At 36.4% G+C, this 137574-nt stretch overlaps 3 protein-coding genes and 1 pseudogene across 3 annotated transcripts; 2 read left to right on the top strand and 2 right to left on the bottom strand.

Annotated features, from left to right (window-relative positions):
• The first annotated feature begins 18577 nt into the window (after window positions 1–18577).
• LOC105034190 (uncharacterized) lies at window positions 18578–21296 on the top strand. Its single transcript, XM_010909243.4, has 3 exons — window positions 18578–18987; window positions 19197–19465; window positions 20500–21296. Exons 1-3 carry the CDS (start codon window positions 18786–18788, stop codon window positions 21103–21105), a joined length of 1077 nt encoding a protein of 358 aa, XP_010907545.3. The 5' UTR covers window positions 18578–18785; the 3' UTR covers window positions 21106–21296.
• Window positions 21297–27453: 6157 nt separating this feature from the next.
• Window positions 27454–52216, bottom strand: LOC105034188 (probable phosphoribosylformylglycinamidine synthase, chloroplastic/mitochondrial; annotated as a pseudogene).
• A 14024-nt stretch (window positions 52217–66240) lies between these two features.
• Window positions 66241–74650, top strand: LOC105034187 (MLO-like protein 1). The gene is made up of 14 exons (XM_010909242.4): window positions 66241–66607; window positions 66680–66737; window positions 66838–67067; window positions 68219–68335; window positions 68437–68491; window positions 68618–68709; window positions 70417–70491; window positions 70590–70678; window positions 70853–70902; window positions 71837–71877; window positions 73379–73588; window positions 73829–73896; window positions 74001–74061; window positions 74140–74650. Exons 1-14 carry the CDS (start codon window positions 66482–66484, stop codon window positions 74359–74361), a joined length of 1494 nt encoding a protein of 497 aa, XP_010907544.2. The 5' UTR covers window positions 66241–66481; the 3' UTR covers window positions 74362–74650.
• Window positions 74651–75152: 502 nt separating this feature from the next.
• On the bottom strand, window positions 75153–96430 carry LOC105034186 (serine/threonine-protein kinase rio2). Its single transcript, XM_073242620.1, has 15 exons — window positions 96247–96430; window positions 95786–95934; window positions 95640–95686; window positions 95451–95521; window positions 95244–95357; window positions 94972–95147; window positions 94798–94886; window positions 94574–94691; window positions 91796–91869; window positions 91562–91609; window positions 88029–88197; window positions 78974–79105; window positions 77611–77715; window positions 77402–77506; window positions 75153–75663 (listed from the first exon to the last, which is right to left on the bottom strand). Exons 2-15 carry the CDS (start codon window positions 95867–95869, stop codon window positions 75478–75480), a joined length of 1518 nt encoding a protein of 505 aa, XP_073098721.1. The 5' UTR covers window positions 95870–95934; window positions 96247–96430; the 3' UTR covers window positions 75153–75477.
• Between the last annotated feature and the right edge of the window lie 41144 nt (window positions 96431–137574).

Raw genomic sequence — 137574 nt, 5'->3', positions numbered from 1 at the left:
TTTAGATCAAGCGGTTATATCGGCAAGATTCTTCAGATCAAATGGTTGCACCCAGATAGAATGACAGCTGTATCCAGTTGATGCCTATCTTTTAAACCTGAGCCTGGTCGATCTGTATTCAAGAAAAGATCAGATAGTGTGGCATGCCGACAAGGAGTTGAAACTGATAGTTTTCCAACCAAAGCTCGGTTAGATGGATTGATCCGAAAGTCTAGCCGACCTGTAGATGTTATGTTATCCAGAGATTGTTCCGATATGCAAGCCGAATAAGGATCAGATGCGATGGAAGATCGACCAACTCTTTTAGATCAGAAGACGAATCGAGAACATACCGATGAGGAGTCGAAGAGAATAGCCTCTAACCAAGGATCGGGCAAACCTCAACAATTAGGCCGCTTGAGAGATGCTGATATGGACTGATGGGTCACAATGGCTTAAGTCTTCATACATTATCGGCTCATTCCAAACCACTCCTAACAGCTGTTGTAATGAACTATAATGAAAAATATTGAATAATAATAGAAAAATAATAACATTATTTTCTAATGCATATTCAATGGATAATAAACTATTTTTTCGATCTTCCAAATTCTTTTGGACAAAACATCGATGTGTGATAAACTAATTTATTTAAAAATAATATTTTCTTTCAAAAAGGTATAAAATGATTTGATAGGAGAAAAGAATTCAAATAGAAAAAGAATTAAGTGTGATAATCCAATCTGCCATACAAATTTTAAAACGGTCAAAAAAATTTAAAAAAAAAAAAGAAAATGTTGAAAGCTGTTTTAGTCCAGCCGGATTTATAGAGCAAAGAGGATCCTAAGATTTGATATTTGATTTTGGATCTATATATTCTAGATCAATCTTGATTTAATTATTTGATGAATAATAAAATTATTTTTTATTATATTTTATTTATAATAAATATCAGTTGATTATGATTGATTGGTTTTATGTTATCGAGGACGTACCTCTCGATAGTATGATCATATTACGTCCCAGATTTAGAATGGGATATTAAGAAAGTAGATTTTCGAGTTATATTTTCTTTCATTAAGATTATAATATGTGTATTTATGCTAATGACCTCATTTTTAAAAAATCCAGTTTGGATTCCTTCTTTAATTAAAAGAGGTTATAACTTTTCTAAAATAGTTAGAGAGGTGAAAATAATAATGAAAAAAAAGCTAAATCTCAGAGAGCTAGATACAGACTTTTATATTAAATTTGCCTTCTATAATTCAGCTAATTCTTTTCCAATTGAGAGTTATGTCCTATCAATTTTTTACTTTAAAAAAAAAATAAAATTACTTTGAAGGACCTATTTCGAGGCCCAAACATGGATATAAGCCCTGGAATGTTGCATGCCTATCGAACTTTTTCAAGGTTAATGAGTTTTTATTACTTGTTGGGACATCTATTTTGGCACTTAGAATGTTAAATAAAAAACTTATAGTCCCCAAAAGTTGGAGTTTGCGATTGATTCTCCCTGTTACAACTTACAAACTTACCTAGGTTGGCTAGAGTGGTCCACAACAGTCCACTCTAGCCAACCCAAAAATGACATTAACCATCCTCGTGCTTGGAATGTCGAAAGTGATATTAAAATTAGAATTTCTCTGAATTCATATATTAATCTCTGCAAGAACATTCTAGAAAGTGTTTGGGGGGCCAAACATGTGGGCTTCTTCCATCTAACAAAGACTCAGGTCTTTGTGCCTAGGACCACAGGGCCTATCCTTTTCTTTCCTTGAAGAGCTAGTAGCAAATTGAAACCCGCCTTGATCATTGCCATGGCCCTCTATTTGGATGTTATAACACACACAAATTTATATCTCTTTGTGTATGTATGTATGTACATATGTATGTATATATTACCGCATGCAGTCCATTGGGTATCATGGTATGAAACCAACTTCCCTAGTCTTCCATTTTCCATTTGTTTGCATAATAACTAACATCGAATTCTCATCACAAATCCAAAGACATCTTCAAACCTAAATGCATGCTTCGTATTCTGCCACATTATTTGTGCATTCCAAGTTCAATCTGACCGTTGCTGGCATTTGAGCACTATTAGGAGATTCCAAGGCTGCTTAACCTCTATCTTGATCGTTAACTGCACCATCGGAGCAAATCTTCCATTTTTGCACATAGAGGCATGTACTCAGGTAGTGGATGGTCTGTCAAACGATCTACAATCTCTCGACCTTTTATGGATTTAAATAGCGACAAATTTAGATATTAGCAAGAGCCCTCCTCTCCATCAGATCTTCCCATTTTTTTTTTTTTTTTTTTTTTTTTTTTTCTCTTCTCGATTCCTTTCCTACAATTTTCATCATGCTATCCTAAAACTGCTTCCAATAAGACGTACGTGGTGGACAAGTACAACAATAGTGGTCTGCAGGGACAAGAACAGCACATACGTTAATCCTGTCCTGTCGAAGACTCTCTGACACTCATCATTTCAGAGTATGGGCACATTTTTCCTCAGAAGTAGTTCACGGATGGGAGTCCGTTGGGAAGTAAAACTACTACTTAATCCCGTGGGGGATTCATGGATTAGACTGTCCATTTGAGCGTAGTCTTGTGTCAACTCAATACCATCCGATCCAAATTTTATCAGAAGAAGAAAGAGATCTTCAGAGGTTTCTTTTTTTTTTTTTTTTCCATTCAGTCCAAAGATTGGGATCTGGGCTGGCTTTGGATAAGCTCTTAGAAAATGCAAAAAAATGGCCCAATAGGTCCGATCCAAACAGGCTTGTACACACTAAATTCTTGAATTCGCATGAAGCCTTTGATTTCCTTCTTAGTCTTGGGCTTGTCGTGAGATCTACTTGAAATGCACTCAATTTAATTCAGGTTTGGTAGGAATACAAATGAGCTGAGGTCGGACCTGGTTCACAGCCTCAAAAATAAGAAATAAGCTGTCAAAAAATTTTGGGCCTAACTAGTATATCAATTCTTTCACCTTTATTTTAGCAATCAATGTCAGACTATCTTTCATTTATATATATATATATATATATATATATATATATATATATATATATATATATTATATATATATATATATATATATATATATATATATATTTCCCTTGCATTGATCAATGCTTTCACCTTTCGTTACCAGCCACTGTGAGGCTATTGGTCGCAATGTGAGCTAATTGCATCATATCCATATGATTCCATTCAAGTGAATCATGTAGTGCTCCAAATGGCAAACTGCTTCTCTTCACTTGCTACATCGTGAGGCCATCGAGTCCAGTGGAGGAAGCTTGGAGTTGAAAGCAAAAGGACTTGACATGGATGTTGGAACCCAAGTTGATGAAAAAGAACTGAAGTAAATTAATTTCAAGCTCACTAATACATTAACAACCCTTTCATCTTTCTTTTATTAACCAATGTGAAACTATCTTTTGACATGTGAATTCCGAACAATTTAGAAATTAAGAATTAGTGGATTATCTAGATTTCTTACATTAATTAATGATAAAATAAGTTTGGACCGAGCTTGAAGCAATCTTGAATTCGGTTTGCATTAAACTTGAATTGTACTTGATTCAAGTATATGATATGTGAGTGAATTGGTTTAAGCTCAATTTAAATTATGATGTTAATTGAAATAGGGCCATATTGAACTCAATTTAAAGTTACGCATGTAGACTTGATCAAATACTAAACGAGCCAAACTTAATCTTTTAAAATTTACATTCAAGAATAATCAGCTTGATTGCACCCCTACCAAGTAGGAAATAGAATGCACAATGAGCATATTGATGCAGTTTTTTGTCGCATCAAAGTTGGCATAATAGCTATCCAGATATATGTTAGACAAAATATCTGAAAACGTACCACCTGCATAAGGAACTGAACCAAGTTAAGCGCTCAGCCACCATGAAAGCATGCTACTTTATTGTATAATCATGATTGCTATACTTATTGAAATCTTATTCACATTATAAAATATATTTATTTATTGTATTCTATATGATGTTAACATAATCTTTTTGTTTAAAGTATTTAAAAATATCAATAATTTCAATATATTCTTTTGTTTGTGTATACTTTTTTCCTACAACTTATTTAAAATATACATAATTCATGATTTTGTTTATTTATGCTGTAATTAAAGAATAGCAATGGTATTTGATATATCTTTTTAATACTTTATATTATATATTTTGTTTAAAATAATTATAATTTCAATATATTTTTAATACAAAATTTGGTCAAATAAATAATTACAATCTTTGGCAAAATGTGTTTCTCTATAAGTTTAATAACTGCATCTTAGATTATGTATGTACAATTTTGATAGTAGATCTTATTTCCATCCTTTATGATTATGTTATTTATTTTTTTTAGTTTGTATTATTGAATTTTATTCAAAATTTGGTTTTTGCTCGAACAATTGCAACTTACATCTATAATTGGATAGAAAAAATATGGATATAACTAATATCCAATCGTATGTCTATCGGTTTAAAGGATATTTTAACTTGGAGAAACTTGTTTCATGCATTTCAAGTTTCCCACATTAGGTAAGCAGGGAATTGGTTGCAGAATAGCTTGCTACTCAAGCCTTTTATGGTGAGTTCATGATGCAAAATGCAGATGCTAATCATCTATAGTTATGGTATATATTACATGCGGATGCTTATGGAGTCATATATCTTACATGACACTATAGATTTGATGATTTCTCTTAGATATCAGTTTTAATATCCATTTAATATCTAAAAAATATGAATATGAATATGGATAGAGTATTCAATCCTTATCCAATCCATTTTCAGCTCTTATCATAAGCAGCTTGCACCCATCACTAACTTGCACCATTAACTATAGAACACCATCAACTGTTTCAAATGGAGCAAAAATAAAGTACTTATGGGCAAGCTTTGATTAGTTAACATATAAAAAAATCTTCTATTTTTTTGGCATCGCAACCTTATATGATTAAAAAAACTTAAACCTTCAAAAAATCTTTTGCGATTTCACAAAAGAAAATATCAAACAGATCAAGCACTTCAAGTCAGCCAGCTGCGGACTCATCTCAATCTTCGTAGTGATGAACTTTGAAGGTCTCCTCAATTTTAAATATTTTTATTCTTAAATAAACATACAACTATGAAGGACTTTCCTCTCCTTCTTAAAAGGGACATTGTATCAAATTTCCTGCACATATTTGCGAGAGAGTCGGTGAATGATTAAACGACTTTTACCATAAAAAGGAAAAGTGAAGCCTAAGATGCGAGAGAGCCCAACAAACCAACGCCACAAGCATCCAATCCATCCACCTGGTTTTCACGGGATTCCCGCCTGGGTCCAAGGGACCGACACCGTCCCAAGCCCCTGCCCCACACGTGCCTTCTCATGCCTCTCACGTGACATCCAGAGACGGTCAACGGTCAATCAGAGACAACCGTCGACGGTCAAATTCAACAATGCAACCGCCATGGTCCACCTTTGAATGGATCCAACGGCCCTTGCGGCCCCATCTAATTGAATCTTCCCCTCTACGATCTCTCACCATTAACACGGGCGGCGGGTGCACCAACCGGACCGCCTGCCGCAACTGCCACGGTCGGACTTGTCTCCACTTGCACTCTCGGAGGGCAATAATGGCATGCATGCATGAAGATATATTTCCCACCGCAGGACTTGAATGCCTTCGGTCGCCACCTCTTGTTTTGATCGTCCTTCTTGACTCGTAGGGAATTGTTATGAATGCTGTCCTTCTGGTATCATTCCTTCAGACATCATCTAACCGCAGCTATAAAGAACCATGCATCAAATTTCGAGCCCCATGGTCATGCAGTTACACAAATACGTGCTACGTAAAATGAATGGACAAAAGCTACTGAATTCATCATTTTTCGTGATATTTGCGTTCTGATAAGGTGAACATGAAAGAAGACTTGGTGCGAAGGTTAACGAGGTCTTTGGGGCAATATCACTTTTATCCCAGTGATACATTGCTAATGGTTATGCGGATGTTACTGTAATGGATGTCTTGCATTGCAGTAGTAGAGCATATAAACATTGAAGTAACTTTTTCCTCTGTGAAAATATAATTGCACCCTTTCTTTTCCTGTACACATAGATATTGTGGTTATTGACTTCTAATTTTAGTTGTTAAGTGGCAAGAGACATGATCAAATTTGAGAATTATTTTTCAGGTATGTTGACATATTTTCATTAGGGTTAACTTTATTTGAATAGACTGAAAATTTATCTACTAATATACTTTTCTTTGTATGTATGGATAAATACATTAAATAGGTGAAAATACGAATTAAGTTCTTCATCTTTGTAGATTTACCTGTTTCTCATGTATTCTTTAGCAAATGTATACTTGTAGTTACTATAAATCATTGCATTGATAACCAATTATATTGGGGGCAAAAGGCAAATTAAAATTGGAGCAGCTAAATAGGCAAATAATCATATCAATGTTATGGGTAAAATGAGATAATGACAGAAATTTACCTCCCAAATCATTCTTCTAGTGACTAGATTCTTAATTGCATGTACGAACATACACATAGATGTGCAATCATAGGGTTACAGGAACATAAATATTTTTTAACAGCACCAATTCTACACTACTCTTTTTCTTTGGTAAGAAGCAATTCTATGATACGTGACGTCATATTAGAATAATGCATGTTGACGGGTCTAATAGCGTGTGGACCAAGCATACATAACGTGATACCGTGTCGAGAACCTACTAATGATGCGATAGAATCAAATTTATTGATGATAGCTATATCAGTCATACAATAAACATTCTCTTTTAATTTTTTCCCTAATTACAGCATTTCGGTATATAAAAGGACCACATATATTAAATATATTATTCTTGGAAAGAAGAGGATCAGAAGCTTCTCAAATAAAAGTATAAAAAGCCTGATTTTTGACTAGAAAATATGCTCCTTGGTGATGAACTTATTGTGCTAAATTTGTGGTTTGTGCCCACATGCCTTTTGATGGTTAAAAAAAAATTATGTTTTACCTTGCACGCAATATTATATGTTATACTCTCTATCAAAAAAATTATAGGTTAAACTCATGGAAATAGTAAAACCAATCCTACTAATAGCAATTGATCAACAAACGCTACTCTTTACCTAAGCATTTGCTAGTGTTTTCATCCACTTACTAACTATTTGGGAGAGAGAGAGAATCTAATTCCATATAAAATGACAAACGGCCACCATGAGCGTTTTCTGGAGACTGAAAGTTCTACTGGGGGTCATTGACCTGTCAGCCAATTCGATCACCAACTTTTGTTTTTGTACGCATGTATCGTGTGAAAGTGTGGACCATCCGTGCCTACGGCCCCAAGTGCTATTTCGGCCAGTTCGCTACACGCCATTTTTTTTTTCATGTGACTGAGCAATCATACGGCTATTATATCATATTCTAAGACACGCGTGTGTGGGTGTGGGGTGGGTGGGTGTGGGGGGGGGGGGAGAGAGAGAGAGAGAGGAGGGGTGGGGGGGAGGGGAGGGAGGGGGAGAGCACCCAATGGAAGCACGTTAGTGGTGGTCCTTGGCCTTGTCAGATTGGTTTGGATATGATTTTTATTTATCCCCCACACAAGCATGCAACGATCGCACGCTAAATTCTCTCACTACTTAATAGTTGAATTGTGCACTTCACAACATGAAATGTATAAAAAAGGAGCCGCTGCTGCCATAATATTATTGGAATGATAAACAGATTTGTGATGATTGAAATTGAAACTCTCAATCTTGCTACGGCACCATACACACTGTCGAGGTTTTCTTGGATGTACTCGGTTTTCAGAGAAGGTCCCACATTCAGCAGTCCATTCCCTTAAAAATATTCAGAACTCTATTAATTAATCTAAATAAACTACTTCAGTCTTGTCATTGAAGCGCTGGTAAGCTCCCTTTTTTTATTTTTCTTTTCTCATTTTAAAAATATTTAGGAGGGATGGACAGGGAGCCCACCTACTCTTGTTAAAGTGAAGGTATAGTAAAATAGATGAAAATAATATTTGTACGTACGTCGATCGAACAAGTGATACTTTCTTTTTTTTTAAGCTGATGGTTATTAATTAGCAATTTATAGAAGCTATGATTCACACCAAGTGTAAGAAAGATTTTTTTTTGTTGTGTGTGTGTGTGTTAGGAGAAGGAAGCTGGCAAAGCTGGTACCAAACTCTTATCACCCTTTAATTGTCAACAAGGCGGCAACCATCATGGTGTCTCCCATCTCAATTGACTGCATGAATCTTAGTGAGAAAGAATGAAGCAGAGAAGATATCAACATCAAAGCCTGGGGCGTGAAAAAAGAAGTCTGCACCCCACGGAAACCAAACACCTGAATTATACATTATTGATATTTTATGTCACTGCTGATGGTGGTCTTTTACATGAATAAATAATCAACTATTCAATATTATTTATCAACCATCTTACGCTCTTTATATTTGATATGTTCCACAAGATTTAGTTTTCTGAATTGGTGCCGATTTTTGGAGAGTTTCTTATCTTTTCCAAGTTGTAGATCTTTCATGTTAGACAAACTCTCCGCTGGTCAAGTACTGAGGAAATGTAACCAGAAAAAAAAAAATTACTGTGGAAAGAAATATGCCGATATGTTGTGACGGTTATAAGGAATCTGCAAAAGGCCAAAAGTAATAAATACTTATCTTATGTAAATTTTTTACTTGAGTGAAAAAGGCCAATATTTTTGTAGCCTGCACATAACGCCTTACAATGGTGACATAATGACATTATGAGTACCTTATTTATGAACAATAGAACAATAAGGATATTATTATTTATTGATGTTATTGTATTAGTACAATTAATTATTTTTTGAGAAAAATTCTAATTTAATAGCTGTTCTGCTGAATAAAAATGATTGTCGATCCAGCTATTTTTAACTTGTATATTGTTTTTATGCATTTTTTTAATTTAACAAAGGGTTAAATATATTATTATAGCTGTTCAAATTGAATCCAGCCAACCATTTTTGGTACTTTGACTCGCTTAGCATTTGTAGTAGTGAAAATTAACATATCAAAATGGCAATACAAACTGGTGTATACGTATCCTCTCTCCCCCTCAACAGATCTCACATCTTTGACACACTTATACATGCAAATATATATATATATATATATATATAAGAAATTAATATATTTAGATTCTATAGAACAATATATCAAATAACGGAGTCCATTTTCCTTTACAAAATGTCATAAAAATTCTTTGAAAAAAATTGGATGGATTTGATCTTATACATACATGAGGAAATAATCATAAAATTCAAAAAGAATTCTTCTTCCTTTTATCACTTACAAGTTGTGCAAGTAGTGGACGGCTTTGAATGAGAATAGTGAGAATCTTATGTATTTTTAATTCTACCTTTTCATTGTCGTTATTCCATCTTTTTTTCCTATTACTTTGAAAGCAATACTTTAGCTTCAATCACATGAATTTTTGATAATTCGACTTTAGGATCCTTTCAGAAAGCATTCAACTAACTAAAACTTTATATGTAATATATATTTATAACTTAAAAAAATATTGATACTACACCATGGAGGTGGATAGGGCATTAGGCCTTTTTTCTTTGTTTAGGTATGGAGGCCAGCGGGTAATTAAATTGATTTAGAAACTTTCAAACAATCTAGAAACTTATGATAGAGGTTCATAGTTATATCTTTGAATTTATAACACAAATGATCCATTCACTTGTGCCTTGTTATAAAAATTCATTCCATGCATTAGAAAAAAAAAATCCTTCTATAAAACCCACGTGCAAGGAAAAGTAAAGCAACTCAAAAATAAAGATGAAAGCTGGTGCAGAGTATATGCAACAAAATCTTACACCCTTCTTGTTAATTATATAGACATTGAATGAATATGCAACCACTAGTCATCTTGTACTAGCTACAACTAGCATTTCCATAGATAAATTGTCCTTTTCAATCTATAAACTCGAAAATGACTGCACCATACTTTGAAGACTTGCTAGAATATAACATGTGCAATAACATATAAGCTCCCAAGCAGATTTTTTCAAACTTCTTGGGAGGCTTTTTTTTTTTTTTTAAATGATATAAAAAGCTAAACAAGATGGGATGGTGATGATGTTGCAGGGATTGACGAAGCACTATGATTAACATATGCAAACAAATTTTTATTCTTTTCTCGATTTGCTATTAATATTTACCATCGTGGAGCTGGCTATTTTATCCCAGTAGCAAATTGCAATGATGACGCATAATAGAATGAAAATAGTGCGAGGAGGCATGCTTAGAAATTTTTGTACAAATAATGCGAGATCCAAACAAAAAGTATAAAAGCAAAACAACAACGTGGAGTTGAATTTTAAGAAATGAGAACTAGTGTAACTTGGCATCTTCTGCTAACCCTTACCAAACACTTGCCATAATGCAGCCAAGGTGATAATGAGACCTACAACTTGCATTGACTTAAATACCCATGCTGTATTTTGCATCCCACTAACACCTTATTTCAATTATCTACCTCTCTCTCTAAAACTTATGAAAGAGAGATGGGGAGGGGTCACATGAAGCAAGGCCTTTGGCCGCCAAAATGGTAGAGTCCACAGGAACCACCCCGGCGGCTACGTCTCTCTCTCGCTTTCCTCAAATTAAAGAGCCAATATCTTGGACCAATTAATCTCTTTCCTCTTAAGGGTGAAAGAAAATGTGATGGTAATGTCCTTTCAGATCAATTTTACATTTGAATCTATTCAAATATGATAGAAATTTGAGCATTCCATTAATACCATATCCATCAAAGACAAATGGATATAGATATGGATAAGTATCTAAATATTCGATTCTATTTATTATCTTCTTTAATTTTATATAACACTTGCAAACTTTTAAATGAAATAAATGACCATACTAATATGCTATTACTATCCACTTAGTAACAACTTGATTTACCATCCATTTAGTAACAACTTTGATTCTATGTCTATTGAAATTTAATTATCTGACTTATATATATGTATTTATACTCATAATCCATAACCCTATTTATATCTGTATCCATTTAAAATGAATATAGATATAAATTTTTATAATTGACTAGGTAAATGTATTTGTATTCATCAAATTAAATAAATATGATTATGTCGATGTGATGGTATCTAATCCATATCCAATCTATTTTCACCGTACTTCCTCTGCTTACTTGAAAGTACTTTTTTTTTAGCAGACAACAAGGCGCACTGTAGCTTCTCATGAGAATAATAATCTTATAATCAACAAATTATCTCTATTTGATAAAACAAATCTTACTACTTGAAAATAGAGTAGCTGTGATAACCATCACAGTTAATTTCATCCTACATCAAAAAAGGCCTTGAGCCAATATATAAAAACTTAAATAATATAAACATAAATAATACATAAATGTGAAAAACCAAAATACAATATTATATAAAGGAATTCAAAAATATAAGTATAAAAAACTATTAGCAACTATAAAATTTATACATCATATACAAATGTATAGAATACTTCCATATATATATAAATTTAAAGATCATTCTTTTCAAGCTTGGTTGAGTTCATTGATCCACCTAAAAACTCCAGCTAGTGGCTAAGTTGGATTGCTGAGTTTTGGTTGGAGCCTCTTCATGTGGGATTCAACAATTCAGTAATTGAACCAACCAGGAATCCTACTGGTCCAATCCAGTTTGGTCAATCCTTAAATAAGATCACCATATTAAAAGCTGTAGTCTGGCATCTTTTTTTTGCCTCTATCTAGGGTCATTAGAAGAAATGAGTGATTCATATATATATATATATAGGAATTGTCATGAAGAAGTTCTTTACTTCATTTATTTAATATTTTTTATTGTTTATTATTTTTTTCCTGCTCCACAGTCCCTGCTAGGGTTAGGGTTTGCGCTCTTGGAGCCTTCTATTCAAAGAACTTCCCTCTCCAAAGTCATAAATAAGGTCGGTTTGTTGGTTGTTTGAATGATTGGCGTTGTGGTTCCTCGTGTGTTAGTAGTCCTTCCATTAATACCGCTTCCCTCCGACTGCACCAAGTGCCTCTCTCAACATATTATTCTTTAATCTGATACAAATGATGACAGAGAACACACAACTGACGAATGCTGAAGTGGGTTGTTGAACTCTGGATTTGAGCTGTCTTTTTCTCCTTCGAATGGGAAGGGTGACGGGTTTTTTGGGGCAGTCACCTCTTAACCCAAGGGACAGCTGCCTCAGGGACCAAAGCATCTAGAGAACATCCAATGGAGGTGACTGATGATGACCTCGATCCCAAATGAGTTCACATCCTCTGTGGTGTAATTTTTTTCAATACCAATAGCTCCTATGTCATTCATTTTGAAGATGGATGGTTCTCATTTATTCTGAGAATATATTTATTTTTTAGTATGGTATATATATATATATGGTACATATGAAGAGAAGGAGAGCCACTCATCTCTGAGATGGATGATATGACAGGTGTGTGTGCGTGCCATGGTGGATCCACGCACACACATATACAGACACACATACCCATAAACTGATGGATATAGTGGATCCCAATGAAACGCATTTTGCAATATAAAAATTGAACCGTAGAGAATCCCGTTCCATCACAAATCTGTTATCTATCATTGCCATCATTCTTACAACCAACTTGGCTGACATTGATAGGATGCATGCGCCAAAGTCACTTTAGCTTCCTGCATGCCATGGATGTATCCCTAGTTCCATTTTTCTTTAATTTATTGATTTATAAATTCAATTCATGGCATTAAAGTTGATTACCGAGGAGCAGCAATTGTCAGAGAAACGTAAAACAAATTCTCTACACTCTCTCGAAAAATAAAAAATTCACAAATTTCAAATACAATATCATGTTAGAAACTTTGTGACCATTTGGTTCACAGTAAAAATTTCTGGACCGTTTTTTATGGTAAAAGATCATAAATTATCAATGTGTATATAGTCTTTATCTTATCTCAAATTTTCGATCGGGGCTATGAAACAAACTTGAACCTAAATATGGTCCCACTTGCAAGTCGAACGAAGCCAGGGACCTGATCCTATTGTACCAGTCCCAGGAGCAGACAGTTCTAGTCAATTGCTAACATGTAAGATTGCCAGTTTTTGGAGTCAATGGGGTGTTATGTAACTTGATTCCTATTCTTGCAGTCAAATTAATTATATGATGATACAATATACACCAAAAACATTGTGATTATTTCTTGAAGTAGTCCAAATCTTGCCGACAGCTTTAGGACCACTTATGTGTACATCATCCGACATGCCATGATCAATATGTGCTTCCAACGATGTGAAGCCACCACTCCGCCAAATATTTTTTTTTGATGAATTGGGGAGTAGTCACTCCCCCAAAATTTAACATCCATTGATGGCTCAATTATGCTTTAAGTAGTTCGATATGCAACATCAAATTACTTGCTTAATGCATGCATGCATGTATATTTTTTACTTCTAATGGCTTAATTATGTTGTGGTCTTAATCATATGAACTGTAGCCAAAGATGTTGATTGTCCTTTTCTTTCTTTTTAATCATACAAATTATCACCAACTTTATATACGTTTCTTGTAACATGTAGTTAATTAAACCTTTTTACTGGTAATTAAGTTTCATATAGCGCAGCATTGAAAGTACTTTTCCTGAAAAACTTTTATTATTTTATCTAATATCTTCTGAAGGGTACATTCCTTACTGTACTATCGAATATCAATTACCTTGCAAAATAGTTTCATTCTTTATTTGTATCTAGTGCAAAGTATAGCAATGATTCCTTGCTTTTTACCCTCCGTTCCGATCTTTTGTATTATAGCGTAAAAGCCCCTGAGCTGCCCGTTAACTATCTGCATGCAAATTAACAGGCCTAGAACAACGAAATGATTCCTCTGCAACCCAAGTTACAAGACGTTCCTGCAATATATGTCAGGTTTTGCCAGAAGAACTGATCAGTACGGTCAAGTGTTCAGTAATTTTGAAGCCCAAGTAAGATTACCGGATGCATAAATTTAGCCTACAACCTAGTGAAGTTACTTTCCATGTTATGGGATTTCCCATATAAAGGGTGATATGGTGAACATAAAAAACACACGCATGAAATGTCACAAATGACATCACCACATCATGGGCCCATGCATGCTAAAAGCTCTGTATCTGTGCATGCTTGTACACTTGCATGTCTTTTATTTATCTTTGATCCAAGCAGAGGAAAAGGCAAAAGATGTTTGCCTAGGAATCGCTGCTATATTTTCTTATGTGGTCCAGGTGGGATCAATTATGAGAAGCTAATCAACTTGGCAAAGCAACACCCTAAGCTCTTTATTATTATTATTATTATTATTATTATTTTGATGGAAGCTCAAAGTCAAAATTGGCCATCTAATACCTAGAAATAGGATGGAACCCACAAGATACGTTCTGCATCGAAAATGGAACGCGTGACAAAGGTCTGGCCTGATCTAATTTTGTTTTGTGCTGTGAGATGACTTTGATACTGGAAAGTTCGATGCATGGTATGGAGGCTAGCATTTAGATCATGACGTAAGAGTGACATCGTTGATAGGACTAAAATACATATTTTTATGCACAATCTCAGACGCCAGAAGCCAAGGAGAAGAAAAAATGCTGTGTATGTGCTGCACATTGCGTAGAACACTAGGGTAAGCACAGAAAATGTTGAATATAAGTTTTGGAATATGACCCCTTCTTGTTCACCCTAAAAAATGAAGCCAATACAGAAAAGAAGCCTCCCCAGAGGAAACAGGTAGGAAGGTCAATGTTAGATTCATTAGAGCTAGTTTGGAGTTCAACGCAGGTGTAGAAGATCAACGAACCCTAGAAAAAAGAGGAAATAAACTCCGTATGAAGAGGATAATATATGGATATGAAGACCCAGACTCTCAGGTCTTGAGCGAAGACTAGAAAATTTCTATTTCTGCTGCGTGAGGTTGCTCAAGAGAAATGGATGGCAAAAAAGTATCCCTCATGCCGACCACCATAAGACTAGTTTTAATTTTGTCTGAAGTCAAGAATTTTCAAGAGTTTGACATGCAGGGACCTAGTGAATACGCGTGCCATGACTTTGAGCATGATCAATGAGAGGAAAGATATTTTATAGAAGTTTGGATCAAACTAACGAGTTCCTATCAAAAATATTTCCCTTTTGTAACGCAAACGAAACAAAAGGTGCATGCCATTATAATACGAGAACCAGACAAAAATAGAGTTGTACTGACCAAATTATTCTCTACCTTAAATATGAAAAAAAAAAAATTCTTCTCATTCATTCCAGAGACCTTGTAGGTGAAACTGCATCGAAATAGCTTCACTGAAGATAGAAATAGCTAAATTAACTACTACTAATTGCCTATTTTTATACCTATTTTTTTAGGTATTTTACTCTAGCCGTACCCTAGACCAAGGGTCGCTTTTCCTGCTTTGATTTCACCTCCAGGCAAAATGGTTGATAAAACTGAGAAGTTATATGTGATTTTTTTTTTTTTTTTATAAGATGGAGCACTCATATAAATCTGATATGAATATAATTAAAAAAATCAAAAAATAAAATATCACAAAATAGGCTCAGAGTAGATCCCATATTAGTCCAAAGCACTTTTTTTTTGGAGTGCTCCACCGCAAAAGAGATAACCAATTCACAGCACCATTCACCTCTCGATTATACGTGCCTGATACATAGGGAGGTGGGTTTTCTCAGCAGTTTGAAGATGCCCGATAGAAGCGGATGGGTAGCACCCCACCCTCATACCTTTGAATCCATCCAACTATCATGAAGAGTCTCTCTTGACATAGAGATAGTCGGCCCTCAAGATAGACCTCATGTGGACAATGCCACCCAAACAGCTCGTAGCTCTACTCCATGATAAACTTTTTTTTGTACTCCATTTTTTTTTCATAGATCTGTGATGGCACTCGATTATAGCTGCATGTCATTCTCAATATAAAATAGCACAGCATTGTCAGCTTTCGGCATGGCATTGAGAGTAAATTAAACTGTAATTTTTGTTCCTATCAAATATTCTTTGTATAGATGGGAATTGGATCGGTCAAAGAAATATTATAACACTGGAACTCTTGGATACATGTGAATTATTGCATTTATTATTTATATTTGGATACATGGAAGTATTAGAGGCCTTCGCAAGAAATCTTGAACCTTGTAATTTTAAAGTACTTGAAATACCTTTTTTTGAAAACTATGTATGCTTGTTAAATGATTAAAATTCTTTGAATAATTATGTAAGATTTGATGAACTCATAAACTATTTGAACCATCAGTATAATTTGCAAAACAAAATGAAATAGTATGGGTAAAACAAATTAGATTTTGTGTAATTGCTTTGGACTCTCATTCTGGAGATATTTTGGAACCCACCAATGACGGCCATATATTTTGGAACCCTTACTTCTTGCTCTCTTTTCCGAAGCCTGAGACATAGGAGGGGACAGGCGGTGGTCGCATAAAGCAAGTTTCTAGATTTAGTTGAGCCAACCCTATCTCTTTCATAGTTTTGTTTTGAAACACTCTTTGGTACTGTAGTTTTTGTAGAGCTAGTTGTGTCTCTTAGAACTTTCGAGAAGTGGTTGACTAATTTACTGTCGATGTTTGAACTTGTGGTTATTTAAAATTGGCCAAATCAAGTTTTTTTTTTTTTTTTGGGAGATCCTGTTAGTTCTAAAAATTTTATTTGGTTTGTGTTGTTGGTTAGAGGTAAGATGGTGGGCATCCATTGTTTATCAAGCTGTCACCCTGAATGCTAGTGGGGCCAAGCCCTAAGCATGTGCGGTGGGTTCCCATGTCCCTCGGCATGCACATGCTTTCGGATCGAGACGCGGCAGAAGCTAGCTATGGTGCAATCCATTGTATAAATATTGAAACGAAATCTATACGAGATTTGGGTTCTTTAAGATGTTGAAGGTGACATAGTTTTATAATGAACATGGACTAAATAACGTATTCCAGATGTCCTCTGCAGATAGAGTAACATCTGTTACCCTTGTCAGGTAAAGAACTAATTAGCCCATCATCAAGGATTTTGAATTGCTTATTTGACTGCTATGTTCATTTATTCACTTTGACATTTCCGATCTCTTTGTTAATAAATTAAGAAACAAGGACAAATGATTTTATACTACGAAATCTTGATAATCACAAGGAATCTTTAATTACAAATGCATGGTTTCCTAAGAGTCCTCTTGAAAGGATCATTCTCCGGGGTCTGTACGAAAGTTTCACACGGATTGTGTCCGCTCTAATATCATCTTTTCGTATGCAGAGTATATCTTCTATTGTGGCAAGACCCGGTCTCTTTCATTGAAAAATTTGATGGTGAGTTGGTGCACTTATCGAATATATAGTGAAGATGCTGAAGATGTATATGTGGAATTCTTCTTGCATCTTCCAATTCCTACAACCAAAATAAAAGAAAGGTACGGTCGACGGAGCTAAGATAAAGTTACACCCAGCCTTCTTGCTTTTCTGTAGGAATATTATGGATTGTTCACATGAGAGAAAAGGAGGAGGATTTATGTGAAAGTTATGAGTGTTCCATGGGGATGTTTCGGATCTTTCAATGATTCCCCATAGGAATCCCTTACATTAGTATCAGCATCTTAAAAGGGTTAGCCATGAAGAGATAGAGTGATGGATGATGAATGAGTGGTGGAGAAATGGGCGGCAGGACCATGAAGCAAATGGACGGGCAGAACTTGGTGCAATGCTCCCTGCGGCCACCTTGTGATGGGCCCGTGTCGTGCAAAAAGGGCTCTTGAAACGTATTGTGAGGTGAGCGCACCATCGCGGCAGAAAACGGAGAAAGATCCAAAGGAGGGGGAAGGAAAGAGATTGAAAAAATGGTTTACTTGGAAGGTCATCATTGACAGCTGACAAGACCACAACAGTGTCACGGGTTTCCGTTGATCCCACAGTCCTCATACCCAAGTCTACAATAGAAAAGTAGGACTTATCTCACATTCCCAGCCGAATAATATTCCAGCTAAACTCTTACAGGTGTCAATCTCTTAAGCATCTTGCAAGGCATTCCAATGCAAGGCATCTTACAAGGTCTCTCAGAATCCATGTGGAAAGAGCAAGCATGAGTGCGTGCATGTATGGGGCTGGAATTTCGGAAAGTGATAAGATCATAAGAGAAGGGAAAGACTACACGCAAATGAAGAAAGAGAATTTATTAGGGCTCAACAGAGAAACAAACAGTACCAAGAGGTAAATAAAAAAAAAAGAGAGAGAGGAAATAAAATAAGTACTCTTAGAAAAACTGCCATGCAGAGGAGTTGGGGGGTAGAAAACCAGAGGAGATGAGAGGACCAATCACCTCTCAGAGGCTACCGCCGACCTGTCCTCTTATCGTTGGGTCTCTTTCTCGCCTTTAGCTCCTCCACGCATCCCTCCCTCCATGTAGGCCCTCCCCAAGCTGTGAGAGCCTTATTTAGCCCTCTCTCCTTTCCTCTCCTCACCCTGGTATTGTATGGAGAGAGAGATCGATAGAGTGGAAGAGAGGGCAATCAAAGCGGTAGTGGGGGCAGTCTAGTAGTAATCATAATTAAGACCAGTATCAATCTTTGTCTTAGTATTGTGCAAATTTAACCACTTTCTCTTATCTTCTTCACCACTTGCACCATTCCAAAAGGAAGAAACCACTTGTATTTATAGTGTGGGGAGGGGAGGGTGAAAGATTCCAGAGTGCAACACACAGTTTATGGCAATTATAGCAGCCATGAGCGCAGACGATGGCAAGGATGCACACGAGCACGACCTCGTAATGCCCGGCTTTCGCTTCCACCCTACCGAAGAGGAGCTCATCGAGTTCTACCTCCGGCGCAAGGTCGAGGGCAAACGCTTCAACGTCGAGCTGATAACCTTCCTCGATCTCTACCGCTACGACCCATGGGAGCTTCCTGGTTTGCCACTCCCCTCCCCTCCTCCCTCTAAAATTAATCTCTTCTATCTTAATTTCTCTCGACTTTTTTCTCACTTTTTCTTTTCGTTGATTTTTGAAGTTGGTAGACATATTTTGGAGAATTGGTTATATCCTGTACGTGAAGTATTAATTGAGTTTGTTAATCATCATACCTTTGCTTTCTTTCGGACAATATGGATTTGATTGCAGCATTGGCAGCAATTGGGGAGAAGGAGTGGTTCTTTTATGTCCCCAGAGACCGGAAGTACAGAAATGGTGATCGGCCCAACCGGGTGACGACGTCAGGCTACTGGAAGGCTACCGGAGCTGACCGGATGATCAAAGCTGAGAACCATCGATCGATTGGATTGAAGAAGACCCTTGTCTTCTACACCGGGAAGGCTCCCAAAGGCATCCGAACTAGCTGGATCATGAACGAATACCGTTTGCCCCAGAGTGAAACAGATCGATATCAGAAGGTAACCTCGAGCAATTTATTAGGTCTTACAAATATTAATTAAGTCCTCTAAGGCAGGAGGTGGGGCGGTGAGGAAGAATAAAGGGGACTTTTCTGGTGATCTAAAAGACTGGTATGGCGTGTTTCAGCATGAGACTGAAATTGTGTAGCACCGCACCTTTTAAATTTCTCTTCTTTCATTTATCAAAAAAAGAAAAATTCTCTTTTAATTACCAATTATTTCTTTCTTTGATATATGATGTCTCCTTAAACCTGGTTATACGCAGCTTTTTTTCACTTGCAGTCCCAAAAATTATGCTGAACTTGAACATGAACCACTGACGGGAAGTTAGGGTTAATTTCCAAATTCTTTTCTCCAGATATCATTAGGTTTTGTGAATTAGGGTTTCATCCTGGCATTGCTTTACCCAATTAAAATAAACAAAACGAAATTTCTCTCTCTTCGGCCTTCTTTCCCTTTTCGTCTACATGATTCGCTTTTCAGTTGGTGCCTTATTCTTTAGCTTTTCATATCTGATGTTTGCTTTTAGGGCAACAAGGAGAATTAGCTTAAGAAGAAGAAAGAAGTAGAATAAGGAGGAGAACAAGAACAAGAAGAACAAAGCTTTGACAAAATTTCTTCCTTCTCCTCTTTCTTATTTTTCAAAAGGTTCTCTCCTTGTCCTCCTCCTGCTGATCCTCTGAAGGTCTATTTCATAAAGTTTGCTATTTCTGCAAAGCAGGCATTTCGTTTTGGATATTTATGTCGCCTTTTGTTTTAAATAATTTCCTGTGGGTCTTCTTCTTCCCTCCTCCTCCTCTATCAGTCTTCTTCTTCTCTCCTCCTCCTCCTCCTCCTCTTCTTCTGCTGGAACTTCCTTGATCGAGCTCTTCTTCTCCCTCCTTCCACTTCTTCTACTCTAACATCCCAATTTGCTTTTATGTGTTAAGCTTGGATTTAGCAAAGGCTCCTGCTCCCCCTCGTCCTCCTCCTACTCTTCTTTCCGATAGTTCTCCTCTTCTGCTGTGGATTTCTGATTCCAATTTCCTTTGCAGGCTGAGATCTCACTCTGCCGAGTCTATAAAAGATCTGGGGTCGATGACCACTGTCAACTCCCTGGCACCCTCTCCACCAAGGCGTCCTCCTCTAAAGCGACTGGATCAGATAAGAAACACGGCTCATCTCATCAACCACCTCCGAGCTTCCAAACGTTTGCAGGAGACTGTTCATCGTCAGTGATGGAGAAGGCACCCAAAATTGGAGGTGGAACCAACACCAACATGTCTGCACCGGTGCTACAAAAACCTGCAGCTCTCTATGGATCGACAGCCTCGGTGGCTTCTCTGAGCTCAACTACATCAACTGAAGAAGACGGTACTTCACTTCACCATCCCAAGAATACAACTGCTTTAATCCCAACATGCTCCGTCCTCACTTCCGCTACTTCCTCCATGGTCAGTCCTACGATCGACGAGCTCCATAGTTTGATAGGTTACAACCAAAGCTACATGAACCAACCCAACCAATTCCTCCCTTCGCAACTGCAACCTCAATTGCTTCCCCTCAACACGCTGCCCGTTTCATTTCCAACCATTTCAGACAAGCTCTGGGAGTGGAATGCCCTCCATGAGGTTGGCAGGGATTTCACAAGTTTCAAGTGACAGATGGCATGCTCATATACTTGCATACACTGATCAATTGTCCCCGCTCATATTTTTCTTTCTTTTCCAACATATGTAGACTTCTAAACTATATTACTGTGGGTGAAAACTTATCACTGTAGATTCGGTATGGAGGTCCACTAATAAGTTTCTGTCAGTTTATATAGATTGTTTTCACGTGTTGAGTTTTATCCTTCTTGGATACTCCCAAATCTATGTTATGACTTTGGTTGGACAGCGAGGAGGAAGGGACTTTCTTTTGAGATTAAGGTTCCATTATTTGACCTCTGGACATAAAATAATGATGCCATGATTGGTGGAGGACTTGCAGAGGGAGATGTCCGGGAGGGAGGATATGGGATGTACCACTGCAGGCATGTGATTGCGGCATTGTCTTTTTCTTTGGGTGGTGGGACTAATCAAACTCAAAGTAAGCATTCTGCATGCCTGCTTCCGCGATGGTGGCTGAAGTTATGGAGGATGATAGATGTTTCAGATGGGTTTGAGGGGTGGTCAGTTATCGCTGAAGCTGAACCTTTTTTTTTTTTTTTTTTTCTCATCAATGAATTCACAATGACCGAGATATTGGCAATTTATCTCCTAGTTCTTTTAAGTTGGTTCCCAATTTGGTGGTATTTTTCAGATTGGTGGTCATGAGAGGAGACTACAGCCTATGTAGGTTTGGTCTTGCACCTTATCTCACTTTCTCACCAATGAATTGAAGTGTCTGAGATGTGGGCATTGTATCATCTTCCAGAGCTTAAATTTTCTTCTTTTTGCATGTAGGTCTAGTCTAGAACTCATTTCACTTGTTCTCGGTAATGAAATTAAGATGACCGGAGGCGACAGCGCTTGACCATCTTCCATACGTAGTCCATCTTTTTCTTTTAATATGGGTACAGTTTTCTTACTTGGGCAATATTTTAGATTTATATATATCGTTAGAGGAGTTTGGAGCCAATATAGATTTATGCTCATATAATGGACAAGTATTGTCGAAAGCTAGCCTTTGCACTTTATTTCAGATGCATTCTGATCATCAATAACCCCATTAGTTTAAAGGAACGGAATCCTCTGCGATACTTACTCAAAAAGTACCACAAGATACTGTACATATATTGGAATATCTATCCAAAAAAGAATGATTATCTGATGTTTATCTAAACTATTCAAATATCTCTGGAATTTATCTATTTCTCTTTTCTTAGTATTTTAATGCGCGTGCGTAAGTGCGTATGGCCACTCATTTTTTGATGGATGTTCCCGAAGTATGCACAACACCTTGCGATACTTTTTAAGTACCACAGAGGATCCATTCCTGAGTTTAAAATATTGCCTCAGACATAGGCATTATTAATCTTCTAGAGCTTTTACTTCTTTGGATTAATTTTGGATGTCTTTTCTAGACTTGGTTAAATAGCCATGAAGGGGGTGTGAAACTTAGATCTGAGCTCCTATCATGTTCTTGCGCATGCCTAAGAAGTGTACAAATATTCTGGTCCAAGTTCAGTCAGAGAATGCATGAGCTGCCTGTGTGCCCATATAGGAAAGATTTGGATGTGGAGATTCTGTAAGCACCTCAACCACCTCCACTTCTAGCTTCAGGCCCTGTCTATGATATACATGCAACTTGTCTTAACCCGAAATAAGCCATGCTATGAACGTGGGCTGCATTTGTATGCATTAGCACTAGTGGTGATGACTTTGGAAGATAGACAGGGAAAGCCTTTCTAGAGCATGTCCAATCTTTGTTATTCTGTGAAACCTTTCCCTTCTAGATGCCTTTCCAAGATACTTCCACTTTTCCATATCATAAAGTATAGGAGAATTAGCAAATACTGGGGACTCAACAGGAGTGCAACATCAAAAGAAATTAGATGTTCCTTTATGCTTTTCAGGGACAACCAGGTTTTCCATTGGCTTCCCCAAAATCCACTAGTGAGCATAAATTAGCTAAAAATATTGGTTAAATCCTCATTAAAATCTCTTGGCCTAGAATATGGCATTTTGGGGTAGTCTTCTCAACATGGCTTGGCAGTTCAAGGGTGGTGAACTGTCAATCAAAGAATTTCATTCATAAATCATCCGATCGATGTCTAATACTTTGTTTTTTTTTTTTTTGAAGTAAGATGGAGATCTAATACTAAAAATATAAAAGTAACTTCTGAAAAAATAAGCCAGGAAGGCGAAGGCTGTAAATGGCTATGAAACCCTCAATTAGTGAGGTTCTTTCATAGAAAGGATTGTTATAGTGTGTTAGCTCAAGGGCTACCCTGAATTACTTGTTCCGGTCCTTTGCCAGATAATGATCTATGGAACTGATTAATCTCAAAATATTCTAGAGAACGGTTGCTTTGATTTGCCATCCTTGTATGTTATGTTACTAATCCATCTTTGTGAGCTCCAGGAATTGTACAACTATTATCGCATCCATATTTGTTATTGTAGATGATGACTCGTTTGACAATGAGGCTTAATTCAAAAATAAGATGCAAGATGTAGACAAGTAACTCCTCCCCTAGCTAGGACACCTTTGGATTCAAGTAGCACTTAAGCAAGCCAACAACTTTTAGCACAGTTGGTTGGCATTTCACTTCTGAGGTCTTGTCCTTCCCAAGGTTCGAGAATCAAATTCTGAATATTGCTTAACAATAAAAAAAGAGCACTTGAACAATTCAAATATTCAGATTTTCCGAACACTGCATTAGCTTGGATTTCCAAAAAGAGAGATTATTTGTTTGATGAGAAATGCAAAGGAATACAGATCGCATGGTTGAAGCTAAAACAGCTGCCAAATTCAAAAGTTTAGAATTTTCTGAACATTACAGGTCTCTTGCCTTAGCATCCAGAGGTACAAGAGGAACTGCAGTAGTGTGGATTACTGGATATTATCACACGTTTCCAAGGCCTCAACAATGAGCAGGTTTCTAGTCTACGACAGCAGTGAATAGCCTCAACGAAAACCATGGTATTTTGTGACTGGGCTGTGAATTATTCTTGAATTGCTGCAAAACCAATCAATTAGTGGATACAAGAATGATACCCGCACGATGCATGGGAAGATATGGAAATATAAATGTAAATTTATGTAGTAAAATAATAAATAATCTTTTAGAAGATAGAATGAAAATTAAATTATAAGCTGTATATATTTAATAACTAACAACCATTTTGGTTCCAACATCTTATTAAGAAAAACATCAGCATTCATGGAAAGGATAAATTATTTGATAAAATAATTGAATATTTGTAGTAGGATAAACAAATATTTGCTTATGTTGAGATATCTTATCTTTTTTTATTTGATATAGAAGATTCCATGTTTATAACCTAAGAACTCATACTTGTAATTGCAAGTAATCTAAAATAATAAATAACTCATAAATATCAATTTGTTAGATATTTTCTACATGAATAGCTAGTACTTATATGCTTGTTATAGAGCTAAGCAACACTTAGATATAGATCTTAAACATGATGTTACTTTATATATTTGACTTATGTAGGTTGTTAGATATAGATTGTTAGGAACACCTGGATACGCCTCTAAACGGCTTTCTAAAATAATTCTAAACAACTTCTTAAAATACATTTTTCCAAATTTTTCCCTCTACATGTCGAGGAATTCTAAAAGAAAATTTTTCATATTTAACTTTAACACATCTTCCTAAAATAATTAATGATTTTCTAAAATAACTTTAGATTTGATTTTCTTCCATGTGTGTGGACTCTAAATGGCCAATAACTTTTTAAAATAATTAAGATTAATGGCTTTCTAAAAGAACTCTAAATTTATTTTTTTTAAAATAATTAAAAAAGTCTCACTCAAGTTGAAAATTTATTTTACAAATTTTTCAAGCTTCCTAAAATATTTGTTTCATATGCAAATTTGAAATTTATTTTAATTTTTCCCTGTACGTGCATGGAGAGAAATATTCTTGAAGGGAAAAGAACCTTTTTCTCCCTGCGTGCATGCCGGAAAATTTTCATGAAAAAAAATTTTCATAACTAACAAATTCCTAAAATAATAATTGCTTTTTAAAGTAACTCTAAATTTTTGGTTTTTTCCCTCAGTGGACCGTAATCGGCCAATAATTTTAAGAAGAGTCCCACTTTTTCCTAAAATAATTAAGAAGCATCCCACTTAATTTTTCTAAAATATTTTTTTCTTTTATGTCCATGGAATTGTTTAGCAGCTTTCTAAAAATATCGCAAATGCGTATTTTCTTATTTGTGGACTATAAATGACCAATAGTTTTTTTATAAAAAAAATATTAAGAAGAGCTCCACTCAAATTTGAACTTATTCAATTTTTTTTCGAATTTTTTCCCCTATACTTCATGAAGGAAAATCTTCCAACTTCTTAAAATATTTTTTTCATACTCAAATTCAAAATTTATTTCTAAGTTTTTCCCTTGCAAGCATGGAGAAAATTTTGAAATTAACTTAGCATGGCTTCAGAAAATATTTTCTCCTATGAATGATGATATTTAATATATTTAAATATACATGGCTTCCTAAAATATTTTTTTCTTATGTATGGTATTTGTAATATATTTAGCTATTTATATTTTATAGATATTTCAGATGATTTTACTATGATTTTCTTTCTAATTTTTCTGAATTTTGGAGAGGAATTAAGCTTTCTCTCTCCTTTCCATGTAATAAGTATAATAATTTGGTTGATAATCCCAAAAATGAAAAAAACATGGTAATTAGAAATTCTATCATTTGAGATAGCTTTGATAGTTCTAATTCTTCTCCCCAAACTACAGCTTCCTAGCTAATAAGTAGGCAGGGGTAATGCTATTCTTCATTAAGATGTCTAAGAATAATAAACCTGAGTAGAGTGCAGAACACATTGGTCTAACTGTCTAAGTCTGCCCCAAAGTCAATCTGATTCTTTTATTAATAAAAGGATATATTAGTTTTAATTGATAAAACCTACCTTAATTTAAGCAATGTGGTTGATCAATAGGTTATGCCCTCAACAGCAGTTCTCATGCCATGCATGCGACCGGTTGACAGTGGATAGACTCACACGTTATGTCTATTTAAGCCGAGGCCCTTCAGGCATTAGCCAATAGATAAAGTGTCAGAACCTGCAGCAAACGTTATTGCTGACAAGAGCTTTCCAGCTTATCGTCCTCCAACAAAGAAGGGCGATCGGTCACTGGCGGTCTTCTTACAAAACAGCAATTCACGCATCACATGAAACTGCCGATATTTTGGGTCCCAGTGCTTGTTGCTTGTTAGGCCCCTTGTAAAGGTGAGTATGACCAATTTTATGATAAGTTGTCAGCAATAAAGCTTGTGAGAACTATAAACAAAATTTGTCATATTGATCCATGCGCAACATTTTGAGCAGATCATATCGGCGTATCAATACCAAATCAATATGCAATATTATACTGTATTGATATTTGGTATGTCTCACCTTCCCATGTCATTGAAAATAATACTAATATGAAATTTGGTATTGAGATAGGAAATCTTACAATAAATATCTTTGATTAGGGATTTAATCTAGTTGAGTCAAATTAAATAGGTGAAGTCAGCTCCGATCCGATTCAAAATATTCAAATTCGAAATTCAGCTCGAAATCGATTAAGTCTTGACATCTTAAGATCGAGCTCAACTAATGAAAAATAGATAAATCTCGAATCGATTCGACTCGAATATGAACCGACCCACCCTCGAATTTGCTTTCAAACTCAAATAAAATCTTAACCTACTAATAATATATATATTATAAATAAAATTAATATTATTAAAAATATATATAAACTAAATAAGTTCGTGAGCTTTCGATCGAATATCCTGCTATTCAACCTCGACTCGAAAAATTATTCGAATCAACCGAGCTTATAATAATCGAATCAAATCAAGCTTAGATTCGAATCAGTTCTAGTAGCTCGTTAACGGCTCGACTCATTTGCACCCCCACCTTCAACCACCATTCTATGTAAAATCATCACAAACTCAATTCTAGAATGCTAATCTAGTAGCACTTCATCCAATCCACATATCTCCAGAACCACATCCTCTCAATCTGATTCAATCGGAAGTAGCAGCTGCCACTAATTAATGCTCATTGTCCGATAGAGAACAGAAGAAATAATTGAATGGTTACTGCCATCTTTCCTTGAAGCAAACAAGAAAGAATTGCAACCAAGACATCAACCAACTAATTGGACAAACACATTGAGCGGTGAGTGTCCTGAACCCTACACAGGTTTAGAAACAGATTACTACGTTCTCCTGTAACAGTGGCAGAAAAAACCTAACCCGGCACTAGTGGTAGAACAGAAATAATTACACAAATATTTTCACATCTTGATCGAAAAAGATCTAGTTTTGTCATATCCTTAAGAAAAGAGTGCAAATTTATATAGAAACTGATCAGTGCTTAAAATTCCTTTTTTGGGTGGATATAAATACACATCTTTTGATGCATTGAGCTCCAGAGCGATCCAAAATTATGTTCTTTCTGTATCGGTTTCCAGTATACAGAAGCAAAATGAAATCTCTAAGACAAAAAAAGAGTATGAAGTGAACCAAGTACAGGAAGATCCATAGGTGGGACCAGAGGTGATCATTTGATGCCTTGACTAGCGTATTGCTTTCAATTGCTGAATGTTTTTAGCAATCTCATGAGCCAACTGAGTAATGATACTCCAATTTAGTGCCTGCAAATAGCCAGGTAGACTTGTCAGTATCTTAACAAGCTTTAGCATTTATGCCCAGCAATGCAAATGTTAGTTCACATAGCACATCTACCAAAAAAAGGTTCTGTCAAGATGCAAAAGGACACACTGAGAAGCTGGTGCGCAAGGAAACACTGTAAAGATATCCGCATTTGCAACTACTTCAGAAGTTGTAAATGCATTGTCATGGTTGAACTTTGTTTACATTTTTGAATAAGTGTATAGGTTGTTGGGCACAATTTTTGTTCAAGACCTACAGGGAAAATCAGAAAAGAAATCTGGCATGATTTACTTTCTTTTACTAAGAATATCACCCATGCACACCAAAGATAATCCAGTTACAATGTTCAAGTAACTTGACCATGACAAGCCTTAGCATATTCCATCTGCAAAAATTATAAAAGGACATCATTTTCACTAATAAGAACATTTCTCCAAGCACGTGTCTTGCTTCACTACTTCCGTAGCAATAGTAACCGATTGTTTTCACGGCCACTTTGTAGGTCAATTGTACTCAGGTTCAAGGAGAAAGCTCGGATTTCTAAAACTCAGCAGCCTGTTGAACAGCCACTAACCAGGCGCAACACCATACTAGCTAGATTTTCATTAAATATAAAACATCTATCACTTTCCAATCAAATGAGGGGATATGATCAAAGGATGAATGCTATCAAAAATATGCATGCCAAGCTGCGCATTGAAATATATGAACTGATATAATATGAAATTATATGTTTGTTACGATAGAAACTTTCTATTGGAACCTAGCAGAAGCAGTAGCCATAATACTAAAAGCAAATTTCTGTGTACAGTGAACACGCCCTTAACAAAACCTTGAATGAAAACAGCAAGCAGTGAGAAACAGAAAGTGTCACATTTGCAAATTTTACATGAAGCACCATTTATTGATGTTTTAAAGCAAATTCAAAGCATCCGATTGATAAGCTGTTATAGGAGAATAGCCTACCAAAAACTAGACTAATTATTTGACTGCATTTGGGTTGTTAAAGGATAAGACAAATGATGCTTCTGACAGAGTTGACTGATCATCCACCCATATAATTGTTTAGCTGGATCCAGCCAGAGAGGTGATGCATCATATCAAAAGACAAGAATGGTTGACATCCTTTTCACGTAGTGGAATTCAAAAGCAAAGCAATCAAAAAAATATTTGAAATCTATGATCAGTACACTGTACACATGTTAGAACTCCAATTCCTAAGTTGTAACAACTTCATTTGGGAGACAAAAGAACTATGGTATCAATGATGTTCATTGAGGGGGTTGAGGTCATGCATACCATTAACTTTCAGCAACAAGGAAATGACCACAAAGATCCAAAGATACCAACTGAAAGAAAGAAAAATTGCAGTTAATGAGGATCTCACACACACAGAAATACAAAAGCAGGGGTAATCACACAAAATGTTACACGATCCTCGATGAGCTACTCTCACTCTGCTAGGGTGAATGCCAAATTAAATCTAATAAAAACCAACATCCAAACTCAATGTCTGATCTAAACACTAAATTTAATTACTTTATACCAGCAACTTTCCTCAAATCAGCTTCTAGGGACGGCGCGCGCACACACACACAAATATATATAAGCAGGGGTAATCACACAAAATGTTACACGATCCTCAATGAGCTATTCTCACTCTGCCAGGGTGAATGTCAAATTAAATCTAATAAAAACTAACCTCCAAACTCAATGAATGATCTAAACAATAAATTTAAAATTACCTTATACCAGCAACTTTCCTCAAATCAGCTTCAAGGCTTGCACCATATGCTTGCGAAATCAAATTTTGGCTTCCCTGCAATGGATCCCAAGGAAAGGATTTAAAAAGGAAGACATTAACTAATAAGATTATTCAAGATAAGATAAAAGAAAATAAAAACAAAAAAACTTCTGATTGCTTACCATTATAAAATCCTATCTTATTTTGGTGGTCTTATTTGGTCGCAGAGACACAGGACTGTTAAATAAAAGAATGCTGGAAAAACAAATAATGAGACTTAGAACAAACACTGAATTTGAATCTTTCATCGTGTAGAAAGGAAAGTGATCCTCACAACCAATCAACAAAAAACAAAAAAAAAATGTCTGATAACAAATCATCTGAAATCAGAAGGGAAACAAGAATGCACAATAAAATATAATATCTTACCACAAACATAAAATATTGATATTAGCAAGATGGAGCACACATACCATATGTGTTTTAAAATTAGATAACTGCATCCTGCATGGAGAATCAAAGCACAGACAGCCCAAAAATTCTTCCTTCTATAACTTACATTACCATAAAACTGTAAGAACCTAATTGCTAGAAATCATTTGGGAAGGTATCTTCTCTAAATATTGTAATTGAAAATGGTCATAATTGAAAATGCATTCGGAATGTAGACTGAGTCTGTAGCTGAAAGGGATTTGTTGGTAACTTTAGTTCACAATGACTCTTATTTACTCCAAGCAAAACTAACATGTTCATAAGGTAAGCCATGTTTCAGCAATGCTAGTTGGACACATGACAAAGGTGTCAAGTGTCCAAGTGTTAAGAATCCAACATAGGGATCTTCTATAATTCAACACTGGCACATGTTGATTTTATATATGTACGTGTAAATACGCATTTATATACATACATACATAGAGAGAGAGAGAGAGAGAGAGAGAGAGAGAGACTTATGCTCATTATGTTCATTAATAAAAAAAAAGAAGAAGAAGCGTCAAAAGTAGATATATCATGATGATGGCATTGTGATTTGATGGTATGAAGTATCAAGGAGTGTCATCAAGTGTCTGATATGCCAAAAACCCAAAAGTTTGAGTCATAACATTGCATTTCAGATAGCCCCATTTGGGTCCATACCAGCCATTTAACAAGGCATAGGAGGGTAGACTTTGTTCTATACTAAAGAAAATTGGAAAGACAGCTAAAAAGGTGGCATGCCACAAACTATGTTCGGGTTCAAGCAGACTGAAAGCAACAGCGACCCTTCTACAGAACTAAAACCAAGGAAACAACCTGCCCTTATAAAGAAGAGTTTGGGTGTTTACCAGAGGAAAGAATAAGAAATGAAATGCGTCTAGACGTAGAAAGATGCCATTAAGAAAGGAAAATACCAAAAGAAGGGCACTAGCACAATAGAGCGTAAGAGGAGTAAGATTCATAAGATTGGTGGATGCGAGGATGGTCTAGCCTAAACTGACAATGTATGGAAGCTAATGATAAATTAAACCCAAGCTTTTTATTATCATGATGATGCTTTTTCTAGATAATACCATTGCTCCAAGCAAGGATGCCAGATGAGAAGATCATGCCAAATTAAGATTGATAAATTAAAATTCGTGGATGCTTTTTATTATCCTTGCTTTTTCAAGCAAGGATGCCGGAGAGAAGATAATGACAAATTCTCAAAATAAAGATATCCACATGCTCCATTTAATGAGTAGGGTAGATGGGTAGGGAAGTTCAACTAACAATTCTCAATGGATGAGACAAATATGTGATTAATAACACAGTCTAGGCCCAAGTGACAGAAGTCATTGATATGCATGTTAAAAATAGGTGTCTCTACCAACAGGAGGCACAGGATCAAATGCCAAGGTTCATAACAAACTCAAAACAGAAGCTTCCACTTCTGCATTAGAATTACAAAGAAGGTAGACTCAAGTGTTCCAGCTAAAGGCAATTCATAACTTGTATATTTTCTCAGTATATCTCATACAACAAATATTTGTCCCCCTAAATTTGTTTGAGTCAAAAAAAAGAAGAAGAAGATTGTGATTCTATGATTTAATACCCCTATTGTTGCCCATAAAAACAGAAATATCAACAATATAATGTAGTAAACTGCACCTTATGCAGGCATATTCAGCCAGCCGTGCATGATTATCTAATGAGACATACAACCACGTTCTCTATACTGGCCTTTTTAGCCAAGCTACCAGACCTGAAATTAAGCATTAAGAACCCATGTTCTCATAGTAGTGATCCATTAAACAATCTACATTCTGATAATTTAGCTCAACTGTCGTCCATTTTAAAGTTACATGGTCATAATTGAACATAATAGCACCTGATGACCATCATGGATTTTCCATATAATTAGGTTTAAACAATTGCAGCCAGATCAACTTTTTTTTGAGGATTAAAAAAAAAAAAAAGTAGTTGATCTGGGCTGCTATAGGTTAAGCCTAATAGTGTAATTCACTCTCCTATCAATATGTCATGACCAATGATTTATTTTAAAAACATTTCATATATGACTGCAGAAAAAGCTTTAACAGAAATTACAAATGCAACAAAGCAAAAAAGAGGTAGAGATACAAAATGGTGAGAGAAAAACTAACACAACAGGTCATGCAGCTGGTACTTGAAGATACATGTAGTAGAAAGATCTTTACTTATGATCAGGTCAAATAGATGGTTCTCAAAACTTATAAACATTTCATACATTGGCTGGACAACAATAGCTGTTCAGGATAAGTATTCACACATTGACAAGAGCTCCATACGGGTTTAGCATTCATTAGATCGTGTCATGTAAAAAAAAATCTATTGCATGAGAAAGAACCTAAAATTCAAGGAAATGTAGAATATTGGTCAAAGCCTCAGAAACTTTGGGAAAGGTTGAAAAATAGATTAAAGTGAATGAAAAGATCCAAGTGATTGTATATATTAATGTGCAAGTGCACATAAAATCAGCAAGCATGAGAGGGACACAAACATAGCATCAATCATATAATATATACATATATTACATAAATAATCAATATTACTTAACAATCTTTGACAATTATTAAATAAGAACAATTAATTGATTTGTTAGGACAGACTGATCATGATCAACTGGAAGATTTTTTTTTTTTTTTTTGTTGTATAAAAGGAGGGAGGGGGAGACCCAGCATAGCAACCCCCTCTGGGCGAACCATGAGGCTCCCTTCCACCATGGAATGTCCGATGCGCCAAATTAAGGCGACTCACTTGACAAGCCAAGTGGCCACAGCTCCCCACCACAAGGCCAGGAAGGGGCTCCCCCTAACTCCAGGGTGAGTACGTCACCTCGGCACCCTATCAGGCATCCAAGCAGACCAGTACCGCTCCATGCGCACCTGACCAAGGCCGAGGATATTCGGTCCCTCATTTAATCGGCGCCCATGCATTTCAAACCTTGGTCATTTGCGTGGAAGCACAAGGCCCGTTCCGCCTATGCTATTGCCCGAGGGGCAACCGGAAGATTTTCAATATTAGAAAATACTGTGAGTCTATGATAGTTTTGTGGTTGAATCCATCTATTTATCTGATACTGCGACAATTCTCAAGTCAAGAGTAAAATTACCAACCCAACCTGCTGTTTCTTCATCATAGAAAAAAGATGACTTTTCAAAGCTTCAATTTCAACTTTCACAATTCCACAGATAAGTAGACGATATTTAGAAGCATAAAATAAGCTCTTGAACAATCACTAAGCATCATGACTAATACATTCTGTCTGTCCATCATTATCTGTTGCATATTTCAATCAATCTTCTCTTAGGCACTGAGTATAATAAGGCATCCCTCAAAGTATTGGAATTTTCTGAGAACTAATATCATTTCTATCATACAAAAATCATAAGCAACCTTCTTGTCAGCTCCGTTTGCTTTCAAGAAAACAGGTTCTGTTCCATCTGAGGAACAAGAAAGAAACTGATAGATTCGAAAAAAAAAAAAACAGCTGCAGCAATAATTCCAATGAGGATAGTGTTAAAAATCAATCAGCCACTGTTGGCTTATGTTCTAAAATGTTCGAGTTCGGAATAGAGAAAAAGGGAAAAACAGCAAATCTTGTTGTGACATATTTCTATTATTGTATCTCAAAGCTCATACATTTTGTTGAAACCCCTTGGTTTACTTCCAGAAACAGAAAAATAGAACAGAAACAAATAAATCTGAAAAATTGTCAACTTCTCTTTTTCTACATAGATTATTAAGGAGTTTCACAAATAGGAATCCAAGGTCTATCATCACCATATTTGTCAGGAACCCAGTGAAAAGGCATGATTTTCTTCCATGAAAAAATTCCTCCTGTAATATCCTTGGCATACATCTCCTGTGAACTCCCACTTTCTCAAGTACCAGAACTGGAATAAACAGCAAGAAATTTAAGAGCTGAAGTTAGACACCAACGTTCTCAGCCTCAATACCATGTCTAAGATCAGTTCCCTGCAGAAAGTTGTAATTCTGACCAATTAGAGTCATAAGGGACATTAAAAGTAGAACATTCATGTGGAACAGAATCTAATCATTATCAATCTAAGGCTCGAGAAGCTTTCTCAATCGCTCAAACAAAAATTTGGTGACATGAATGTCATCAGATAGAGATCTGAAAATTATGGAGAAAAGGAAAATTTAGCCTAAAAATAAGATAACAAATCAGTAAGGGAAGATATAAATCAATGTACCTATTCTAAGAGCACCATTCACGAGCATTCTGAAACATCCGTAACCATGGACTTTGTCACGCCCCAAACCCAGCACCTGAGTTGGGCACGTGACACGGCCACACAAACCCTAGAGCAGTGCCCTGAGAATCATGTAAGGCCTAAATAATTTAACACTTCAAAATTTTAAATAACCAATAAATACCAAATCAATCAACCGAGTCACAACTTCAAATCAAATGTAAACTTTGTTCAATATAATTATTCAAATGTTCATTGGTATCAGAGAATTTAAACTAACTGAACTACTAAAGACTTCGTTCTTATTTGCTCTCGCCCAAACCATCCAAACTAAGCATCCTGTGAGTCTGAAAAAAAAATAAGAAAAAATATGAGCTTCTCCAGCTCATTAAGAATCACTGCACATGTACATCAAACCAGTAGATAAAATTAATATTTCTAAAATCTATACAATTTGTGAAGACTCATATGTATATAATAACTGAAATATTGTCATAAATGCATTTAATAATATGGATCATCATATATCATCAAGTGAAATCTTCATTCATTATTGAATTAGATGTTAAATGTTTCATCTTTTCACATTTTCGGTTGACAATCTTTTATCCCTTTTTGGCTTTGGACTAACCAGGATCATGCGACGATCTTTTATTCGGATCGATTTCTGTGATCTTCCTCGGATCGAACTATTTATCATCTTTCTCGGATCAAAGTGGCCATGATCTTTTTCGGATCAAATCATTCATGATCTTTCTCGGATCAAATTATTCATTATCTTCTCGGATCAAATTCTTCCACACATAAGCCTGTGGGGGCTGTCCCAGTATAAGCTCCTGGCTGGCTATTCCACATGACAAGGTCAATCAAACCATATTTCCTTTCTTTTTATTTTTCATGGACGTATAATATTTGACTTCATTAATCAATTCAAATTTTGCAGTGTAATCAAAAACAAACATGTCATATCTATATAATCATGCCATCACATGTATTGATATAACATATTCATGCTCGCAATCACATAAATAAATAACAGTGTCTCATATATATAAATTCATCGATCTCAAATCCAATGATGCAAAACTAACAGTAAAATAGTATATACATGCGATGCTGATCATGTATAATGATTCTTACCTCGATCAATGAGAAATCAAATTCACAGCCTTATAGTCTGAAAATCAAAATCCTACTCGTTGTCCCCCTGGTCGTTGGACTGTTCTCCTATCAAACAAATCAATTTAACCAAATTAATTTTTTAAAAAAATTATATATTGAGGTTTATCGGAACTCTTACCTATGTCCTCTTTTTTTTATTTATTTATTTATATTTATTTATTATATATATTATTTATATATATAATTTAATTTTTATTTATTTATTTTATATATATATATAATTTAATTTTTATTTAGAGAAGAGAAGAGATTTCTTCTCTTCCCCACGATCAAAACAGGGACCCGAGCCCTTTCCGAGTGCCTCCCCCTCATCCGGCCAGGTAGGCCATCTCCGGCCACCCTCCCCGGCAACCCCAACGATGGCGAGGCTACCGTCCCAGTGGCAGCCCACCCCTCCTTGCTGCCGGCGCGGAAGGAGAGAACAACGCAAACAGGGGGTGTCCCTGTTTGAGCCCGAACTGACATCTCCCGGCTTCCAAGCACACCGACGTCGGAAGATAATCCGAAAAGAAAGGAAAGAAAAATACCTTGTTCCGATGTCCAAAGACAGCTCCGACGGCCCCCCTCTCTTCCGATCAACCACCCACGGTGCTTCCTTTGAGAAAATCCCTCAAATTTCTTCAAAAATCATTGTAAGGTCCTAAGAGAGGGGAAGGGGGTCTTTATAGGAAAGGTCTTCTACCCTAACCGGACTCCTCGAGTCCGATTTCATCGAAAACGGAGGAGATCTGGAGTCTTCCTCCTTCCGTTAAATTTTTTTTTTTGTTGGGTCGTCAAGGGTTTACAGGCCCAAGAACTGGGCTGTTACAATCTCCCCCCTTAAAAAAATTTCGTCCTCGAAATTTACATACCTGAGTTTTCGAAGAGTTGTGGATACTTGATCTTCATTTCTGTCTCGAGTTCCCATGTAGCCTCTCTCTCGCTATGATTGCTCCATTGGATCTTCACATAAGGAATAATTCGATGTCGTAACACCTGATCCTTCTTGTCAACAATCCGTACTGGATATTCTTCATAAGTCAGATCCTTCTGAAGATGCAAAGTTCATAACTCACCACATGATTGGATCTGAATATACTTTCTCAACATTGATACATGAAACACATTATGTACACCAGATAAAGTCGGCGGTAATGCTAACCGATATGCAACCTCTCCAATCCTGTCTAAAATTTCAAAAGGACCAATATACTTTGGACTCAACTTACCACGAACTCCAAATCTCATTACACCTTTAGTGGGAGAAACTCTCAGAAAAACATGATCGCCTACTGAAATTCCAGCTCCCTTCTTCTATTATCAGCATAACTCTTTTGCCTGCTATGAGCTGTATGAAACCGTTCCTGAATCATGTGTACTTTTTCCACCGTCTGTTGACTATTTCTGGTCCCAAAATTTTCTTTCTCCCACATCATCCCAACAAATGGGCGATCTACACTTCCTTCCATATAATGCCTCGAAAGGAGCCATCTGAATGCTTGCTTGGTAACTATTATTATAAGCGAACTCAACCAATGATAAGTGATTATTCCATGCTCCGCCCAAGTCCATGACACAAGCCCTTAACATATCCTCTAGGATTTGTATGGTTCGTTCTGATTGTCCGTCGGTTTGAGGATGAAAAGCTGTACTGAAATTTAACTTGGTACCAAGGACTTTATAAAAGCTCTTCCAAAAAAAAATCTACTATCTCGATCTGACACAATTATAACTGGTACTCCATGCAGTCGTACTATCTGCTCTATATACAAGCTGCCAATCTTTCTAAGGAAAACCAATTCGAAAGGGTAAGAAATGTGCTGATTTCGTCAATCGGTCAACAATTACCCATACAGCATTATTATTTCGAATGTTTTAGATAACCAATTATAAAATCTATAGTAATATGCTCCCATTTCCACTGAGAAATAAGAAGAGTCTGCAATGATCCTGTGGTCTTTGATGTTCAGCTTTTACTTGTTGACATACCAAACATTGGGCTACAAATTGTGCAATATCCTTTTATACCAGACCACCAAAAATTTCTTTTCAAATCTTGATACATTTTTGTGCTTCCAGGATGAATGGTGTAAGCCGAACAGTGAGCCTCCTCCAGGATCTCGTCCCTTAATCCTGGAATCTTGGAACACATAGTCTGTTATCGAACCTCAATGACCCATCCTCATGTATCCAAAATTTTGTCTGTATACCGGATTCCACTGCTTCTATGACTTTTGTAACTCTGAATCCTCCTTTTGAACTGCCTTAATCCTTTCAATCAAAGTAGTCTGTAGTACAAGATTTGCAAGTTGAACTTGAGGATCATGTAGTCGTATTTCAATTCCTGATTTCTCCAAATCTAGCAATATAGGCTTTTGTGAGGTAATTAGAGCAGCCAATTCACCAGAAGATTTCTACTTAGAGCATCGGCCACAATATTTGCCTTTCCGGGATGATAATTTATTGTCAAGTCATAGTCCTTCAATAGCTTCAACCACCTTCTTTGTCTCAAATTTAACTCCTTCTGAGTAAAGATATATTTTAAACTTTTATGATCTGTGAAAATCTCGCAATGCTCTCCATATAAATAATGCCTCCATATTTTTAAAGCAAAAACCACAGCTGCTAATTCTAAGTCATGAGTAGGATAATTTCGCTCATATGACTTCAATTGTCGAGAGCATAAGCTATCACCTTTTCTTTTGCATCAGAACACAACCGAGACCTTACGAGAACATCGCTATAGATAATGAAACCTTCTGCTCCGGATGGAATAGTTAAAATCGGAGCAGTCACTAATCATCTTTTTAACTCTTGAAAGCTTTGCTCGCACTCATCTGTCCATTCAAACTTTACTTGTTTCTGTGTTAGACGAGATAGGGGCATAGCAATACAAGAGAAACCTTCCACAAACCTTCGATAGTAGCCAGCCAACCCTAAAAAGCTACGCACCTCCGATACATTAGTAGGTCGGCTCCAGTCGACTACTGCCTCTACTTTCTTTGGGTCAACTAAAATACCATCCTTGAGATGACATGCCCGAGGAAAGTAACACTGTTCAGCCAAAATTCACATTTTTGTAGCTTTGCATACAGCTTCTTTCTTCTCAGAGTTTGTAATACAATCCTCAGATTTTTCATGCTCGAGTGAGCTTTTTGAGTAAATCAAAATATCATCAATAAATACAACTACAAATTGATCTAAGTATGATGCAAACACTCGATTCATAAGATCCATGAAGGCTGCCGGTGCATTGGTCAAACCAAAGAGCATGACTAAAAACTCATAATGCCCATATCTAGTCCGAAAGACTGTTTTTGATATATCTTCAGATTGTATCTTCAATTGATGGTAGCCGAACGAAGATCAATTTTTGAGAAGACCTGTGCCCCTTGCAACTGATCAAACAAATCATCAATTCATGGTAAAGATATTTATTTCGCACTGTTATCTTATTTAATTCTCGATAGTCTATGCAAAGCCGAAGGCTACCATCTTTCTTCCTCACAAAAAGCACGGGAGCTCCCCAAGGTGATACACTAGGTCTGATAAATCCTTTTTCAACAGTTCTTGTAATTGCTTTTGTAATTCCTTCAACTCTGCTGGAGCCATTCGATAAGGACTTTAGAAACTGGACTAGTGCCCGGAATCAAGTCAATAGAAAACTCAATCTCTCGATCAGGAGGTAGTCAGACAGATCTCTGGAAAAACATCAGAAATTTTTTCACAATAGGAATATCCTGTAACTTGAGCTTATTATCTTGAGTGTCTAATACAGTGGCTAGAAATCCTTCACATCCTTTTCTAAGAAATATCTGAGCACGGATAGCTGAGATGAACTTCTGGTGAAAGAAGAGTTTAGTACTCATAAAACTAAACTCTGACTGATCTGGAATTTGAAACCTTATTGTCTTTTTGAAGCAATCAACTGTAGCATGATATGCTGCTAACCAATCCAACCCCAAGATTAGATCAAAGTCCTTCATCTTAAGACTAATAAGTCTGCTTTCATCTCCCTATCTTCAATATTCAGTATACAATCTTTGCAATTTGAATTAACCAAAATCACCTCTCCACTTAGCGTGCAGACACAAAGATCATTTTTAAAGATGTAGGAGACATCTCATTGGTCTTCTTAATAAAACTAGTTGATATAAAAAATGGGTAGCTCCAGGATCAAATAAAGCATAGCATCGTTGGATGCTATTTTAATGATACCTGTCAATATAATATTATTTATTATTCAAGGCTATATTTCCATATATATATATAAGCATATAATATTTCTGACATGTATACTAAAAAAATAGGGGGGGTCGATTCAATACCTGTCACCACTGAATTAGAAGCATTTGCATCATGTTGTGTAAGTGCATAGACTCGTCCTTGGTTTTATCTTTTGTTTCCCCCATCTTGTCTTTGTACATCTTGGGGTGCCCGATTTGCAGGGATATTCTGATAATTTTGAGCATCTGCTGACTCTGTAATTCTCCTCCACTGCGGCATACAATTGCTTTATGACCATCTCGTCCACATTTGTAACATTGTCCCCCGACCATGTGCAATCTCGTCTAAAATGAGTCCTCCACACCTATAACATATAAGGCTCCCTTGAGGTTGTACTTTACCTTCAGTGGCAGCTGGCTTGATTTTGGAATTTTTGGTTTGAATGCTCTGTTACTTTGACTTGAGAATCAATTGCTCGACCTCTTTTCTTCATACTTTTCTCTCTTGCTACTTGAGCATCATTGAGCATCATTGAGTCCTTTTTCTATTATTAAGCATTTGTTTACAACTTCTTTATAAGTGGGCAGCTCAAAAACAGTCACTAGTTGTTGGATTCTATCCCTTAGTCCATTTTAAATTTTCTGACTCGAACATTTTCCTCAGCTATCAATGCAGGGGCATATCTCGACAATTCTTCAAATTTGACCGCATATTGAGCAACTGTCATGTGGCCCTGTACCAGTCGATCGAACTCTCAAATTTCTGGAGTCGGATATTTGGAGAAAATATTTCTCATAGAAGACCTTTCTAAATTCTTTTCATGTAAAAGGTACATCATTTGGCCCCATCTTTCCAATTTCCATCTCCCACCAATCGGCTGCCTCACCTTTAACATAAAAGTGGCAAAAGTGACCTTATCTTCAGCAGGACATCTCAAGGCATTGAAAATTTCTCTATTACTTTTAGCCAACTTTCAGCTTCCATAGGATCGAGGTCCCTGAGAATGCCGGTGGTGTATACTTTTTGAAATCTAATAGATTGATTTGATGTTTATACTGATTTTCAGCTCCTTGTTGCTGCTGGGACTGTCGCTCTTGAAATATTTGTTATATGATCTGCTGTTGTTGTCCTTGCTGCACCTCCAATATCCTCATATCTTCCCTCGCAACCACTTGTTGTTGAACCAGTACTTGCATTAACTGAGCTGCAGTAACTTGTTCCCCAATTTGAATTTCAGGTTCTCCTGGAGTTTCTTCCCCGGGAGTGACCTCTGCAGGCTCAGTAGGATGTTCTTGTTGTGGTGCATCATCATCCGGTGAGGGTGGAGCATTTTCTTGTTGCATAACTGGCTCCCAAGCATTAGAACCATCCGCAAATCGAGTAGGTCTCCGATTTCGCCCACGCTCAGTCCCTCGTGCCATGTCAACCTACACAATTTTACTTTAGTCAGGAAATTTAAGAAAAATATCTCATATTAGTCAGTTTTCATCTAAAAGTCTACCCATATACTCTCTATGAAATGAACCTTAGGATTCTAAACCTAGGCTCTGATACCACTCTGTCACGCCCCAAACCCAGCACCTGAGTTGGGCACGTGACACGGCCACACAAACCCTAGAGCAGCGCCCTGAAGATCATGTAAGGCTTAAATAATTTAACACTTCAAAATTTTAAATAACCAAGTAAATACCAAATCAATCAACCGAGTCACAACTTCAAATCAAATATAAACTTTGTTCAATACAATTATTCAAATGTTCATTGGTATCAGAGAATTTAAACTAACTGAACTACTAAAGGCTTCAGTTCTTATTTACTCTCGTCCAAACCATCCAAACTAAGCATCCTGTGAGTCTGAAAAAAAAATAAGAAGAAAATATGAGCTTCTCCAGCTCATTAAGAATTACTGCACATGTACATCAAGCAGTAGATAAAATTAATATTTCTAAAACCTATATAATTTGTGAAGACTCATATGTATATAATAACTGAAATATTGTCATAAATATGCATTTAATAATATGGATCATCACATATTATCAAGTGAAATCTTCATTTATTATTGAATTACATGTAATATGTTTCATCTTTTCACATCTTCGGTTGACAATCTTTTATCCCTTTTTGGCTTTGGACTAATCAGGATCATGCGACGATCTTTTATTCGGATCGATTTCTATGATCTTTCTCGGATCGAACTATTTATGATCTTTCTCGGATCAAAGTGGTCATGATCTTTCTCAGATCAAATCATTCATGATCTTTCTCGGATCAAATTATTCATGATCTTTTTCGGATCAAATTCTTCCACACATAAGTCTGTGGGGGCTGTTCCAGGTATAAGCTCCTGGCTGGCTATTCCACATAACAAGATCAGTCCAAACCATATTTTTCTTTCTTTTTATTTTTCATGGACGTATAATATTTGACTTCATTAATCAATTCAAATTTTGCAGTGTAATCAAAAACAAACATGTCATATCTATATAATCATGCCATCACATGTATTGATATAACATATTCATGCTCGCAATCACATAAATAAATAACAGTGTCTCATATATGATAAATTCATCGATCTCAAATCCAATGATGCAAAACTAACAGTAAAATAGTATATACATGTGATGCTGATCATGTATAATGATTCTTACCTCGATCAATGAAAAATCAAATTCACAGCCTTATAGTTTGAAAATCAAAACCCTACTCGTTGTCCCCTAGTCGTTAGACTGTTCTCCTATCAAACAAATCAATTTAACCAAATTAATTTTCTAAAAAAATTGTATATTGAGGTTTATCGAAACTCTTACCTATGTCCCCTTTTTTTTATTTATTTATTTTTATTTATTTATTATATATATATATATATTATATATATATAATTTAATTTTTATTTATTTATTATATATATATATATATATAATTTAATTTTTATTTAGAGAAGAGAGAGAGATTTCTTCTCTCTTCCCCACGATCAAAACGGGGACCCGAGCCCTTTCCGAGCGCCTCCCCTCATCCGGCCAAGTAGGCCATCTCCGGCCACCCTCCCCGGCAACCCCAACGATGGCGAGGCTACCGTCCCAATGGCAGCCCCACCCCTCCTTGCTGCGGCGGCGGAAGGAGAGAACAACGCAAAAAGGGGTGTCCCTGTTTGAGCCCGAACCGACATCTCGCCGGCTTCCAAGCACACCGACGGTCGGAAAATAATCCTAAAAGAAAGGAGAAGAAGAATACCTTGTTCCGATGTCCAAAGACAGCTCCGACGGCCCCCTCTCTTCCGATCAACCACCCATGGTGCTTCCTTTGAGAATATCCCTCAAATTTCTTCAAAAATCGTTGTAAGGTCCCAAGGGAGGGGAAGGGGGTCTTTATAAGAAAGGTCTTCTACCCTAATCAGACTCCTCGAGTCCGATTTCATCGAAAACAGAGAGGAAGAAGACTCCGATTAGGAGTCTTCCTCCTTCCGTTAAAATTTTTTTTTTTTTTTTTGTTGGGCCGTCGAGGGTTTACAGGCCCAAGAACCTGGGCTGTTACAGACATGGGCCTTTCTTGTCAACTTCCCATTCCTTCAGATACCATGGGAACTGCCGCATCATGAAGCAACGCTTTGGATGTGGCATCATAGCAAGGTGCCTCCCATCAGGAGAACAAAGTGCTGCAATTCCCAGTGGCGAACCATTTGGATTGAAAGGGTAGACCTCTGTTATGCTGCCAGCATCATTGCAATACCACGGAAGGGCCAGATTAGACTTTAGAATATGATCTAGGATGCCATCATCAGGGAAATATGCTCTCCCCTCCCCATGAGCTGCCCAAACACCCAATGTACTGCCTTCCATTCCTTTGAACATAATAGCTGGAAAGTCTCCAATTCTAACACTTGTAAAGCGACACTCAAAGCGACTGGCTTCATCGTGGATGAACCTCGGTTGTGAAACATCTCCACCCACACCAAGGGAACCCCCACGTCAGCCCCAGGTACCCATCCAAGGAAGCCATCAGCTGACACCCATTACAAACTCCAAGGCTGAAAGTGTCTGGCCAATTATAGAACTCTTGAAATTGGTCTAAAAGAGGCTGATTGAACCTTATGGATGCTGACCATCCTTTAGCAGAATCCAGAACATCAGCATAGCTGAAACCACCAACAAATGCAATCCCACGGAACTCACATAAAGATACTTGCCCTCCCAGAGGGTCAGACATTGTAACATCCCAGGGTTCAAATCCTGCAGCATAGAATGCTGCTGACATTACCCTATCCCCATTACTCCCTTCCTCGCAAATGATAGCTACCTTTGGTTTCAAACTTGCAGCCCTTACCTTCTCACCTGTGAAGCTGGGAGTAAAAGACTGTGTCCATGAAGGTGCCTCTCTATTTTTTAAGCTTTCTTTCTCAAGTCTGACACAAGAAGCCAACCTTTGGAGCCCCTCAAGCTGAAAGCCAGTCTCCTCCCATGAGTCCCTAAGGTAAGATGTTTCCTCCTTCAGCTGCAGTATTCCATCAACAGACAACTCAATCACTGGTGATGCAGTAACTTTTCCAGTGATCTCGCCAGAAATGCTGCTGCTTCAAGTTTTTCCCTGACAATATGAATGTTCTGCAAGCTGACCTCAATAACAAGACCAAGCTCTTCTGCAAAGAGTGCTTGGAGAAGATTATGACCCTGGGAATTCAAGTTCAATCGCACACCACAATTTCCTGCAAATGCCATTTCAAGAATACAAACTATAAGTCTGCCATCACTGATGTCATGACCAGAAGAAATTAGTCTTTCACTAAGAAGCTCTTGAATGGTCTGGAAAACCTTCTTCAAGTAAGGGACATCATCGAGGTCAGGGCACTCATCACCAACTTGGTCAAAAGCCTGTGCAAGAGCAAAGCCACCTAAACGATGCTTCCCTTTAGCTAGATCAATGTGCATCAGAACACCATCATTTCCAAGCTTCAAGTCTGGAGTCACTGTCATTGTTATATCGGGACAGGTAACATAGGCACTGATAACCAAATTGCCAGGAGCCTTGACAAGCTCACCACCCGCATGAGCTGCCGTAGAAAGACTGTCCTTTCCCCTATCTATTGCTATACCCAATTCAATCATGGACTCTGAGAGTGCAACTGCAGCATCATACATTGCTGCTCCTTCTCCATCAAGCTAGGCAGCATACATCCAGTTACCACTAGCTTTGACATCACAGAGAGATGTAACTTTGGCCAGACTAGATTGGTCAAGGCTTCCCCAACAGCCAGTCTTGCCATAGATTTCGGGTTCAGCAAACCCTTTATTGGCTGCTCCCCAATGCACAAGCACCACCAGTCAAGTCTGTGTATGTCTGGGCAATAACAGATACATCAGAAAGTGGAAGTTGGAGAGGCCCCACCGTTTGCTGTTGTGCCACAAGACCTGTTACACACCTGTCAACTTTTGTTGTCAAGAAGCGTTTGGAACAAACTGATGGAAGTGCCAAGACTCTCTTTAGAGTCTCCATTAGTGTGGTGCCAGGGGCAATGTCAAGTGGCTTTTGTGCCAAAAGCATCTGCTTAAGCATTTCTGAGGCATGTCACCAAGTACTTTTTCAAGCTCAAGATCCTCTATAGGAGGTGGGAGAGGGAGTCCATGTGATTTACAATACTCAATAGCTGAGCTGTCAATTAAGACCATGCAACCACTGCCACTGATGGTACCAATGACTGCCATTGACACTCTTTCCCTTTCACAAAATGATTCTAGCAAGCTCTGACTCTCAGGTTTCACTAACAATGCATCCTATTCCTGGTACTCGGCACCTCATATCTCTAAAACTGACATGGTCTGATCACCAACTACCATAGCACGAATGTTGATTTCAGCTCCTTCCGGATATATTATTTCTTTCACAACATTACAATTTCCCCCAGCTCCCTGATCATGGATACTGATGATAGGGTTGTTCTCTCCTATTTTAGCACATGCTCAGATCACACGATACATCTTCTATGCCATCTCAGCATCTCCTCGCTGTATGACATTGAAAGCTAGCTCTGCATCATTCTGCCCACCGACCATGCTCGAAGCTGCACCACCTCCCATGACCTCCGATCTTCACAACTAGCATCCCTACTTCTGGCTCTCCCTTTAATATGTGAGCATGATCAATCTGCCCTCCACTGAACATAATAGGCTTTTTTTCGTACAAGCGGGCGGTCACACCATTCTGGTGCGAGAACAGCCCAAATGATCAAGATACAAAATATCTCGTAAGTCTGATGGGCAGACATCCCCTAGCCTCCAAACCCAATCCCCCGAATGCTCCACCACAAAGGCAGCAACCCAGTCCGCTATATTGTTCACCTTCCGATAGACGTGCTGGATGGACGACACAGCGGAATGACGAAGGAAAGTCCAAATGTCACGGATCAACGGATGAGCCTCCTGCTACTCTGAGCCATCCTGGATCCAGACAATGACGGTAGCAGAGTCGCCCTCGATGAAGATCTTTTCCACACGAAGCTCCCGTATAGCAAAGTTGATACTATTCCAAGCAGCGTTACCGCTCTCGGGACTGAGGGTTCATAGAGATAGAACCCTCCAGCCATAAGCAGCCGAGCATCAAGACCGCGGATGACAAAACCAGCTCCATCTCTGCTCCCCCTGACACTACCATCAAAATTTACCTTGACACACCCCGAGGGAGGGGGCTCCTAGGAGATAAATAGGGCTTGTCGGGGCACTGCAAAAGCAGCATCGGAATCCCAGTGATCAGGGGTATCAAGAGGACAGTGGCAACATCGAAACGAAGGTACTCCATAGCAAGGCATAAGGCTCTCTCAAGCACTCTATGTGAAAAAACCACCCCACCCTCGAAGATAAGGCAGTTTTTAGAAAGCCTGATCGGATAAGCTATATAAATCATCTGTCCACCATAGGAATGCTCCCCCTCAGTCATATTCTGACAGATCGTACTCAGAAAAGACTCCAGCCACGAGTCCCTGCTCGACTCCCACAGGTAGATATCGGCTTGTCTCCAAATTAACCTCGCCTGCGGACAGCGCAGGACAGCATGCTCGATTGACTCCTCGAGCCCGCACACCGGACAAGAGATCGGAATGTCTATGCCCCTCTCTCTGAAAAGAGTGCACATTGATAGACGATCCCAAGCAAGCTTCCAAAGGAAAAACCTCACTCTGAAGCAGGCAGCCATTCTCCAGATCCAGGCCGCGTCAATCCTCCTAACTGCTATCGATCTGCACATCTAGGTCAGGTCACACAAGGGATCTTCGAACAGCAAGACCGACCCCAAATCCTCACATCCCCAAAAGGATGAATCGGGATCGGAGTGATAAGAATCCTGTCAGCAAGCGGACTTTCGAATAGGTGGTTGACCTCCTGGACTTGCCAATTCCTGCCATCCTTGGACATCAAGTCGCAGATTCGTCCCTAAGCAGTCGTCTCGCTACTAACAAATGTCGGCAACAAGAAAGGGGCAGTCTCGAGACCCAAGCATCAAAAGTCATATCAACCGAGCGGCCATCCCCAATCAACCAATTGACCTCATCCATCACACTGGGCCCCCGAGCACAGATCTCCTTCCAAATGAAGGAGCAACCATGAGCTGTCTGGATCAGGGACACCTGAATCCACTCCCCATATCAGGCCCTCATCATCCTACTCCAAAGACAATCCGACTGAATAAGAAATCTGACAGCATGTCTAACAATCAAAGCCTCCCTCCTAACTAAAGGGACTAAACCCTAGCCCACCATCCCTCATCGACTGGCAAACCACCTTCCAGGCCAGAAGGTGTATCCCATAACGATCGTGACCCGAGCCCTAGAGGAAGTCCGAAATCGGTGCTCCAGCTCTCTAAGGCAAGAAATCGGCACAATCGTGTTTGCCAGGAGATAAACTGGGAGAGAACTCAAAACTGACCTCACAAGGATCATCCTGCCCATCAAAGAGAGGGTAGGGGCTTGCCATCCCTCAAGACGCTCCTGGATCCGCTGCTCCATAGATCTGCACTCAACTCTCTGAAGCTGCCTCTCCGTGATCGGAATGCCAAGATAGGTCAGCATTCCGATCTGCTCCTAGATCCCAAGTCTCATCCGAACCGCCTGCTTCACCTGGATCCTCGTCCAGGGGCTAAAGATGATCGAGGACTTCTGAAGGTTCACCATCTGTCCAGACGATCGACAATATGCCTCGACAATGGAGGCAAAATACTCCGCATTTCGAGCCGAGATCCGATCGATGAGGAGGCAATCATCTGCAAAAAGAAGATGCAAGAGGGGCTGGGCACCAGGGGCAGGCCAGTAGGGCTCCAGCTCAACCCCCGAACAGCAGCCCTCAATGCTCGGGACAAAGCGTCAACGCACAAAATGAACAAATAGGAGGATAAAGGGCAACCTTGGCAAAGACCAATAGAAGAGTGGAAGAACTCCATCGTGGTGCCATTAATCAAGATGGCAAAGCTCGAAGACTCTATGCAATCCATGATCCAATCCATCCATCGCTCTGAAAAACCCAACTCCTAAAAAGTCTGTCGGAGAAAAGGCCAACTCATCCGATCGTACGCCCGCTCCATATCCAGCTTGATCACCATCAAACTATCATGACCAAGGGTACGCTGGAGGTCATGCATAAACTCATGTGCCAGCAGAACGTTGTCGGTGTTGAACCATCCACCAACAAAGGCACCCTGCTCCGAACTGATTAGGCGAGGCATGATCGACTTCAGACGACTGACCAAGATTCTAACACACACTTTATAAAGAATGGTGCAGAGACTGATCGGTCTAAAATGGCTCGAAAGCGATGCATCAGGCAGGCTGCTTCGGGATAACAGTGATCAGAGTCTTCTTCCACTGCGTCAGAATACCCCTACACTCAAAAATCAGCTGAATCGCCTCCACAACCTCCTAAACAATCAACCAGCACCTGCAAAAGAAAAGAGAAAAACCATTGAGTCCCCAGGCTGTCCTCCCCAAGGGACCAAAGGGCCCCCCTCACCTCCTCAATCGTCACCGGATGAGTCAGGACAGAGTTCTCCTGCTCGGATATGCAAGTCACTGGCTAGGCCCCCTGGATGGGGCGGTCCTCCCACAAAGGTGCCGACCGGCAATCCCTGAAGAACTGGAGAAGCTACCCCCGAATCCCCTCACAATCATCCACGGCCCTACCATCGTTGTTCCTCAGCTATTTGATATGGTTGGTGGATCTCTGGATCATAATAGACTGGTGAAAGAATATGGTATTCCTATCACCCTCCCGAATCCATTGAACCCTTGACTTCTACCTCCAGAAAGTCTCCTGCTGTCTCAAGAGAGAGTGGTGCTCCGAAAGCTTGCCCCAAAGCTTCTACAATGCCGGCTTCCGAAGTCTCCCCTCCTAATCCTCCCTGAACTGCAACTCCATGATGTCCGCCTCCACTTGCTCGACCCGTCTGAATATATCACCCACCTCACAGTGGTTCCACCGAATGAGCCTACGTCTGGCAAACTCCAACCTCCGAGTCACCCTATACGTCGCATCCCCATGCACCGGTAACTCCACATCTCCCGAATGAGGTCTCACGACCGCAGATAGAAAGTTCAGAACTTCTCGAACTGAAACAGGGCCCTAGAAAGATCAAGACCATCCATAGTGATAAGAATCAAGTAGCGATCCGAGGCAATCCTCGACAGATGCGGAACACGATAACCAGAAAAATGATGGATCCACTCCGAAGAAGCAAGTGCCCGATTGATCCACCTCCGGACCCAAGCCGCCGCCTGACGGTTTCAACCATTCACGCCTAGACTTGACAATTACACCCGACCCAGACAGGTCCCCACCCGATCTAGCCCTAATGGATCGGGTTGGTCAATCGTTGACTGGATTTTGACCCGACCCGATCCGTACCTAATAAATTTATATCTCGGGTCAGGTCAGGTTCCGGTAGTGGCCGCCCCGACCCATTATTCGATCCGAACCCAATCCGATCTTATGTGTGTATATATATATATATTGTTCAAATATGGGCTAGTTATATGAAATATGGGCCTCATGACTTTTAGGCTTGGTTAAGGCCTCGAGGACTAAAGAGTGGTAGTAGGCTACTGTTCAATGTTTCTATTTTCATCTAGAAAATCTCATTTAGGTGGAACGGATACCTGGTCGGATAACCCGATATCCAATCGAGTAGGATATGGATAAAAAAAGTATTGACCCGCCTGGTCATGAGTTGGGTTCAAGTCAAAATGCTGGAATATTGGGTCAGATTCGGGTTGACCTAAACCCGCACCCGACCCGACCCATTGCCAAGCCTATTCACGCCGCTCTCCATTTGGAAGCCTCGTTCCAAGAGTTCTCATGAAGCCCTGAATCAAAGGCTCTCCAAACTTGTTCCCATAGTCAGATGCACCATCGCTTGCATCTATTAATATCTGTAGAGGAGGAGCTAACTTTTGATGGATATGAGAAAGTTCGATCTTCCCAGGGAGCATATGCACCTTCAATGTGAAGGTTGCCAACATAGTATCCAGCCGTAGAAGCCACAACAAAGGAACCCCTTCCGGTTGCATGCATGTCCCTAATGCGACCTCCAGCACCTATCTCCGCACCAGGATAACGGGCCAAAGCACAGGGAAAATTATGTGTCTCTATTGTGAACAAGACATCAAGTTCACGTCTTAAGTTGGACAAGGGAGATGATGAGCCCGATGATGCTGGGCACAACTGATTTACTTGGAATCCCTTAATTGCAGTTGAATTGTCCTTGAAGCCAAGACAGAATTGTTTGGATTTGCCTTCAAAGTGCTCTTCACAATCTGCATCAATGTCCGGCTCATCGGTTCCCCATCGATACAAAGCTTCCCATTGAAAAACCAGTGCCTGCTGTGCTCATTATCGGACTGTGCGATATCATAAAGTTCAACAATTGTTGGGTTTCGTTTAACATCATCCCTAAAAAGTCTGGTGTAATACTGAAGATCCTGTTCATCAAATGCAAGATCCATTTTCAAATTTATTTCTTCCATGCCTCCCTTCCCCTTTCAATGACAGGAACCACACTAACAGCCTTGGAACTGCATCATCCCTAAACGATATGAGCTTGTGGGGATAAACACAGTCTGTCATTCTATCATGAACCATGGCTGCAAAATCATTAATCTGGCCCCATCTAATGGATTGCTCCCAGCCTCGAGATACAGAAGATATCTTCTTGACCTCTCCATGCGTGTTACTTCTGTCAAGGACCAAGCTTGGCAAATTGATACAGCATATGCTGACCATGCTGTAGTAAAGGACATGCGGGGACCAACCTCAACTAATACAGAAAATTCACCTTTGCAGACCTCCTTCTCTAGAAAGATCTCTGTCTGTAAATTCTCAGGCTCATATGTCTCCTGCAGAAGCCACTTAAGTATTGTAACCTTGTCACTTCATAACACACCACTCAATCCAATGTTGAAGCACTGCTCGGTCTTTATATCGATGATCTGATCAGAAATCTTTGCCTGGAGCTTCCTAAGGAGCTCTGCAGCAGCATCGTCTCGAAGCAAAAGGCGATGGTAGAAGTGCACGATCTCAGAGGCCTGTTCCAATGCATCAGATTCTTCAGCCACTTGACTCTGCAAGCCTCTAGAAATCACTGCTCTCGTCTTCAACAAAAGTGGGAACCTTGGTGTTATTCTTCTTCTAATAGCTAATCCAGGATGACTTTCGTGAACAACGCTGCCCCGAGTCACACGACACCTCCTTGGACAAGAAGTTGTATGCAGAAGAACATGAGGCCTCCTTGACCCCTGGAATATATAAAGAAGATTTTGCAGAACAATTAACATACAAATATAGCAAAAAATAACATGATGTAAGAACTCGGATTATGGCTGCCTACTCCGTTAATCAAGCAAGCTTGCTGCTGCAGGAATTCAATAGCAATAGTCTCTCCAAGTGTAGTCATTAGATTACTGCAACAAGAGTATTCCAGTGACTCATTAAAAGTATAACAAAAAGATCGAATTTTTTATCGAATGTAAACATACCCACGCAATATCAAATCACCACGCTAATTAAAAACGTTAAATTTTGAACTCAATCTTGAGATAGCTATGCCGGAAGAAATCACCTGAAATAACAAAAAGATCAAATTTTGAACTCGATCTAAATATATTCATGCCATATGAAACCAGAAAACCGAGTTTAATATTTAAAGAAATCAACTTTAAAAAAATCAACTTGGCCACCCAGAAACCCGGATCTCGCGCAGCAAGGAGCCAAGGGGGAAATCCAAGATAAAGGAAACTGGATTTTGTTTGAAAAACGACAACAGGCGAGATACTGGATGTATTAGAGGCTCCTAGCTAAAATCGGCAAAAATCAAACAAACACTTAACCCCGAGCACATAATCCTGTCTATTTTCTCTCAGAATGACATCACAGTGCATACCAGTGAGAGTATCGGAGGTGGAGGAGAGAAACGGGGCCAAGCCAGGGCGGGAGAAGGAGAGAGAATCCCTGAGGCCGAAGGCGGCGAAGGGAAGTACGGTGACCGGGGAGCGGACCGGGGAGGAGTGAGCAGCAGAGTTTGGAGCGGTAAATCGAAGCGTTCTGGCTTTTAGAGGGTTCTCACACAGAATAAGCTTAATTTTTTCTGGTGGATAGCATAGAAAAAGTTCTATGCGGATGCAATATCCTCCGTCAATTTCATAGTTAAAATTAATCCAACCGGTCCACGTTGACTCCGCAGTTATGCTTGTTTGCGACTGGCTAGAAGGTGGTGTTGTGTCTGTTTTATACTGGTGCACCGTGCTCTCGTATCCAGGAGGAAAGATGGTCAAGGGGAGTGCAGGTTTTTGTTTTTTGCTTTTACTAGCTTACCTTTCAGGCTTTTCTTTTGCCCCTCAAAGTATTTGCATAAAGATGAAGATCTTATCTATAATACTGCTAAGAGTAAGTAGCAAAAGACTTTAATCATGTCTATATAATTAATTAAAATATCTTAGATTTAAATATCTTCTCTTATAAATTAATTTATTTTGTGGTATATATGTGTGTATATATATATAATAGTGGCGTAACTTAAATGGCTATAGATAAATTAAGGATGGTACCGGTTGTGAAATACATAGCTTAGGGACGGTATTTTGATATCATTGGCTTCTATTTTTTTAAAAAGTATGAGTAGAATATAAAAGATCTTTTTATCTTAAATTCTAAATTATTTATCGTCATATCAAACAAATTACGAGTGTTTAAGTAAATAGTTCATGCTTGTTTATATCTATACCCAAAAATACAGTCTTATACATCTCAAATATCTTGAAATTAATCAATGAATATTTTCTAGACCAATTTATTTTATCACAAAATTAATGATGAAGTTAGTTATATAATCTTTGGGTTAGTAATTTCTATTGTTCATCAGCCAATTAATGGTTTTAATCCAAGTATTATTATAGCCCTTCTTTCAAAATTTTCCTATATATAGTAAAAAGCCATTTTTCTACTTCTTACAATTTAAATATTAACAAACCAAAATATGCCTTCTTATGTTTTCGTTAGGTTTTAACATAAATGCATATTAACTCTATGATCCTTTTTCCTTTTTTTTTGAGAAACACGATTCAAAGCGCCAATTATTTATTGAGAGACTAAAATTGATACAAGAAAGGGAAAAAGGGAAGAATTTCTTACCTCCTTTCGCTCTATCCTTGATTGTCATCTTCTCAATTTTATAGCAAGCAATCTTATCGTACTTATCATTTTCACTCCTCTTCCTCACTGCTTTAGGAGTCCATCTCTTTATCGATCTTAGTGATTAGACAGTAGGTTTGAGAAAATATCTTCACTCTCTTAAGATTCTCTAACAAGAGCCAAATTTATTGAAAAGAGATTGATATATACCCTTCATATTTTAATCGATGTTTTCTCCTTATCCTTACACAACTTAACAAGTATGTGTTATCTTTATCCAAGAAAAAATATTCCAAGCTAGCTCAAAAAATTCAAAAGTTCATACAGTTATGTATTCTATTTTCTTAAAGATGATTAAATATTAGTTTTATAGTGAACAATGAGCCGGATGTTATCGAGAGAGTAAAGATATATGCATGATTATTTTCCAGTATATCTATAGTCTCTTAAAAAGAATATGCTTGTGGATATGTGGTATGTTCTTAGTCTTAGTAAAAAATAACTTTCTACAGTTAGGAGCTAAAAGAGAAATAATCTCTTTCCTTTTCTTCTTTGTTTATGTTCTTATTTGTTCTATCTTTAAACTACTTTACTATTTTATTATTTATTACATTCCATAGGAATTGCTTTAGTAGTTGCCTATGGACAATCTCCAAGAATTCATTGATGCAAATATATATATTGTATATAGTCTAGGATATGCAAATTTACTATTGGAATATTATGCTTGTACGCACCTAAAAATTCATATCTAACTTTTATATTTCAATCTCAAATTGTTATTATTATTATATATAATTACTTGAGTTTTTGTGCATGTTAATGCAGTTCCTCATCTGGTTGCCAATCCAACATGTTACAAGGGGATTTATATAATTTGAGGAGGTCAATATGACTAATGAGGGTATAGAGATTTTGCACTATAACAATGCATTAATCCAAAATCTCATTGTTCGATATTTTTTATTTTGAGATATATACATGCATGCCTTTTATCCAATAACATATTGTATATCATTAAAATGTGAGATCAAGTTTGAACTTAAATAAAAGGATTTGCATCCTTTTTTAATGTTTATAATGTATTTAAAAAGCCTTAAATTTTAATATTCTAGTCTTAAAATTGTAAATTTGTAATAAACAACATGTGGAGTAAGTTACAACATGGAAAAAGGCCAAAAAAGAGCATAAAAAAGATGATTAAATTTAAGTAATAAACTAGAAAGCTATATAAAAGTTTAAGATGATAATATGAAAACCTATTGTAGATACACATAGATAAAATCTAGGAGGTATTTGATGAGAAAAAAGATAAGAATATAAAATTGTTGGAATAGTTTTTTTATTTTCTGATAGTACGGGAATAGGTAAGTTGTGATTTTACTTTTGAAATAGCTTTTAGTCAAAGTTAGATTTAATACAGACATGATTATGAATGGAACGAACTAAAATCTAATTAAAATGTTCAAAAATAATATCTCATATTTTTGTTTTGTTCTTTTTTAGAATCTAAAGATAAGTCACATTTTTTAAAATATCTTTAAGATATGGAGGACAACACTATTGTTGGAACATGCATGTAATTAGAAAAAAAAAAATTATGCTCAAAAGAGTTATATCAAGAATTTCTATATTTAATACTTTTAAATTTCATATACAAATGATGTAGCTAGGAGTCAAATTTATTAGCAATTAAGGTAGTGCAATAAAAAGTTTGGTATATTTCTTATGTATTCTTTTTAATTTATTGAATAATAAATTTTGATGACTTTTTATAAATAAATATGAAGTTCATGATTTTCAAATGCATTATATGTGTATATACTAGCCTGATAAAAGAAAATCTAATGTTTAGCTATATTTTTAGAATATTTTTTTGATTTTTCAAATGCACATTGCATGTTAAGAAATTTGTATATGATGATAAAATTTGTATATGCACTTCTCTCTTTTGGATATTACCCTACTTTTTTCTTCCCTTTTTAATTTTGAGAGCTGATATGTATGTTATTATTGCCAAATAACTTTTTCTTTATATGTGCGGCTTATAAGTTATTTTCTATTGCAACACAGTTATTCTATACTATCTTGACCATTCAAAGCTGTCCAAGCCCAAGGTTTTCTCTTATATTTTCTTTGTTTTATTGTGGGTAGTAGGTATTAATATAAATTATGATCTCTTATTATAGCTTGATAACACCAATGCTTTAGAATCCTTTTCCATTCCAACCAAAAAATGTAGAGAGCATGACATCTGTCCAGACCAAGGTTAGTTCTAACAAGAACTATAGCATGGCCCTGTTGAAGCACCTATAATCAAAACAAAATCATTTATGTTACATGTTTCTGTGTATTACATGGTCCCTCTTAATGAACATTTGTGTTTTCTAGTTTGGCTGGGACATGTCCGAATCCCAACTCAATTAGGTTCACTCAACGGTGGATTAGATTTGGTTTGCAATACAGCATATTTGGGTCTAGATCATGTATTCTCCTCCCAGACCCAATTCCGACCACTTGTGGATTAATTGAGTTTAAAATAAATTAATCATTATATGACAAACCCCAACCAGAATTAGACAGTCTTATCCAACTTAATCTTAAACCCGTCACTTTAAAAACCTTAATCACTCCATTGCTTAAATTGTTTCTATGCAAACCGGCCTGCTAGCCTGACAAGCTAATATTGCCCATTTGCTTCTCAAGTGGCAGCTCAACTACTTTCACTTAAAGCAAAATTGGTTTAAACCAAAAAGGAAAAAATAAATAAAAATAGCTTATTTGATATAAATGATTGCTAAGCCCACCTTGGACAAGGTGGGGGATTTTGGACAAGTTGATATCTCTATAATTAATCACTTCATCTGATGCCCTAAGGATGGCCATTATCTCTTGCTTATTTTTGGGCTATGAGACATAGAGTCAAGGTGTTCCTAATCACTTCGGATAACACATATCTCTTGGTACAATGAAAATATTTGCATAAATACGTGCATGACAAATAGTTATTTATGCAGCATTAGTCATGCAATCTGGAATCTACAAATATTTATAAAAGTTTGTTTGCTTATACATAACTAAGCATCCAAATTCAATCCAGTCGAGAAGAAGCTCATTTCAAATATCTGATTTGGCTCACAGTGAAGCTGAAATGAGTTCCTGCAGGAGCTAATTGTACAGAAAAATGATCCAAAGCGGTTCCAGGCTTTCAGCGCAGAGAGAGTCAAATCCATTTCATGCAGCGATTCCACTCGATCCACTTATATCAAACGAACCAAAACTCTGAAAACACAAGGCATACAATTAGGCAAATATTTCTCACTAAAAGTATTGGTATTCATAGATGTCTTGTAATATACAATATGTAAACTATGTATGATCGATATACAATATATTGAATCAATATGAGACAGCTGAAATATATCATGGATTATTGTGGCATCATGATTGATTTATAGCCATGTAGCTCACCATAAATTATTTTAATTGTTAAAGTTGAAGTCTCTTTCTTTTGTTATTTTGCATGTATGGCAGTCACTTTTGGCAACTATAACAGGATTAATATACAATGACGTCTTAATGCATTACAGTTTAACATCTAGATAAGCATATGATAGTGTATTTCTTGGTGTGTGTGTGTGTGTGTGTGTGTGTAAGTATATATATCGTACAATGGAAATGGTGAGAATACCTAACTTGGTTGTTGTACCAGTCAGCAAAATCATATGTTTGGATGGGTAGTTCCTCCTCTATTATTTGTATGCTGACTAAAGTTGGGACCAACCTCTGGTCAGGTCATGTGCAGAAACTTCTAGGAACTGCCAAACTTGCCAACCCAAGCAGCCATTGGAAGAGGAAAAAAACCTAAACCATTCAGAGTGTTAGAAAATGCCACTCATGGGTTTAGAACCTGTTGAGATATATCGACGGACAACTTCGACGGACGACTCCGATGGACGACTCCGATGGACGACCCTGACCGACCGACGGACGACCCCGACCGACGACCGAGGGATGACTCCGACGGACCGATCCCGACGGACGACCCCGACTGACGACCCCGACTGAAGGCTGCCGACAATATCCGACCGAAGGTGTGTCGGATAAACCGAAGGTGTATCGGCCGAACCGACCCATGCTGTTTCCAACCGACCGAGCGGCCGAACCCATATTACCGACTCACTGTCGGGGGTGGCAGCCGACGTCCGACTTAAGCAAGACACCAGACCAGCCGACGGTGCCTCCGGGTCATCACCCGACGTCCCGGCAGTCGAATACCGACCGACCCCACTCATGCCGACTCATCATCGGGCCTACATGTCCGACGCCCGACTTCACCGACCGACTGACCGACGGGTGCCGTTACCGATCGATGGACGGCTATCGACCGACCGAGGATACGTCGGTCGGACAGACCTTTTCCGCTCTCCCAACCGACTGCACTATGGAGTCCGATGCCTGACTCCTGCAACGTGCCCGACTGACTGTCGGAGGGGCCCAAATTTTCACCCGACGCCCCTTAGCTGGCCGCCGACCTATGGTCGGTCGGCTCCTCCAATCGCCGTACTACTGCCAGAGACTGTCAGTCCTGACAACGGCATGCGGCACTGCCGCCTAGGGGCATTATCCCACCTAAGGCATGGTCAACCCTAGCGATTTGACACCTTTACGGTGACTCTGACAGTCTTCAGTGAGTTGACAATTCTTCAATTGTCCGCGCCATTAATGACGGCGCCATACCATGCTCCACTATATATATCGGGGAAGGCAACAGTGCTAGAGGTCCCTTCGAAACTCTTGGGCTTGCTCCCTCTCTCTCTCTTTTCCTCTCTCGTTGAGCTCCTTGTTTTCTTCTCACTGTTGCCTAGTCTCCTCTCTGACTTGACTGTCGGAGGGTCCCCGCCGGAGCCGCCTCCGGTCAGTGCAGACTTTCTTTTGCAAGCGCTCGTTCCCGACGACCAGGCGACGAGGGGATCGGCCGCAACAGATTGACGCGCCAGATAGGGGGGCCCAACGTAGTGCTTCATCGACAGCACCAGGGATTGCAACCCCCACGGAACTAGAAACATCTCCTCAGATGACAAAGACAAGAGCTCAACGGTCAAGGGTCACCGGATCGACGAGGCGTTCTTCCCACCGGGAAGAGGCCTCTCCTCCACCCTCCATGACGGAACTTAGTTCCCCCCATCCCGCGGTGACCACGGAGGCGTAGATTGCAGCAATCGTGCGGCAGATGACCGTGTTGACAGACATGGTCAAGAGCCTTCAACAACAACCAATCCGGCTGCCGCACTCGCTGATGGAGCAACCGGCGGCACACCCGATGCCCTCCAGGAGCTTCCGACCGGTGCCTGACCTAGGGCACAGGCCGGAAGGAAAAGCGGAAGAAAGGTCGGGCCCCTGCTGAACCCAGCAGGCCCCCCACCGATAGACGGGTCTCGCCCCGACAACGGAGTCTGAGACTGACGCATCGCAGGTATGACTCCTACACCCCCCTCCCCGCTCTTCATGCACAGATCCTGATAGAGATCGAAGGAGCGGAGTATCTACAACGGCCTCAGCCTCTAAAGGCAAAAAGCCCCGACTAACATGGCTCGATCACCGATCGTCGAATCAACGGCTCGATCACCGATCATCGAACCGACGGCCTCAGCCTCTAAAGGCAAAAGGCTCCGACCAACACGGTCGATCATCGATCGCCGAATCAACGGCTCGATCACCGATCGTCGAAACCAACGGCCTCGGCCTCTGAAGGCAAAAGGCCCCGACTAACATGGCTCGATCACCGATCACCGAATCAACGGCTCGATCACCGATCGTCGAACCGACGGCCTCAGCCTCTGAAGGCAAAAGGCCCCGACCAACACGGCTCAATCACCGATCGCCGAATCAACGGCTCGATCACCGATCGTCGAACCGACGACCTCGACCTCTGAAGGCGAAAGGCCCCGACCAACATGGCTCGATTGCCGATCGCCGAATCTATGACTCCATCGTCGGCCTGATCGTCGAATCGCCGAACCAATGGCTCAATCTACGTCTCGATCGTCGAGGACACATCAGATTCTACGACGGAGATCGAAGGGGCGGAATATCTACGACGGCCCCCACCTCTGAAGGCAAAGGGCTTCGACTAGTGCGGCTGGCTAACTTGCCGACTTAGCTTCGACTAAGAAGGGCAAAACGCCAAGACGACCGCAATCGCATTCGCGACATACCGATCTGGTCACGACCGATCGAAGGATATTCGGCTTGCCACCGTTTATCATACATCCCGACGCATACGTCCGACCAAGAGTCGGACAATGGATATTCGATTTGCCATCGTTATCCTATCCAAATACGTCAGACGCTACTCGACTATCAGATTCTGCGGAATGATCGTGTCGACGAACAACGTTCGAAAGTTGGCCAACCTCCAACCCGACGTGCATGCTCGACCTACAGTCGGGACGATCGATATTGGATCGTTCGTTGATGTGATCACCAGAGTCGGGGCAAGACGAGACGGAAAACCACTCCTTTCGTCCGAAGCCGTCGCCCACGTGTTCACGCGAGCCAACACGACATCGGACTCAGGAGTGGGGGGGCAACTGTTGGGATATACCGACGGACGACTCCGACGGACGACCCCGACGGACGACCCCGACCGACGACCGAGGGACGACTCCGACGGACCGATCCCGACGGACGACCCCGACCGACGACCCCGACAGACGGCTGCCGACAATATCCGACCGAAGGTGTGTCGGATAAACCGAAGGTGTGTCGGCCGAACCGACCCATGCTGTTTCCGACCGATCGAGCGGTCGAACCCATATTACCGACTCACTGTCGGGGGTGGCAGCCGACGTCCGACTTAAGCAAGACACCAGACCAGCCGACGGTGCCTCCGGATCATCACCCGACGTCCCGGCAGCCGAATACCGACCGACCCCGCTCATACCAACTCATCATCGGGCCTACATGTCCGACGCCCGACTTCACCGACCGACCGACCGACGGGTGCCGTTACCGATCGATCGACGGCTATCGACCGACCGAGGATACGTCGGTCGGGCAGACCTTTTCCGCTCTCCCAACCGACTGCACTATGGAGTCCGATGCCCGACTCCTACAACGTGCCCGACTGACTGTCGGAGGGGCCCAAATTTTCACCCGACGCCCCTTAGCTGGCCGCCGACCTATGGTCGGTCGGCTCCTCCAATCGTCGTACTACTGCCAGAGACTGTCAGTCCTGACAACGGCATGCGGCACTGCCGCCTAGGGGCATTATCCCACCTAAGGCATGGTCAACCCTAGCGATTTGACAGCCCCACGATGATTTGACACATTTACGGAGACTCTGACAGTCTTCAGTGAGTTGACAATTCTTCAATTGTCCGCGCCATTAATGACGGCGTCATACCATGCTCCACTATATATATCGAGGAAGACAACAGTGCTAGAGGTCCCTTCGAAACTCTTGAGCTTGCTCCCTCTCTCTCTCTCTTTCCCTCTCTCGTTGAGCTCCTTGTTTTCTTCTCACTATTGCCTAGTCTCCTCTCTGACTTGACCGTCGGAGGGTCTCCGCCGGAGCCGCCTCCGGTCAGTGTGGACTTTCTTTTGCAGGCGCTCGTTTTCGGCGACCAGACGATGAGGGGATCGGCCGCAACAGAACCCAAGCAACTCATGTGTTTGGTGCTGTACCTGATGGACAAAATTGTTTGACGATAGTGAACTAGCAAAGAGGTTGGTATTTGCATAAAATGTACATGTAGCTGAGGGTATAGAAAACAGGCACATGAAAATAAAAGCAAGCTCAAAAGAATCAAGTTCCTCCTTTTAGTGAATGAAAATTACTCTCTAAAACATTGCCATAAGATTTATGTCACAGTACTCTTGTTTGGTAGATGTTTGAAAGCTTTCTTAACCTGATCTCTCTGGTAAACGAAGAGTTTTATTCTTTTATAAATATAAGAGTGTTCGTACATGTGGATAAAAAACTTTTCTTTGGTAGGCAAGAAAGAGAGAATATTTACTCATGCATGAACCTCTCTAATACTCCTTTTAGGATCTAAAAGCACTTTGCATGTATATGACATCAAATTCAAGAGGGCAATATATTCAATCTATATATATGCAAGACAGTTTGCATGTATATATGTGTGGGTTGGCATTCATCCTCTAGAATTTGACTAGATAAAAGTATATTTTATTACACTACAATAAAAATAGTTTATAGCGATGGAATTTTAGTAACACTCAAAAAAAAAAGTTATTATAAATACTCTCTAGTGATGATTTTAAAAAATATCATAAAAGATATATAATATTATAGTACTTTGTCAAGAATATTACTAAAAGTTATTATATAGCAGCGATATTTTATAACTATCATAAGAAATTATATTTTATTATATCGATTTTAAAAATTATAATAAAATATTTATAATATTATGATGGTTAGTTATAGATATTACTAAACTTTGTTATGTTACGATGGTATCATATAAGAATAATATTTTATAGTTAAATAGAATCTAATTATCAATATTTATAATTCTATTGTTGAATATCAATCATTTATTAATGAAATAAATTTTATCCTCTATATATTATTATATGACTAATAAATTTTATTATTAATTATTTATAAATTATTTTTATGATAAATTAGTATCATTGCAAACTAATTTAGATTTTTTGTGACGATAATATTTGATCACTAAATATATATTTAATTTTTTTAAAAAAGATATTGTATATATTTAATAAATTTTAAAATTAATATGATTTCAACTATATAAGTCAAGATAGCTTAAGAATTAAATAAAAATAAATTTGATATGAAATCTACTATCAATATTGAATGCACAATATCGTAACCAAATAATGATCTATGATGTAATTACTAAAAAAATCTGCATGAAAGCAAATTTAACCAAGAATTTAGATTTGATCCAATCTAATTTATATTAGAATATATATGAAAAATTTAATAATTACTTATATAAATTATATAATATAAAATTTTAAAATATTATATATTAAATATCATCATTTTTATTTACAATATAAATTAGAAGAATCATGAATTATCTACTTTTGAAAAATATTAGAAAAAATATTTATGATTATAGAAATATGTTAAAATTATTTATATTTTAAAATATTTAATAATATTTTCAAAATATTATAAAGAATAAAATAAAATAATTTATTTTTTAATTTTCTTTCAAAGAGAAGAGAATTGATTTTTTTATAAAAATAATTAATTATTAAAATTAAAATATCATAATATATTTGAAATAAATATACTTTATAATATGAACAAGTTTTGAATAAGTATAATAACCATAACTTTATGTCATAAATTAATATTATCATGGTCCCTAAGTACTAGGTAACTGTCTAATACATTTTATGTTCGATTCTCTATTTAGGTGATTAATTAAAATTATAAGTTGGATCCAATACAAGAATATCATAGTCAAATATGATAATATTTGATTATAAAAATATTTATTATTAATTTATAAAAAAATATAATTATAAATATATATATTATTTTTAAAAAATATTTGATTTTGATTGCATTTATATCGATAGTTATAATCGCGTTAGCATAGATTGGCTTATACCAATGCTCATCAAAACTGTAACAATAGGTGGCAACAATTTTTAGGGACACCACCTGTTATCATGGTTTACCAACCATTGGTATAGATTTTATCAATAATTTTTTATATTTTTTTATAAATATAAAAGTGTTCATACATGTGGATAAAAAAATTTTCTTTGACAGACAAGAGAGAGAGAATGTTTACTCATGCATGAACCTCTCTAATACTTCTTTTATGATCTAAAAGCACTTTGCATGTGTATGACATCAAATTCAAGAGGGCAATATATTCATGCTATATACATGCAAGACAGTTTGCATGTACATATGTGTGGGTTGGCATTCATCCTCTAGAATTTGACTAGATAAAAATATATTTTATTAGCTGTGCTATGGTGTTAATGTAATGTTTTGGGAAGAATGAGACAAATAGCACAACATGCTAAAATGGCATAAACAAAATGATGCCAACACTATCTTGCTATCTTACATCATCGCAACCATGCTTAACTACATCTTATTTTAAATAGTGAACAACAGTCTAGCATTGTTAAACTTAGATAATTATGTAGGAAAGGCTGACATAACACAGTGGTTTCGTTACAGTAAATAACTCATTAGAATGGCCTATTCAAAATATGAAATCATACATTCACTGCTCAAAAGACCAACTTACTCTTACATATATTATCATACAACAAATTAAGTAAGAGTCTTGGATAATAAGCAATAATCAATTAATGCTAGACTTGAACACAAATATGTAAAGAAGACCACCCACACGCGACCTGATCACATTGTTCCCTTTTCAAATCATAACAAGCGTACCAAATGCATGGCCCATGCCGAGATGAGACATTCTTGATTTGTGCATAGACACATGGTAGTTTTTTTTTTTTTGGTAAGAACACATGATGTGTTGTTGAACCCAAAGTCTAATAACACCAACATTCCCACGACACCCAAAAACACCAATTTATCTTTTTTTTAAAAGGGAGATAGCAACTTTACCATGCTAATTATACGTGAATTGTTGAATCTATTTAGAAATAAAATATTATTTCTCATAACAAGTATTGTTTAATCGTAACCAAAGTAGAAAAATATGGATAACTGAAAATTATAGGATTGTTTCTTTCCAATCATTGTTCATCACATATTTTTTGTCCAATATGGCTTGAAAAATCAAATTTAAAAGATGCTTTCCTGGGGAGATCATCAACGGTGCAGATGAAACACAGCTATTGCAATTTAATAAATTGCAAAGGTAGTAGCAAACTAGTTACCATTTTTTCTAAAATTCATAATATCTATCCTGTTAAACAACCAAACCTCTGATTGGAGCATTATCATGAACTTTTGCACCTTTGCAGCCCCATGGCCATCCACTGCATACAAACAAACAATCATGGTGGCTGTTCTAGTATTATCATGATTATATATCGCATTGTTACCATGATAATTATTTTAAACTTGTTTAATCAAAATAATTAGCACACACATGAAAAAAAATGGCCACACAATTTAAAAATTATTTAGAAACTCTAATATGTAACCCCAAAAATCACTCAACTTGTGTACTCTAATTGCTCACTGTGTGTTTATGAAATTAGAGTTCTCCTCCCCCCCCCCCCCCCCCCGCCCCAAGCCCCTCTGCCGCCCATTTTTACTTGGGTGAAAAAGAAAAAGAAAAAAAAAAAAAACGAGATTCGCATCCTCATGCCATAGAGATCCTTTTTCACACGATCACCGCCCTTTTTCCTCCAGGTGACCTTTGTCGCGAATCCACCGTTGGATCATCCACTGCTCCCATTGAGATCTGTGCAGAAGGTGATCCTTTGAAAGCTACAGCGGCGATCTTTTTACCCAGCGGGATGCCAAACTTACCTGGGAGAGCGGGAAATGTACCTCCATCAAATCACATCCGTCCAAATAGTGTAAACGTAACGCGAGATCTGCCTTCTTTTCCTCCGTAAACAGCGCACGTCGTCCTCTTCTACCCTTTTCTGGCTTTCGTGCGAAGTCACAAAGAGCGGTGGGCCCCGCATTTCACTACCGTAATTAGTGGTTTTTTTTCTCTCTTTTTTTCAAGTCAAAGCACATCCCCCTGTTTCACCGATAGCTCTACGAAATGGAGGAGTTATTGATTAGCACAGTTCTATATTTTGGATCATCCATTCGATATTTTGGTGTTCTAAACGTAGAGAAACCACACCAATTTTTTTCGAATTTGATGGTTAAATTCTACTGCAGCATCGATACTGTAGGAGAGGTCCTGATGACAAATTAAATAATTATTTATTATTTTTATTATTTTAAATAAAAAAACTAATTTTTTTGGCTAATGTATTAATTATTATTAATAATTCAAGATAAACGAACCGTCCTCATTAATGATTTTTCCTACGAAATGAGGCCCTTGCCGTGGGTGTGGTCCATGGGAGCCGAAACCTATGTGACCCTTTATTACCATTACGCGACAGGGATATGTGGGCCCGCAAATCATGTGACGAATGACAATTTTGTTTCAAATTCATGAAGGCTGGTTGCTGTACCATACCAGACATCGGATCTCAACTACATTTCCGCGACGTGCTCGCCGTGACTCGCGGATGCGGCCACGCGTACTCCCTCGACAAGCATCGGATGCCGCAACGCCCGACGCGTATTTCTCAATCACGCTCCCGACCTTTCCAGAATCCGTTCCACGGCACCCAAGTAACGCGCTCGGCCAACCTACATCACCAAGATTTATCTAAAAAACATCGAATCACTTAGATTTATTGTCCGATGAACTGTCTTAAACTAAGTAATAATAACGCTCGGCGGGTCCCACCATGTCCCTAAAGAAAATAAGAACCGACACGCGACGAGCCTTTTTGAGGTGCATAATAATTTAATTATATATGATCATTGTATTTGATTATCTCAAAAGAGGATTAGTCGACCTGTAACCCAATCCCTCAAATAAAAAACTCCATGCGGGGTTGGCTCTTGCATGAAGGATCAATCCGCCCATACCAAGCGAACATGGGAATGTTCGATATGGTATCATGTTATATCGCATGTACTGTATATCGATTATATCATAAAATGGTGTCGGCATGGTGTGATAATGAAATTATAAATTTTGATTAATATAATATTTTTGTATTTAGTGGGCGCCAAGACCATGTTGGTTATTTTTATATCGAAAGAAATGATAATTGTCCCACCAAATCGGGATTTGCCAGCCCAACACCAACGGCTCTCTGCAGGAAGGAAGGGGGAACAATGCAGCTATTAATGACAGAGTTCGGAGTGGTTTGAGGTGTGTGCGAAGGGCGATCCAGCGGTGGATTCTCGCGAAGGAAAGTGAATCCTTCTATCTCGCGAAGGATCCAACCCCTCCCCACGCACGCACGCGCTCTTCGTTTTCCCACGCCGCTCCTCTCCGTTGATTTACAGTGGAGATTTTGGCCATTTGGGCTTCTTCGATTCGTTCTCTTGGTTTGGATCTCTATATATCGGAGTTGATCTCTTTTTCTCGTTCGGCTGCTCTCTCAAAGTGGGAGGTAGGGGAATGGCTGGAGGAGAAGGCGGCGAAGCGCCGCTGGAGTTCACTCCTACATGGATCGTCGCTGCCGTTTGCTCCATCATCGTTTTCATATCCCTCTTCGTCGAACGCTTCCTCCATTACCTCGGAAAGGTACCACCTTTCTCCCTATTTCTCCTTCTCTTCTTCGTTCTCTGAATGATTCATCCATTGGCGATCGGCCAGGCCCTAAAGAAGAAGAACCAGAAGCCTCTCTTCGAAGCGCTGCAGAAAGTTAAAGAAGGTCTTCTCTTTGCCTCCCTTTCTCCCATCTCGCTCTTTGTTCCAATCTCTGTTGTTTCTCAAGGATCAAGGATTGGTGGGTTTGTAATTTTTGAGTGCAGAGTTGATGCTGTTGGGGTTTATATCGCTGCTGCTGACGGTATTCCAGGGGGCGATCCAGAAGATCTGCATCCCCGAGGGGTGGACAAAGCGCATGCTTCCCTGCAAGGAGGAGGAGTTGGAGGCCGCTACGACGGAGCACGTCAGCTCCGCCTTCTTTGCCAGTGTTCTCAGCGGCGGCCGGCGGCTGCTTTCGGAAAGTGGATTTGGGGAGGAACATTGCAAAAGGAAGGTTGGTTTTGCTGGCATTGACCTTTCTTCTGCGTAAAGTTTTCATGTTGCTGTGAAATTTGCGAAATTTTGTCGGAGGAAGTCATATGACTATGATGGTTCTTAAAAAAAAAAAAAATGGGACCATGTAGTTTTGATAGAAGTTAATATATAAAAGGGTGGGCCTTCGTGCAACTGCAACACTGCTTCTTGGAAACAAGGAAACTGCGACTCCGCAAGCAGGGGTAAGGCTGCGTAGATCTGAGCAAAAGCCTTTCGATAACCTTTATAGAGGTTGAGAAATAAGAGATTTAAAGAACAATTTGCGGGGTATTCGGGCTATGCTCTTGCAGGGATGAGGATCTCTGCTTTTGCTGTATTTTGCAAACTAAATTTGAATTTTTGTCATTGAGATGCCATTCTGCAGTAGTTCTCCGCAAATTAAGGTTGCATGTCTAATGACAAAAGTAAAATGTTGTGTAATGGTGGCCATTTGTTTAGAACTTTAAGCTAGTTGGTGATGACAGCTCATAACATCTTACTTTTATTGTTGCCAAGTCTCGTATGAAAAGAAGACATGTTCCTACTTGTGTTGTTTTAATAGTTATAAAAGTAGGTGGAAACATGCTGTATGGAATGAATAAAGTACAACTATGGTGTTCAGCTTTATGTCATTTTAGTAATTAATTATATTTTGAAAGAGAGCATCATCACTGAGATGATTGTCATAGTTGCTAATTCTTGTAAAAGTTTAATGCTTTAGCTGGTGGCTTGACTTTAAAGAAAGCACTCTCGTCTGCAGGTGTGACAAGGATTTTTGCCTTTTTTTTAATATCAGGGAACAAATTACTTCTTTGCTGTATGAATCAAGGTCCATTGTGCTGTACTGATGGCTGCTCCAACTCCTTTGATAAATATTGGTTATTGTATTTAAAGAAATTTGACATAAGCTTTTATGATTGTTCTCTATAAAGGATAATTTCATTACATATTTTCTTAGTTAAGTTCATGATAACCAACAAACATACTTCCGTATTGTGGTTGCTAATATTGTCCTCCTCGGAAAGAGATTTCATAATCCTAAGCTGCATTCTTTGTGTTACTTGCTACTAGTTACCCAGCATGCCAAATTTGGCCCTCTCCATATGGTGATGCATTTCGTCTGCTTTTCAGGGGAAAGTCCCATTGCTATCTCTTGAAGCAATACATCAGTTGCATATATTTATTTTTGTTCTGGCAATCACTCATGTGATTTTCAGCGTTCTTACTATGCTTTTGGGAGGAGCAAGGGTAAATGAGTGACTCTTCTTTACTTTTTGGTTTTTGGTGCATATGCTTATAAGTTTTCAAATATGAGTTATGTCTAATGATACTTTCTCTTTGTCGTTCAGATAAGACAGTGGAAACACTGGGAAGATTCAATCCAGAAAGAAACTATAGGAGATGGTAGGAATTCATCTTAGTAGTGATATGTAATAAATAATGATGTCAAAAAACTTGTCCTTAAGAAGCCAAAAGTTGCCATATATTGTTCTTACTGATGTGCTGATCTGAGTCTGTTAATATGGACAGCTCCCAAGAAGATTACCCATGTGCATCAATTTGAGTTTATCAAGGACCGTTTCAAGGGTATTGGCAAAGATTCGCTAATACATGGTTGGTTGGTGAGTGATACATGTTATGCAATTATGCTTGAAAGTCAACCTAGGATTTTTCTTAAAAAGGTGGTTCGTATAGTTTGTCACATTCGGAATTTAAGCTTAAACCTTTTCCTGTAGTTGTACTGAAATGCTTTTAAGAAAAGAACAGTGGTTGTGGCATATTTGGGCTACTATACATTCAGTCTAATAATATGGATGAAGTTATGATGGATGTTAGGTGCTATATTGTTGAATAATGACCACGCTACTTTAAATTGGATGATAATTGAACTAAATTATCAAAATGAAGATTGTTTTACAGATCACTGATCTGAGAGCGTGGTTCTTCATGCTTAATATATGGTCTGGTGGCTTGGCTTAAAAGGCTAGTTTAGAGATGTGGTTGTTTATCTCATTTAATAATCAAGCCTGGTTGACTGGACATCACCACATAAGGTGTAATTTACCACATCATTGAATCACAATCTTTTTTTTTTTTTTGTTTCAGAAGAAGGCTAGTAGATATTTAAATTTCTAATGATACAATTTTAGGGGGACAAATCTTGTTGTGTGAGATATGTTTGAGTTTGATTTGAAATTCAATATCTGCTTCCATGCCTCCTGTCGGTAGAGACACCTACTAACATGCTTATAAATGACTTCACTTGGGTGGGCCAAGACTGTGTCATTAATCAGATGTTTGTCTCATCCATTGAGAATTAGTATTTGGACTTCAATCCCTGTTTACATTACTCATCAAATGATGCATGCAAATACCTTTATTTTCGAAATTTGGCATTATATTCATATGTGACATCCCTTCTCAGCAATAATTCATTCCTTCACATGCTAGAGTATAACATTGTTATCTAGAGAAAGCATTGTCAAAATGTCAAAAAGCTTGTATATAATACATCATTAGCTTCCATACCTTGTCAGTTTAGGGCTGGACCATCCTTGCATCCACTGATCTTATGAATTTCATTCCCCTTGTATTCTATTGCGAGAGTACCTCATTTTTATTTCCTCTTGCTTATATATGTATTTGCGCATCTAGTTGCGTTTCTCTTTTTTATTGTTTGTTCTAGTAAACACTAAAATCTCTCCCTTGCAAGGCCAGGTAGTATACGTGGTTTTAGTTCTCATTATCAAGTGTAACTGTTACCACCATCGTGCTTGAATCCTAACATGTTTTATATGGACCAAAATGGGATTTTCTTAATCATGGCTTTCCTGCTTAGTTTTGCCTTGGAGTTATTGCAAATCTAGAGATACCAACAATTCCCTTCCTGTTAGAGATTAGTCTTTGTCTGAATACATTCTTCTCCAAGAATCATAACCATTTTCAGTTTAAAATATTTGGAGAAGTTAACTCTCCACATGATTCCTTGCAATTAGGTTCCTCAAAAAGAGATGTTACAGTTTATCAGTGAAATGAGTTGTGCGAAGACCAAATCTGCTCTGTGTGTTTTAAGTCTCATTGTGCAGGATTAATTATCTAATTTTACAAAACATATGGTATATGTACTTTATCTTGCTCAGTTCAAGATATTTGTGGTAAGATGGTATATTTTATGGACCACTCTTGTTTTCCTGATGATTTCAGATCATTCATTATTGGTCTCTCTCTCTTTTTTTTTATTTCTTTTGTATAAACTTTCTTTTTGACATAACGAGAGATTCTGAGTTTGTTCTAGATCTTATTACCTGTTTTTCTTTTTTTTTTTTCAGCATTCTTTTGTTAAACAATTCTACGGTTCTGTCACCAAATCGGACTACACCACAATGAGACTGGGTTTTATTATGGTAATCAAATAGTTGTCAAAGTAAATTTTTTTCATTTCCTTGTTGTCTTGAATGAACATATCAGTTTATTTCTTACTCTTTAAACCCTTTTTTTTTAGACACATTGCAGGGGGAACCCAAAATTTGATTTTCACAGATATATGGTGCGAGCCATAGAAGCTGATTTCAAGAAAGTTGTTGGTATAAGGTAATTTAAATGTAGATCATTCATTCAATTTGCAGGTTAGCTATTATGGGTCTTAATTTGGCATTGGCCCCGGCAGAATCATATAGTTCTTCATTGAAGATCATGTAACAGTTTGTGTGTTGATCCTTTCCCATGTATGTGATCCTCATCAGTGGCAATTTTTCTTTCTTTCAGTTGGTATCTTTGGATCTTTGTGGTCATTTTCTTGTTGCTGAATGTTAACGGTAAGCTCAGGTTTGATCCCCTTGAAGACATCATTGACACTAAATTTCATTTCCTCCCCAAGTAAAATTGTTACCATAACTTGAAGTTCAAACATGAATTCTGATATATTTGAGGGAACCTTTTTGATCTTTTTTTTGTTTTTTTTTGTTTTTGCTTTTTTTAATTTCACTATTCTGTCAAATGTGATTCTTATAAGAACTGTTTGTAAGAAAAGATGTTCAACATTCTTGTCTTTTGTTTGATGCATTACCTCACTGACTGGATGCAGCTAAAAGATCATTTGGGTGGATGATTTTTGCAGTCTGTTCAATCACCTTTGCTGGAACCATCATTTGACCCAGCATTTAGCTATCCAAATGCAATCAAATAATTAGTCAGTCTAATTTAGATAGACTATTTTCATATAACAGCTCATCAATTGGATGCTTTGAATTTGTTTTAAAGATCTGTAATGGGCCTCAGAAGTTGTTCATATAAAAATTTGCTAATGTAACATTTGCTTTTTTTCCTTAGTTAAATTTGTATTTTCTATAGGACAGTCAAGACACTTGGGACCGGCCCATTCCAATGTTATTCCTGGTTATTTATGAATATAGGCACACCCCAGCCTGTAATCCTATAATCTTGTTGGTTGTACTAGCCCGACCCACAAATCTTATAGGAGTTTCAACCCAATCATCCAAACAGGCCCTTCAAGAGCTTTCTTGATGCATAATAAACTAAAGAATAATAGTTATTATCACGTGATCTCAAACCTTTTGCTTGTAGTTTCTAGCCAAGATTTTGTCAAGGCATGTTCATTCTATACAGAAATGTGCTTCTAGAATTATGGCTGTTGCTTTTGCCAGGTTTCGCATAGAAAATTTCTACTTTTACTGGAGTATTGGTATTTCATATCATACCATTTGATGCCATTCTTATTTCACCATGCAGGTTGGCATACATATTTTTGGATAGCATTCGTTCCCTTGCTTGTAAGTATGCCTATCTTTAATCAGTGTATAGAGGTTGTATATCGAAGGAGCATCTGGTATGGTATTGTCCATTGCCTAATGGATCTTCAGCAGTGCTTCTTTGAAAATATAGGCTATGGATCTTCAGTAGGGTTGCTTGCTTTTAAAATTCTAAGCATTCTGCTTGAACCTGAGTACAATCAACCTACCAAGTGACTTGAAAAAAAAAAGGAATTGATTATGTGGTGGTGAAGCTATATGAATGCGCTAAGAAATATAGTGAATAAGATGCCCTCCTTTCTATAATTTTTCCAGGTTTCATATGTTCAAGCTTGTGATGGTCAAGTGTTAATTTACTCAAACGTAGTAACTGGTTTATTTTTGATATGCATATTGATATTCTTAGAAAAAGAAAATAAAATATGTCAGAATTTTTTTTTTGGGAGGTTTTGTTTCTATGCCCATTGGACCTGACCAAAAACTTCACCCAACGAAAATTATCGAGTCATTTCTCGTGAGTCGTGATTTCCGTCCAGGTTGTCTCAAGCCTTCTTCTCATTTTGACCCTTCGTTAGAAATCCAAATCTCTCCAGGGGCATACGGTATCATTGCTGTACATGTTTGTACTTATCTCAATCTGTTCTTTGCTATTATTTCCCTAGATGTGTCTTCCTTCACACTGCATATGTAGTCAGCTTTTCAACTTGTCATTCATATATTTTGAGACCTTCACCTGTTGGATGTTTGCTTTTCTTGCCTGGACCTTTGTTGTTCTACATTCCAATCAATTCAAATTGTTGGACGTATTGCCTTCCATCTCTCCACCAATGAATCCTTAATCAGTGCATTTCCTATGCTTTGCCTGGTTGTGATACTCATCCATTTTGACATCTCCATGCCCGATGCTCATATCTTTCGACCATCGTTATTTTCTAGTGCTCCTTTCCATACTCATGGTTGAACAGTGGAGTTGGGCAGAACCTGTCATCTACCATGAACTCAAGGTGTAAACTTTCAAGAGTTAAAGTAGCCCAAACCAGTGATGCTAATATAACAATGTGACCTGCTGCGATGCTGTTGCTGAAAGGCTTGAAGGGCCAATCATAAGGCTGGACAATTTAGTCCTCTTCTTGAAATATTGATTAGAAGAGTAATGCTTTAAGAAGCACAAAATCAAAAAGGAGCTCCCTGCCAGGGAGCCCGGCATGTACGTGTTGCTGATTAGAGTGATGATTTAGCACCCAAGAAAAATTAGGAAAAGCGGAAAATAAATGAAGAAGAAAGACCTTCTTCAACAAGTTTGATGCACTGTTTAGGCAGTGTCTGTTTGTTGTAGCGTGCATTACTGCTAGCTGGGATGCACAGTGCTTCCCTGGGTGCAATAAATTGTAGATTGCACCATCAATAATATTTCCTTGCACTTCTTGACAGATAGATGGAACATGTTATTTATGAATAAGTGTCTGCATTGTGCCAAACCTTGTTAAGATACTGATGAGTGTTCTCGGGTTTATATTTTCAGCTTCTGCTTGCTGTTGGCACTAAGTTGGAGCATGTCATCACTCAGTTGGCACATGAGGTTGCTGAAAAACATTCAGCGATTCAAGGTGATCTAATAGTACAGCCATCGGATGATCACTTTTGGTTCCACCGGCCACGTATTGTCCTATACTTGATTCACTTCATCCTCTTCCAAAATGCCTTCGAGATTGCATTTTTCTTCTGGATACTGGTAAGCAGCATGAAAAATAAAACCATTTTTCATTTGTTAATGAGATTAGCGGATAAACAAGCTGGGCTTTTTATATCACTCTGAAACTTTGTCAGTATTCTAAGCACTTTGTATGATGCTTACTTTTGTACTCTTTACTTGAGGATACAACAAAAGTATTTTTTTTTGTCAGATCAATCTAATAACCTATTAACAGTTCAGATATTAAACAGACCACTAATGATATTTTTCCCCTGTCAGACTACTTATGGCTTTGATTCCTGCATCATGGATCATGCTGGTTTTATCATCCCCAGACTTGCGATTGGGTAGCTAGTAACTTCTCACCTTTTTTCCATTAGTATCTAATGCTAATATCTTAAGCAAACATGGTTCATAGTTTGAAACTTCCATGGTTCTTGTTAAATGGCAGGGTCATTATCCAGCTTCTCTGCAGCTACAGTACTCTACCACTGTATGCTATTGTAACCCAGGTGAGCACGGTATTGAATTTATGAAACTTTGGTGAATTAATTGCGCAATGCTGACCATTCTTTTTTCTTTGGATTAAGATGGGGAGCTCCTTCAAGAAGGCGATATTTGATGAGCATGTGCAAGAGGGCCTCGTCGGCTGGGCTCGGAAGGTAAAGAGGCGGAAGGGGACAAAAATGGACAATGGAGTTGCTGGATCAAGCCACAGTTCAGCAGCACCTTATGTCAAGATTGAGATGCAGAAACTGGTTGGGCAAAAGGAAGAGGGGAAAAGTGGAGATGCTAACACAGATACGCAGTAAATGACTACTCCTATGTCCACTACCTGTAAATTATAGAGCCAAAGTTAAGATGCCAATATATATGCCTTCTTCCTGAGTGCCTTTTGCAATCTGAGCATTCAGAACATGCATCGCATATACTGTTTGTAGGATGATTGCTGAGTTCTCTTTCAGGATCGATTTAATTTACAAGCTTGTGTGATCAAGATGTAGCAGGTGCCTACCTGTGTATTTAGTTTTATCAGATTGTTATTGCTAATATAGAGAAATGGATGGTGTATAATGATAGAGGTGACATGAGGCTTGTTTTTTTTTTTTTTTTTTTTTGGCAACAAAAATATCATCCTCTCACAGCGCGTTGGGATGGTCTTGTTTTCAAACCTTTGGCGTTAAATCCACATCTTTCCCCCATTTTTTTTTTATTTTAAATCTGGACCGATCAGATGCGGTAGCACAAAATCCGATTCAACCAAATTCACACCCCCTAAAATTGGAATCATGCGTTTTCTCCTTGATCCATATGTGGATTTGGTGCACATAGGACAGAGATCAGGACGTACTTATTCCCCCTTCTCAGAAAAATATTCCAAGTGATTTCAACATTAGCACGGTCAACATGAGAGTGACATTTTTTTCAACATTAACAGGGGGAGACATGACATTACCAACGTCCCATGTACCATACCCAGACAAAGTTGACGAATAACATCCACGATCTTTAAATCTAAGTGATCAAATACTTTATTCATACGGTTAACAATAATCAACAGATCTGGCAACAATTAAACAATACCGAAGTTACACAACGCAAGTGAAAATAAATAAACAAATTACTTAAAACGATCCCCAAACAGAAAATGTTTAAGGTTTTTATTTGTTTTTCCTAGGTCTGATAGATGGTACAAACCGCAAAGCTGAACATTATACATTCCCTCCACTACTAAGAAAAATTTTTATGTATAGTTTAATATTTGCATCTTTACAAAAAATGCAGGAGATTCCTGCTGTAGGGACTCTTAAGTGATACCTTGGTGCAAGTCCTAACCCTACAAATTCCTGCTATATCATGATGCCATGGTTAATCCACTCTGCTGGTATTCTACTCCGACTCATCTGAGGTTCATCAAAAACCATATGTTACCACTTGCATGCTTGCCTCTGGATTTTTGAATTGTGGGAAGTCTTGCCACCCTTGTCCTTGTAGGAATTTCTTGAAGCCAAAGCCTTCCGCCCACCCTGAGCAGCTGATATGGCCCGCTTCCTCTGCTTGTTCAGGCGCTTCATCAGTACAGGATCACTTTCATCTGCCTCATCACTATCCTCCTGGAACAATGTACACTCTCCAATTTAGATAGACCAGCAAATATCATGGACTTACAAACTTTATTTTCACCAAATATCTAAATTAAAGTTGTGCAAGAAAAAGTATGTCCAACAATGGCATCATGAATAAAAACTACAAAGTTCAACTGGGAAAGGCTCCGTGGATATATGCCCAGATGATTTTGAAGTTGGCCACGAATGATTAACATGGATCTCCATTTATATATATATATATATATATATATATGCCTAGATGCATGGCCAAGTCATACCATTAATGCAGAAACAGACAAGGCTTATAAATGCAGAGATTTCAGGCTGGATATTCGGAATCCAAGTTCCCAAAGTTAATTATTTTCCACTTTGGGTTTGGATCCTCCACCCTTCAGATTTGGATCCAGTTCAGAGTCTCTCTCTTGTTGAGCCTAATTGTAGTTTGAATCCATTACAGAGATTAAACGTACTAAACCCCTTTTATGACCTTCCAAAATTATGGTTCTTACATAATTTTCCTGTCAACTTTTATAATATGAAGCTTTAGTATTGCTTTCAATATACTTGCTACCTTACATATGCATGAATAATCAAAATTGCAAAAAATTTTGTTTACTTTCATAATAATCTGTTTTTTCTTATGATTCTTACTACTTTCTAGCTAAATGTGACAAGCGACAACCATTTTAACTCATTTATTGGTTATATTCTTCTTTTACTTTGGGTGACTTGATAGAGGAAGCCTGGGAAACTAGATTTTTCTACTTCTCCATGTTTCTAGGTGATAATCATTGCAACCAACAGAAAATAGTTTATGCAAAGAATACATAAGTGCAAAAAAAGAGTGGATATAAATAGATTATGCATATGGCAACCAACATAATGGTAGAAAAAATTGGATATAAGTGTGGGTTGTTTTTGTTTTAAGAATCTAATTTGTTTAAAACAACTTTGTGGTTATAATGCATGTACAAGATATAATATGTGAGACCAACAAGGATTGCTCAGGAGTAGCGCATGGAGCTGAGAATTGTTACAGAAAAATTTAAGCTGTTTTAGAACACGAGCCATTTAGGGAATGAAAAGGAAAATGGCAACACCTTATCGATAATCATCAAGGTGAAGATGTAATTGGAAAAAAATTCAATACAACTACTAGAATAGATTGTTGCATTAATAATATCAGAATATATGAGAGCCACTTGCAAAAGATGACTTACAAATAAATAAGGAAAAATATGCATTTTCCCATCAAATCAGGAAAAAAAAAAGATTTTCTAAAATATCCTTGAACAGGACTAATTTCACTGAGCACAAGAATCCATTTTCCAAAATATTCTTATCTGACTATGCTTTACTCCCATCTCCCACTTGTTTGTCATGGGAAAAGAATGTAATTGCCTGAGGGCAAAGATATGATCACCAGTTAATCAATTTTTATTTATTCTAATCGGTAAATGGATGATATTAATTTATAACATCATTGTTGCAAATTGCCATGCTTCATAAATGTAATTAGATCCAGGATTAAGCAGTAAAGGAATCCAACTCCACTAACCAATGGCACAAGATAGAGCAGGAATGGGTATGCAACAAAAGAAATACACCAATGTGTTTACTCACAAAGAACAGCAAAGCTCCAAACTGGGAATACAGTTGCCAGACATCTAAACTTGATATTAAACCAAAAAAAAGGGAATCAAGTAATGGATGTATATATGAGTTTTAGCATCAAAGAAAGCACCTTCTCTCCTGACGGCAAAGTTTCATCCTCGTTACTTATGCTGGCATTCCATAAAACAGAATCCTCTGATCTTTTGCTATCATTGTAACTCACACTTATCGCATGCTGTAAAAGTTAACATGAATCATGAATTGCAGAAGGATGTGGTAAAAAAGGACTATAGGATTTCTTCCATATTTGATAACAGATCAAAATCTCAATTCACAAACCTCTCTTGCATGGAAAATTTCAGCTTTCTTTGTATCAATTAATTTAGGAGAATGACAAAGAATTTCTGCAGCAGCCTTGTCACCACAGCTCTCTGATAATTCATGCTGCACGATCCATGTTATGCAAATGATGTTTCATATAGAAAAAGATAAATAACGTTTATAACAAGAAAAAAATGTGAGTAATGAGTGGTGACTAGTGATATAATTAGATATGTCCTCAACAAGTAATCTGAATCTCCAAATGAATTTCCAGGAACTTCTTTAGTAAAAATTAAATTTCCAATTCAGTTTTAGTTCATATCTTTCATGCTAAATCAATGTATTTTACATGATTCAGATTGGATCTATGGAAGATCTCCACCCAGACCTGTAAAATTTATCAGGTTCTGATTTGGGTTTAGATCCAAAATTTTTCAAACATTTGCAATGTAGAGCAGTTCTCTATATCCAAGTTTTGATCCATTACTGAGTTTTAAATAGTAATCCTTAACAAAACTTCCAATCAAGATCTAACATCCCGACCATACCACACCCTACCAGCAAGATACCACGATGGTGCCACAGTCCGGTTTCGGTATATGAATTGAACTGGTCCATGCCAGTCCGAACCAAACAAAACAGCACTGTACCGCCCTCTATTGCCCAAAATTGGAGGGTAACGTACCATACCGACCTGTACCATCTAGTTTTGGTCATATTGTAATAAAACGTGAGAAAAGGGGCTGGAAGCTGTCTTGGTATGGGGTGTGTACTGTACCACAACAGAAACATACAGGTACAATACCCAACACCGAGATGCGGACCTTGCTTCCAATATTGTCATTTCTTTTATATCCTTAAAGAATTCCAATTTTCAGCTTGAACACTTTTCCACTATGAATCAATGTTATGGTTCTAGATTAATTAAAATCCTAAGTTGATTGTGTTCAATCATTTATTCTTACTGTTCTTCAACAAAACGGAATGTAAAGACCCTCTACATGCAAACATGAGGCCCTTATAGTACTTTTCTTTTAATACTTTTCCTAATATAGGTCATCAATAACTAACTTAATATCCAATATAATTTACAAACGTGGCATGCAGTATTAAAAAAAAATGTAGGACAAGTTTTTAACAAAATTATGTTATATTATATGTTGTATGTACCAAACTTGAATCAAATTAAAATCAAATCCTCCAGGCAGGAACAATATGGTGCAATAAGCTTGCCTGGTCCAATTTGGGAACCAAACCAAATTATATTCTAAATTCAGGTTATTGAGTACCATTTACTAGTTTGGGTTTTGGTCATCTCTTTGGCACTTTAGTAAATTTCATGAAATTTTTAGCTGTTTAGTCTTCCAAGCTTGCTTGGTACCTGATCTGCTAAATGCAAGGAATTTAACTTAGTAGCTACAGCATCATTGACTTCATTACTGGTTTCCTCTTCCTCTGCAAGCTCTTCACCATCAGAGCTCAGAGTATCCTTTTGCCCAGCTCCTTCAACGAACTGCACAATAATGCAAGCAGAAACTTAGAAGACACATAAAACAGCAATTTGAATATCTATGCTCTGCAAAAAGAAAACCACAGAGCTGAGCAACAGAATGAATTTATAACATTGACCATCAGAAACATCATTAGAAATAGAACCAGTACATAACAAAGTGAATGCACTATTAACAAACTGCCCTACTGCAAATTGCCACTTTCAGCATGAGGTAAAATGGTTCTTCCCTTCCAGTGTTTACCGGAATGATTACAGGCATATATAGAAGTACATAGAAATATCGTGCCATTTTGACAACACTATACTCTAAAGGGATTAAAATGAGGTATAAAGTGAAAGAGATGAACTGGCTGATTTGATCATGAAAAAGAAAGGTATAGGGCTGGCCTGGCAGACAGGTTGAATCGGATTTGAGCTGAAGATTTGACAAAATGGGGGCTCTTGACAGGACCTGATTCCAAGTTGTGGAAGGAACTTAAACAAGCCTATCATGAATATGGAAATGTGAAGGACCAAGCTGGGAACAAATGATACGACCTCAGTTGTGAGTATTGAAGCAGGTAAGGTTTATGCTGTGGAAATATTTGGGGAGCACTGGTATAAACTAATACTAGAAGTGTACTTATCTGGTTATATTGTTAAACTAAATCATATAGGAACTCATAAAATGCTAGAATTAAAATATCTAGAATTATGCTTAAACCAAATTTAAGTTGATATAATATGGCAGCATAAGATATGTTCATTTGAAGAGGGGAGTTGGAAGCATGATGCAGGAGGGGATAGGTCAGCTAATGGCTGATAAAAATGGGTTCCCCCAACTGCCCAAGGCATGTAAGAATGGGCCTACCCAAAACTAGGTTTGGAATGATCTGGTTTGGTATCTACGCCTGACTGCAGTGTTACCCAGATACTTGTCTAAGCATTCTCAAGTGCTGGATGCTGCAGTCTCCAAATACCTGCAACGATGGCCTACATGCATATGTGTGTGTGTGTGTACTTGTACACACGCGCGCGCGCGCACGCGCGCCCACACACGTATATATATATATATATATATATATATATATATATATATATATATATATATATATATATATGCATATGTGTGTGTGTACACACACACACATATATGTGTGTGTATGCCTGTGTACATATATGTATGTATGTATGTATGCGCAAGCACACGCACACAGATATATATGTATATATATATATATGTACATGTATATATATACATGTATATGTATGTATGTACATGTATATATGTATGTATATGTATGTATGTACATGTATATATATGTATGTATATGTATGTATGTACATGTATATATATGTATGTATATGTATGTATGTATATGTATATATATGTATGTATATGTATGTATGTATATGTATATATATATATATATATATATATATATATATATATATATATATGTATGTATGCACGTACGTACGTATGTATACATATGTGGAATATTGTTAAATTTGGAAAGTATGACAATTCCTCCTAGGAAAGTACTTCAATTTCTCCATCCTTGATTTTGTATCATTTGAATTTTTTCTTTATTTGTTTCCCATAATCACGAGATTTTGGTGGGATTGTATCTTTTCTTTATTTATTTCCCACAATCATGAGATTTTGGTGGATCTTGATGTATTATCTATATTTGTAAACAATGCAATATATGAACAAGCTTTACCATTTACCATAACATGGTATCAGAGCTAGGAGAGAAAATCTTAGCCGTCCTAGCCTCTCCAGTGCTGCACTATCCCACTATCTCTATCCACTAAAATTCAGCCTCTCCTAAGCATTATCCAATCCTTTCCCGTGTGTGGGTCCTCCTTCGTGACTTGATTTCTGCGTGAACAGTAACTTTTCAATCTTTTTACCCATCTCTCTTCAATTTGGAGCCTTTTTTTTTGTTGCTGCTGCTGTTTCTTGAGGTATTCGTAGATTTTCCTTCAATCCAAGTCAATATGTCAGCATCTTCGAACCCATCTTCGATAAAACCGGACCAGATTCAAACTGTAAAGGAGCTTGCTGAACTATTGCCTATCATTGCTGATACTAAAGCATAGGAGCAACAACGTGATAAGCTCTTTATGGTTCTCATCTTGACTGGACTACCTCCTGATCCTGTATCTGTCCGTGATCAAATTCTGGCTAGCCCCACAGTACGTTCTATGGAAGATGTCTTTGCACGTCTGCTGCGCATTTTCTCTCCATCTATTCCTGACTCTGTTTCTTCTCCCACTGACTCTTTTGTTCTTGTCTTACAATCTTTCGATTAGAATAGTCGTGGTGGAAGCAATGGCCGTGGAGGTAATCGTCAGCGACCACAGTACACTTATTGTCATAAAATTGACCATACTCGAGATCACTGTTTTAAGCTGAATGGCCGGCCGTCTCGTACTGCGAATGTTGCCCAAGCCGATTCTATCCCCATTGTGTCACTTTTAGAGAACACACCACCTCAAACTATTTTTATTCCTACTACTGAGTATGATGTGTATCTTTAATAACAGACCGCCAAACAGTCTACTATTGCCTCTGCTGCTCACACTGATAATTCAGTTGCTTGTCTCACTCATTCCTCCTCACTTGGACCATGGGTCCTCGATTCTGATGCTTCTGATCATATTTCTAGTAATAAATACCTTTTCTCCAATATTAATAGTTCTTCTCTTCCTGTGGTTAACTTGGCTAATGGCTTTAAAACCTTAGCTAAGGATGTTGGTCAGGCTAGACCACTTCCCTCTTTACCTTAGATTCTATACTCTTATGTCTCGAAGTGTCCCTTTAATTTTATATCTGTCAGCAAATTAACACATTTCCTTAATTGTTCAGTCACATTTAGTAATAACTCCATTCTTGTACAGGACTAGGGTACGGGACAGATGATTGGCGTCGGGCGTGAGTCACAGGAGCTTTACCACCTCACATTACCTACATCACTAGTAGTCTGCACTTCTAATGCACCCCCCTTTTATCCATAGTCGTTTGGGGCATCCTAGTCTTTCGAAGCTTCAAAAGATAGTTCCCCATCTCTCCTCTCTATTATCATTAGAATGTGAGTCATGTCAGCTTGGAAAACAAGCACGTGCTTCATTTCCAAAGCATATCAATAATCGGACTGCATCCCATTTGATCTTGTTCACACAGACGTATGGGATCCTAGTCGTGTCAATTTTACTTTGAATTTTTAGTACTTTGTGACATTTATTAATGATTATTCTTGTGCACTTGATTATTTTTAATAAAAAATTATTTTGAGTTATTTTTAATATTTAAATCTTTTTGTGCTGAAGTTCGTACTCAATTTGGTGTTTCAATTCGTACTTTACTTGGTGATAATATACAAAAATATTTTTCTGTCCCTTTCAATAGCTTCATGTCTTCAGAGAGCATCCTTCATTAATCTTTATGTACTCATACTCCTAAACAAAATAGAGTTACTGAGCGTAAAAACCATCATCTAATTGAGACTACCCGCACATTACTCTTATATAATAATGTTCCTTTCCATTTCTGAAGAGATGCTGTGCTTACTGCCTGTTACTTGATTAACAGAATACCTTCATTGATTTTAAATAATCAGATTCCACATTCCATTATATTTCCTACTTTATTCTCATCCTCTTCCCTTCGTGTGTTTGACTGTACTTGTTTTGTTCGTAATCTAACCCCTGGATAGGATAAACTTTCTACCAAATCTCTCAAGTGTATTTTTTTGGGCTACTCTCGTCTTTAAAAAGAATACCGATGTTACACTCCAGACACAAATCGTTACATCACCTCCGTAGATGTCACTTTCCAATGAGAACATATCCTTTTTTGCATCTTCTCCTTCTAAGCATCCCATCATATCTAAGGTTCTTCCTGTTCCCTACATTAACCCTCCTGAAGACACTCCGGCTCGCCCACTTCAGGTTTATCATCATCGTCCATGTTCTGACTCTTATGCAGGCCCAGTTAATGTTCCTATTGACTCACCCTCTGCTCCAATATCTGTTCCTACCATGGACCTACCTCGAATAGATACTCCTCCCATTGCTATTCGAAAAGGTATTTGCTCCACTTGTAATCCTCATCCTAGTTATAGCTTTTTGAGTTATCATCGTCTGTCTTCACCCTATTATGCTTTTGTATCCTCCTTGTCTTCTGTTTGTCCCTAAAACTACTAGTGAGGCATTGACTCATCCAGGATGGCAGCACGCAATGGATGAAATGGCGGCTTTGCATTCTAGTGGCATTTGAAAGCAGTTCCCCTTGCCACCTAATAAATCCACTATTGGTTGTCGTTGGATTTACACAGTGAAGATTAGTCCTGATGGAAAGGTTGATCGACTTAAGGCATGGTTGGTTGCCAAGGGCTATATCCACATATTTAGCTTAGATTACGGTGATACTTTCTCACCAATGGCCAATATTGCCTCCATTCGTCTTCTTCTCTCCATAGAAGCAATAAGACATTGGCTCGTTTTTCAACTAGATATTAAAAATACTTTTCTCCATGAAGAGCTTGCTGAAGAGGTGTATATGGAGTAACCGCCTGACTTTGTTGCTCAGGAGTCTGGCTTGATTTGTCACCTTTGTTATTCTCTTTATGGCTTGAAACAATCTCCATGGACTTGGTTTGGGAGGTTTAGTACAGTCATGCAACAATTTTGTATGGTTCGCAGTGAGGCGGATCATTCTGTTTTCTATCGCTATTCCTCACAGGATCAATGCATATACTTAGTTGTCTATGTGGATGATATAATTATCACAGATAGTGATCAAAATGGAATCTGTCAACTGAAGCAACACCTCTTTTATCATTTTCAGACAAGGATTTGGGTCGCCTGAAATACTTTCTGCGTATTGAGGTGGCTCAATTTACTGATGGTGTTGCAATCTCACAGAGGAAGTATGCACTGACATACTGGAAGAAACTGACATGATAGATTGTCGACCTGTTGATACACTCATATATCCAAATGTCAAACTTCTACCTGGATAGAGAGAGCCACTATCAGACCCTAGACGGTATCGAAGGCTTGTTGAAAAATTGAATTATCTCACTATCACTCAACTAGATATCTCTTTTGCTGTAAGTATTGTTAGTCAATTCCTATAAGCTCCATGTAACAATCACTGAGATGTCGTGATTCGTATTCTCAGATATATTAAAGGACCATCAGGCCAAGGACTCTTATATGAAAACAAGGGCATACCCGTGTGATTGGTTATACAAATGCAGATTGGGCAGGGTCTCCCTCTAATAGGTGATCAACATCAGGATACTGTATTTTCATTGAAGGCAATCTAGTATCCTGAAAAAGTAAGAAATAAAATGCTGTGGCCAGATCAAGTGCAGAAGCAGAATATCGAGCTATGGTATTGGCTACATGTGAACTCATATGACTGAAGCAACTACTCCAAAAATTTAAGTTGGGTGAAGTCAAACAGATGCAACTAATATACGATAATCAAGCAGCCCTGCATATTGCTTCCAATCTAATTTTTCATGAGAGGACTAAACATATAGAAATCAGCTGTTACTTTATCAAAGAAAAGTTCTTTCGGGAAGCATTGCTACTAGTTTTGTTAACTCAAATGACCAACTAGCAGATATATTCACTAAATCACTCAGAGATCCTCGAATCAGCTACATATGTAACAAGCTTGGTACATATGACATATATCCTCCAGCTTGAGGGGGTGTTGGAATATTATTATATTTGGAAAGCATGACAAGTCCTCCATAGGAAAGATATCAATTTCTCCATCATCCTTGATTTTGTATCATTTGAATTTCTTTTTTATTTGTTTTCCACAATTATGGGATTGTATTTTTTCTTTATTTGTTTCCTACAATTATGAGATTTTGGTGGATCTTGATGTATTATATATATTTGTAAACAATTCAATAGATGAACAAGCTTCACCATTTACTATTTAACAGTATACATACATACATATATATATATACATATATATATATGTATGTACATACATACATACATATATATATATATATGTATGTACATACATACATACACACACACACACACACACACACACATATATATATATATAGCCAGGCTAGAATCAGATCGACTAAATTTGAACTCAGATCCGATCAGATCAAAATTTATAATAGGAGTCCTATATCAATGATCCAAGCCGTTAAATGTAATTTACTATCTCAAAACTGCTTGCACACAAAAAATCATATGATTTAGAGATCCCTAGCCTATGCATCAAGTAATCAAAAATTAGACAACCTAAATAAAATTGAATTAGATGTATTTTTGATCATTTGATGCATAGACTAGCGGTCTCCAAATCATATGATTTTTGGTGTGCAAGCAGTTTTGATGTAGTAATCACATCTAACAGTTTGATCATCGATGTAAGAACCCTATTGTCTAGTTTTAACATGATCAGATCTGAGCCCAAATCCAATCGACCTTATTCAATCTATCCCACATACATACATACATAGATGTATGTGTGTGTCTGTGTATATCTATGTATATGTGTGTGTGTGTGTGTAAAGTCATTATTTTGTAAAGTCACTGGGTGTTGGATATTAGTCATGCATTGATTTATCACTTGGCCCGATTGATTTATCCTCCTATTCTAATTCTCACAAACAAAGTCTCTATTGCTGCTTATCCAAGAAGGAGAAATGAAAAGGGAAAGGGAGAGGTATATAACAGCAAAGAAACAAACAAATAGAACAACCATGAGTTCATGAGTTGTTTAAGGTATTCCTCGGGTACATTAAGATTACTTAAGATTTGTGAAGATACTTAAGCAAGCATTATAGCTTTTTATACTAACAATGCAATGATGCTTCAGTTAAAACATCCAACACTAGAAATAAACTGTCCTCTGCATGCCACTTTAAAAAAAAAGTGCTAAGAGTAAGCACTTTTTTTCCCCAAAGCCGGCAGGTTGTTTCTGAGTCCAAAAGTACCAAAACTTTAACAAACCCGAGCCAAACTTTGATAAGCCAAAAGGAATGAACAAGGTTTGCCATACCGTGCCAAACCGGCCGGTACACCCCATCTCGTACCGGACCGACGGGGAACCGGCATGATTCGGCGGTAAAATCGATACACTGGGTACCGAAGAAAAAAAAGGAAAGTGAGAAAAAGAGAGAGGGGAGGGGAGGAAGGTGGGAGCCGCCGGAGGCCGATGGTGGCCGGCTGCGGCCGTCGGAGGGCTTCCGAACCCCGTATCGCCCGATAGCGCTTTCAAGAGAGCAAAAAAGAGAGAGAGAGCGCTCGGAGGGGGGCGGAAAACCTACCGGACGGACGGTGCCTGCGTTGCGAGGCTCCCGATAGCCAGCAAGCCAATGTCGACGGGCCTGAGGGCGGTCGAGCGGGCAGAGCCCGACTCAGGCCGTCGAGCGGGCGAAGCCCCCCTTCTTTTTCGAAACAGACGACGTCTGTATCGATTTTTTTTTTTTTTATTTTAAACTTATGAAGTCGGCAACTGGGTTGCCGACTTAAGAATTTTTTTAAAAAGAAATAAAAATCGTGAAGCCGGCAAATCGTTTGCCGACTTCACTTAAAACCATGTTTTTAAAAAAATTTGTGAAACAGGGCGATGCCCCTGTTTCACGCCTGGGCGCTGCGCGCTGGATGCGCCCTCCGACAGCCACGGCGGCCAGTCGGAGGCCGTCGCGGCCCCGCCGGCTCCTTCCCCTCCCTCTTTTTTTTTTCTTCCTCTTTCTCTCTCTCTATTTCTCTCTCTTTTTTTTCTTCCGGTTCAGATCGTCGATTTGGTACGATATGAAACCATACCGAACCGTACCGCAGGCCGGCCGAAACGGCCGACGGTACCGGTTCAGCATACCTTGAAATGAAGAATGAGTATGGACTACCTTATGCACAATCTAAAGCTTGAATAGAAAACATATTATTATTACAATATTTAGAATTATATGGACTTTTTATATATGTGGTGTGCATATTTATTTATTATTTTCCCTAGATACATCTCCCTTCCACTGGTTCCTCTTTGCCCCTTCTTCCTTCCACTCCAGGTCTCTTCTCTACTCTTCCTCCTCATCTCTTGACCATCTGACAAGTTTCTGCAGTACTGACTGACCATGGCCATCCCCCACCAGCTATAGCCCCATCCTTCCTCACCCAGTTGCCCTGCCTACCACAGCCTTTCCTGCAAAAACTACCACCATCATGTGATCCCTATCAAGCCCTGAACTACCTCCTATTATTGTCAGCCTATGCCTCTAAGGAATCCACAACCCAACGATGCCATTTTGATTTCTTGGACCACAAGCCAATTCCAGACAGCCAGCCGATGACAACGTGATACAGGCTAGGCCTGGAGTAATGGTAACACAAAGCAAGCCCACCCTGAGGCTAGCTGTTACCAAGCCTAAGAGGGCGGAAGATTTCAAAATAAGTTCCACATCCTACGTAGAAGATTACAGCATCTAAGATCTAACAATATATAGCCACCACAGAAGTGATGGATGGAAGAAAATACATTGAACATTAACAACACAACAAGATATACACAAGTGTGAGTGCAAAGTATCTGCACAAGCGACACATGAATGGGTATATAAATCATGGAATATTTTTCGATTGTGAAATGGGGAATGTAATAAAATGCATTCACATTTTTATGTAAAGCCTAGATAATGTTTGTTTTGCAAAGATGAAGAAGTTAATGACTGAAGTTGTTAACCATATTAACTTGGAAGCAGTAAACAACGACGTGTTGTGCACCACAAGATTAATTGTCACAAAATCATAACCATATTAACTTGGAAGCAGTAAACAACGACGGTGTTGTGCACCACAAGATTAATTGTCACAAAATCACATTTAAAAATATACACTACATGCACTCAAGGCCACTACGGTATTAAAAATACATCTGGCATACCTTCTCTATCTCATCTTGGTCCTTTCGTGTAAACCCACTAGCAGCAAGTTCCCTGTCCAGGAATCCAGCTGATTTTGCTACGGAAGAAAAGGAGGGCCTGCCATTTTCCTCAGCATCAGATTCTGAACTACCACCCTCTCCTCTGTCCTCTTGATCCGAAAGATTAAACCTGGAAAGGAGAAAATGTAGAATCATACATGCTCTAATATTTAGGATCCAATGTACAGGTCTGTGGTGCCCATGCACGGAAAAGTGCATCAGAAAATATATCAGGAAGAAGGAATAGCTTCAACAAAAAATGTACAACATAAAATTTGAACATTGTATGGTGGCATTGTAGGTGGCATTTAGTGACCCAAAACTATGATGATTATAGATCACCAATGATCCTCATCCTAGGGTAATTTGATTCCCAATGATCTAAAGATCACCACATTTGATATACTATGTTCCAATGATTAAAGATTGATCATCCATATGAAACCTATTTGGAATGCCATGGAAATTCAAGACCACTAACCACATAATACCAAAATTACCCTAGATCCATTCCACATATTTTGCAACTACTAAGCAGAATTCTCAAATAAATCATAGGAAAACGTACAACAATGACTAGCAGTAGGTCCATGCAACATGTAGAGTTGTTTGCACAGGCCAATTAAAATTTTGACAACAAAATTACTAATCCTATAGAAAAATATTAATCATTATTATAAAATTAACATTTTAATTTATACTTATATTATTATTATGTCAATACTAATAATTTATTTTGATTAGAAAAGCCAAATAGAAGTAATATATTAAACAATTTCATAATATAAGTATAATAATATATTTCTATTATAATTACAAAATATAATTGAATAATTATATAATAATAATAATATGATTAATAATATAATATATATCATGAATGCTATGTATGTAATGTCAATATATTATAATATTTATAATATTGATATAATATACTAATGGTATATTGATATACCAATTTTTCTCGTTGGACTAAGGGGCATTTTTATCCCAAAATTTCAACCCAAGATCATTGCTCTGGATGATATTCTGTCCTTGAAGATAGGTTTAAGATCAATGGATTGGATGGTGATTTTAAAAATAGAGGTGATTTGGGATCATTGCCATGTAGGATCACTCAAGTACAACCAAACATGGTGATTTCATTGCCTCCATTCACATCACCCTTCATCTTGAGGGCATCACCCCCCGCCTACATGTCTCACTCCACATTGAGAATCAAAAAATCTTGGAACATCTGCATCTAATGCAGATCCAGTTCCTTGTTTTTGCAACACAAACTTACATTTTTTATCTCACTAAATCATACACGAAATTAAAGTTAAGACATTTTTTTAAATTCATTAAGATATAGGTAATTTCAATATCCAACACTGCTCATAATATGACAAAAAGAGAGCAATATAGGATATCGCTAATCACTTGAACAATAAAAGCATGAAAGGACATTAATTCATGATCCGTTTCAGTCCTTACAGAAATGTTCGAGAACAGCCAAGGTACAATGAAACACAACCAAATGTATAAAAGCTGAGGCATAACACTTGGAGTATAAGGACACTGTTCTAAAGATCTCTCCATGTCAATGACGGACACCCACCTGAGGCAAGGTAGCCTATACAGTTTAGCCCAAATGCAACGCGGATGCCTAGGCAGCTCACCTAACTTGGTCCTAACTAGGAATTGATTCTCCCCCCTGACGGTAGCTGCTACAATCAGCAGCAGGGACTTGCTGCTGTTGTACCCAACAGAACAAAAAAATGATGGGAGACGAAGAGAGAGAGAGAGAGAGAGAGAGAGAGAGAGAGGAGGGAGAAGAGGAGAGGGATTGCTTCCTTTACAAACAGGGGTTTTAGATAAAAGTTCGGCTAGCTATGAACTTGCCAAATGATTTAGTCTCATAGAAATCTCTATCAAATAGAATCCTAATGAATATGGAATTTTCCTATGCTCCTTTCCCTAGCTACAAAAAAAAAAAAAAAAAGCAACTTTAGAAAAGTGAACATCCATGGAATGATACAATGTCATTTTATTTTGAGTTATATCTTTGAGTTCCACTAGAATGACATGACTTCCCTATGTTCCTTCAACTCCAGGAAAATGAATTTCTGATGAAGTGAATATCAGCTTTTCACTTTATTTTGAAGTGAGATCTCTAACTTCCAATAAAATGATTCCATAATAAAGAGTAAATTAATAAATTACGTATTTAATGCTCCGTTCATGACAAGATTTTAGCCTATCAAGCAGTGAATTCTAAACCATCTCCATTTCCATTTTGTGATGTTGTATGGGTGTGTCTTTCCATATAAGCCTAAAACGTACACAAGTGATCTTATCATGATTTGGTTACTATAAACTCACATCCTTTCCCCTTTAGTTTGTCAGGTTCTTTATACCCTTGCCCTTTTTTTTACTATTTCCCTGTTGCAATTTTGCATATTAATTACATTTTTAAAAGCAACAAGTATTTCCGTAATAATGTCAAGAGATCATGTCTTCCATGACTTCAACCAATGTCAATCCCAAAAGAGATTCAAGTTGGAATTCTATTGAGATACATAAGAATGACTGACAAGATTCAATATATTCATTGTAGACATGTGACAAGTTTCAGTATGCATTAGGTTTGAAAGGGGCACTGTTGGTATTAGCAATTACACTGCCTCTTGCTAGAATGTCCAAGGTCCACCTATGTTAAGGAAAAGCAATCGAATATTATCACATGAACAAGATAAAAGGAAAGAGAAAAAGAGAAGATTGAGGGACTGCGAGTGAATGTTTGTCATTGTTGACTTTGTGACTAAGCAATAGGCTTTACTGACCACAAGTGAATTTTCATGATTGTTGACAAGAACAATGCTTTGTGTTGGGTGAGATCTTGCTGACTCATCATTGATAACCTTAATCATACTTTAGGATGAATAGACTCAGAATATTGTTACATGAGTAGCAAAGTCACGATCGATCCATGAAGGTTAACCATCTTATTACATGAGTACAGAAACATCATATATCAAGATGATATTGCTTTAAAGAATTTATAATGATCAGGAAACAACAAAAGCATTTTGAAAAAAAAAAAAAAAAACTTAGTAAATATGTTATTATGCATGTATGCATCCCAGATTTTTGCTGATGAAAAAGTGCAAATAATTTACCATGAAACTTGCTAATAAATTTCCTTTTCCCTGATTAATAGTTTGCAGTGGTGAAGTATCACAATTCAGACAGAAGATCTCAAAACCTTGCACAGATATTGTTCCTATGGACTCTCATGATAACAGAAATCAGAACATAAAAACTGCGAGACTAATGTAAATTTGACCTGAGGTGCTCTACTGGTTAAAGGAAAAAACTTGATACATAGAGAAACTCCTTCAAACACCCATCAATAAAAGAAAAAGAGAGGGGAAAGGGTGGGGTGGAACTAAAGTAGAACAAACAAGAAGTCAATGTATTTTAACACAAATTAAGTGCTTTTAGCTACGAACCTCTTGCTAAAGAACTTGTAGATGCACTCAACATCACGATCAAAGTACCTGAAACAGGGAAACCTTTCAGGAATGCAAAACCAAAATACAGATATAAGTGTAAATCATAAGTGAAAAGAACCAGTACAAATTAATCTTAAGCAAATTAAAATGGGGAAATAGCATACTTATAAACACTCATAATATTTAAATGACCAACATCTCAAACAAGAACAAAAAAAATTTGACACATACATCTGTGCATTGCGATGAGAAACCGATACCATCTGAGGGAAATCAATCATGGTGACCCTTTCGTCATCGTCGATCTATAAGAAGTAGATCAAGCCTAATCAGTGCAGAGATTGAAGCCAAGATAAATAAGCAAGGTTCACACTTATAAGTCTTCCAGTATGCCGATTTAACCATCAAAGAACTCATCCTTGTCCATCTTACATTCAAAGTATAAATTTAGTGCAAGCTACGAAAGGGGATCCACAAAACTGAACCAAAGAGTACTTTCGCAATACCATAAAACTACAGTAATAAAAGATGCTTTCATTGAATACAAAGAAACAATATCTAAATGTGTTATATCATAGTTTCTGATAGATATAAAAATGTGGACACAACTGGAAGATAAACACATTGTTAATATAACAACATGCTGCTAACTTCTGAGGTTTCTGTGCAGATTGGGTGATACTGTTCAAAGAGGAGATCTATAAATGACACATTGAACACATTAAAAAACATGAAAAGTGCATGGATATATGATCCCTGATACGTGACCCCAGATGCTCATTGTTTTAGATGCCTAGAATCCAGACACTAAATTCTATCATGCATGAATGTGCCAGGCATAACCATGTATAGTATTCAAATATCAAAGAAACAAAGAATCTGGAGAAGTCCAGAGTGGAATTGGCAAGGTTATGAATTCTTGGTATCCTCACTGCATGAATGCACATTGAAGACCCTTGTATGGTTGACTTGAATTCTTGCATGGTAGGCTCATAGGATGAATCATTTTTTTTCTATGGAATTCCTTTAACCAAAATGTCATTTTTAAAGTCTGAAGGCACTAGGTAGATGTTTCTTGCTTTAGTGAGGTAAGTTTCAATTCATTTCCACTCCCCTTAAGGCACAATGGAGAAACAATTAAGAAAGTGTCTTTTCCTTAACTTTCGCACCTTAGTTTGGCAAGAATAGAAGTGAAGTTTATGGACCAGACATGGTGCAATTGCAATGAAAGCTTTGCCAAAGCTCCATGAAAGCTAAGGACAGTTGTCATGAACTTCAATGATGTTCTGACATCCAATGGAATGCTGAGTGAAGAGACAATAAGCAAAATGGCAATCAAAACAACATTACTAATTCATTCTCAAATATTTGATATCTGATATGGTAGGTATTATCCTGGTTATTCATTCGAAGGATCAGAAGGCTATATCTCATTTAAAGGGCCTCATGTGACAAGCAACATGTGTATCGAAGGTCATGAGTCCATGTGTATCAACCTAGCATGGTCCATAAAATTCGATACTATAGCATGTAATACACTATGCTTTACATAAATAAATAGTTGCTATATATTATACATGAATAGTTCAAAAATAGGGGTCATTACAAAATTTACTATCTTAAACATTGTGTTTCTTGACATTAACTTAAAATTTGTAAAAGTAAAATTGCAGTAGCATGTCTGTTTCAAAAAAGCTTATCAAGAAATAAATATCCAATATCTGCAAGCATTCTTTATGTGAACTTACACATACAATAAATGAATCAGGTTAATGCATGTTTATTCTGTAATTATATCCAAAATTGTCTAGAAGATCATTATGCTGCTTCAGGAATCTCTCAATCTTTTCTTATAAATCATTTAACTTATCTTTTCTATGATGGCAAATGAATGAATTTGTAATGGTCAACTCAACTGGATCATTAGTAGTAGAATATCTTTTCCTTCCACAATCTCACCAAAATTCAACCCATATATCTCAATTTCATATTAGCATTAAATGAATAAAAGCCTTCAAGATGTAGAATACAAATCATTCAGCATATATCTTAACAACAAAACCAACTAAATGTGATCTACTTTTCAAATAGTTTTGTAGCTATACATTCCGAGTTCAAGATTTGATTTATATCTAAAGTGAAGAAGATAAAAATTGATCTAGGCAAGACGCCCTTCAACCAAAACAAAAAACAAATTCTTCTATACTAAAGATTCCACCCATTCTTTTTTCATCAGTGAATCATTAAAAATATTTAAAAAAAGGGAGAACATTCAAAATCATGATAATTTAGTAAGCAAGCTCTACAACAAAAGCCACCAACAAAAAGCCGCATAATTAGGACTCCTAGCTGTACTGCTAATATATGTATTACAATTATCTCCACCTGATTTAGTCCCACCTCCCGAATTTGACTCAAATTTGAAGATCAAACTCGTGGCATATAATGTAAAGATAAAAGGAAAAAGATGTGGGGCCCAAATCATCTTGAGAATTAAAACACTTTATATGCTGATAATGAGCATGAAAAATAGTCATGCTTCCAGAGAGGTGACTGCCTACATTATTATCTGAGAATTGATTCATCAACCAGGACTGATCAAACACTCTTTAAAATTTGAGTAACAGAAATCTTGAAACAACCCCTTTAAGAAGAAACTCCCTATGCTAAAAATAACAAGGATTTTCTACTGTGCTCAAAATAAACCATGATAGAATCTACAGAAGTTGGTGACTGTGAACAACATGAAGTAGAGTGACCACAAAGACGCAATGTGACTGGAGTGCCAACTTTTAGACCTAACCGCTAGGCCTACATTACATGTGAGAGTACCTAAAATTACTAGTAGAAGGGATTTCGGACCATGTACAACATGTAAAACCAAAAAGTCGCAAAATATAGATAACAAATAGAATTGGCTAAACAAGTGATCCAACTGCTCCAGATACTGCTACCAGACTGGAGAACTTAACAGAAAACAACATAAAGCATTAGTGGAAACACACAAACCATGATGTTAAATTCATTGAAGTCACAATGGATAAGACCATGCTCTGCTAGACGAACGACGAGACCAATAATTGTTTCGAAAACTTCATCTGGGTGTTGCAACTGCTTCACTTGAACACTGCATCAGAAGAATCAATATTGCAGAAAGGCCCCTAAGTTAAAAAATAAACATGGAAGAAGAAAGCAAAACACTGAACATTCATGGATTCTAAGTTTATGCATACAGTGGATAGCCTTGGACAAGAGACATGACGACACAATGACGATTACAGTCCACAGCATCCGGAACAGGAAATCCATGCTCTCCTAAAGCCTTCAGAGCATACAATAACCAGTCATGTAATATTGTTACTTCTCATGATTAACATCAAAAGAAAGCATATATTGACACAACAAACCTTCATAAAAGCATATTCCTTGAGCGCAGCAAGCCGTGACAAGTAGAGCCAGTTATAATTGCTCCGATGCATCAAATAGTCTCTCTTAGATTTCACTGCCCTGAAAGAGATCCTACCCAACCTATGCAGCTTCATGGCCAGAACCGTCCCATCTTCTGTAGCAACCTCAAATATATCTTTTGACATGAAAGATGGGTACTAATCAACATTAACATCAAAAAGAAAAAAAGAAAATTTTTGATGATACATAAGAAGTGCATTAGTTTGAATACCCGACTCCTTCCCGACACCAATTTGGCGTCCTACAGCAGTAAACACTCCACGGTTCACCAGTGTTTTGATTGCAAGAAAATCGTATCCAAGATAGGTTAGCCGGAATCCATCATCTGAGTAAAAAGGGGCAGGTGAAGAAATAAATTTCGACTGCAAAATTTAAACTTGACATCAGAATACACAGAATCATCCGCAAAGCAACGCACATTTGGAACTATCGTGATGTACCAGCTTGTGTTTCAGCAAATTCTTCAGCACCTTATAAGTGCCTCCATGCCTAACATTATAAACTTCTTTTAGGTCAAAAAGAATAAAAGCACATCATCTCAAACTTCCATAAATCAGTTCCAAACCATAATACAAAAAAGAAATTTCTTAGGGAACAAAGAAGCTACTTGAGGCTGGCAATCCGGTCGACAAGCTCCGCAGGAACGATCTCATGCTGAAACCGACGAAAATTCAACGGAAAAAAAAAGAGAAGAATTGAGATTTTTGTTTGTCGAGGAAAGCAATAAGAGGATAGAAGGGAAAAGAATAATACGTTTCTCATGCCCATCTCAACGGCCGTAAGAACCCTAAAATCGTCCTTGGAGAGGTACCTCAGGGCGTCTACGTCGAGCTTCATGGCTGCCGGCGGTGGTGGTGGGGAAGTCGGCGGCGGAGGGGATTGAAGTTCGCTGATAGAAATCACTGGAGTAAAAAAAAAATGGCGGGATATTTTTTTCCCTTTAGCAAGATAGGGAAGAACCATGAACTGAAAATTGAAAATTTTGCAGCCAAAGAAGAATCTTTTCGATGGAAAATCCCCAAACCCTACGAAATATCATGCTTCTACCAAGATTAAGCTCTCAAAACCTAAGGGACCAACTCACACCGCCACAACTCGCACAAAACCCCTATGCTTGAGACAAAACCCCAACCGGAACCTAAGAAGCCCCTCCGATCTCTCTAAAAAAAAAAAATAAAGGAAAAATAGATCAATCTATGTGGGAAAGGTCTTACCTTTCGATTTCTTTTTTCCTTTCGTTGATTTTTCCTATGTTTTACCCCGGTTTTCCCGTCTTTCCGCCCTCAGCGGCTTCAATCGGCTGGGAGGCTTGGAGCGGCCGCACAAGGAAGCCTAGACAAAGGCTTGGGTTTTGTGATGGGTATACGAGTTTCAATCGGATGGGAGGCTTGCAGCGGCCGAACAGGGAAGCGGAGAGGCCGGCTTGGGCTTTTGTGTTGGGTATTTATATGTAAGAGTATAAATATATTATTTATTAACTTAGAGGCTGACAACCAGATCGGATAGGATCATTCGGATCAATACAATTTGGATCAAAAAATCATCGATGAAAATTTAATTTATTTATTAAATAAATTAAAATTTTAAATTTAAATTTAATTTATTTATTAAATAAATAATTTGATTTGATTTATTTAATTATTTATTAAATAAATTAAATTAGATTAAACAGATTAAACAAGCTAAATAGATAATATTAAATGGATCAGAAACAGATTAAACATATTTTAAACAGTTAAATAAATCTTAAATAGATTAAACATGTTAAACAGATTAGATTAAATAAGTCAGAAATAGGTTAAATGGATCAAAAACAGATTAAATATGTTAAATGAGTTATTTGACTCAATCCAACTTAAATATTAAACGGATTAAATAGATCAGATATCTAAAACTCAAATCTGATCTAATTATTAAATGAATTAAACAGGTCTATCCGTTTATGACCTAAATCTATTTAGCCTAAATCTAAATCTGTTTATGGTGGATCGAATAAGGATCGAATTGATGGATATCATTGTATTTTACCAACCCTACTTAGACATGAATATAATTTTATTGATTAAAATAATTATTAGTCCATACAAAGATTTCATTAAAGGTTAATTTTAAATTTCAAAGCCATCTCAAATCTTATTACACATTGTTAAGCAAAACTTATTTGGATTTAGAATGGGTTGGATATTCAAAAAATTCTATCCATCTATTATACATAAGTCTATTGTAATATTTAGATACAGGATTGCCCTATTACACTTCCAGATATTTTAATATATATTATTTTAAAATTTTTAGATGAATTTTAATAATTTATAGATATACAAAATATTTAAATTTATTATATATGAAAAAAATGATGAAAAATTTAAAAAATTAAAATTAACTGTATTAATTAGATGGCATTATTTTATCAAGAAAATATTTTTTAGATTTTTAAGATTAATTTAGGATCTTACATTGAAATGTATAGAAATATTTATATTTGTTATATATGGTCTAAAAATATCTAGAGATTAATATAAATAAAGTTGATAGTTTCAATTGTATAAATTTACAATGCACATGCACATATTTATAGCTTAGAAAATTAAAATCTAGAAAAATAAATTTTAAATTATGGATCATAGTTATTGATTGATTTTAAAATTTAATATTTAAAATAAATAATCTATTTATAAGCTTGCGTCTGCTCAAAGCATACTGGACCGAATCAGTTTAACATTATACTAGAGATTGGGCTCGAAAAATTAGTGGCTAATATTGAATTAAAATATAGAGTTTGTTCATTTTTTTGAATTAAATTTAGATATATTATTGGTTCAACTAGAGTTAGTTTAGGATTGGGTCAGTAATATTTTAGATGTAGATGATATTTTATTATATCCAATAAATTACATATACAAAAATTTTAAATTATTTAATTATTTTTTAGAGATAAAATTTGCTTACAAAGTAAGTTTAAAATCAATTGATATCTTCTGTAATAGTGATATAAAACATGTTACAGTTATAAGACTGCAGCAAAGATATATGATAATACTTTTTGGTACAACCAATATAGTAAAAATGATCAACTTCTATGTACAATGGTACAGTTGTGATGTATTTTTAATATAATATTTTATTTACTAAAAATAAAGATATTTTTTATTAGAAAAAGTTTAATATCTCTATTATCTCAAGGTATAAATTAACTAATATTATTGAAGATGAAATTGGCACAATGATTTTTATAACTTTTAAAAAATTAGCTTAACAACTAATTAATATCCTAATACTTATTTTTATAACGGATATAAAATGTGATAAATTTATTCTATCAGCTATTATCAAAAACATTATCAATGATACTTACGTATTTCAGATTATATTTAACTTATAAAGTTTTAATGATAATGTGTATAATTTTAAGATCACCAATATATTTTCAGAAAGTAAATCTAGACTTGATAATTTGCTAAACAAAATTCGGCTCCGAACCTTCTTTATTTCATGTTCAATAAAAATTTATTATTTCAACTAGTAAAAAAATATTTATACTGATTTCTTTTGAAAGACATCTACTAAAAAATCATCGAGCACAACCAATAACATATCTTAATTATTAATCTTTTCTCTTTTCTTTTTTATTTCATTGGAGATAATTTAATTGTAGATATTATAGCTTTTTTTTTCAATTATTTTGATTCATATTTTATTATGGAACCTTCTCAATCTGGTAGTACTCTAATAAATTTTTTAATATTTATATTATCAGTTTAAATGAAGAGATTATGAAAGATGAAGATTAGTATGGATATTAAATCTTTAGTCAATAAAAATATTATATACTATATTTTATGAAAAATTTATATGTTGATGAAATACTTTGAATTTTATCTTTGATTTTCAGCCAAACCCTACTACCATCTTGAAGTATGGGTTATATACTAATATTTACTAAAAAGGGAGTCTCTAAAATGCCCTAATTACATTATTGCAAAACTCCAACACTTGCTAGTTAACTTGCACAAGTAAAAAAGATGGTCGGTAAGTTCTATCCATATTTGATCTCTAAAATAACATTCAAACTCTAACTCTAACTAATATTAGCTTCCCCTAATAATAGGAATAGTGGAAAAAGAAAAAGACTTTTGTACCTTTTCTAAAGTTTAATGTACTCAAACTTTTAAAAGAACACAGAGAACTTTTTGGATATCCCATGAAAATTACAAGCTCTAATTGAAAAACATGAATATAAAAGATTGAAGAAAGCCAAAACTTTAGGTGCACTATAGCAAGTATAAAAATAAAATGTTTAATGCTTATCTTGCAAACTTTTTAATAAAACTTAGCAAGGTGAGCATATTTTGTCATTTTATCCTTTGGAGGATATTTGCTATCAAAATACCTATTGCAAAATCCTTTAGTGAATAATATATGATAACACACGTACTCATCAAAAAATAACCTCACACATATGCTACCATAACACCAACATGCACCTACCACAAAGAATGACTTTTTATATGTTAGATCACTTGAGGACACCATTAGAACAAGTAATAAACTTACAACACATAATAGCTACTCAATGATCAATAACATTAGTTACAACTAATATTTAGTCACCATATTTGCTTATACCTATAATAACTCCATTGGTCTACCACCTCGATATCTCTCTACAATCAAATACTTTCTCATTCAAAGAAAGAGTTAATTATATGAAAAATTCTAAATTATTTCGAGATTTTTAATTTCACCTTAAACTTTTATTTAGTAAATAAGGTCACTAAATTTTTGAATTGATTCAATTTGGACCTTGGCTATAACTTTTGTTGGCTTATCATAATAGAGTTGTTACGTAGCTTGCTTAGATGAACACTAATTGCCTATATGATAAAAGTAGATGACACATCAGTAAGAGAGTTTTTCTTCAAGAACTGATCTCTCCTCATTTAGGGTTTGGACTCCCATTCTGATTAAAATTCCATCAGAAAATTCTAGCATCTGAATACCGTTGACAATCATGAGAGGGATGTTGTTTTTCAAAAGTGACGAGCATCAGTGATTGATCATCTATTTCAATAATGAAGGTAATGTTTTCATTTTACTTTAGATGGTATCCATAATTGTATTAGGATTTTAGCTATTTTTTCTCATAATTTTTAGTTTTTTCATGCTAAATCCTTTAGTTGGTTAAAAAAATATCTAGAGTAGTGATTTATGCAGAAAATGACCAAAATAGTTTATTTTTTGTCTTGTCTTTATACAGTCCCCAATCTCTATTAAAAGTTTGTTCTTAATAAGGTGTAGTCCCAAGATGCTTCCAAATGAAATAAATATTTTATTTTTTAAGTAAAAATTATATTTATAATATAGTTCTTTCAAAAAAGTTGACTGATTCGGTGTCAAAGCATTGTGGCAAGCTTCATTAGTGGAAAAATCTCTAAAACCTAAAGTAGTGTGGAAAGGCTCTACTTGTTCTATAATGCTGATTGCTTTTGCCAATAAGTAAAAAATAAATAAGTATAACAAACAGAAAAATAAAAAAAATGAGAGTACATCAAAAAAATTTGCAATAAGGATAAAAAAATATCATTTTTCATTGACTATATTTAAATTCATAGAAATCTAGTATCATAAAACATCCTAGAAATCTACACCTTTCACTGTTTAACAAGATCACAGTATAATTTTAGGTATTATAACATACAAAGTAGTTTTATACATGTATGACTACTTATTTTAACTACTAAAATAAAATTTTATGGTCAAAATAATGGAAAGCACAAAAAATTTGAACATTAACAATACACTATAGGTGGCACACATATATGAGAATTTTTTTTTTGAAAGAAAAATGAGAGAGCAAGAGGATACCTCCTATTTATTTATTAGGTAAACATATATTGATCATGCAACCCATAATACCATCTCATTTACTTCATACGTCACATCATTATGATGATGGTGAGCCACTATTATACCAGTCCAAGTGTCAAATTTCCATAATATTGAATGCATACAATCTCATTGCCATGCAGAATCATTTTCATGTAGAATCCATCAGCCACCCCAAGTGTCAAATATCGATAATATTGGATGCATACCATCTCATTGTCATATAGAATCATTTTTATGTAGAACCCACCATACTAGCCTAAGTGCCAAATATCCATAATATTGAATGCATACCATCTCATTGTCATACTGAATCATTTTTCATATAGAATCTTTGTTTCTCATCTACAAAATTATTATCATGCCTTGTTATTTGAAATCTAATCATTTTAATATGCCATGCAGAATAGATATTGTAACTATTGCTATGCATCATTGGGACAAGTTCGTCAACAAGAGAGGATGCAATGAATATATTGGAGGTAGTGTGGCATATTTCAACATCAGTGATATAAAAATCTTATCTTATGACAAGTTTTATGAAATGATGGAGAAGCTATATGTGGATGAAATTTTGTGGTTGTTTTGTAGGGTCTATGTTTCTAATAGAAATGAGGGAATGATACTTATATATGAAGATAATTAGCTAAAAAAAATAATAAATATCACTTTGGATGCAAAAGAAAATCTTCATATTTATGTGAAGCATGGAGCAATCTAAGAAACAGTCGTAAAGAGACCTATGACTAAGTCATACAAAATAAATTGCTGAGAAGCAAAGCTAATAAATGATCATTAGAAGCAAAGGATATAGTAAGAAGCAAGTAAGGGGCAAAAGAAGTAGTGCTAGGGCAAAGAAAGGATTTAATGCAAGCTTGAGCAAAACTAAAAAGATAATTGTAGAACAAAATCAGAAAGCTATTACAAATCAAGAAGTGAGAAGTAAGAGAAAAGAAAAAATATCTAAGAGATCTAAGACTCATACGATTGCTGAAAAAATAGTGAGGATAAAAAGTACATGCCATAAAGTGATAGTAAAGAGAAAAAAAGTGATGACAACTATTATATAAATGTTGAGTGATTAATTAATGATGATGAGTTGATAGCTATGAGAATCAAAATCAGAGAAGTAAGAAACAAAAATATAAAAAAAGATGAGATAGTGCAAATAAATCGATCAGCAGCTGCCAGTAGGATTAGAAGATTAAGAGAAGCTACTATTTTAGATGAAGCTAAAGAAGAAAATGGATACTTTAGTGAGTTATTATAATTCTTCTAAATTTGATACACTTAAGTCAAGTTCTAAGCATGAGATTGGTGAGCTTAGGATAAAGAAGAGATGGCTTCATTTTAATCCTATAATTGACATGTGAGATATTTTCTAAAGATATGATATTCAATATAATGGAGCATTTCAAAGATACTATGGTTAAGTATGGTATAGCTCATGGATATGATGTGAGGTTTATCAAAAATGAAACTAGTAGAGCTGAAGTAAAATATACATTCAATGGTTGTCCATTTAGGTTATGGTGTTTTTATGAGAAAAGTTCAGATAAATTCTAAATCATGACTTATGTTGAAGAATATAAGTATGTAAAAAGTCATAAAAATAGTCAAATGCCAGCTAAATAAATTATATAAGAGTTTGAAGATAAGCTTAGGATATGTTCTACTTATAAAGCTAAGGAGATGAAGCATGATATTAGAATAAAATTTGAAGTAGATGTAAGTGTGTCTAAATATTAGAGAGTAGACAAACAGCTTTGGAGACTATTTGAGTGTCTCATCATATATATTATAGTAGGCTAGCTGATTATCATAAGGAGATTAGATGCAATAAAGGCACAACAATAATATTGAAGACCAACAAATCTACTGATGGAGTGTAGTTCTAAAGGTTGTATATAAATTTTGAAACTCTTCATAAGGACTTCTTAGGAGCTTGCAGGCCTATATTTAATCTTGATAGATGCTTTCTTAAATGGATTCATAAGGGGGATCTATTATCTACCATTAATAGAGAAGCAAACAACTAGATGTTCCCAATAGCATGTGTTGCGATTGAGGTGGAATGTAAGGATTTCTAGAATTGATTCATTAACCTATTGGTAAAAGATCTTAGGCTTGGAGATGGGTTAGGCTGGATGGTTATTAGTGAGCAATAGTAGGTAAACTTCTTACTACCACTCAATCTTCTTAATAAACTAGTATAAGATATTGTAGTTCCATATGTTAAACTAACAGTTGTTTTAGTGCATATTTTTTGCAGGAACAGATTCAATCAGTTAGCGATATACTATCACATACTGAGCGCAGGCATTATGCAAGGCATATCTATTGAAACTGGAGGAAGAAATACAAAGATGGAGTTTGCAAATCTACCTTCTTCAAGGCTGCCAAGTATGCAATTGAGGGAGTTTTTCTTGATGTAATGGACAAGTTAAAAGGACTGTCAGAAGAAGCATAGAAGGACTTCATAGATGGTAATCCAAGAAAATTTGTTAAAGGCTTCTTTAGTCCATGTTTTCATGAAATGTTATTGACAACAACATGTTTAAAACATTCAATAGTTACATAGTACAAATAAGGGATAAACCGATAATTGAGATGCTTGAAGACACACAGAGGGTATTAGTAATCTAGATGGGAAAGAAAAAAAAAAGATATAAAGAAGTGATATGAAAATATTTGCCCTCAAATTCAAGACAAAATTAAAAGGAACAAGTTAGATAGTACATAGTGTGAGTCAATTTATAATGGTGACAGAAAGTATGAGATGACTACTTGCAAGGATCAGTCTTATAAAGTGAGCTTAGAACATAGGACTTCTACATGCAATAAATGAAACCTAACTAGTATTCCATGCAATCATGCAATATCAGCTACATGACACAAGAATGATTCTATGGAGACTTTATGTGGAAGAATGCTATACTAAAAATGCATGAAGGACATATTATGACTTTGTTCTTCAACTTGTCACTAGAGAGAAGTTGTGGCTTAGATTAGGTGTACAAGCAGTGCTAGCTTCATCTATAAAGGTACTACCAAGTAGATCAAAGAAGAATAGAAAGAAGGACCCACATGAGGAGTCCAAAAACCCTTATAAACTATCTAGACATGGTGATAAATGACTTGTCAAATATAGCTCAAAATAGGTCATAACAAGTAAGGATGTCCTACCAGAAGTAATTCTTCAAATGTTGATTTGCCTCATTGTCCACCACCAAAAAGATCTAGAGATGGATCAAGATTTGATGAGGTTATGCAACAATTATGCTAAATATATTTTATACCCTTTTAACTTTTTATATGTTTGATACTATTTAACTTTATTATACTAGGGAGGAGCCACTACAAAAATATGAATAAAACTATCCATAAGGAGAAGAACAAAGCAACTGTCGGCTGTTGGACCTATTGAGCAGCAACATAATAAGAGAACCATTAAAAGCAGGAAAAGGACAAGGCAAGAAAGACTATTTGAGAGTTATGGATTGTATATCTAACCTGATAATGGGGAGAGATTTTTTTATAATAAGAGTTTATACTAAGTTTTTTTTATGCTAAGTTATATATGGTATGTCTTATACGTTGTAAATATAAAAAAAATTGTGATGAGATTCTAAATAGTAAGGAGAAACAAAGTAATGAATGAAACTTATTATCTGAAACATGCAAAAGCACTATCCTTAAGGATAGATTTTGCCCCTCTAAGATAATGTCTTGGTGCAGCAGGTTGAATGACAACTATCCTCCTAGGATATAACAAACCTTCTCACAAGTGTGCACTCACTATGTGAGATAGTAGAAACAACTATAGACTTTGATTGATCCAAAAATATTGATAAGAAGAATGACTTTTGGATAAATATCGAGGAAGGAAGAATAGTTTTTTTTTTCTTTTCTTTTCTCATATTTCAAATGAGTGTTGCATGGCTATAAACACCCAATGGCTATATGGTTGGCCAAATTAATTTAGCCTTAATTGGCCATGAAAATCAGATTAATTTGGCCTTAAAAGATTGCCAACCTGTTGGCCTTAAATGGCCATGAAGACCAAATTGATTTGGTCTTAAAAGACTATCAATAGGAAGAACAAATTTAGCATCTTTTTTTTTTAAATATATATATTTGTAACAATCCCCCACATATTTTTTTAAAAAAGTTCTTAATAAACAATTTTGGATCTTTCAAGATGATATGATATATTTAGTTTGATACCTTTTGGGTTATGAACCAAACTTTGGCAAGTAAGATTTAACTTTAAGTAAAATGGTGAAATATAAAATTTCTATAAATCATAGTACTTTATTGGAAATCAATGACCTTACCTTCTATTGTACATATCTTAAGTCAAACTGTTCAATGCGGTTTGATACTTTTCTCGGCCATGCATCCTCTCAGGATTTTATGAGCGCTTTAGAAATCTTGCCCAGATATTTCATAGGAGCAGCTTCACTCCATACTTATATAGGTAAATCCATCAAGTATGTATTTTAGTTAAACACATCACCCATAAGGGTTATGGAATTTATTAAGAGCTTAGCTCATCCTCTGTTCGCTGAAATTTTTACACTATTTACACCATAGGGATGGACTTTTTGAAGCAACAACAGTATTGTTCAAGTCAAATAGCGATTTATTTTTACCCATATGAACCTACTTTATGAGATCTTTAATCATATAGGTTGGGTTACTACCACTTTTGACTTTATAAGCAAGTCTCATTCCCCTCGATGTATTTTCCACTAACTTTCTTTCTAGTGGTTTGGTCAGAGGATTTGCTAAATTCATCTCTGACCTTACATAGTCTAGTGAAATTACTCTATCTTTAAGCAGTTGCTTTACCACTTTATGCCTTAGACGTATATGCCTACTTTTTGTATTATAGGATTTGCTCTTTGTACGAGCTATAGTAGCCATGCTATCATAGTATATAGATACAAATAGTACTGATCTTGTCCATAATAAAATTTTCGTTAGAAAATTTCTTAGCTATTCGGCTTCCACACTAGCCATTTCTAAGGCTATAAACTCAGATTCCATTATTGGCCGAGCTATTAAGATTTGTTTGGCAGATTTTCATGCCACAACACCCCCCCAAGGGTGAATACATATCTGCTAGTGAAGTTTATCTCATTTGAATCTGAGATCAGTTAGCATCGCTATACTTTTCAAGTACAATAGAAAAATCATTATAAACAATATCAAGATTAATAGTACATTTCAAATATTTTAATATTCTAATCAATGCATTCCAATGCCCTTGACTAGGAGAATGTGTACATCTGTTGAGTCTACACACAGCATATGCAATATCAGGTTGAGTATAATTCATTAAATGCATCAAACTATCAATTATTTGTGCATACTCGGATTGAGCTACACTATCACCTTTATTTTTTAATAAGTGAGAATTAGCATCGAAAGGTGTTGCCACTGGTTTGCTATCAAAATGCCCAAATTTCTTTAAAATTTTTTTAGTATAATGTTCTTGGGACAACATCAAACCATTTTTAGTTCTAGTGATTTTTACTCCTAAAATCATATTTTTGTTTCTCCTAAGTTTTTCATTTCAAATTTAGAAGAAAGGAATAGTTTTGTTCCTTTTACAATTTCCAAATTGGACCTGAAAATAAGTATATCATCAACATACAAACTAATAATAACATAATTATTAGTTTCTAGTTTAGTATAAATATATTTATCTATACTAATGGTTAAAAAACCATTGGAAATCAAAATTTGATCAAGCTTTTCATACCACTACTTTGGAGCTTATTTTAAATTATATAAGGATTTTATTAGTTTGCATACTTTATTTCTTGACCTAGGACTACACAACCTTCAGGTTGCATCATATGAATTTTTTTTTTTTAGATCACCATTCAGAAAAATAGTTTTTATATCTATTTGATAAATTTTAAGCTTGTAAATAGAAGCTAAAGCAATCAAAACTCTAATAGAAGAGATTCTAGCCATAGGAGAAAAGGTATCAAAATAGTCAATATTTTTCTTTTGAATGTATCCCTTGACAACTAGTCTAGCTTTATGTTTATTTATTGAACCATTAAGATTAAACTTCTTTTTAAAGATCCATTTACATCCTATTGGTTTTGCACCTAAAGGCAAATCTATTAATTTTCATGTACCATTCTGTTTAAGAGATTCTATTTCACTATTAAGAGCTTCTATCTATAAAGGTGCGTCAGGTAAAGAGATAGCTCCAGAATAAGATAAAGGATCATTATCAACTACAAAGGTATAAAAGTCATCTCTATATGCTTTTCCTTTTCTTTATCTTTTACTTTTTCATAACTCCATCTCATTATTGATGATATGCTCTTTTACTATTTTACTAGGAGTTGCAAGTAATAACTCATTTAAAGAAGTATGAGATAAGCTAGATTTATAAGGAAAAATATGCTCAAAAAATTTAGTATTTTTTGTCTCAACTATAATATTAACATCAAACACATCACTTTTGAGTACAAGAAAATGATAAGCAACACTATTTTAGGCATAATCAATAAACATTCGATCAGAAGTTTTAGAACCCAATTTTCATTTTTTTAGATCAGGCAACATTATCTTAGCTAGACACCCCCACACTTTTGATTATTTTATATTAGGAGCATAACCCTTTCACAATTCATATAGAGTTTTACCAGTTTTCTTATAAGGAATTCTATTTTGTATAAAACATGTCGAGAGAAGTACTTCTTTTTAGAAAAAATTTCAATACAGGGGTAAAACGTAATTTTAAAATTTTTTCAGAATTATAATTTTACAGTAAAAATTATTAATTAATCTAATTAATTAACATATATTAACCCTACATAAGGATCTAAATATGATATATATAGCATACATTTAAATTTGAAATTTCAAATTCTACAGTAAACATTTTACTGTTATGTGTTCAGAACACATTACCTTCGTACAGGTAGTCGATCTCCGCAGTCTGATCACCGTCAGGATGATTTGATCATCATAATATAGTCACACAATATATCCGACCTCTGCAGATTGTCCACACAAAGCTTCCGATATGATCGGCTCCTCACAAATGCTAGTTCGTTGCAGAACTCTTTCGACGGCTGATGCTGATCGAACTTCTTTGATCGGTATCTGTCAATTCTTTGAATACTCTGAATCATCAGCAAAGATAGTAGAGAGGTTGATGAAGCTCTTTTTGAAATTTGGTGGGCTCACGACACTCGTAGCTCACCTTCTCACTTTTCGAACCCTAGGTAGAAACCCTAGGGTACTCAAAAAAATCCTGCGCCCTTTCTGTTTCTTTTCTCTTCTTTTCTTTTCTTTTCTCACACACACAGCCTTTCTCATGCTACCCTTTCTCTCTAGGATCAGATATCTACATGCCCCACCTTCTCTCTCATTTTAAAATGGTGCAAGACCGTGTCTTTTCAGCATTTTCACCGCGTGAGAGGATAAAACTAGATGGTTGCTCACTTGAATTCAAATGCCAACCAACCTATCCTTATCCACTCAAGGCGTGAGAAGAGAAGGGGCATGGGTTCTTTGTGCATGGAGAATTTACACGAGAAACTTTTTCTCGTGTAGAGAATGGGGCACATAAAAGGATAAGGTGGCGCATGGATTAGTTGCCCATTCAAATTCAAACATTATTGGAATTTGAATGGCCAACCAACCTTATCATTATCCACACAAGTGGCACACAAGGGTGGGCATGGGAAGGCTTTTGCATGGGAGAAAATTCACGAGAACTCATTTCTCGTGAATTCAAATAGGCACAGGTGAGGTGAGGTGGCGCAGGGAGATAAGTCAAGGTGGTTTCAAATATTAAATCAACCTAATTGAACCAACCTTATTAAAATAGGTTAGGCACAATTAGACTAAGTTAAACCCAACATAATTAGGCTTAATTAGACTCAATAAAATTCTAATCAAATCAAAAATTGACTAAGCCCAACCCTTGATCAGATTAGGGACCAAACCACCTTGGCGATTAGGTCAACTCTTAACCTAATCGGATCAAACCCAACTGAATCCAATTCAATTGGACTTGATCCAAAAATAATTACTCAATCAAATTGAGTTAATTAATGATCAAATCATTAATTAAACTCTCATAAATACTGAGTCTAAATTCGATAGGCAATCGAACATCAAAGTCCATCGATATGAAACCTTGATCGAAGAGTCCCAAACCAGTGGGACTCTTGACCCTGGTACCCAAAATGTGTGGAACTCGTGATCAGAGAATCCTGATTCTCGATCATAAAGTTCCAGACATGTAGGACTCAGAGTCTCCGAGCATTAGGACTCTTGGTCGAAGAGTCCCAGTTCAGTGGGACTCTTCACCAGCCATCAGATCAGATAGGAACCTCTAATGTGTGTGACCCCACAGGTTCGAATCTAAGCCAGTAGCATAGGAATCAATTTCTGTACTAATCAAAGTGACCATCTAGCAATGATATCCGACGTCCGGATAGGTCGAATAATCGCAATATTTAGAACCTACGTGAATATGGTTACTGTATAATTCATCCCTTTTGACCCCTGTATATAGGACGACTCAGGGTTAAACTGTCAACCCTGATTAAATCATCCGAATCGTGCTCAACTCAAACAGTCCTGTGACTCCTCATTAGGACTACCTTGACAAAGGTTTTGCTAAATTGAAACACGACTGTACATAGCTCCTGAACTAGAGTGGTCAATCCCATCTTGACACACGCATCGATAAGTCAAGTACTTGACGACACCCAGCAGCCTTCCGTCATTGAATTAAAAATTAGGTAGTCCAGTGCCTAAGTGCAGTGAGTTGCTTGCAAGTCACCATGGCGGTCTCAGATCGGAGGGATAGTTATACCCATATCTCATCAGAGCAAATCTTGACAGTAGAAAAAGCTCCAGAGTCGGTCACGTTCAGTGCAGATGTACTCTTACATCTCACCTGTATGCCATACCAGTATCTCCACACTCCTTGGTTAAGAGGACAACCAACCCATATTGCACACAATGACCTATGCTTGATAAACGTTGTTGTCCTTGGTAACAACGTATCATTTGGTCGCGAACAGGTTTAAGGACTAAACGATAAATCCTCCTTTGTCGAGTCTAAATAGTCCTAAGGACTTCACCACAACACAGGAGTTCATTAGAAGATGAAATAATTTGTAATAAAAAATATTAAAATAACTTTTATTTATTTATAATTCATATACTAATACAAGAAGGAACATAACCGTCAACAGGCTGACGATTGGCTTTGGGACACTATTCCCAACACTTCTCCCCACAAATTATTAGGGGCTCCAGAACTAATCAATAAAGAATTTATCATTTTTTCAATGTCCTATTTTTTTTTTGACTACTTTATTTGATTTAGATGAATAAGGAGGAGTAACTTCATGTATTATACCTTCTTTTTCACATAAATCACTAAGTAGATGAGAATCATACTCTCCTCTTCTATCATATCTCAATTTTTTAATTTTCTTATTTAATTAATTTTCCACTTCATTTTTATACTTGACAAACATCTCATAAACATCATCTTTATTTTTAAGTAGATACATTTTTGTATATCTAGAATAATCATCTATAAAAGTCACATAGTATGTTTTGCCACCTCTAGTTTCAGTTTGTTTCAAATCACCTAAATCGGAGTGCGTTAAACTTAGCAATTCTGATTTCCTTTCAACTATTTTACAAGCCTTCTTAGTAATTTTAGCCTTAACACATGGTTCACATTTTATAGCATTTTTATTTAATAAATTAAAAATAAACCAAGTTCTTTTATTTTCTTGATATACAAAAAATTAATGTATCTTAGTTTACCATGCCATACATCACAAAAGTCAACCATACAAGCAGAAGAACTAACGCATTCATTATTTATTACATCAAGTACATTAAGAAAGAATAGCCTCTAACTGCAATAGTTGTTTCGCACAAGGACATCATTTTTTGTCATGACAATTTTGTCAGACTCAAATAAAATTTTCACCCCAGCTTTTTCCGATAGATGTTAGATGTATGTCCTAGAAGTCAGAATGGCTGACACATGTACACATTCTAGAGACATAATTTTGTAATTAAAATTTTATATATTAATAAAATTTAAATTTTTATCCATTTATATCTTTGTTTATTGTGTCTGTGAATCATCTATTGAGTTAATGGGTATGATAATATATATTCTCAATAGTTAAAAATTTGAGACATATGTTATTATTAGTTAACTCATAAATTACTTTCGATCGTAGGATCATCATGGAGATGGTGATTGATTCAGAAAGATTGATGCATGATCACTTTCTTAGAATAGAGGAGTTTTGAATCTACGGTATGGAGATATCAGAGTAAAAGTACAAGTACTTGTTATGAACAAAGATACTAAGCATGATTAATCTCGAGTAGTCAAAAGGATATCTACCATCTCATCAGTGACATACTCATAGCTGCAGTAGTGTATTTAGTTCTTTGATCTGAGATGCATCAATAATTTATTTTGTGGGTGCTGTAGTTAGACTATACCATAACATGATCTCCTAGCCATATGAAGCCTTGAGGTGTATATTGGCTACAGTATGTTCATTGTAGGAATTGGATTGCACTAAGATAGGATCTATCAACCTCGATAGAAGAGGAGTAGTCCTATATAGATCATGAGATTAAGTCTTAAAGCCCATGGTCATGGTAGTATGAATAATGGAAAGATATTTTCATAAAGTTTCACATCGAACACGAATCGATTAATTCTAATATATGACAAAGATAAGTTTTGATGAGTTACTCTTGATCTCTATCTCGTCAAAACTCATGATAGAAGAATCGAATCAAATGATAACTGTACCTAGAGGTCATCCCTTCAGTTCTACTGGCTTGCCACTATATATTGCTAGATGCTACTGGTAGATTATAAGAGTTCACTAGGATTATGCTGGATCGATGATCCTTGATGGGTATAAGTTGGAATTATTTCAATCCATTGAAAAGAGTTTCAATGATATTATTGAAGAGATAGAAATTCATTTCTGGAGATGGATTGCCAGGGAGCATCTAAGAATTTTTTATAACAACTTCATAAAGATTAGATCTTTACCTAATATACAGCAGAATAGAGATTAAATCTCTAAAGATTATGGATCCAAAACCTCACGTAGGTCTGAATTCACAAACTCTCAACTTCGTGCGTATGCTAAACTTCATAGGAAAGCGGGATGAAGCCTTGGATTAATGCACCTTCACAAGACAACAAGGGAGGGGAGAGAACCTCTGACATGATGCCTCACACCAGCAAGAAGGGATGTCCAAAGAGCCTTCATGCTTGGAGAAGAGGGATGCCCAAAGGGGGAACACGCCAATAGCAAGGGTGATGCCCACTCCTCCTTCACGCCTCCTCTCTCTCTCTTTCTCACTTTAGCACATGATTTAATTGTTAAGCTATGATAGTTAGAGGTCCTCCTATTTACAAATAATTCTTCATGACCCATAAGACTAGGATTCTTAATTCAAACAGGCTTTGAATTAATCCATAACTTATCAAAGAATGAATCTTAAAGGAAAAAAGATTGGCGCCTAACTAGGTGCCCTCATACACCCACGCCTACACCCAAGTGTGGGGCGGCATCATGCAGCACCCCACCACCTCTTGGTCAGCCATGAGGAGAGAGAATCTTAGTAAAAATAGATTTTAAGGATCCAATACAAATATGGATTAATTCAAATTCAATTTGAACCTGATTCGAACCAATTTCGAATAGGCTATCAATCCCAAACTGTTTAGGATTTAAAATCAAGTCTAACTTAGATTTTCAATCCAATTAAGTCTAATTAAATTAGATCTAATCTAAAATTAGTTAGCACTTCAATCTAATCTCTCATAGACTCCTTGGATCATAGATCAAATTTTATTCATCTTCAAAATTAAACCTGAATCTCATGTCTAGTGCTAGCCAGACATAGCAAACTGTTTAATCTCATATGATCTATAACTTAATTCTCAATCAAGTTAATTTATTTATTCAATCAAGTTATGTACTTTCAAATTAAATATATAGACTTAGGTCAATTCTTTTCTATATTGCTTGACTTTATGTGTGACTCCATATATTCAAACACTAAGCCGATAGCACAGAAATCGTTTTTTGTACTAATCGAAATTACCATCCAGTAATGAGTTCCGATGTCTAGATAGTTCGAATAATTACAAGGCAACATTTAAGAACTTATGCATATAGTTATCGCATAATTCATCTCTTTAACTCTGAATGCTCTAGAATGGTCTAGGGTTAAACTGTCAATCCTGATGGATCATCCTCATTATATTCTAACCTTTCAAATCCATTACATGGATTATTCTGGTTAAGATTTTGCTAAATTGAAATACAGTGATGCATCAGCTTCTATAATCTAAAGGGGTCAATTTCATCTTGATTCATATACAGACTTTGTAAGTACTTGACTATACCTAGTGACCTTCCATCATTGCATTAGAAATACAGATAGTCTGGTACCAAAGCACAGTGAGCTGCTTGCAAGTCACTATGGTGATCTTAAGTCTGAGAGATACTTATGCTCATATGCTTCGCGAGCTGCTCTTGACAGCAGAGTGCTTAGCAGGTGAGTCACTTGTTTAATGATGATATACTCTTACATCTCACCTATATGCCATACCAATATCTTCACATTCTTTGGTTAAGAGAACAACCAACCTATATGGCATACAACGATCTTCACTCGATAAACATCATTATCCTTTAATGATGGATTATTTGATCGTGAATATATTTAAGAACTATACAATAATCCTCTTTTATTGATTACTTTATAATTCTAAAGACTTTATCACAACATAAGAGTCTAACAAGGAAGATGTAACTTTGTGATGAAAGATGCCAAACTAACTTTTATTTATTGATTAAATGATTCATATACATATGACAAAAAGGAGCACAATCATCCATACAATTGGCTTTAGAATATATTTTCTAACAATTCTCAACTAAAGCCAATCAGGACAGTATCTTATATCAATCTTCTATTTATGATTATCGAACTCTTTGATCCTGAGAGCTTTAGTGAAAGGATTGGCTATGTTCTCTTTTCTGTCGATCTTCTGAAGCTCGATGTCACCTCGATCTATGATCTCTCGTACAAGATAATAACGGTGCAAAATATACTTAGTATGCTAGTGTGACTTTGGTTCTTTTGCTTGAGCTATGGCTCTAGTGCTGTCGCAGCACAACATAATAGGGCCGTCAACAGTGGGTGTAACTTCAAGTTCGGTGATGAATTTTTGCAACTATACCACCTCCCTTGCAGCATCAGATGTAGCAATTTATTCGCATGTAGAATCGGCCATAGTATGTTGTTTGAAATTCTTTCAGTATATTGCTCCTCCATCTAAGATAAATATATAGTCTGACACACTTTTGCTATCATTATGGTCTGACTGAAAACTGAAATCAATATATCCCATAAATTTCAAATCAGTATCTCCATAGATTAGCCATTGATCCTTAGTATTTCTCAAATACTTAAGGATTATTTTCACAACCTTCCAATGATTTTTACCTGTAAGATATATTGGCTGTTCTATGCATGTAATTCTAAAATTTTTGCAGCGCATCTTATTAGATTAAACACTTTAACTTATTTTATAAGCATAAGATCTAATCTAAACTACCATGCTAAGATCTATGATATGATCAAATATGAGAGTAAAATCTGAAAATTAAAAATTTGCGTCGATTTAATCGATGCTGTAGTCTAGATCTAATCCTTAAATCTAATCAAAACTAATCTAAAGAGTTCAGAACTCATTACCGAAGAGTGGGTTACTGATCCCCACAAATATTTCATATGAAAAGGAGTTCCTTCAGGTTGCTCATAGCCGCACAAAGGAGTCCGACCTCTATATATCATTTATATGAAGAACGGATGCTAATCAGGCTACTCAGGAGTGCTATTTCGCAAGGATCTTTAAAGGCTGATTTTCTTCTTCTTTTCATGATCTCTTAGATGCTCTGGAGAGGAAGAAAAATTAATGGAGAAAGAGAAAAGAGGAGAACGCAACATAGAAGAAAATAATTTTTAACTTGATCTCATATGGGGCGTCCAACTATTAGACCCCCTTTAAATAGATAGGCAATAAGGTTTTGGGTCAAGAGGGAGGATGCCAAAAACCCCACGCCATATCCATATGGGGCATCCCATATTTTGTTAATTTTTGTGATGGTGTGAGAAAGAAATCAAATCTCTTTCACGCCTTCCAAAAATTTCTATGCACATGAAGAAATTAGTTTTGGCACTACCCATCTTTCCATACAAAATCGATCTCTTTCCATCTTATCTCCTTATCTTTAATTCATATTGCATTTAAATCAGGAAGGAGATAAAGACCATGACTCATCATGATTGCTGCCCACGCTCTCTGTGCCCTCTCTTCTCACATCCAAAAATCTCATGTAAAAACTATTTTGGCATTGAGAAGAATGGTGTGGATCCAAGGTGTGCGCAAGGAAGAGAGTACCGGTTGGCTAGGACTATTCATCTCTAATTTGATTTCAAATCAAATTAAATCTGCTTTGAACCCAATGAGAGAAAAGAACATAATCTAATTAGAAATTCAATCATCTCAATAAATTTCTAACCCAATTAGGAATTAACTGAGTCCAAGTCCTGATCAAATCAGGAATAAGTTTTTCTTGCAATTAGGCTTGATCAAATCAAGTCCAATCTAAGTTAAACTGAATCCAATTCAATTAGACTTGATCCAAAACTCTTTGCTTAATCAATTTGAGTCAATTAGCAATCCAATTGCTAATAAATTTTTCATTAACAATAGAGTCCTAGTCTAATGGGACTCTCTTCCATAGTCCAATGGGACTCTCCTCCAGAATTCCAGTCCAGTGAGACTCTTCACTAGAGTCTCAATCTAGTAGGACTGTTCAGCCATTAGATCAGACCAAATCTTCTAATGTGTGTGACCCCATAGGTTCAAACCTAAGTCAGTAGCATAGAAATAAATTTTCATACTAATCGATGTAATCATCTAGCAATGGGATCCGATGTCCGAATAGGCCGAAAGATTGTAAAACAATATTTTAGAACCTACTGGCATATAGTTACCGTATAATTTATCCATTTGATCCAAATACTCAAGGTGACCTAAGATTTAATTATCAACCCTAATATAGTTGACTATATTATATTTCAATCTTTCAAATCCATCACATAGATTATCCTGATCAAGATTTTACTAAATTAAAATACACTGATGCATTAGCTCCTACTTATTCAGAGGGGTCAATCCCATCTTGACCTATGTACCGACTTGATAAGTACTTGACTGCACTCAGAAACCTTCCATCACTGAATTAAAAATTTAGATGGTTTGACACTAAAGTATAGTAAGTTATTTACAAGTCACCGTGGTGATCTCAGATCAGAGAGACACATACCCATACCTTTTGTGAGCAACTCTTGATAGCAGAGTGCTCCATAATTGATCACGTTCGGTGCGAATATACTCTTACATTTTACCTGCATACCATACCAGTGTCTCCATACTCTTTTGTTAAGAGGACAACCAACCTATATAGCATACAATGACCTATACTTGATATTGCTATCATCTTATTAACAGCATATCATTTAGTCGCGAATATATTTTAAGAACTAAATGATAAATCCTCCTTTGTCGATTAAATATAGTCTTAAAGATTTCATCACAACACAAGAGTTCAAAAAAGATGGATAATATGATGAAAAAATCAAATAAGTTTTATTAATGATAATTCATATATAATTTACAAATATGAGCACAATCATCAACAGACTGACGATTGACTTTGAGACACAATTTTCAACAACTTTCATTTGAACTAAAGCTAATCGATACAGTATCGTATACCCATTTTTGACTTGTGATCATCGAATTCTTTGATTTCGAGAGTTTTAGTAAATAGGTCAGTCATGTTCTCTTTTTCATCGATCTTCTGAAGGTTAACGTCATATCGATCTACGATCTCCTGGATAAGGTGGTAGCGGTGCAGAATATGCTTAATGTACTGATGGAACTTTGATTTTTTAGCTCGAGCAATAGCTCCAGTGCTGTCACAGTATAACAGAATTGGACCATCAACGAAGAGTGCCACTCCAAGCTCGTCAATGAACTTTCACAGCCACACAGCTTCTTTCGCAGCATCGGATGCCACGATATACTCCATCTTGCAAATAGAGTCTACCACAGTCTGTTGCTTGAAACTTTTCTTGCAGATTGCTCTATCATTCAGAGTAAAAATATAGCTCGACATACTCTTACTATCGTCATGGTCTGACTAAAAGCTGAAATTGGTAAACCCCACTAGTTTCAAGTCAGTTTCACCATAAACAAGCCACTGATCCTTAGTATTTCTCAAATACTTAAGGATGATCTTTACGACCTTCAAGTGATTTTCTCTTGGATCAGACTAGCATCTACTCGTTACTCCTAGTGAGTATGCCACGTCTAATATTGTACATGTTATGACGTATATTATAGAACTCATTGTCGAAGCATATAAAATTTTACTCATACGCTCTCTCTCTTGAGGAGTTGTCAGACAATCCTTCTTCGAGAGAGAAATTCTATGACCTATCGGGAGATTGCCTTTCTTAAAATTCTCCATGTTGAACCATTTTAGCACGGTGTCTATGTATGTGAACTGAGACAATCTAAGAAATCTTTTCGATCTATCTCTATAGATCTTCATCTTAAAGATATAAAATACTTCTTTCAAGTCCTTCATAGAGAACTGAGACGATAACTAGACTTTTATTTCTAATAATGCTGGAATACCATTTCTGATTAAAAGAGTATCATCCATATACAGAATGAGAAATACAACCACAGAGTTGTTTATCTATTTATAAATACAGAGTTCTTCTCCGTTCCTAGCAAAGCTATACGTTCTGATAACCTTATCAAAATGCATATTCCAACTCCTAGATACCATCTTCAATCCATATATGGATCTCTGATTTGAACTCATCTGTGGATATGAAACCTTCAGACTATATCATATACACCTCTTCTTCCAGCTTTCTATTTAGAAAAGTCATTTTCACATCCATTTGTCAGATTTCACAGTCTTTATATGCTGCTATCGCAAGCATAATCCTAATGGATTTGAGCATTGTCACAGAAAAAAATATCTCATCATAGTCAATACCATAACGCTGATGATAACTTTTAGCAACTAAATAGATTTTATAGATCTTCATCTTTCCATCTGTGCCTCTCTTCCTTTTGAAGACTCATTTGCACCTTATGGGTTTAACCCCTTCAGGTGGATCAACTAATATCCACACATCATTGACTTTCATTAACTTCATTTCGGATTTTATAGCTTCAAGCTATTTATCAGAGTCAAACCTCTGTATTGCATCCATATAGGTGATCGGATCCTCATTGTTCTCATCGAGTTCAATAGGATCCCCATCTCGGATCAAGAAATCGTAGTATCTGTTCGGTTGATGCAATACTCTATCGGATCTTCTTAATGGTATCTCTACAACAGATTTCAGGTTTGACATCATCAAATCTGATTCTGTGGGTTCACTAGATTATATCGGTTCTACCTGTTGAACTTTCTCAAGTTCAATCTCAGAGATATTAATTCCTTTCTCAAAATTTTTTTTTTCTAAAAAGACTTTCTTAAGACTGACAAATACTTTTTGTTCATCAACAAGATAGAAATAATATCCCTTAGTTTTTTTGAGATATCCTATAAAAATATATTTGTCAGATGTGGCTATGAGTTTGTCTGTTTTCAAATATTTGACATAAACCAGACACCCTCAAATCCTAAAATGAGAGGGTATTGGCTTACATCCCGTCCACATCTTATGTGGTATTTTATTTACAGATTTACTAAGAACCTTATTAAATATATAACAAGCCAACTCGAGTACATATCCCCAAAAGAAAATCAACAAATTAGAAAAGCCCATCATGGATCGAACCATGTCCAACAGGGTTTGATTTCTTCTTTTTGATATACCTTATGTTGTGGCATTCCAAGAGGTGTCCAATGAGAGAGAATTTCATTCTTCTTAAGATATATTAAAAATTTATCAGAAAGATATTCACCTCTTCGATCAGATTGAAGAGTTTTAATATTCTTTTTAATTTATTTTTCTACCTTATTACAGAATTATTTAAATATTTTAAATAATTCTGACTTATGTTTTATCAAGTACACGTATCCATATCTAGATAAGTCATCTGTAAATGTAATGAAATAGTAGTACCCTCCTCTGGCGCTAGTGCTCATGTGTCCACATACATCAGTATGTACAAATCCAGAACATCACTGGCTCATTCATTTTTTTAGTAAAAGATGATTTGGTCATCTTTTCAAATAAACAAGACTCATAGGTAGGCAATGATTCATAATCATTATCATCAAGAATTTTTTCTTTTTGCTAACCTGTTCATCCTATTCTTGTTAATGTGATCTAACCTATAATGTCAAAGGTAGGCATCCGTGACATCAATTATTCTAAGATATTTATTAAATATGTGATACTACATAAATATTATTGTTCAGCTATCCACGCATAATAGTAACACCATTCAAAATGATATTATAATTTTTTTTTATTGAAATTTTATAATTTATTTTGGCCAAAAGGCCTACAGAAATGATATTCAATAAGAAACTAGGACAGAAATGACAATCACTAAGAATAGTAGAATGAGAATCGAATACAAGCTTAATAATTCCTAAAGTTAGAATTGAAACTGATTTTTCATCTTCAACGTTCAGAAATCTCTCGTCGTCTCTAAATCTTCTACTGACCTAAAGTCTTTATAACGAATTACAAATGTTAATAGGACTACCAGTATCCAATATCTAAGTCATTGTATCAAAATTGAAAAGTTACAAGGTGTTATCATATAATTATCTTGTTCAGCAACCAATTGCTTCTTCTTCTTCGGCCTATTTGGATCAAGAAAAGCTATGTATTGAGGACAGTTTCTCTTCCAGTGACCTAACTTCTTACAATAGAAGCACTCTGTCTGACTTTGATCGACCTTGAACTTGAACTTTTGGGTCTGACTCCCAGCACTTTGCATTTTTTTATTCTTCTTCTTCCCTTTCTTAAAAGAATGATGCCCACCCGAAGAAGATCCTCCCACTACATTCACCATCTCCTTGTAGAGCTGGTGATCCTTCTCAAAAGTCTGTAGCAACCCCAACATACAGTGGTAGTTAACTACAGGCTTCATCATTCGAAAATGATTGAGAAATAATAGATAAGATTTGGGTAGGGAGTTCATGATCGCATCCTTTCCAAGCTGTTCATGCAAAGAAAAGCTGAACTTGCTCAGACATTCGATCTGTTCAATCATGTACAATACATGATTGGTGATTGATGCTTCCTCCCTCATTCGAGTATTGAAAATGGCACAATCGATCTTATGCTGCTCAACATCGTCGGGAGTACCAAAAGACTCGTTCAACATCTCGAGCATGTCTTTTGACTAAGCTTCTTCAAATTTTCAATTGAACTCGTCGTTCATGGCAGCCCACATTATACAAACGCACTGTGGTGTGGTCGTTGATCCACTTCAAGTAAGTATCTCAAGCCGCCCTATGACCATTAGGAGCAGGCTCCTCAGGTGCCAGATCTGTAAAAACATACACGATCCGCTCATGCTCCAGATTATTTTTAACTTTCGATATCAGTTATCGAAGTTGGGTTCTGTCAATTTCTCACTGTCCAACAGTGATCGGAGTGACAAGGTTGAGGTCATAACTACACAAAGAATAATAAAACCTAATCAGTATATGAATTAATTAAGCCTAAAGATATGAACTTTAGTCTAAAGATTTTTCTATAATTTTATATGAATTGATAGTCTCTACCTCTAATTCGAGAAATTACTTTAATTCCTTAACGGGTGTCGGGTACTAGAATCCACACAGACTACACACGAGCCCGACTTTGACCGGCTCACCCATGTGTATCTATGGGTAGGTTCTTTAAGCAATTATTTCACTAAATAATTTTTAGTATTTGATTTAGCCTCAGGTAACTTTTCAGTTGATTTTGATTTTCTCTGCAAGTCCTAGTTAGGTCCAACCATTAACATGATCATACTTAGAAATCTAACTACCAAATGATTAGACCCAACTTTGGCTGGCTAATCTGACCACTTGCTAGAGAGACTCGATTGAGTCATTATATTATGAATGATAATTCCAATAGTAGATGAGCATCAGGCCTTTGGGTCTCCAATGATCATCATACTAATGGATCCATTATCACCTAACTTAATGGGAGGCCATGATTTAGTTATCACTATAACTATCTCATTTTAGAAACCTAATAATTTAGAAGATTTAATTTATGAATTAAGAAAAGAGAAGAGATCAACCAATAAATCATAATCCTTCCATTGACTTTACCAAGTCATTGAATCAGATTAGTGTCATGCTAGTTGAACTGGCATCTAGATCAGTCACACTATCAATCTTAATGGCATGGGTCAACTCAAATCACTTAGTGGTCTAATTAAGACATAATCTATCAAATTGATCAGATAAGTGAGATCGATGGAAGGATATGCTAAGCTTGTCTTAGACACCATCAAAATGATCAGGTAAGCCACTGCTAATTAAAAACCACCGATCGAAATGCCAAACTTACCTTAGACATCAATTGATTAATTAGTTTCGATTTGACCAGCCTAATGATTCGGATTCAACCATTAAGCCATAATCAAGATCCATTTGATCTAATCAAAGACATAGACTTGACCATCTACAACTATTATGTTGGTTCTAGAGAAATCCTGATTTAATCTAATTCAATATTTGATTAAATTTAATTAATTTCTCTACATGATCCATTAACTCTTTGATTCTAATCTTAAGTCTAATCAATTAAGAGGATCTGATTTAAGCTAATCCATACTTTCATATTTTATACAATACATTAGATCTTAAATCATAATTCTAGATCTAATCAATTCTATACTTAATTCTTAATTAAGTTTTAGCATCAACATGGGTTTAGATTAAGTTTTTGAAACTATTTCTCATGTAAATTTTTTACATTAAATCATAAAATCTTTTAGATCACATCTAAATTTTTATGATTTTAAATTAAAATAATTTGAATTATTAAGATTAGATGTTATTACCTTTTTTTATAACTTGTATCACATACAACAAATCCTAGAATTTCAAGATCTAGAATTTTATAGAAAAGTAAGTTCTTCTTTTCACTTTCTTCTTCATAGAATCTCACAGTGGCACTCCTATACGTTATAAGAGCACCTCATTGAATAGAAGGAAAGGGTCATATAATGCTACTTGCTCTTATGATCGGACGGCTTGGTGATTACCCAATCCGAGTACTTTGCTACTCAAATCATCTAATATGATATGTACAGGACTGATCAAAAATTAGATCTGAAAATAAAATTTATTTAGATTTTATCTAAATAATATAAAATCAGATCTAAATATATAAGAAATCATATCATATCAAACAATGGCTCTGATACCAATTGTAGGATATACTGACAGTTCTATGCATGCAATTTTAAAATTTTTATAGTGGTTCTTATTAGATTAAACACTTTAACTTATTTTACATACACAAGATCTAATCTAAACTACCATGTTAAGATCTATGATATGATTAAATATGAGATTAAAATCTAAAAATTAAAAATCTGCATCGATCTAATCGATGCTGTAGACTAGATCTAACCCTTAGATTTAATCAAAACTAATCTAACAAGTTCAGAACTCATTATCGAAGTGTGAGTTGCTGATCTCCATAAGTGTTTTATGTGGAAAAGAGTTTCTTCAAGTTACTCACAGTTGCACAAAGAAGTCCGACCTCTATAGATCATCCACACAAAGAATGGATGCTGATCGGCTACTCAAGAGTGCTAGCTCGTAAGGATCTTTGAAAACTGATCTTCTTCTTCTTCCTATGATCTCTTACATGCTCTGGAGAGGGAGAAGAATTAATGGAGAAAGAGAGAAGAGGAGAGAGCAACATAAAGAAAATAATTTTCAACTTGATCTCATATGGGGCATCCAACTATTGGACCCCCTTTAAATAGATAGGCATTAGGGTTTTGGGTCAAGAGGGAGGGCGCCAAAAACTCCATGCCATATCCATATGGGGCATCCCATATTTTGTCAATTTTTGTGATGGCATGAGAAAGAAATCAGATCTCTCCCATGACTTCCAAAAATTCCTACACACATGCAGAAATTAGTTTTGGTGCCACCCATCTTTTCATACAAAATCGATCCCTTTCTATCTTATTTCCTTATCTTTAATTTGGATCGCATTCAAATCAGGAAGGAGATAAGGACCATGACTCATCATGATTGCTGTCCACCCTTTCTGTGCCCTCTCTTCTCATACCCAAAAATCTCATGCAAAAACTATTTTGGCATTGAGAAGAATGGCGTGGGTCTAGGGTGTGCCCAAGGGAGAGAGTCCCAGTTGGTGGGGACTATTCATTTCTAATTTGATTCCAAATCAAATTAAATCTGGTTTGAATCCAATGAGAAGAAAAAACCTAATTTAATTAGAAATCTAATCATCTCAATAAATTTTTAACCTAATTAAAAATTAATTGAGCCCAAGTCCTGATCAAATCAAAAACAAGTTTCTCTTATAATTAGGCTTCATCAAATCAAACTCAATCTAAGTCAAACTAAATCCAATTCATCTAGACTTGATCCAAAACTCTTTGTTTAATCAAATTGAGTCAATTAACAATTTAATTGCTAATAAATCTTTCATTAACAGTAGAGTCCTAGTCTAGTGGGACTCTTCAGCCATCAGATCAAATCGAATCTTCTAATATGTGTAGCCCCATAGGTTCGATCCTAAGCTGATAGTATAGGAATAAATTTCATACTAATTGATGTAACTATCTAGCAATGAGACCTGATATCCAGAGAGATCAAAAGATTGCGAAGCAATATTCTAGAAGCTACTGGTGTATGGTTACCGCATAATTCATTCTTTTGATCCAAATGCTCAAGATGACCTAGGATTTAACTGTCAACCCTAATATAGTCGATCATATTGTATTTCAACCTTTCAAATTCATCACATGGATTATCCTAATCAAGATTTTTCTAAATTGAAATACACTGATGTATTAGCTCTTGTTTATTCAAAGGGGTCAATCTCCTTTTGACTCACGTACCGACTTGACAAGTATTTGATTGTATCCAAAAATCTTCATCACTAAATTAAAAATTTAGATGGTCCGACATCAAAGTACAGTAAATTGCTTACAAGTCACCGTGGTGATCTCAGATCAGAGGATACTTATATCCAAACCCTTTGTGAGCTATTTTTAACAGTAGAGTGTTCCATAATTGATCACGTTCGGTGCGTATGTACTCTTACATTCCACCTGCATGCCATACTACTATCTCTACACTCTTTGGTTAAGAGGATAACTAACTCATATGATATACAACGACCTATACTCGATATTGCTATCGTTCTATTAACAATATATCATTTGATCGCGAACATATTTTAAGAACTAAACGATAAATCTTCTTTTGTCGATTAAATATAGTCCTAAGACACAGAAGTTCAAAGAAGATGGACAAAATATGATGAAAAAATTAAATAACTTTTATTAATGATAATTCATACATAATTTATAAATATGAGCACAATTATTAACATGCTGATGATTGACTTTGGGATATAATTTTCAACATCACCCGAATCAGACTGATATCTACTCATTACTCCTAGTGAATAAGCTACAACCGATCTTGTACATGTCATGATGTACATGATAGATCTTACTGTCGAAGCATATAGGATCCTACTTATACACTCTCTCTCCTAAGAGGTTGTCATACAATCCTTCTTGGAGAGAGTAATCTCATGGCCTATCAGAAGATAGTCTTTCTTGAAATTCTCTATATTGAACCGTTGCAACATGATATCGATATACGTAGATTTGGATAATCCAAACAATCTTCTAAATCTGTCTCTATAGATCTTCATCCCTAAGATGTAGGATGCTTTTCTCAAATCCTTCATGGAGAACTATGAAGAGAGTCATAACTTTACACTCTATAAAGCTGAGATGTCATTTTCTATTAATAGTATATCATCTACATACAGTATAAGGAAGATGACTATAGAATTATTAGTCTATTTGTAGGTGCAAGATTCTTCTCTATTCCTAATGAAGCCATACGTTTTGATCGCGTTATCAAAATGTATGTTCTAACTCCTAAATGCCTGCTTAAGTTCATAAATAGACCTATTTAGTTTGCCCACCTTAGATTTATCTGTGGATGTGAATCTTTCAGGTTGTATCATATACATCTCTTCTTCTAACTCTCCATTAAGAAAAGCAGTTTTAACATCCATTTGTCAGATCTCATAATCTAAGTGTGCTGCTATTGCAAGCATAATCCAGATGGACTTGAGCATCACCACAGGTGAGAACGTCATATCATAGTCAATACCATAATATTGACGGTAATCTTTGGCAACTAGACGAGCTTTATAAGTCTCTATCTTTCCATCTGCTCCTCTTTTTCTTTTGAAAATCCACTTGCACCCTATGAGTTTTATCTCTTCGGACTGATCAACTAGTGTCGATACATTATTGATCTCCATAGACTCCATCTTGGATTTTTTGATCTCAAGCCACTTCTAGGAGTTGAGCCTTTGTATGGCTTCTATATAGGTGATCAGATCCTCATCGTTCTCATCTAGTTTGATAGGATCTCTATCTCAGATCAAAAAATCATAGTATCTGTCTGATTGACATGGTACTCTATCGGATCTCCTTAATGGTGTCTCTTCAGACTTCAGATTCGATTCTCCAATTAAATTTGATTCTGTGTATGTCGGTTCTTCTACCTCTTGAACTTTATCAAGTTCAATTTTTCTGGCATTAGTTCCTTCTCTAAGTAACTCCTTTTCCAAAAAGATTGTCCTGTTGCTGACGAATATCTTTTGTTCTTCAGTGAGATAGAAGTAGTACCTTTTAGTTTCTTTTGGATACTTTAGAACAAGTATTTATCAAATTTTGGTCCAAGCTTAACTATTTTTAAATACTTGACATAAGCTGGACACCTCCAAACTTTAAGATGTGAGAGCACCGATCCATCCATATCTCATATGGAGTTTTATTAACAGACTTGCTCAAAATCTTGTTAAGAATATAGCAAGCAGTTTCAAGAGCGTATCCCTCCCCAAAAAAAAGCAGATTTGCAAATCCTATCATAGACCGAACCATATCTAACAGGGTTCGATTCTTCTTTTCAGACACCTCATTATGTTATGGTATTCCAAGAGAGGTCCATTGTGAGAGAATCTCATTCTCTTCTAGATATGTCAGAAAATCACTGATGAGGTATTCACTTCTTTGATCTGACCGAAGAGTTTTAATACTCTTTTCAGTTTATTTTTCTACTTCACTACGAAATCATTTAAATATTTTAAATGATTCTAATTTGTGCTTCATAAGGTAGGCGTACCCATATCTCGATAGATCATCTATAAATGTAATGAAGTAATTGTATCCCTCTCTAGCACCTATGTTCATAGGTCCATACACATCACTATGTATTAGACCTAGAACATCATTGGCTCGTTCACCTTTTTCTTTAAAAAGTGACTTGATCATTTTACCAAGTAGATAGAATTTACAGATTGATAATGATTTATAATTATTAATTTCAAGGATACTCTCCTTGATTAATCTGTCTATCTTATTTTTATTCACATGACCTAGTCTATAATGCCAAAGATAGAAATCACCGATATTATCTATCCTAGGATATTTGTCTGATGTGTACATTATACCAATAGATTGTGATAATATATATATGTTATATCTTAATTATATTGGGATTTCATGGTTTCATGCACGCAAAAAAAATTTAATCAAAGTACATAGTAGAAATTAAAAATTTAGATTAAATCTAATTTAATCTAAGTATACATAAGATCAGATCTTAAAATCATAAAATAAGATCTATATATGTGATATAGGATTCAGATACAAAAATTAAATAAAAAAAAATAAATAAAGAAGATCCAATCTTCATACCTTGGTGCGGGTCGATCTACACCACGAACTGATGATCGTGGTTGTCTTTCGAAGGCTCTTGAAACCACACCAGTGTCCAGCTTCTACAGACATCCACATGAGGCCTTGATTTGATCAGAAGCTTCTTGATCTTATCAATGTGCTAGCTCCTCTACAGAGATCGCATCTTGATGGTTGAAATCTCTTCGTTTCTCTCAAGATTCTCTTAGAGAAGGAGAAGAGAATAGAAAGATGAAGATCTCTATGCTAGAGATCATGAGAAGAACATTTTCTTCTCTTTCTTCTTAAAACCCATGCTCAAAATTTCTGTACTAGAGATTTAAGAAAATATGTCCAACTCTTGAATAAAAGAGAAAGAAAAATCTATGTCCAAACTTAGACAAAAGATGGAGAGAGAAGGCCCTAACAATCAACCTTTGGTTGTTAGTAAGAAAAAAGAGATTAGAGCCAACAAACCTCACGCCTTGGCCCTGGATGCCATGCCTTTTCCTCTTGGATTTTTTCACGCACATCTCCTCTGATTTTTGGCATCTCAATCTGATCAATATCAGGTTGTTACCGCTCCACATAATCCCCTATTTAAATAGGGAGTAGTTAGGGTTTTAGTTAAGAGATAAGAGTCCAACTATCCTAGGACTCTTGTATATGATGCTGCCCCAAAGCTTATCTCCTTTTGTGCCCACAAAGCTCACGAAGAAAGGTGTTTGACATGAATTCTTATACACAAAGGGAAGAGGGGCATAGGGTATATGAGGCGCTAAATATTATGTGGGCGTGGGGCTAGGTTGGCATATGAGAAGAGATGGAGTTCTAATCACTTAAGACTCCTCTTTAGGTGGTTGATTTAAACCAAATTAAACTCTAACCAATTAAAATTTAGTTGCACCCAATTGAAGAGGATTTCTAGTCCAAATAGGATCCAATAATCTCTATGTTAGATCCTAATCTAATTAAGAAATAGGTCAAATCCAAATCCTAATCAAACAAAAAATTATTTTTTCATGCAATTTGATTATCTTATAACCCAATTAGACTTGATCAAATCAGACCCGTATTAAGTCAAATTGAATCTAATTCAATTAGACTTGATGCAAGCTCTATTATTCAATCAAATTGAGTCAATTAGTAATTCAATTGCTAATTAATTCTCCTATAACTCATAATTCTTTAGCGAGTTACTTAATTACAACTTTTGCATTGGATTAATCATTAATCATATTGATAATTAAATTCTATCATGATTTATAATCACAATTCAACCATCTGACCAGTCAAAAGTCTCTTTGTGTGTGACCTTATAGGTTCTATTCTATCTAATAGTGAGATATATTATAATTTCTATCACAATATTATTAAAACTTCTTTCAATGGATTGAAATCATTCCAACTCTATCCATCAAAGATCATCGATCATCGAGATGATGCTCGTTGGTTTCACAATCCATCAGTGACACTTAGCAGTACGTAATGACAATCTAGTAGAATAAAAAGTGATGAATGTTTAGGTGCAGTTAACGTATGATACAATCTCTCTATCATGAGCTCTGATCAGATGGCAGATCATGGATAAATCGTCAAATCTCATCATCGGTCGTATGATAGCTTCAATTAGCTCGAGTCTATGCATGATTCTCATGCAAATTTTTTTTCATCAATCACACTGCTATGGCCATAGACTTAAGGACCTAGCTTCTTAAATTTCATAGGACTACTCTCTTTTGCTAGGGTCGATAGATTTCATCTAGGTGCATACCCTACTCCAACAGTAGACCAACTATTGCCAACATCTACTTCAAAGACTCATTGAGTCAATATTTATGTATAGTCAAACTCCAGCAGTCTCACTGCAAGCAGTTGTGGCACTGTAGAGCAAAGGATCAATCACACTAATGCAACATCGAAAAAGTCACTAACGAGTGAGCAGACATCCATGTGACTTCTCATATTGGTCATATTCAGTGCTGTTGTTCTCTAACAACCACTCGCACTCTTGCTCTAGTGTCACTATACCACAGACTCGAGACTCATCTGATCGAAGAAAATGATCTATGCATCGATCTATCTGGATCAATCACCATCTCTATGATAATCCTATGACCAAGAGTAATTTAAAAATTAACCATCAATGACACATATCTCAAATTCTTAACTCTTTGAGAATATGTGTCATCATCTTGTTAAACCCTTGGATGATTTATGGACATATAAAACATGAATGGTAATATAAGTGCCCATTAAGTATAAAATCATATCCTAGTAATATGATATGTGTCAGCCAATATTGGCTTCTAGGGCATACATCCAACAATCTTCCACTTGCACTAATGTCAATCTACCATATACCAAATCTTAGCTTCTCAAGACAGACTTTAGTCTTCGGCTAGCTAAGTGACTTACCAGTGCGTTAACCACATCTCATATAGAGTTTGCTCTCTACACCTCTATGTATTTCTACTTGAGGTAGTCGTGTGTTCTGTTACTCTATGTGATTGGATATCTAGTGGGACCTAGGCTCTTTAGCAAGGGATATGGTGCCATTGTCTTTGCAGTATTGTGTGATAGTATCTGATGGCATGACATCTAGTTTTACAACTAATATTAGAACCAGAATGCATCTTACACATCTACAGTGTATTCAGCTTCTATCGATTGATTGCTTGAAACCTTTTCAAGATATCGATTCATGATTACACAGGAACACACCCCATGATGTAGACATTCTATCATTAATATTAGACATAAAATCTGAATTGATATATCCTCCCACTTCTAGCTTTGATCCTTCTCCAAAAGTTAAGAATAAATCTTTAGTTCTTCTAAAGTACTTAAGGATGTTTTCATAGCAATCCAGTGCTCCCAGCCTGGATACGACTGATATCTACTCGTAATATTCACAGTATTGACTGTATCAGTTCGAGTACATTACATGATATCTACTCGTTATAGATTTTGAGATCGTCTCTATATTTTTTATCTCTCATGAGAAATAATTTTTCTCTACATCCTTTGTTAAGCATACCCAAGTACCTTTCGAGAGGATGGAAGATCCTACTATATTTATGAGGTGGAGGAATATATGTATACTGGCTTATCATGAATAGGTTCTTTAGGTCCTATAACTCACCGCTCTTCAGAGATACTCTTTTCGAGCTTAACTTTTCTCCTACTGCTTCATCTTAGAAAAATAATTTTCAAAGAAGATAGCATAATGGGTCACAATCACATTGTGATCCTTTCAGAAGAAAATTAGTATCACAAACTCTTTTAGGATATTTTTTGAAATAAGCTTTATAGACCTATCCTTCTAACATATTCATCTGTTGTCCTTGATACAGGCTGGACATCTTTGAATGTTGAAATAATCAAGATTTAGTTCTCATCATGCCATATCTGATATAGTGTGGTAGGAACAAATTTAGAAAGAATCCAATTTCATAGAAATAAAGCATGTTCCTAAAGAAATAAAAACAAATCAGTGAGATTCATTATGGACCGATCCATATCTCATACAGTTTCATGACTCTTCTTGATTATCTCATTGAGCTGAGACATACCAAGAGGGATCCAATATGAAACTATACCATTTTATGAGATAATCGAGAAATTTTTTTCTTTGGTATTGTATCCTCGATCTGATTGAAGTATCTTTAAAATTTTTTTGATTTGCTTCTCTACTTTACATCTGAATTTTTTGAACCTTTCAAAAATTTCAGATTTGTATCTCATATACTTACCCATACCATGATTGATCATCGATAAAGGAAATGAAGTAGGGACAACTTTCTTTGTTAGTACATCAAATGGTCTACACACATCAAATGTGTACTAGGATAAGTATCTCAGTGGTCCTTTTTCTCTTGTCCTACAAGAGTAGCTGGATTATTTTCAGCCCTCTACCTTCTCATAGACTCTATACTTAGGTGCATAAAAAGTACTAGAGTCCAAAACTCAACTGGAAGAAGAGAAAATCGTAAGAATAGTATTGAGCAATTTCAATATGCCTACTCAAGGTGTATCCTTGTTTCTTTAGACTCTCCAGGTATGTACCACTGAACTTTTCAATATTCCTTAGTTACCAATATTTTGATCAAGTCAGATAAGATGTCAAGATAGTTATTTATATGGTAGTTTACCATAAACTGTCCATATAAACTAAAATGAGATCGCAGGATCAAATCCACAAGCAATTCTTTGTGCATTGTCGTGTTGAGCTTTTTAAGCTTCTTAACGTCCTTGATTATTATCAAATAATAATCATAGACTGACTGTCCATTACACATCTCATGCGCTATGTGACTCTGATCACTTCACAATACTTATAGATGAATCAATATATCGTTGGCAGTGTATATGTGCTCATGCATACATTGGAGTTCATCTTAACATGGACTTCAATAATAGCACCTATCTTTATTGTCATTGTCCATCTACTTATCAAGTATAGCTCATTAATTTGGGGTTGGACAGACTGTTAACATTAGAATAATCTGGTAGAGAATATTGCTTAATTTTCTTAAATTAAGAATGATTCTTAAGTTTGTGAGCCAGTCTATGTAATTGGTTTTGGTTAAACAATTGATATCTAAGATTTGAGCTAAAGGGTTGGAAGCTGACACAGTAAACAGCAGAGAGTAAAGATTTTAATTAGATATTTATACTTATTTTATAATTTACTCTATGAATTTTTAGATGCAAAAAGACTTCTACTATTTTATCAGATCTCTCACACTCCCTAGGTTGAGAAATGAAAATCCTAACAGGACAACTGAATTTCTAGTGGATGCTACGGTCCCACTGATGCCGTGCACCTCACCTAACAGTTATTGATAACACAAATATCGATGCGTAGACAACTCTTTGCCCAGATGCTTCTCTAAGCATATTGAAGCAACTTGGTCTCTAAGTCATGTGGGCTCACCTAACAGTTATTGCTCACACTCCTTAGCTAAGTCAGACCCACCGTTCATAAGAAGGTGAAGAGCCATCATTGGGTTCCTCACCTAATAATTTTTGAGCCCAACTCCATCTTTATTCTGGAGTAACTCTTTGTTAATAGAGTGGTTGTGTATTCTCGATGCAACTGAACCACTATGACCAGCTATGAATAATCAACGTCGGTAGCATGCTCGCACATCTACAATGGTGGAAAACCATTGGACTTAATATTTATAGAGAGATTTAAATTTAGATCTCATCTAATTAGTTATCATATGACTAATCTAATTGGTATGGACTAAACCAAACCGCCAAGCAACCATAATTGAGACTTAATCTTCCAAATTAGCCAAGTAAATGGAGATTGATGGGGGTCCCCCGTTGCTTTTCTTAGACACCAATAAATTGATCAGATCAATAAATGAAACTAATTAAATAATCATCTTTCAATTACTTACCTTAGATATCAATTAGTTAATTGGTCCGAATAGGTTAGCTTAGGTGAATCAGATTCGAGCCATAGAGTCGAATTAGGTCCTTAAATTAATTGATTCTACATATGGATGTCAATCGATTCAATCAACAATAATTGTATGATCTTAAACTCTATTGACCTAATCCTAATCAATACTTGACTCAGTTTAATCAACTACTAAATCAATTTTGAACTATTATGATCAAATAAAAAATTCTAGATGTAATCCAATTACATGACCTAATTTGATCTACCCATGACCAATCCCTCATGCATAAACACTAATTTTAGATCTTAAATCTAAATTTTTTGTATGAAAAATAAGTTTTGATCTCAAAATAATTTTTCAGATCATATATACAAACATATATCATATGCATGAATAAAATTCAGATCATAGAAACTGATTTCGATCTTAAACATGCTTTCATATATCATATATACGAATCAAAATAGATCTCAAAACTCTTTTTAGATCTAAACAATAAAATATATATCATAATATGATGAAAAATCAGATCTAAAATTTTATTTTAATTAAAAATTTTAATATCATTCTAAGATAACCATACAGCATAACAAGTTATAGGACAACCTTATGTCAGAACGATATCAAAAACTTTTAAATCTAAAATTTTTCTTTACAGATTTTATATCTAAATCTTAATCTCATGCATATGATGTAGTTCTGATACCGCTGTTGGAATTTCATAATTTCATGCATGTAAAAAATTTTTAATCAAAGTACACAGCGAAAATTAAAAATTTAGATTAAATCTAATTTAATCTAAGCATGCATAAGATCAGATCTTAAAATCATAAAATAAGATCTACATATGTGAGATAGGATTTAGATACAGAAATTAGATAGAAAAAAATAAATAGAGAAGATCTAATCTTCATATCTTGGCGCGGATTGATCTACACCACAAACTGATGATCATGGATTCTTCCAAAGGTCTCTTAAAACTATATGCGTTCGGCCTCTACGGATATCTACACAAGACTTCGATATGATCAGAAGCTTCTTGATCTCATTGGGGTGCTAGCTTCCTTACAGAGATCACATCTTGATAGTTGAAATCTCTTCATTTTTCTTAAGACCCTCTTAGAGAAGAAGAAGAGAAAAGGAGGATGAAGATTTCTACGTTAGAGATCATGAGAAGAACACTTTTTTCTCCTTCCTAAAATCCATGCTCAAAATCTCTACGCTAGAGATTTAAGAAAATATGTCCAATTTTTGGACAAAAGGGAGAGAAAAATCCATATCCAAATTTGAATAAAAGATGGAGAGAGAAGGCCCTAACAACCAACCTTTGGTTGTTGGTAAGAAAGAAGAGATAAGAGCCAACAAACATCATGCCTTGGCCCTTGATGTCATGCCTTCTCCCCTTGGATTTTTCACGCATGCCTCCTCTGGTTTTTGGCATCTCAATCTAATCAAGATCAGGTTGTTACCGCCCCACATAATCCCCTACTTAAATAGGGAGTAGTTAGGGTTTTAGTTAAGAGATAAGAGTCCAACTATCCTAGGACTCTTGCATATGATGCTGCCCCAAACCTTATCTCCTTTTGTGCCCACAAAGCTCATGGAGAAAGGTGTTTGACATGAATTCTTACATGCAAAAGAAAGAGGGGCATAGGGTATATGAGGTGCTAAATATTAAGTGGGCATGGGGCTAGGTTGGCACATAAGAAGAGATGGAGTCCTAATCACTTGGGACTCCACTTTAGATGGCTGATTTAAATCAAATTAAACTCTAACCAATTAAGATTTAGTTGCACCCAATTAGAGGAGGATTCCTAATCCAAATAGAAACCTAAAAACCTCTTAGTTAGATCCTATTCTAATTAGAAATTAGGTCAAACCTAAATCTTAATCAAATAAAGAATTATTCTTTCATGCAATTTGATTATCTTATAACCCAATTAGGAGTGATCAAATCAAACCCATGTCAAGTCAAATTGAATCTAATTCAATTAGACTTGATGCAAGCCCCATTGCTCAATTAAATTGAGTCAATTAGCAATTCAATTGCTAATTAATCCTCTTATAATTCACTAACTCTTTAGCAAGTTACTTAATTATAATTTTTGTATTAGATTAATCATTAATCATATTGATAATTAAATCCTATTATAATTCATAATCATAATTCAACTATCTGATCAGTCAAAAGCTTCTTTCTGTCTGGTAGTGAGATATATTGTGATCTCTATGACAATATCATTAAAACTCCTTTCAATGGGTTGGAACCATTCTAACTCTGTCCATTAAAGATCATCGATTATCGAGATAATGCTCGTAGATCTCACAATCCATTAGTGATATCTAGCAGTATGTAGTGACAATCCAGCAGAATAAAAAATGATGAACCTCTAGATGTAGTTAACGTATGATACAGTCCCTCTATCGTGAGTCCCAACCAGATGGTAAATCATGGATAAATCGTCAAACCTCATCATCAATCATATGATATATTCAATTAGCTCGAGTTCATGTGTGATTCTTATGGAAACTCTTTTTCATTAATTATACTGCTATGGTCATAGACTTAAGGACTCAGCTTCTTAAATCTCATAGGACTACTCTCTTCTGCTAGGATCGATAGATTCTATTAGGTACGTATCCTACTCCAACGGTAGACCAACTGTCGTCAATATCCACTACAAGAACTCATTAAGTCAATATTTATATGTAGTCAAACTCCAGTAGTCTCATTGCGAGTAGCTATAGCACCACAGGTCAAAGGATCAGTTACACTACTGCAGTATCGAAAAAATCACTAATGAGCGAGCAGACATCCATGTGACTCTTGTATTGGTCACGCTCAGTGTTAGTTGTTCTCTAACAATCACTTGCACTCTTGCTCCAATGTCACTACATCATAGATTCGATACTCATCTGTCCGAAGAAAGTGATCTATACATTGATTTATCTGGATCAATCATCATCCCCATGAAGATCTTATGACTAGGAGCAATTTAGGAATTAACCATCAATGATACATGTCTCAAATTCTCAATTTTTTGAGAATGTATCATCATCTTTTTAATCCTTTGGATGATTCATGGACACATAAAACATGAATGGTAGTATAAGTACCCATTAAGTACAAAATTATATCCTAGCAATATGATATGCGTCAGCTAATATTGGCTTCTAGGGCATACATCCAACAAATTATCTATTTATAATTGTAGTATTATTCACAATGATATCACAAAAATCATTCTTTATTAGAAAGTTAAAATTAAGTTTGGCCAAAAGACCTATAGAGATGATATTCATCAAAAAAGAAGGACAATAATGGCACTCATTTAACAAGATACTATTAGACTCAAAAACAAGTTGCATAGTTCCTAAAGCTAGAACTAGAACAAAGCTTCCATCTCCAACATTCAGGAATCGCTCGTCTTTTTTAAATTTTCTATTGACCTATAGTCCCTGCAACGAATTGTAAATATTAATCAGACTTTCAATATCCAATACCCAGGTAGTAGTATCACAAATAGAGAAATTATAAAGAGTTATCATATAAGTACCTTACGAAGCAATTGATTGTTTGTTTTTCTTATTCTTCGGTCTATTTGGGTCAAAGAAAGCTATATATACCGAACAATTCTTTTTTCAATGACCCAGCTTCTTGCAAAAGAAGCATTATGCCTAGCTCTTATCGATTTTCAACTTTTTGCTTTGCTTTGGCTTGGGATCAGTGGCATAATTTTTTTGCACCTTCTTCTTTTCTCTCTTAGAGGAATGACGATCTGCAGACGAACCTCCCACTACATACATCGGCTCCTTTTGGAGCTGATGGTCCTTCTCGAATATCCACAGCAATCCTAGCAAGCCATGGTAGTTCACTGCAGACTTGGTCATTTTATAATAACTCAAGAAGGGTAAGTAGGATTTCGATAGTGAGTTTAAGATAGCATTCTTGCCCAACTGTTCATGTAACGGAAAGCTAAGTTTGCTTAAGCATTCAATCTGCTCGATCATATATAATACATGATTAGTGATTGACTCTCCCTGTTGCATACGAGCATTGAACAAGCGTAGGAGGTTTTATGTCTCTCTGCATCCTCAGAGGTGTCAAAGGACTCATTCAACATTCGAATCATATCCTCTGATTGCACATTCTCGAACTTATGACTAAATTCATTGATCATAGTTGTCCTCATAATGCAACGCACCATTGTGCGATCATTGAGCCACTTCAAGTAAGTGTCTCTCACAGCACGGGGTGCATTGGCAGTAGGTTCTTCAGGTGATGAATCCGTAAGCACGTACAGGATCTTTTTGTGCTTTAGAACAATCTTCAACTTCTAATACCAGCTACCGAAGTTGGATCCGATAAGCTTGTCGCTGTCTAATAGCGAACAGAGTGATAGTGTGTTGGCCATAGCTGAAAAAGAAGAAACATAAATCTATTAGTATATGAATTATTTTAATCCTAAAGATATAGACTTTAGTCTAAAGGTTCTTCCACTATTTTATACGAATTGGTAGTCTCTACCACTAATTCGAAGAATTATATTAATTTCTTAATGGATACTAGAATCCACACAGACTACGTTCAGATTTAAGTGTGGCTCGACCATCTTAGCCCATCCATTGATAGGTTCATAATCAATTATTTCTCCAAACAACTTTCAGCAATTAGATTTTGCCCTAGGCATCTCTTCAGCAGACATGTGACGTCTCTACTGAAAATTCTGATTAGATCCAACCATTAATATGACTATACCAAGTGTATCCAATAAATGAATATTTAGGCTCGAGTATGGCTCGCCCAACCTGAGCATTGATTTAAAGGGCCCAACAAGATGGTCATATGATGAATGATAATTTTAATACCCAATAGACACCGGACGTGTGGCACCTCCAATGCCTATTTAAACTATTAGACTCATTATCATACACCTTAATGGGAGGCTATGAATAAGTTATCCCCATAACTATATCATTTTAAGAATCTAATAATTTAGAAGATTTGATTTAATGATTTAAGAATAAGAGAAAAAATTGACCTGCAAGTAGTAAATCCTCCCACTAACTTCATCAAGTCATAAAGAGGACTTTATGCAAACTGATTTAAAGATACCTAAATC

The sequence above is a fragment of the Elaeis guineensis genome, chromosome 8 (genome assembly GCF_000442705.2).
Source record: "Elaeis guineensis isolate ETL-2024a chromosome 8, EG11, whole genome shotgun sequence".
Taxonomy (NCBI): domain Eukaryota; kingdom Viridiplantae; phylum Streptophyta; class Magnoliopsida; order Arecales; family Arecaceae; genus Elaeis; species Elaeis guineensis.
The sequence above is the reverse complement of the archived record's forward strand: the minus strand, read 5'-3'. Positions and strand labels throughout refer to the sequence as shown.

Bases quoted from the DNA above. Each gene is read 5' to 3' on its own strand.
- LOC105034190 (XM_010909243.4), top strand. From the start codon at position 18,786: ATGGCAATTATAGCAGCCATGAGCGCAGACGATGGCAAGGATGCACAC. The intron at 18,988-19,196 runs GTTTGCCACTCC...ATTTGATTGCAG, and splicing joins CGACCCATGGGAGCTTCCTG to CATTGGCAGCAATTGGGGAG. The intron at 19,466-20,499 runs GTAACCTCGAGC...TTTCCTTTGCAG, and splicing joins AAACAGATCGATATCAGAAG to GCTGAGATCTCACTCTGCCG.
- LOC105034187 (XM_010909242.4), top strand. From the start codon at position 66,482: ATGGCTGGAGGAGAAGGCGGCGAAGCGCCGCTGGAGTTCACTCCTACA. The intron at 70,903-71,836 runs GTAAGCTCAGGT...TTCACCATGCAG, and splicing joins CTTGTTGCTGAATGTTAACG to GTTGGCATACATATTTTTGG. The intron at 74,062-74,139 runs GTGAGCACGGTA...CTTTGGATTAAG, and splicing joins TGTATGCTATTGTAACCCAG to ATGGGGAGCTCCTTCAAGAA.
- LOC105034186 (XM_073242620.1), bottom strand. From the start codon at position 95,869: ATGAAGCTCGACGTAGACGCCCTGAGGTACCTCTCCAAGGACGATTTT. The intron at 91,870-94,573 runs GTTTGTGTGTTT...TACTTCTTATAG, and splicing joins TCAATGAATTTAACATCATG to ATCGACGATGACGAAAGGGT. The intron at 77,507-77,610 runs GTTTGTGAATTG...TAACTTTTACAG, and splicing joins AAATTTTCCATGCAAGAGAG to CATGCGATAAGTGTGAGTTA.